Here is a 132,159-nt window from a genome sequence, read left to right as displayed (position 1 = left end):
GCAGAAACACTGGATAAACTCCAGTCATGAAGACGCCTTTATTCGATTTAACACTCCTAAACAAACTAGTCATTAGCTACAAGCAGTCATGTGTCAGTTAGAATGTCATTTTCTTGGCATTGGTAAACAGTTAAAAGTAGGAAAGGTATATCTTTAGTGAGAGTTTACATGAGATAAAGACTGGTCCTCCTGCAGAAACAGTCTATGTATTATTTACGTATTTTATTGATGTTCAATTCAGAGCAAACAGCAAGTTCAGTTTTGAAACGATAACTGTTAAGTGGTTTTAATTAAACTTTTATTCATATTGTTTTAAGATAATATTTGGAGAAGGCCTAGAATTTAAAGTACATTTAATTTAAAGTGAGGATTCAAGCACCAATACTATCTGTGTTTTAAGATATATTGTAGATAATAACTACAAAATAGGAATTTAGTTTATATTTTAATAAGAAATAAAACATTTAAATAACATATGCCCTGGTATTTGACTCTGGCTACTAGCTGTAAGGTTTCTGCAGAAGATTTAAAGCTATGGCTACCTCATGTTTTCATAAGCCCCCCATCTGATGCCCTGATATCATTATGTCTTAGTGTTAAACCCTTTATGTGCCTGTAAGACATTTGTAGAAGTGAGATTAGGCAAATTAACATACATATGTATCACTGGTTCAACCATGTTGACCTTAGAGGGACGTACAATGGTTTCCTCATCCCTAATTCGCCCAGGGCTGCCCCGCAAGCATGTGGATTATCACCTGACTTCAATGGCTTGAGATGGATCATTTTAGTATTTTTCTGACATGAATAATACATCAATATCATCTCTTTGAGGATATTTTCTCATATTTGTTTGCAGGAACCTGCTTTTTTTTGCTCACCTGGTTGTCATAGCATGTGTGTGCTGTGTGCAACGCTGGGAGATATACAGCCAGTGCTGGCTTCTCTGTGAGGAACCTCAAAGAGTCTTGATCACTGACTTCTCCATCTCATTTTAGGCAAATCAAAGTGTGAAAAGTCTCTCCTGAAGCAATATCTCCATCATCAGGCTGGGTCAAGAATGTTTATGACGGCTGTGTGCCATATTACCTGTAATCTCCAGAGTGTGAAGTGCTGTAGTTCTTACTTCTCTATGCTCCCAGGAGGGAAAAAAAATGCCAAAATTATCTTGCATTGCACCTTTTCCGCAACCGCTCAACGTGGCAAATCAAAGCCTCAAAACCGTACATGTCACTGTGCCCAAGGTCACCGAGAGAAATGAGAAATCTCTGTGTACTGTACAGTCCATCCCTATAAACATGCCACACAGCCTCTGAAGTCTGACTCTGCTCTTAAGAAGTCCAAGTTTGTTTAATAGTACATAATGCAATAAGTCGATGGACCCCTGCTGGAGTTCAGAGAGGGAACGCTTGAATTAGGTTGGGGGCAGGTGGGTGGAGGTGGGGGTGGGTGATAGGTTGGGGGGTAGTTGAGGTAATCGTGAGTTTTGCAGGTGAGACGAGTGAACTGCCCCTTCTACCAGATTGTCTGTCTGGCATTAACGCATCCTAGGACCTTGGCAACAATATCATAATCCTGCTGTTCTTTATCACGGTATTTTAAATGCATTTTAGGACACTTCTTATATCAGTAGAATATTTCTTAAACCTTTTACAAACTGATCATAGCTGATGAAATCATCCTCCTCGAGTGGAAACACGCCGGCTACTTTGCGAGTGTTGCAGATGATTTAACCCTATTGTTCTGTAGGGGATGTTGGAGGCCCCTGGCCCTTCATAACAGCTCAACAAGACAAACATAACATTGTTTTATCAGCTCAATTATCATATTTCTTCCTATTTTTATGAGAATTGCTTTTTGAGGTGACATGCTCCAGAAGTCCGCTTCAGAGAATTGCATGTTAGTTCTCTCTGGAGTCTCAGCTGTAAAACATGCTTAAGTAAAACCCTTTCACATGTTTGATATCTGTTCTTTTTGTGCAGCGCTCATCCCTTCCAAATCCAATATAAGTGTGTTCACAGGCACACTTGTCAGCAGTCTATTTGTATTTCTGTTATTGGAGTTGGATAACTGTATGAGGGAGTTAAACCTCTCTGGCATCTATAAGCTCCAATATAAGTAATGTCGTAGGATAACATACTGTACACTTCTTTGTCTGTTAATGACTTTTTGGCAAACAAAAGAAATCTGTATTTTCCTCATACATTAACATAACATATCAAACATGAAATATTGTATTGTTTTGTGTTATAACAAAGCTTACAAGGTAATTTTTTTACTTCAAATTTGAATAAGGTTAGAAGAAAAAAAAGAAAAAACAAATTGATTTTAACACAAAAAAGGTTCATAGCAATCTTTAACATTATTGTTGCACATGAGATTTGTGCAACCCCAAACAACAAGGACGTAAAGTCAATGTCACAACTCCAGAGTTAGAATTAGAAAATGGATATGGATCCTCCAAAAATCGGAGGAATAGAGATAGAGATTTAAACCATTATTTCTGGACAGTCTGCAGTCTTTCCTCACACATAGGAGGAAACAATTACGAGATGTGCTATAAAAACAAATAGGAGGTTGTATTTATCCCAGTCAGTTAAAACGGAAGGAAATTAGATAAGTGAGAAACAGACTCTAAAGCTCCCACTGCTGTCTAAAGGAACTCACTGCACTAATAACTTTATATTAATAATTAGTATTGTAAGAAGGAGCAATATTTTACAAGCCATGTTGAGGTATTACAAAGGCTGGTTTGTGAATATACTATTTAGGATGAGAATGATATATATATATACAAGCACATGTAAAAGAAGTACAGATGTTGTAGGTGACACAATTGAATTTTTGACACAATTAGACTTTTTCAAAAGATCTTATAGCTGCTAGGTAGCCACTGAAATCCCAAAGTTAATAACCCAAAACATGAGGCATGAGATTATTATATGAATCCATCAATAAATTAGAATAATGTCATTGAGCAGCCTTAAAAAATGTTCTTTAAACTGACATGACATTTTTTGTTCCATTTCCAAATGACTGCTGGCAGAGATTGCTGGCTCTCATATTAATTCTCAGGTTTTCAAAAAAAAAATATATATCTATCATAAGTAGAAATAATGAAGTTGAAGAGCTGATGCCCCGAGGAGCAGTCACAAAGAATTATATCTTTCTATAACACAGGACACAGGCGAAAGATAAGTACCTGTCAGTTGGCATACTTTCTGCTACATGTGCCTATCAATAAAAGAGATTATTTTCTCCAGTTATTACAACAAAGATCTGGGGGGCTCGAAGATCACACCTTTAATGAGAAGAATTTATTTCCTCCTGCACACTCACAACCACACTTGAAGTGAGTGAGCTGAAATGCCATCAATTTTCCCCTCTCTCTCAAATTCTTTCAAGAACTTATTAAAATGAAATATTGCCAACATTAATTCACAGGGATTATTTACCACATTTTAACAGGATTATGGTGTGCAAAGCTTGATTTGGGATTCACACCCTGTATTGTGATATCGTGGTTTAGCAGTCAAATTGTGCCGACTTCTTGTAATTAACGGTGGCAAAATAGATCATTGCCAAATGATATGTGGCTCCATAGCTAATCTTTGGGTAATGAAATGTTGGAATACTGACGACTGAGTCCAGTGGATGTAGACTTGCATTTTGCCTCCATCAGTAGAGGGTTGTTTGCCATTCTGTGTGCACTATACTTTCCTGCTGAAGAGACTCCAGCTCAAATCACAGGTGACTTCGTCGTAGCTGTGTTTGTTATTGGATTGTAAAATGTCAGGTGTAGTGATGTCTAATAGAGCTGACATTGATCTCGTGTCTGTCGCTGCTTTTCCTCACACACACAGCTTTGCAGCCACGGAGTGTAATGCACTGGAACAACCATATAGATGCCTCAGTAATGACAATATAAAGAATGCAAGCGTATGTACCTCAATGATAGCAGAGCAATAACTCGTACAGGCACCATATCATATTCAGCAGAAAATCCAACACTTGCAGAACACATCTATTTAATCTCAAAACATGGATGGTTCATGAAATGTGCCATTAGTTATACTGATGAAGCAGCATGACTTCATACCTTAATTGGGAAGTAATGCGAAGGTCCTCAGAACAAATCTATTATGAATGGTCCGACCAGACATCACATGCAGGGGTCCTTCAGCCATCCCATACTCTTTAGCCACATCATCACGCTGTGCCTGGTCAAATTATGTTGTGGAAATTTTCCATGTTCTTTGTTGCAACAGAAAGGGTTACTTTGAAGGTAATGGCTTTTAAACATTGTATTTATACTTGCTTTGTTTGCTCGTGTGTGGGAAGAAAATGGATCTATAAAAGGATGTGAAACAGGGAAAGCAATCAAAATCTGGCCTTCGCTCTCACTGTGCTGCTGAGAAAAACGTTACAAGGCTAGGAGCTGCTGAAGCTGCATCTCTATCTCTCTCTTTCTCGCCACCACGAGGTCTACCTCTCGATATGTTTTTCTTTATTATTCCACATATAAGATACGCGGTTTTATTCAGCCTCTCCTGCTGCAAAGTAAATAGTTGTCCAAGTTACCAACAACGATTAAAAATATGGTATAAGTTTTAAGAGCAGGAGCACATAACATTGAGATGTTGCTCCAGATCCATGGAAAAGTCTGGAACCTTCAGCATTTTAATTCAAGCACGCTGAAGTTGTTTGTATGAAAAATAAAAATGGGTCAAGTGGAACAGTGCCCCTTGACAGTCCTTTTCAAAATGGAAAAGAGATGGCTTACATACAAACTCTTACAGGAGACACAAATGAACACGCATATCTAAAAGCAGACCTCTACACTTTGATATTAGTGCAGACAGGTGTAAAAATATACATAGCTAACACAGAGCAATAATAAGAGATTTATGTATGTAGGGCGCAAAGGAAATGCCGAACTGTTGCCTGGTGCTGTCAGGTTCATTTTCCTGTTGCGTCATTCACCATGCCAGCGCGCAGTAAAGCCAAATATGGCAGAATCCTCTATTTCTTCTACCACGTGCATCATGATCTCTTGTCAGGCAAACAGATGTCTGAGCACCATGGATTGTTGGATGTTTGTACAAAAAAAAATGAGTAAACAAGTTGAAATATTCCCCCCTTAATTTGATGCACAATGCGTCCTGACAGCTAATTCAATTCATGCAGATTTAAGATCCAGTGGCACATGTCGGGCCCTTTCTGCTCAGATAAATAAGTTAGTTTAGTGGCTGGCGGCTAATAACTCCATATCACCACTCAACATGGCGAATCAGGTGTTTCTATTTGTCCTGTAATATTATCACCTCATTCTGACCCTATCTAACCTGTTACCTGTACAGTCAATACACTCTGAGGTGATAAAAGACCACGAGTGAATGGAGTGTGTGTAATGTTGCAGCCAGCAGCGATTACAGAGGTAACATGAACACTTGGAAGCGACACTGAGACAGGGCTTTTTGTGCCTCCTAAATTGCTGGACAGCTCCGGGGCTGACATTTAAAACATAACATCACCAAACAAAAACACATTAAAAGAGAAAAGCTGAGCAGGGGGCTTTAAGCAAAACCTGAAATTCAAGTTTTGGCGAAGGCAGCTGACCCAAATTTCCTGCCCCTTCTTCTCCTTAACATGCTTCTGCAAGCCTGGGCCCTGGGGTGACGTATCCCTTACACAGGGATTGCCAGTGCATTTACATAGCATGGTTAATGAGAGATCAACACCAGGAAAGCGCCTTGAATATAAAGCTTTCTTGTAAAAATAATGAGCGAGCGATTGATCCATACTCAAACAAGTCGGTTTGCTGAGTTAATACCAAAGGCAGATTATAGCCAGTGCCAAAAGTGCCCTGGCGTGCGACGCCTTTTGCTTAGAGGGTCCCCAAACTTGTCATCACATTAGCACATGGTCAAGGAGTACATCCTACCACTCTCATAATCTGCTTTCCTGCACAATTAGCCTTCTATAATAAGGCAGCTGCCTGACAGCCTGCAGGGAGAAAAGAAGAAAATCACTGAGTTTCACATGGGATGGATAGATCGTTTACCGTCACTGAAATATAGCCTCTGAGGAGATTCTCTCTCCAGCTCCCACTGGTCACATTAGGTCTGAACGTTACGACAACATGGAGGCTTGCTCTTCTTTATTGTACCAAGCATCTATTGCACTTTGATGAAGCCAGACAAAGGAGGGTAAGGGGGGTGGAGAAGAGAGAGAGAGAGAGAGAGAGAGAGAGAGAGAGAGAGAGAGAGAGAGAGAGAGAGAGAGAGAGAGCACCCCTGGCCAGGCTAGATGTGCTTTTTAGCTCAGGAAATTTGAGAAAATCAGATGTTGGTGATGGTAGAATGGCAGGGGATGGCAAGTTTTCTGAATAAAATAATAGATAATTTCATTCCGACAAAGGCGAGGAAACTATGAGCAAGAGAACAAAATAGCAGGAAGGGATGGAGAAGGGAAGGCGTATGAAAAGAATAAGAAGAATTCAGTGCTGCTTCTTGCAGGGAGAAGAAAAAAAAAAAACATTGATGACACCCGGTTCCATTCTTCCGCTCTCCCCTTTCTCTGCTCCTCGCCTCGCAGCACGGCGGGCTAAGCTGGGAGCTGTAATGTCATTAAATTGCAAATGCTTTTTTTTCATTTCCGACACACACTGTTTACTTATCTGGCAAAAACATATGTTGGAAGGAATCCGTTAAATTCTGCCCATTGCCTTGGGTGAAAGTGCAATAGAAACGGGCCCACTGAGCTCCTTCTGTCGTCTCCTTTTAGCACTTTGCCTTATCTACAAGGCTGCTTAGCAGCAAACTGGCGAGTTCAATGAAAAATGAAGATACAGTGCAAGATTAGGGAAGAACAGTGAGGGGAGAAATGCTTGGAGAGAGGGTCATCCCATTGCAAATGATTTCACTCCTCTCCATCTGCATAAATGACTATTTTTAAGGCATCTCCAGCGTCTGTATATTTTTCTCACTCTGCCACACATTTAATTTCACGCCCCGTGTTCTGAATATGCTTAAATGCATATCTCTGATGCACCTTTAAGCCAGAGGAAAGAGGATGGGGGGGGGAGTGGGGAGGGTACGAAAGCAAAATTAAAGATAAAATGGTGTGATTTGCACTACAAGTCTATTACTTTATGGCATTTACATATAGTTTACCTCTGCAATTCCAAGATTTTTTTTTCTACCACCTTCCTATCAGTATTTGGGCTTGTATAAATATGTATAAATCTTTGTTGAGGAAAAATAGAATTCCTAGCACTGCACTGGAAAGTTTGAAGGGTGCACTTTCTTGCTTCAACTTCTTCTCTTGCTCCCATGAGATTGTCAGCATATCTGCTGGGGGTGTTCTCTCCTTGCTTGCCCCAACAAAGACACAGGCTTCAAGCACTTTGTGCCCCATGATCCCCAGATACTCCTCCCCTCAGTGGAACGGGTGGGGAGAGGGATCCCGGGTCAAGACTTGGCCATGGCTTTAGAAGAAGGGCCTGGCGAAGCCTGATGCTAGCAAGGAGCAGCATCCTTGTCAAACAAGTGGGCGAACAGCTGTGTGAAAGCACAACCAGAACACGTCATGAAGATTGTCATAGACGGTATTTGCAGAGGACCCCCCGGACTCCCGCACAGGTCTTTGCAGTGACATGATGAATAGTGACTACGTGTGTGCTGCGACTGCAATCAGGTGGATGTGTTGTTCTTCAGAGGAAGTTTGAGCTGTGAGGGGAAAGCCCGCCCTTAACAGCAGAGAAGAGGAAGGCTGTGAATTGGCCTGGGAATGAAAAGGAGAGAGAGAGAGAGAGAGAGAGAGAGAGAGAGAGAGAGAGAGAGAGAGAGAGAGAGAGAGAGAGAGGCTATTCAGAGCACGATTCCTTTCCTTCATTGTCTGCCCGCTTAGATTTGAATACGCTCACTCAAAGCAGACGAGAAAAATGCTTCAGACCCTCGCATTGTTGGCTTTCTCTCTCTTCTTTTCTATTTGCAATTAAATGCATTTCAAATGGAACAACTGTACAGAAAGCATTTGTGATAAGAAGGAATTCCATTGCCTTTAACCTCCTTTGTGATGGCTTTGCAATTTTTGAACACTCTTATTATGAGAATTGCACAATCAAAACATATCTTTGAATAGAAAATGCCATACAACTTAAGTATTGCTTCATTGAAAATTAAATTGCATTTAAAATCATTTTTAGTTCCCTGTGTTCCTCATTTCTTAAGCCAATTTCTGTGTTTCTGTTTCTTTTTTTTTGTTGCTTTGTGTGCAACATTGTGCCTTGACAGGACCCTTGTGTCCTGAGCAGTATCATACACACTGGTCCTAAGCATGGGATGAGATCAGTCAATTAGAATTAATGTCATCTGGTCATTTACAGCTAAACACCCTCCATATGTATTGTGTTTGCTTTGTGTGCGAAGCATCAACTGCAAAACCAATCTCATCTTCCAGACATGAATTTTTGAAGGATTTGAACGCTGTAAATAACTCCAAACCCTCTCTTACGAGGTTTACCCCTGGAGCACTTTGTAACTTATCAGGGCTGCCTTGTGCCTCCTCTAATGCTTGCATTATGCTCAAATGTAAATCGGTAAGCTGCCAGAGAGGTGGGCGGGAATCACTGAAGAAAGAATCACTGAAGGGTCTAGCCAATATTCTGATTGGGGCATAGCAAAATAAACAGTATAGTTTTGTTTTTTTAGAAGCAAAATGTTTAGTTTTGTGTTGTTGTTTCTGAATAAAAATGTATCACACTACTATGTTTTATTCACAAACAATAGTTCTTTAGTGTGACACACTTCCAGAGATTTGAGCTTAAGTAATAATAGGTGAGACTCCCGCCTTCGAAATATTATAATATTTTAAAAAGTTTCTGAGGGTTGTGGGTTTTCATTTTCAAAATGCCAACACTAATATTAAAGGAAACTCTAATATACTCAGAGTGACTGATGCCCAGGGGTCTGTTTTGTATTTCTAATATCCATCTCTAATGGTACAAGAGTCTGATTAGTAATTGGGAAAGACTCATTTAAATGCATGTAATGAGCATAGGTTTCCCATATACTGTGCACTTCATACTGATGAAAATGGATAGCATCTTCATCAATTTGAACGCATGTTGACCTTTATGGGCAATTAATCTACAACGCTGTTCTTCATGCTGTTCGTCCTTGAATTGGCTTTACAGCGTAATGAGTATATCTTTGGAATCTCCCAAATAATTGACCTCAAGCATGTTTCGCAGCATAACTATTAATCTTATTTTCCAGTGAATAATTTTATCAGTTTGCAAGAGAAGTGGGTTATACAAGTACAAACTAGTGCAGAGGAATATGTGGCCCCTAGATATTAATTTGGCGACGGATAGGAGTCTTAAAGAGGATTAAAACTCTATGCAGGCTAGTCATTTCATTTGACTGCATACCACCCAGCCCACTGTATATACTGTCAGTCACTGCTTGGCATGCTTTATATTTGAAATGGTGACAGTTAAAGTACAAAGATGTCCAATACTAGACTATTTCATGGTATATTTCTTGGAGCATCCTGAAGGAAATGCAGTTAGGGCCAGTCATCCCAGTGAACCATGGGGCCACCAGAAACAGCAACACTGCCCCCCTGCTATTGTCTACAGTCACTGCATCTTCCTCTATGTCAGCACAGTATCACTCTGTCTCACCAGAATACATCGTCATAGTAAATATAACGGCAATACTGTACAACAGCTACTGTTAATATTTGCGTAGCACATTTTCTGAAGACATTTTTTGTTTCTTCATGCACAAAAAAAGACAAAAGCTACAACTAGAAATGTCCACATAATATCAGACAATAAACACCACAGAGAGGAGACGTTTGCAGGAGATTTACTCAATGTCGTTTTGGAATGTAAGCAGAGGAAATGTAAGAAAGGGATGAATCGTAAAAAGAGGTTTTAATGTTTTCTAATAGGAAAGAATAGTTGTCAGTAGAGAAGAGAAATATTCTTAAAAATAGGCAGGCCAGGATATGTTAAAGTTTTATCAGAAAGCTGGAATAATCACAACTATTGGTAAGTTAGAGGTTATTATGAAATCATAATGACCTATAGGCAGCTTTTATTTAAAAATGTACTATGTCCTTTCATCATTTCTGTTTGTTATTTAATTATTCAATTTTGTAAACGTGAGATTCTGTGCTATAAACGGCCGAACCACAACAGCATTTCCGTGACCCGCTGCCCATTCTCCTTTGTTTTTTTAAATAAACAAATTTAGTTTAAAAAAGGAATTTGATTAAATGGTCATTTACCAAAAACTCATATGAATATGGAAAAGAAACCTGAAAGCCCAGCAGGGGCTGCCGAGTGGCTCTTCAAACTACACATCATTCATGAAATAAGACCAAATAACACAAGCATAAACATGTGAATCTGTTGTTTACCGGTTTCTAGGACACTGAGCTCTGTTCTTCATAAATGTAACTAAGTGTAAGAGGTCTCAATTAAAAATTCAAAAGGCCTTCTCCTATTTACCGAGCACATATTCCTGTAAAACGTATGCAGAGTGGGGGTGTTAAGTGCAATATTCACAACGCTGTCAAGAAAATGGAGGCATTTCTTCATCCACTTGGTAACAAGTAGATAATTTCACAAATGAATAATCACGTCCCTCTGTGATTCTCTTTGAAAGACTATTAACAGATGGTTTGTCCTGCTTCAAAGATGCATTATGGACTATAATGCACGTCTGTGAAGAAGAACTCTGTATGAATAGATGCAAAGAGTTTTACAACTACTAAGTGATATGCAAATCAAAACCTGCTCTCGTCACTATTCTTTTGTTTGTTGTAATAAATATATTTCTCCATGTTCTCACCTCAAAATATCCGGAGATAAATATGCTGACAGTTATTAATTTGCTCTATCCTGAACTGATAGGCAGACGTTTCCAGATAAAAAATATTTCTTAAATTAAATTTCCCTTTATTAAAAATATTTGTCACTCACACAAGCATGCCATTATATGTGGACGCGTGTTTCTTCATGGCTCTCTGGCACCATCCTGTGTCTCAGTCGGAATAATGGATTCTGTTTATTTACACATTTTTGAAGAAGTCAGTTTTGGGGAGAAAACATCTCCAACAGTAAAATAATACAGAATCTGAAATAATGATTATTCTGTTCACATAACTTAACATAATATGGATATTTAAACAACTCTGTTCAGCAGGTCACACCACAGTTCCATTAAGGGTCGATCAGTGTTGTTGGACTTCTTACTCTTTTAAATAGACCTATAAACAAAACGTTGGTACATAATCTTACAATATTAGACAATTTAATGAAAAAGAAACAAAAAAATTATAATAATTTAAAAAAAAAACATTTGCAGATGCTCTATCTTTAAATGTTATTAATCCAGTGTTTATTGGTATGCTTATTACTTTAAGTAATATATGGTAATTTACAATTCTGTTTTTGTATCTTAAATTTTAAACATGGAAAAGAATGATAAGGAATATTTAATTACAAATACATAATCCTTGTTAAGTGTGAGAATGCTCAAACATAAGGAATCCATCTTAAATCAAATGACTTTTGGCCTCAGAAACTCAAACTGTAGCACATGATTGTGATGTGTTTACATACAACAGTGTGCGTTTGTATTAAAGGTGCTCACTCATGTCTGTGCACATTTACTTGTATTTCTTTTTCATTATCCTAAATTAGTTTGCTAAACCTTTAAGCGTGTATGTTTTCCTTTCATTTTACAGCATTTGATTTGATCTTGTCTTTAATTTGATTTATGGATTATGCTTTATGCATGCAAAACATCACATTTTCCAAAACATGACAAGCCATGACTGTGATGAATAACAATCAAGTCATTGGTAAATTCGTTACAATCGCATACACCTTAAGTCTGATCACTCTTTTTTTCTTTCACTTACATACTCGCAGACTTTTTTTTTAGGGACATAAATGTGAAATCATTTCTGTAGAGGCATTCCATCGGACTTCTTCAGGAATTCTGCTCACTAATCCTGTTGAGTGCAGTGAACCCCAGACGGCCTGTTGTGCAAAAGACTCAGTGGTCACACATGAGTTTTCTCAGGAGGCCGTGTTTATGTCTGTCTATGAGCAGACTGTCATTCTTATCTGAGACTTTAAAGCCATTTTAGACTTGGACACTGATTTCAAATCTGACACTTTTTCAGTAAGATATTGACCCAAAAAGACGATTGATTGTGATTTTCTATTAAAGTTCGGATGCACACAGATTCAGATTTTGTTTTGTACCATGAAAAAGATCAATTGTTATTTCCATGCATTTACAGTGAAATAATATGCTGATACATACGATGTAAGCATGCAAACTGACTATCTGGAAATGTTTGGCACATATGATGGAAGTATTAAGAACAGCTTCATCGGTTTTAAAAATACTCCAGACAAAATATGTTAACGGGAGAGGGATCAGAATGGGACACATTTCCAAATGTTTATGCATCACCTAATTTGGCCTCAGTTATGATGCATATAACTTATCAATTTATAGCTTTCATGACAATATTCATTGGAAAGCACTTCGTAACTTTCTCTTTAGTATGTGGAATACAGACTCCCCTTAACTGCACTTAAACTATGAGCAGTCACATGCCAGGCCATGCATCAGGGGTATGAAGTCAAAGCATCATGAGTTTCTCCCAAGCTTCTTTGATGGTTGTGGGGCACCTACTTCTGAACAAAGAAGGTCTAAAGAAAACTCTAGATGAATCCTATTCATTTGTTAGTGATAAACAAATCATGCTCCACAATCTACCACCATGACGTCTGAGGAAAACACATGACCAAGTGATTATGTTAGTCACATCTTTAGCCACAAGTACAACCTCATGGGTGCTTGAGTATGAATGTGTGTGAAAGTGATGGATTTGACCTTTATGGCATTATTGTTAAAAACAAACAAAATAGTAAAGATAAGTAAATAAGAGTTTATACATGTTCACTGATTTCCCTTCCAAAAAAAAGGAAATTAATTGAATTCATAAAACAAAAATCATGCACAAAGAAAATACAAAAGATATAAAAGAGAAAATAATAACAAACAGTGACAATCTATAAAAACTGCATCCACTTCGCAGTTTCAGTTTTAAACTTTTTGTATGCAGTCTATGGTTTCAAACCTGTATTGATGCTGTGAATGAGAAACTTGGTCACATGAAATCCAATCATGTATCCTCAGTATCATCCACTCAATTCTTTGAAAGAACTCTATGACGTAGTTTTCCAATCATTAACAGAGGAGGACTATTCTGCCTTTAGGGCGTTTTTAGCGGCTCAGACTCTTTCTAAGGAACTAAACTTTGAGCTCTTTGTTCTTAAAGGACCACACCAGCGTTTTGGTCTGTTTTATTCCATTTACTACAAATGGACAAATCTTTCCATTACTTCTAACTATCTTTATAGGCACCACGTCTGCTTAAGCTGTTGTTTAACTTTCATTATGCACGCACTGTAATTCAGATGTCATTGCTGGTTGATATTTTTTCAAACTCTGCACTGCAGTACTTTGAAACAAAACACTATTAATTGCCGGAATAAGCAACACATTTCCAATATTTAGTTTAGTTATTTATTGTTTAATTATGTGAATTACACAGACAGTATCAAACATTCACAAGATTGATGTATTCCCTCAGACAAAGTCAGACACCCAGTGGGGGAAGGAGTGTTTAAGAATATAAAGCAATTTACAAATACTCCATTGCAAGTAACAAACCTGCATTCAAATCCTACTTATGTACAGATGTATTACGAGCCAAATATGTTTAAAGTATCAAAAGTAAAATAACTGGTTCAGCAGTAAAATGTTCTCTATGACTGACACATCATCACATGTGACATTATGAGATTGTTCATATCGATGCATCAGTGCGTAGCAGCATTTATAGTCCAGTGGTTTCCAACATAGGGGTCGAGCCTTCTCCAGAAGGTCGCAAGAACAACCTGGGGAGAGGAGAGACAATGGGGTATTGTATTATCTTTTTAAATTTTGGGATACTTTTAACTCTTTGGTCCTGAAACTGTTTTCAATGCCTGTTTTATAAACGTATATGCTTTTAATGTAATATCTCAATCTGAAAAGTAACTAGCTCTCAGAAAAATGTGGTGCAGTAAAAAGCACAATATTTCACTCTGAAATGTCTTGAAGCAGAAGTACATGTGGCATCAAATGGAAATACTTCAGTAAAGTTCAAGTGCTTCAGAACTGCTCTTTCCTCACCTCAAATGCACAGCAGACGGTGTCGGCGGAGAACTGGGGTGAAAAGTTTGATAAATGGAACAAAAAGATGAGAATAGACCCACTAAAATAACAAGCTCCAAAAAAATCTAAAAACTGTAACTTCTGGCTGGATTAAAGCGATTAATCCTCCAACGAAATATATATGACAGATTTACAGCCGGGGCTCCGGCTCACAATAGCTGAGAATGACTCAACAAATCAGTTAATTTGTTTTGAGACAAAGCTTCTATTTCCAATGTGATACCAGAAGTATCCCTAAATTGTGTTTGTTCACACATCACAACACAGTTTGTTTTGTATTTGACTGCACACGTGGCTGAACAGTGTGATCTGTTTAAGGCAACTTATTTGCCTGTTTCTTATTAAAAGTAATAAATCAGACACAATATAGTCTTGTGGTACAAAGTGTCCCTACAACGTAGCGTAGTCCCTTCAGGCAGTTCCTTGGTATTCATCCAGATCTTAGTGCAGCTCACAGCTCTGCTGTCAGGTGATGATCACAAGACCAAAGGCTTAATCCTCCTCAGCTCTACAAAAGCAGGAACATAAATTAGAGGCTTTCTTAATGTGCATGTAACTTACTGGAACACAACATGATTTGGCTTTAAGTGTTGTTTCCACAGATGTTAGAACTATCACTGAATCTAATTTGAAGATACACAACTGAAGACCGTAGCAGACTGAGATTCCACACTCTTCTGGGGGAACTAATCGACCGTATTCTTGCTGAAAGTTGATGTACGGACTGATTTGTCACCACTAACTGGAGGAAACAAACAGGTGAAATATGATGAATGCTCTGGGTTTTGGTCTTCTTTTTTTGCTCCTCTGGCCTGAGCCTGCAGAGGCTCAGTTCCCTCGAGTGTGCTGCACAGTCCAGGGGATCGTGTCCAAGCAGTGCTGCCCCGCTCTGGGCTCAGATCCTGCCAATGTGTGCGGCTCTCTGACGGGGAGAGGAAACTGCTCGGCTGTTAGAGTCGACAGCAAACCCTGGGGAGGACCGTACCGACTGAGAAATGTTGATGACAGAGAGAGGTGGCCGACCAAATTCTTCAATCAGACTTGCAGATGTGCTGGTGAGTCATGTGCACTTTTATTAAACATTCAACTGTTTCATGCTAAACCTGGAAAAGCATTAACAATAGCAACATGATTTGATACATTACGTTTGGTCTCTGTGTTTCAGGTAACTTTGCAGGTTATGACTGTGGTCAGTGCAAATTTGGCTGGACCGGACCAAACTGTGACCAGAGGAAAGCCCCTGTGCAGCGGAAAAACATCCACTCCCTGACCCCCGAAGAGCTCCAGGAGTTCCTCAATGTCCTGGAACTGTCTAAGACCACCACCCACCCAGACTACGTCATTGCCACCCAGCATTGGCTGGGACTACTGGGACCAAATGGAACTGAGCCCCAGTTTGCCAACATCTCCATCTACGACTTCTTTGTCTGGCAACATTACTATTCTGTCCGAGACACTCTTCTGGGTAATGTAGCATGGTCACCTTTCTTGACTGAAAACTATTGCAACTGGGTCGTTCATGTGGTTGACTTGAGTTTCTCTACATTATCAAAGCAAAACAAAATCAGAAAACATTAACAACGTGGACTGTTACAGATTTACAAAAAAAAAAAGAGTAATTTAAGAAGGGCAGTTCATTGTGTTTTTATTTTTTAGTGGTTTTAACGATCAAAAGTAATTTGTTTACTCATACACAGATTTAATAGTATTCATATTAATTTATATTAATTTTCAATGTGCACATTATTGCCTCGTGATCACATGGAGCTCACTAAACACTGTCTTCTTCCCTGTAGGCCCCGGCCGTCCGTTCAAAGCTATTGATTTCTCACACAAAGGACCAGCATTCATCACCTGGCACAGGTATCACCTCCTCAGTTTGGAAAGAGAGTTACAGGTATGTGTAATAATCTTCTGGAAACATGTTCTTAAACAAATTGATTTTTTTGCATGACCAGATGGGATCAGAAATACTACAAGGGTTTATAGTTTTTGATTTCACCAAGCAGCTGTGAATATACAGGACGGTTGTCAATGTGAAAATGTATTTTCAGCTTTTCATTGTGTTGTATAATATTTGTTTATTATAAACTGCAATTGTTGGTACATAAGTATACCTTGGAGGTTATTTCCAGACCACAACTATACATAAAAACTTGTTATTTTTTGATAAGATCTTGGTGAATACATTCTGGTTCTTGAATCAAATGGTTGAAGGTAATCACTCTGCCCGAAGGAGCAGGTAACCCTCCTAAAACAAATGTTAATTGTATCAAGAGTTTTTTTTAATGTCACATACTGTCCTTCCATGAAGATTTATTGTTGAATGAATGTGGACGATTTTTAAGACGCAGATAATTGGTCCAAAATTTTTAAAAAATGTCAGCGAGAGACAGGAAAGCTCTGGAAAGAGAAGTAGAGGATATATAGATCTACAACCTGATCCAAACTGAGGAAGTCACAGTTCCAGTGGCTCATATATTGGCTGTCTATATTCCATGTTGATGACCAAAATCAACATTTACCAATAAAATGTATGTATTCCTGCAGAGATTGACCGGCAATGAGAACTTTGGGATCCCCTACTGGAACTTTGCCACGGGGCAACGTGAGTGTGATGTTTGTACCGACTCTATGCTGGGGGGCCGAAACCCAGACAACCCGTCCCTCATCAGCAACCAGTCCAGATTCTCTAGCTGGGGGGTGGTATGTAACAGGTCAGCACAAAACACTGATGGGAGGGTAAACAGACAAAATAATGATTGGTTGGATTATGATGAAACAGAGACTGTTGGACAAATGAATGCACCTTTGTATTGGTGGAAATCACAATATTTCTGTTATTTCATTAATTTCCAGTTTGGATGAGTACAATCGCCTGGTGACTCTTTGTAATGGCACCAGTGAGGGTTCCATTCAGAGAGGGATAATGGGGGGAGGTAACATGTCTCTGCCCACCATGACCGACGTCAGAAGCTGCCTTGGAATCAGAGACTTCGATAGCCCTCCTTACTTCACCAACTCCTCTTTCAGTTTTAGGTACAAACTCCACTGCAATAGTATGACATGTATACCTGCTGTTTCTTTGCAAAACTACTGTTTAACAGACTTTGTGACCAACAGAAATGCTCTTGAGGGGTACGACAGACCAAATGGAGAACTGGACGAATCAGTCAGTAACCTTCACAACCTCGTCCACGCCATGCTCAATGGAACCAGCGCTTTGTCTCACTCTGCAGCCAACGACCCCATCTTTCTGGTCAGAGTCTGATTTTATGTTTTACTCTCAGTTAACACGGTAGAGTTGCTGTTGGTAAAATCACGGTGTTTTTTTTTTAAACGTTTTTTTTTATCCCACAGGTGCTCCACACTTTCACTGATGCCATTTTTGACGAGTGGATGAAACGGTTCGCTCCATCCAACGTTACCTACCCAGATGAGATGGCCCCCATTGGTCACAACAGGGACTACAACATGGTTCCCTTCTTCCCTCCGATCACCAACGAGGAGATATATGTTACATCTGAGGAGCTGGGATACTCTTATGCCATTTCCCTGGATGGTGAGCAAGTGCTAAAATAATTAGATACAAGTCATAGATTGACATTTTGGGAAATACGCTTCACTTTCTTAGAGCTAGATGAGGAGATCGACTCCACTCTAGTAGAGCAGAAACACATCATGGTAATACTGTAATCATCCTGCTTTTACATTATTATTGTTTTAGCTTGAGAATACATGCTTGCTAATGGCATGACCTCTATCGTTGGGTAGTTCAGCGTTTTTTAAATTGCTATTGGAGGGCAGTTTTTGTGGCAAACCACAGTGATGGCTATTAAATTACATTTGAATCAGAAGTTTCAGATAATCGCTGAGCAACGTTTAGTCGTTCATGGCTATTTACAGCCTCATCAAACCTATCAAATCCCCATTCGAAACATCTTATTTTAACAAAAATGACAGATATTTTTATTGTGTTTATATTTTTTGCTAGAAATAAGGTATCTATGACTATGTCCACCTGTGCTTGATCTTTACAGGCGCAGATGGAGGGCCGGCTGTGTTTGTGCTGGGCTCCACTCTGGGGGGAGTCTTCATTGGTCTCCTGGTGCTTCTCCTTATCTTTGTGCTCTACCTGCGTCAACGGAGGAACCGAGGCTTTGAACCCCTGATAAAAGCAGACTTCACAAATAGAAAGTACACAGAGGAAGCCTAGATGTCCTTTGTTGTTCTGGAAAGCGCTTCAATACTTATACATACCCGAGAGAGATGGAGCAGCCAATCACCAAAGTACTGTAGGCCCTACTGTGATGCAAGAGGAAAATATGAATGCTGTACAGGGACGTTTTAGATATTAAATCTTATTTCATATAAAACAAATATCCATTGAAAAATATGAATAGAAATGTCCCAAGACCAACCAAAATGAATGTATACTTTAAGTAGCCTTCATTTTAGTTAGCTTAAAAAAGCATGATCCCATTTACATTTGTATGCACATTTTGCTACACAAATATACAATACAGATCTATTGGAATGTTTTAATAAATATTTATTCTCAATAACAGTAACAAAACACAAATGCAATCATCTCAATTGCACTGGAAAACCATAAGGCATATTTGCTCAACTAGTTCTTCGCCTCTCTTAGTTTGAAATTAGATTCGAACACCAAACAAACGTCCCCTCATTAGGATTTGACTTAGCACAGAAATGCATTGATTGCGAAAAGAAATGTTGATATATAACCTCAGATAATTTGTCTCACCAGACATCCATTTTCAATATTTTATTGCAAAAATATTACCAATAAAAGTTCAATGATACAAAACATAAAAAGGGCATCCTGCAAGATCAATATTCATAATAAAGAATCCTTTCAAATGACACCTTTGACATATTTTTTGTTCGTGCAATGTGGATGTAAACGCTGACTTAAATGCAATAAAGAGACGCTCAACAAATATTCACTGATATACTGCATTAACACTAGTTAATTCCTTGGACATGTAAGCTTAGCTGGCCTGTTGTTATGGAGCTGGCGGGCTCTCAGAGAACAGTGGACGTACATACAGGCTGGTTTTGTCCGCCCCCCTCAGCAGTGCCAGGCCTCTCACATTCTCTGTAAGTACGCTCTACTGAGGAGCTTCACTGAAGCATTCAGGCCTGTCCGTTCTCCACAGATTCTCATTTCACAGGTGACTGTGGTCGGCTTCCAGTCTGTCTGTGCTGCAGACACAACCATTCAAGCTTTACAGATAAATCTAGGGGCCCTTTCTTTGCATTTCCTGTAACCACTGTGAGCTGTGTGCAACTTCCTCTCTTAATAATTCCCCCACACTTTAAATACTTGTGGTAATACATTTGCAGAAATAGCAACACTTAACTTTTTATTCCTGCCTGACAGTATTTCAGTTTCATAGTTTTTTAAACACTACAATGACTTTTAACAGCTATATCATCCAAACTTTGATAGCAGTTACAGGATAAGCTCTGCATAGTCAATCACGCATGCAAAAGTGGCACCTTTCTTTGTTCCTGTATGCAAATCAAGAATTCCTGGAACTTCTAAAATGTGTAATACTTGTGGAAATACTTGGAGACTATTCTGAGGATGTAGAAGAAAAAAAGGTTAGGCTCCAATTACTGGAAATGAATATATCTGTGATGGTGATTCTGTATTGAAAGGGTGCTTTTCATGCTGCAATGTCCATTGACACATTTATAGACCAGATCAGGTCATGATTTTAAATTACTGTGCCTTTGTAAAGCTTTCAATGTCCACAGAGTATGTTTTACATATCTTTTATAAAAGGTAGATTTGATTAACTCTTTATTGAGGGGTTTTGCTTGCAGATCAGCAGTGCTGGTAAGTGGTTGTATAGAACTTAAGACACTGGGTGACTACTCACTTAAAAGAGACATGAACCCCTACTGATAAGAAAATAAAATAAATATATTATTGATTAATGAAAACATATATATTAATGGGGATTATATTTAGTTTAGCCGTCTTGGACATTAATTAATGAATTCACACCAGGACATGCACTCCACAACACCACAGAACCATTGATATTGGTGACATCTTCTCTGTTTGGCAATAATTTCTCCAAATTAATTCTGTCGAGGCCGTCTACTCCTGAAGCCAAGCTTGAGAAACCAGCATGATATGAGAATATTGTGCAGATAATACATTTGTTGCAAGGCAAACGAGTATATAAAAAGTAAATCTTATCCCTTTTAACAAAATGTGAGTTTTAGCACAAGGCAGCTGTTGAACACAGCAGACCCATGAGCAACCGATGATATGCTTAACCTAGAATCCTGTCAAAGGTCATGGTTGAAATTACTGAGAAATATAATATGAAGCAACATGATTCAGTGGCTGAATCTGATCCAAAAACAAACATGGATTTGATCAAAAAATCAATAATTGGCACATGATTTAATGGCAATGGAACAAGGATTCAATCAAAATAGGTGGAAACCACATGTTCCAGAATTGTACGTCATTAACCGTTGTATTCGTTTCAAAATGTAATGTCAACCAAATATTAAACTCCTTCGGCCTCTTTTAGGTACATCAAATAACCACATTCTCAACATTTTTCAACACACAAACAATTTTTGCATAAAAAAAAAAAAAGAAAATCTAAACAATCAAAGTGCGTGTTATATTTTTCCACATGGAGACCTACATTAATACCTGCCATATGTGCAAGAAGTCTCTGAAGCAGAGTTTGTTGGGTTGGCATCAGTGTTAGGTGGTGAAATGATGCCATAAAATGTCAAGTCTAAGGATGGCACTGCACGATCTTTGGGAAAGTGGAAAATCATGATGCATGACTGCTCTTTATCAGAGCAGACTCCTCTAGCCTCCAGACTGGCAGCCTAAATACTGTCTGCTTGACTGTAGCTCCAATCGGCCTCAATACAAAAACTGCAAAAAAAAAACAGAAAGAAAAAAAAAAAGCCTTCAGCATGTCCATGTTTAGCCGGTTCCTCCAACATTATCTCCATTGTCGGTGGAGTGCCAGGGCTGAGAGGGCCAGAATGGTTGGCAGGGCTAGAGGTGCACAGAGCGGGGCAGAGTCATCCACAGGCCCGCTCCGGTCGGCTTCCACCACCGGGGCTTCGGAGGCAGCGCCGTCCATGTCTGTGGGGCAGACCTCTGTGCAGCCGCTGCCACTGCCTGAGCTGCTACTTTCATCGCCTGCAACACCAAACACAAGCCAAACTGAGCACGTCGCTGAAAATGTAACATTTTGTCCTTTACTGTTCTTTAAAGCTACAGTATGCAACTTTTTCTTCAATTTCAAGTTAAGCTAAACACACAAGTATAGCTAAAATATCAGTTAATGGAGGTACAACAAGAAAAAAATGTACAAAATGGCAATTTGTATCTGTTTGTAACTCGGTGCTCTCTATAAATCCCAATTTGACTGTTGAAACAAATCCTTTTTCTGTGATGGATGGGCTTTTTTGGAGAGTATTTAAATGAAGGACAATACTGCACACCCAATACGCTGCCTCCAGGTTTTCACATACCTTGAAGAAGACGACTTGGTGGCATTTAGTTTTTTTACATACTGCCTGTGTTAGTTATTTGCTCCCTCAGTGGCTCCTGTGGCTTTACTAATGTGGATTACCTCTGCTTCAAGGTTAGGTACTATTTCAAAGTAGACAGCATATCAAGACGAGTGACATCTTGGAGAATGAACTTGACCAAACAGAGAGATCAAGACGAAAAATACATTTCCCTCCTTAAGACAAAAAGTAGCATGTGTCACGTGTGTGTGCACGGGAAATGGCAAATTGCTTACTTGAGTCTTGAAAGTAGATATCATTGCCGTTGTAGGCGTTTTTCAACTTGTTGGTCATCACCCTCAGAGCCATGATCTGCTGGCGGATGATTGTGTCTGGGCGGGTGATGTCCACGCCCACCTCAGGGTTATTCACCTGGTGGGTCAGTCCATCCTTTTGAACTTCAGGGAAGTACCTTCAGGTTAAAAATACAACAAATGACATAAACGTAATGTCTTGTTTTTGACGAGAAGCTTGTTAATAGGCCATGGAATCTGAAGAGGGCTCATTAGTCAATGAGAAAGAATATTTGTAACACAAATATTTGTGTTGTTTTTAGCTATGAGTCTAATTCTACGCACTTGAGAAAAGTTCTCTGAGGTTATAACGGTGTTGGCAACATTTTGCCCAAACACGTATGACCTAATCATTAAAAGTAATATTTCCCCAGGGAAAACACGTCAGCTGCCTGCATTCCTGTCTGATAAATAAGCAGCAGGCTATCATGTGAGGCCATTCCATAGATCGTCTAACACAACAGCATTTGTTTCCCCTAAGCCCAGTTCACTCTACATCTCTGAAATCTCAGCGAGCTAGTTAATATTTTATGGGTTTTCTTTGGTCACAGAAAATGGTATTAGCTTTCATGCAATACCAATATACAGGGTTAAATGATCAGCTTCAATGGTTATTCAAAGCATTTAAAACATGAATGCTGATCATACATCATACATGGTATGAATAAAAGTAGCAGAAATCAATTAACTGTGACCTCGGCCATGGCTGCGGGCATTCGGAGCAAATATTTTCCTTGGAATTTAAATCAGATTATCAGGGACGCACCATGCTGTCTGCCTGCACATGTTCAAGAAGAATGAAAACACTATTCCATAACATAACACAGACACAATGTAAAAAGCATTAAAAAAAAAGGCAAATTTTAATATATAGTATAATATATACTAATCAAAATGATAAACTCTTGTATTTAAGAGACCACTTCCTTTTGTTAAGTTGACAAATAAAAGTCAAAGTATGCCGAGCTTTTGCACGGTAGACTTTTAATCAGGGAAAGTAAGTAAACGGGTCCTTAATTGTAGGATTAGACTGATTAAGATTAGTCGAGTTGAACAGACTTTGGACTTCTAAGTAACCTTTTGTATTAGTCTGGGTTCGCCCCGGGCACTGGTGCACTCACCTGCCCTTGGTGTGTCCATTCCAGCACTCCTCATCACTGGCGTTTCCAGCGGTCACTCGGTCCACCACACAAATGGCCTCAGTCAGGTTGGACCAAAATTTCTTTGACAGCTTCAGTTTCTCTTTTATGTCAATCACCTAAGCAAAGACAGGGCTTGTTACATGGGAGTAAGAAAAAAAAACCTGTATAAACAAATCAAGTCTGTGTTCCAATATAGCAGTTGTAGCCTTAGGAGTCAAAGCTGAAAATGATACACACACATATAAGAGGAAATATAAGAAAAAGACACCATTTGTTTAATTAAGCAGTTATCAAGAGCAAGAAAAAAAGTAAAAAGACAGAGTGTGACCAAGGCCTTTTCTTTTCAAAGTTAATGACAAACCCACATTCCCTTATTTATGCTGAAGCCCTCAAAGTATTGCAACAATCCTAATGTCATATATATATATAATGGTAACTGAGCTTAAGTCTTTTTAAGCTCTCCGTTACTCATGATACATCTCATTTGTAAACTCATTATAAAACTGCCCCATCGTCACTTATTACCACATCTTATCAAAGGGATTATAAATCTTGGGATTTAACCCTGAGACATCTTAACTCCCCAAAAATTATTTGGGTTTAATTTTCCTTCCAGGTTCGACTATCGAATGTTTGCATCATGAAAAGTAAGACCATGCAGGCTCGCAGCAATAATTTCAGCTTGAATGTCAAGACTTAAATGCTCCTTTGCATCCCGGCCATGTGACACAGTCAGATATCGTTTCCTGACTTGAGCCTGTTGAACTCCAATCTTTCATCAAACACAGAATTTGACATATTTCACTGAAGCTGAGGGAAAGCCTGATAGCAGCAGGTTGGCCCCATTATCTTTTTCCGTCTGACTTGCTGCTGGCTTACGTGAAATTGTAGTGAACCTGAGCAGAACATGAAAGGTGCTGAACTGACTGTGTGACGCTGCTGTAGGCCCCGACTCTGCTTTTGATGTGTTAATCCTGTCACACTGATGCCAAAGCACTTCAGCGGCTCTGATGCTGCCCAGAGGGTCAAGGCTGCACTCAATGCAAGAGATTGACTGGCAATGTTTGACTAAACCTCACACATTAAGTTTAGTTTAACAAGTGAGAGATTCACCGTTTTTCTCAGGATCTGGTGGCAAAACCTGGCCAAGTGTGAATCAAACTGGGAATGAAAAACTCACCTTTAGGTAATATAAATATTTAACCAGCACCTCCACTAAACACGGTGCAGCCATATGACTGAAAGTAGAAGAGTTTACATATTTGATGGGCTGATTATTACACTTCATAATGTGCAAGGTTGACACACAAAGCTGTACTCAACCATTTATCCGTTGTACAGAGTGACCAAGCAACCAACCACAACAAACACATCTCTCAAACACATCTCTCTATTGAGACGGATAATTGAAAAAATACATCAAATGTATGACGTTTAACAGAGAACATTTGAAAGGAAGAGGAAAGGTGTAGCTTTTTCACACAACAATAAATATGCCTCTGGGAAAAGCCTGCCTGTCACATCATTGCGCATTGCCCATGAATAGATAATAAGACCGCAACAAGCAGCCCTGGCATGCAACCGGCTGCAATGCACACTAGATGGCACTATGTCTTTGGAAAATGGGGAGACAGATGAAAGCAACCAGAGAGGCAATACAGAGAGGAAATGAAATGGGGTAAAACACATTTCAAACTAAAACCAATTATATTTACTAATGATGTTTCTTTCATATCAAACTTCAAGTTCACACAAGTATCCATGTGGTCTAACATAGAGAATGTAATTGCCATGGAAACTGATGAAATTAGGAGGACCAATAAAAAAGAATTGTGTACACAATCTACAGTACTAACGGGAAAATCCTGCCCCCCCGTTATCATCCCAGTGTGCTGGTGGTATGTGACGAAGGAGATAGGAAGTGTGTGTGGAACGTGACAAAAGATGTTCTCATTAAAGATCACACTGAAGATCATAACAAACACCTTCCTCTCTCCTCACGGTATTTCAGTGCATTGGTTTCCAGTGACAGCCTAACAGATGCCTATTACCCTAAAGTGTGATAGTTATTTCAATCCATGAAGACATTCAAGGTGTTATTAGTGTGTGATACCTGTGGTTTGGTGGGCCAACAAGGCAGTTGATGGAAACATTTACTCACTCGACGTGCAAGCCACGATCATTGATATATTGTTTTACTTCAAAGGAACTCATAAACTTAAGTAAAGTACTAAAGCATTGTCAACATATGCATCGTAAGGTGTCACAAGTGCTGGGAAATGACTTCTATGAACATTAACTCTGAAGCTGTTTTTCACTTAATGCACTCTACCACTGAGACAGAATATTGTTTTTAATACGACAGACGAATGAAGGATTTTGTTTTCTTTTATAACCCCACACAAACATATTGCCACACACACTTCAATGTGCTTATCGTAGTCATATAAAAAAACATGAATCTCCAAATTTGGTGATTTTTTTCAGATAAACTGGAGGATTTTGTTTCCCTTTACGGTTTGAAATTCTCAAATTGAACCTTTAAAAGCCCTTTAGACGACATGAACAATGTAGCACACTCTACTTTAAGTCCCCATATTTAGCATGAATGTGCGGTAAACATTTAAAGAATGGTATAACACAGTATGATGCAGTTGTTTCACATATTTTCCACTTTGCCGAGGTCTTTCAGATGAAGGCTTGTCCTATAGGGCTTTACATGCATGGCCTTGCTCTCTTATATGTTCTCTGCATCATAATGAAATAGAAAATCCAGTTGCCTTGACTTATACTTATACTGAAGATGTAAATCTGTAAAAACGGTTTAGACATCTGTACTTTCATTGTTAAATAAAAGGCTCAGTAATATTTGTAAACAGCTGGGCACTGTAGCTTTAAGCACAATGTTACTCATACAGGAGTGCATTGTGCTTTTGTTGGGGACTGTTTTCAGTAGCGAATCAATACACATTTGGTGTCCTTGAGTATGCAGCAGGACGGTGTTTAAGTAAGTACACCAGCCGTGTTTATTGAAGGAACGTGTTACCCGGTGTGGCTAATTGATGGGCTTTTAATAACTTTTGGAAAACAATGCAGCTCTATGGCACAGAGGAATACTGTGAGATAGATCAGGTCTTTGCTAGAGAGATAAAGGATTAAGTCGTCGGTTTATGTCTTTTCTGATAGCAAAGCCAAAAAACACAGAATCTCACCCTATCCGTTAACGGGACTTATGTTGAGCTAAATCAAGAGATTTGTGATTAAGCATCAAATGAAACCTGTAGGATGAAAAGCTTCAATGAGGTGTGGCTTTGCCAACTCTTCCTTTACTGAGACATCTTTTTTTCTCCTTTGCTCTTCGCCTCCCTGTCATGAAGCAAACATGATTTCACGCTGTTTCTTTCTTATTCTCAGCCCCCTTGCTACTCTGGTCTCTTCTCTCTTTGGTCTTTCTCTCTGGTACCAATGTCCTAAGTGAAAGTGATGGTTTCATGGCTAGCTGGCCCGTGATCTTAGAATATAGTCCTCTTCGAAAAAGCTTTTTGGAAAAAAAAAGCCCCGGGTCTTTCTTTCAACTGTAACATAACAGCGTGTGCTCAGTCATCTCTGGATTGTAGCATCTGTGCCCTTCCATCTATTCTCCTCGAGAACCAACATGGAAATGAGCTGTAGAGCACGACCATAATTGCTCTTCATTTGTCTGCGAATCATTTTTACATTATTCATCTTGTAATAAATATCAATTCAATCACCAATGTAATCAAATCCATCATCTATCATTTTCTTCACTCTATTTCTGTTCCGTCTGTCTCCTTGGGAACAGGAAAACAGGAAGTCTACCCAGCAGCTAAACCTTGATAAAGCAGATTAATTCAGCAATAAACAGCACTGAGACGTAGCCCATAATGTATGACAGCTCAGACAGCTTAGCGTGCCGTGATACAAACATAGCCTCACCCTTGCTTTTCTCTTAACCATGAATAAAATCCACCCAAACATACTGAATATACAGTACAATGTTTACCAGCTGTATACAAGTAATTGGCTAGCTTGAATGGACAAACACGAGGAACTGTTGACAGAGGATTATTATTTCCCAAAACAACAGCATGAGTCAATGAGATAATGGCGTTAGCAGGCTTATAGTCTGTGTTTACAAATACTCCAAGCATTTCTTGCAATATTTATCACCAGCCTTGTTCTGAGCACACACAGTAGGGCTAGACAATATATCGATATCATAATGATATTCTGATATGAGACTACATGTTATTAATATCATCCTAGGTCACACGTGTTGTATGTTGTCCTGGTTTTTCTGTGAACAGGTGGCAGCTGTGTGCCACCTTCCAGCTCAGCACGGACATGTGCGAGAACTGGATTTTGACCAGTGGTTTTCAGATGCCCTCGCCTATTCTCAGATCAAAAGCTGACGTGTCACTGGCTTTGAAGCTGCAGTCACACTCCTGGCAACGGCACAATGTCAGCAACCTAAACTCTTATCATGGCCGTGGGATGATTCCCGGCCTTTCAAAAGAGAAAAAATAAAATAAAAAATAAATATGTGGTCAGACTATCGCTCAAATTCTTAGTCTCAAAACACATCACACTCACAGTGTTGCCAAAGCTGACCTAGAGTGTTCAGCTGACTGTTCTGTCAGCTGGTAAATCTCCCTTCCTCTCACATTCTGACTCCCCCTAACACCTCTATCCTGTTAAATAAACAATAAGTCCTTTTTTTCAAGCAATTATCTGGGGATATTGTCACCGCTTGACAAAGAGTCCTATCCCTCTGCTGCAAGTCAGAGCTAAATTAGTGCATGTTCAATCTAATCATAGACTTGGCAGCAGGTCTCACCACGAAACCACAAGGGGCAGGCAACTCCTCGATCAACTTATTTTCCCTGGCAACTGCGCCTCCTGTCTGCGTTAAAATAGTTTTTCATTTGATACGAATGCAGTATTCTTCCTGCGTCTCAATTACAGAGGTCAGGGAGTTGGTTCAACTCATACCAAGACCTTGGCCATGCCATGAGTCTCTCCCTGACCAGTGACCACTTCGAGGAAAAGGCCGAGTAGTTTCTCACAAGGAGGAAAGTCCACAGCAAGAATATCTTTGCCTCTTCATCACATTCTTGGTCAAGTTATATTGTCGACCGAGGCAATCCTAAAGATTTGTGCACCCTCCTCGCTAAGTCTCGGTGCACTATGTGGTCATGTAGCCACCAGCTCAACTGCCACAGTGTAGAGTGTCAGGGCGCTGACGCCTTGTAGGGTGCATGTGCCTGTACACGGCTATTTAATGTAGTGTCATAAAGTCCTCTCTTATTGGTTCAGGTCTACCCATAAACAACAGATTATCTCAACCAAGACCTGCCATCTGGACTCCAAAGCACTTTTAGCACATAAAAAAAAATCGGTAAAGTTGAAATAACATCGGCTAGCCCAAAGCATACCAACTAAATGACCTCTGTGATAATGTTGTGAGCAGCAGTTGCCCCCCCCCCCCCCCTCTCCTTTTGTCAGGTCTTGTTTTTTTGTCCTTGTCTGGAAACATTCACCTGAAAGGTGACTGGCAGTGTTGCTTCGAGCAAGTAACTACCAGAGTGCATATAGATGTGGGCTGTTATCATCCAATCAATATCCATCAACAGAGGGCAAAAGCAAATATGTTTCCCCTCAGTGACTTCACCATATGAGACTAGAAAGACATCGCCCAGCTGTTTATCTTGCACTACTCACACAGATGGGAATAGTTCACCAAAGCAAATCATGGTTGGAAAACAGCACAACCGCTTGCAAACTAAATTGCGGTTGGATATGACAGTGCAGCGGTGGTTTCTGTCCTCCGCTGCCGGGCCACACTCCATGTGTGCATGATAAATCCATTTTTAGCATCATTCTGTGGGCCATTGCCCTTTTTTCAAGTCTCAGCTGGAGCCGCCCTCCTTGTTTCCCTTGATTACAACGGATCACTTCCCAGCATGAATTTGACACAGCAGAATACCGCCACCTGATTTAACGCGGACGTCTCGACAAAGCGTCAGCCTCGGCAGTACGTTCATCTTTCTTATATCTCCGGGTGACAGCAATGTGATGTTGTTATAATGCTGCTTCCTGGCAGTGGACACTTGACAAAAAATCAAATTCTATTGTTTGAAAACAAGCCATTATTTTGCATTTCTTTTGATATCGCAGCCTGGAGTTTTGAACAGAATCGGAAATGCTGTGAGATCCATTATAATCGTATACAGAAAATGAGGACAGGACACCGATACCATAGAGGCAAATAACAAAACTATATTTATCACTTTTCTGTCATACATATATCTTAAAAAACTGCTCTGCCATAAACAGTACTTTACAGCGTTTTGATGTAATTGCGTGAGTACAATATATTGGATTTGTTTCCATACTATCTCACCATCTTGTCAAATTCAGTTTTGATTCCATACTTTAGTATGATCGCTCAGTTCTGTGACACCCTGGAGGCATAACTTTATTTTCAACTTTCAACAGACTTCACAACTATTGTAGGAGAAATAATTCATCATGCCTTTAATTTAATGTGACGGCTAATCTCTGTGTACCTTGAAAAAAAAAATGAAAAAAAGAAAAGAGAAAAGGATAATGCTGAATCCAAAAATAGCAGAAGCTGTTTTGTTACAAGAGACGCATGATTACAAGCCAACGGCTTTGGTCTCTTTAGGCTAATTTGATCACTCCACTGAGAAACAATCCCCAAAAATACATCACATTGCAAAAAAAAGCATCCAAAAAATAAATTACATCTTAAATTTAAGAGATTATGCAGCTGTCCTTTGTGATTGTAGGGACATGTGGTCACTCCGTTAAAATGATTGAATAAACAGGTCTTTTATGAGCCCAACCTCAACCGGCCATAACTGAATTTTTGTATATTTACATACTGCCAGTGTACAATGGGAATTACTCTGTGGCCCCGTTTTACATAATATTGCCTCAAACCATTTGCTCAGTCCCATGGTATCTACACAGTTAGGCAATATGGTACATCATGGTGAACACAATTTATCACACAACGATCCCACAGTGAGGAAAAAAAAATGACAGAATATTGATGAAACAGTGGTGAGTTTGCACTTGTGATTCGCCCAGGGCCACGACAGGAGAAGTTTGAGAAAGGGAGATGATTAAAGGGAAGCTAAGCTCTGTGGAGAACAGAGCAATCATCGGCAGGCCTGCTCTCTCCCTGCTGCCCTTGTTCCCCAGAGAGGCAGGGAGCCTAGAGTGTAATGAGGCCAATGTGCCTCATTATTGTATTGACAGATATGAAAAGTAGCAGAACCTTATGAACCTTATGCACCAGCATGAGAAAGAGGGGAAGATGCATCGAATGATTTTATTAATAACATTTCTGACCTTCTTTTGTAAAAGAGTATAGTCCTGCTGTTATAACTGTTGATTTGGCCTTTGATTTTACCTTAAGAAGGGATGCACTGTACAATTCACAAATTGTACTCATTGTTGTCATGATGATGGCATATGAAGAAGGTAAAAACTGAGCTAAAAATAAATAATGTCCAGAGCTGTGCAAACCAACTTCAGCATTCAGTTTCAAGTCCAGAAACAGTAAACACCATTTAGAGTCGTCATTTCAAGTGTCTTACATCCCCGTGGATAGAATCCAGATGCAAATTAATACACTTTTGTCTGTCAAGACAAATGTAGGCGACTTCATAACTCCGATCATAAACAGGATTGCGTCTGCCTTTGGTTTTTCCTGGTTAGATACGTTTACAATCTAGAGGGTGGGTCATCTGTGGCTTTTTGCCCATGTACGTTTGTACCCCAGCAGCTTAAATATTACAAAGATTTAACAGTCTTGACTTCATTTAAAACTGGCTTGATGACTAAAGCACTTTTTAACATCAGACACTGTTGAACTTATTCAATCCGCTCAGGGTCTATATGCTTTGCTTTAAATGTAATGCCATTCACATTTCTTCAAACTTTTAAATCCCAAACTCTGGATGTTAAGACATTTTTATTTGAACAAAAAGAGAGATTTTCAAAGCTTTAATAGAAAGCCTTGAATAATGCAATGCTGACACCTACACATTTTTCAGCAAAAACATCAGTCGGGGTGTTAAATTAATTCAACATGTAACTTCAGTGGGGATTGAAACCAGGTGGCAAATGTACTTCTTCTATCAGCGGCAGACTCCAATTTGGTTGACTTTTAGTTACATTTTCGCCAACTTCTGATAAGTTTATCCCTATTTTTATGTTTGGTGGCTGCTTGTGAATATCACATGGTAAGTGCTTCTCAAATGCTCACAAAAAAATGTCATAGAGCAATTTGCGTAATAACATACTACTAAGAGAACGTAAGGATTATTTGAAAGAAAGAACAGTAGTGCAGACAATTGTTACATGCCTGTGTTTGATTGGACATTCCTCTCTGGGCATATGTGATCAATCACGTAATTGCTTGCGAGTTATTCTTGACATTTTCTGCTACACTTTGCTGTAACGAGGACTGAGTTGTTTGACTATGGTGTCTTATTTTTCACTCTCGGTGCTCCTGAGCTGTCTCCAAAAAGCTTTCTTGAATGTAATTCAGAGAACTTTGATGAATATGGACCCATGACTCACTTTGTGATACAGACCCCACTTCTTCCTGGTGAAGTTTATTTCCAACCACCTTGGACTAGGCTTTGGAAATGGTGAGCGGTCTAACAACGTGCGGGCATCAGAAATGGTTTTAGAAGCATTATTGTTAGTTCCACACTGCAGACACATGTGCATGCATGATATACGTCTGAATCTGTCTCAGAGAATAAACCAATAAGATGACATTAGATATGTTTTCTTTGCTTGTTTGTCAGACTCATTATCTAATTATGCCATTCCAACTGACACAGTCACGGCCGTGTCATGAGGGAGGGCTCTCCTTTCTATCCATCTCCATGCACAGCTCCTTTCTCCCTCTCAGAAGATGAGACTTTTCGTATGATGATGTGTAATACTTCAATGAACAGAGCCACAAAGAGTTTATCCTGAAATTCATCTGCTATGGTGGACGTGGTCACCTTGACCGTACAAACATACGCCCTTTAAGTGTGCATTAAGTGAGACTCATCTGCATGGTTACAAATCCGTACAAACGGGCCTTTTTCAGAACCTTTACTTAGATTCAATAAGGTTGAAAGCTCTTTTCAATAAATGTCCTGCTCCACACTTACACAATTACAAACATTGACAACTGGAAGCTGTCCAGGACAAGGACAATGTTTTTGAGAGAAACATTAGTAAAGTAAAAGTAGCAATACGACAATGTATAAATACTCTATTGTAAATAGTTTATATGGTAGTGGAATGTAGTAGAACAGCACTTTGAGTAGAGTCTGAAAAAACATACTGATAACTGATTTTCTACTGAAAATGAAAATGCGGTAAAGGCAAAAAATCCAGGGTTTTCGCAGATATTTCCCCCAAGAAAGGAGAGCAGATTTTAGCAAGAAATGCCTGGAAATCACACAATCTCAATTCTTGGCATTCAACTCATCCCACATCAGCTACACCAAGCACTCCTGCTTCCATAACTGACGGGCAGAAAACCTAACACCAACTCTTAACTGTCGCTTTAAACCATATGAGTGATGGACACTGGGCCTGTAGATATATGTAGATAATGCTTCGGCGTGTCGGCTGTTCTGACACTAATGTGAACGCTTGAAAAGGAGAAACATACGGTACTATCACTGCTGTGTGGGAACAACGCAGATGCACCAGTGCCTTGAAGAGTGTCTGCATGTGGTGCAATGCCACAGCTTTACACCACAAGCAGGACAATTTGACCAGAGTATCATCCTTAGAAAAAGACGTTATTGACCGGTCACTATTGCCATTGTTTTTTTTTTTTTCACATTTCTCTAGTAATAATTAATTAAGCAGTCACACCAAACCTGTTTCTGCTTCAGCGGTGATTTACATTTAAAGGTATATTATGTGGTATATGTGGAGTTTGTTACGCTTGAGTGAGTTACAGTCAAACAATGCCTGACTGAACTATCATGCCACATATGCACTTCGAGACTATTTGTTTTTGTGTGGTCTTAGAAAAAGTACCAGTTATGTTAGAATCTGTGGAATCCACATAATTGCATGGCTTGGGCAAGAGTACAACAGCTCAGAGAAAGGAGCTGTGGACAGGCCCACTTTGCTTCCATTAAGCTGTATCCAAAACAAGAATGTTTCAGTGGCTTGACTTGTTCTTGGATTGCAAAAATATAATATCAGGGTCAGGATTTTGGGAAAGGAGTGGTCGGGCTTCACAAACCACACACGGATGTTTTACTCAGTGTTTCCCATCGGACATGGCAAAGAATGAGAGAGAAAAGAGATTGTGTGCATGAGTATTCAGTTTTACTAAATGTTATACTATTACAAGCTACCCGTGTAATAAGTGTATGTATTAATAATGTATCCTTATAATAAAGGGAACAGAGAAAGAGAGTGATATCACGGTTTCTACCACATGCGCAGTTATTATATTATGAGATGCTACACAGCTTGATAGGCTGTTCTGATCCAGTCACATTACTCACTGCTGAAAAACGACCTTTTTTTTGCTCCTGTTATTCTAGACTCTTCCCACACTAACCATCCAGTCATGGACGCCTGGAGCCAAAGCAAGGGAAAGCCCTGGGCAGATCCACTGGTCTCTCACAATACTCACAAACAGACAGACAATGACACAGTCACACCTAACAGCAGTTTATTGACCCGCATGGTGTGGTTGTAGGAAAATGGAGTGCCCCAAGAGAGAAAAAAAGGAACAACAAAAATGTTTTTTTTCAATTCTAAGCATTGATCCACCACGCTGCCACTTAGAGGGCTAGCCAAGACCACAGGAGGGATTGTCTTTTTTGGACTTGAAACAACTACTGAAGTGCACATTGGAACGATTAGGCATATAGCAGACCTGAGAAGAAAATAAACACTTGTGACCTTTCTTATTTATTTTGTGACCCTCTGTTGGTAACCACTGTGAGTTTCTAGCAGTTTCCATGAAGACTATTTCCTAGAAGATTATGTGAAGTGTTTTTCTGTTTCAAGCAGCAGTCGGGAATTGCTGTAGCAAGTTTAGAGAATCCTTGGGGAGCATGCCTGAATGCATGCTGGATACACAGCGTCAATTGTTGACTTTGGTTTCTAAAACACAGTTATTTATGCCAACAGTACAAAGAAGGTTTGACAAGGTGAGACAGGCAAGGAGAGGAACGGCAGGAGCAAATCATATCTGCACTGATAAAAGGGGAGCTTCAATGTGTTAACATGTTAATTATAGCTTACTAGTCACAATCATCAAGCCTAAAAAAAAGAAAAGTATAATATTTGAATATTGAGGAGAATTTTATTTCTTTTTATATTACCAAAACTAGCTTTAACAATATGCAAACATGTTGATGAATATCCGATTTGGAAACATTTGTAATACAAAAATGGATAATATAGTACTTAATAAATAGTTAAAAACTCAAATGTATTTTTTCACATTTTGTCTTATTTTCTGGAAAGTACTAGTTGCAAGGGGGCATGTTTAACTTAAACTGAGAACAGTTTTCTTCTTGAACCACTAAGAAAAAAAATATTTTTCAATTAAAGTCTGTAAAAACTCGTTAATAAAGGGAGTTTTTTTTTATCCATGTTGGAGCTGGTAAATGATGACCTGGGTTTCATTTATTAATAATCAGGGAAGAGCGTGTACATGAATAACCTTGTAGTCGCTGTTGATGTCTTAATCAAAAGTTACATCTGATTGACTTTCAAGACTCTGAAAGCTATGTAAAAAGAGAGTCCAAAGCTATTAAGGAACATAAAGTTATGGCAAAAATTGTTCCCCACAGGCTCTTTCTACAGTCTAGTCTTGCTCTTATTGTTTATAGTGTCATACTGATAAAATGCGAACCATGTATAACACAAGGGAGACAAAAAGGACCAATAAAACTACACTAAATTGAACAGCACCAAACTTGTTACAAATGTCAAATTAAAAGCTCCACCTCTTATCTATAATCCGCCTCTGAGCCTGACAGTCTATTGTGCCTTTATCCCCTCTTTGGACTTTCAAATCTCCATTTCTCTCAGAGCTTTGAGGGCGTGTGCTCTGACAGAATGTCAGGCAATTAAACAGTCATGGCTCATTGAGCTGGAGGTGGGCCCGCTCCTGCAGGCTTCTCTACAGGCAAACCGAAGAAATGAATGCAGGCTCTTCCTGCCATCCCTTGCACATTCTTTGACTCAAAAAACGTAACGGTAAAAATCGGGACAAGAAGTTCTTATCAAAGGACACCTTAAACAACTGTCAAGTTTCACAAGGCTGAGCAGTGTCACTGTCGCAGGTAATTTATCTCGTGCCAGAATGTAAACGAGGACAGTGTGTGGGACAACAAAGATGTGCTCTCACAGCGAATTCAGTCATGTCCCTGCTGCAAGATAAACACATAAATGCTGTTTATGATGGCACGAGGCAGCAGCTACATGAGACTCACACTTTCCCACCTATTCAGAACATACACCACAGAGGTGTGAAACAATGACATGCAGCTGTTTCAATTAAGACACTGCACGTACTGACAGAAAGTTTCAGGTAAAAACTAGTTTCTCTTCTTTATTGTATTTTTTTCATTTTTTTTTCACACCAAGACTCCAAGAGCCAACCCTGTGTTTGAACTTCTGTATTTTGTTCACGCTGGAAATGGAAAGAGAATCGAGAACCGTGGCAAAACTTTCCCACCACCGCAGTTACAGACTGACACAATGGTCAATATCTGAACCTTTGAAAAATATTACTAACAACCTATTGCTGACTGCAGCGGACATGTCGAAGGGAGGAAGCAAGAGCCGAGTTCATATATAACGATGGCTAATAAATTGCTTTTCATAGAAGGCCCCTGACCACATGTATCACCTTAACTTTAACTTAAACAACCAGAGAGATACAATGTGAATGTGAAATGATGTCTACTGCCACTACTCAGTTGTTGGTATGGTCTATAGAGTATGGTCTATACCTGCTCTATATGTAAAGTCTCACAAGATAACTCCTATTGTGATCCGGCCCAATATAAGTGAAATTGACTTGGCTTTATATTCTAAACAAATAATAGCATCCTTCCTAGTAAGCAAGCTAAACCAAATCAATGGGGAATATTTTCAGCCACCAGGTCAACCATCCTTCCTGTCACTGCCACGCTAAGAGAAGAAATACATGTTAAATTATAAATATAACGAATGACCACTGAGGATTCCACATCTTTCTTAATGAAGATCACATCCAGCTGCAGGCTTCATTTTTTGGCACAGCCGCACTTATTCAAGGACAAGTGATGATGCAGACCATGTCGTGGTCAATAAACTGATTCTATTCAGTTAGATGTTGCCTGACCCATTTCTATAACAAATCCCAAAAAACTTATTTTTCTCTTAAATAATGCCTGCACTTTTATTCATAAATGATCACTGCAAAGGAATACTTCCATTAGTATGGTACGGTAGTATGTATGTATCGTGGAAGTTTACTTTAATGAGATTACCTCATGTGAGCAAGCTTCCTCAGCAGTCAGTATTGATGCATTTATATGTGGCAAGACAGAGAGAAGCACATTTCTTCCTTCCAGTATGGTGGCTGTTAGAGGCAGTGGTGTCAGCTGCAGGACCTCAATAGAAATACATTTACACAACTTTTCACAAGTTAGAAATGTATACTTGTAATACCATATCTAATACATTTTGAGAATATCTTTCTGTGTGTTGTTGCCATGCCTTTGCTTGCTTGGTATATGCTTATAAATGTTATACTGTTAGATGTTTGAATTTAATGTCAGCTGAGCAAATCTCAGCCGCCGATAAAGTAATTCAATTTGACCACAACACGACTCATCACAATGGTGAAGGTTATGTTTCACTGTCTGAACAGAACTTTTACCATCTTGAGCTCTAAAGAGCACTCGAGCACTAACTGTTATATAATAACCACTGTGGCTTTTTCATTTACTGTAATCAAAAACTATTTCACATATGCACTTAGCAGTTTTAATTTATGATATTAAACAGTTAAATGTTACTGTTGTAGTATACTTATAACACACTCAACAGTTTTTTTAACGGCACAGCGTAACTGTCTAAATTAAACCTTTAAGTTGAATTAAACATGCAGGAGAATTTCAGCAGGTGTTAAACCGTATATATTGTAGGTGTGGTTTTATTAAGAGGAAACAGGTTTATGTCATACAGTAGCTTGGCCTGTAAAGGCCCTCTTACTTGATTTTATGTGTTGAACACTTGTTTTCGCAGCTCATAATCAGAAAACCTAATCAGGAATGACTATTAACTTGACTAAAACAGTTACTGGCTGTTTTTATGTTTCTTTTAACAACACTGAAGTTATCATATATAAATAGTTGCTGACATTGTATTTCTAAAAACCTAGTCTTAGTCTTAGAATTCTTTGAGCTAACATCTAGTTGCAGTTAGAAGAGCGATGCCTTCAGGGACAGTATTTCCACACTGTCCGCTGTGTTGACATGCTTTACACGGTAGCTGATAAGTTACCAGTCAAATATGAGTGGATGTAAAGTGTCCTTTATCATGTCTTGCGTAACTTGGAGGCCATTTTTCAAATTTAGATGACTTGCAGTGACAATATATAATCAATATTCTTTTGTATTAACAATGGATCACATTACTACCTGTATGTGAAAGGGGTGGTTTGTAGTGAAAAACCCACCGAGAATTATCACCTCCTTCTGCATTTTCCTCAGCTCTACTGAGCTTTAAAGCATGTTTTAGCTTATTGTCGTGGTTTGAAGTACGGCAACCTTCGGTTCTCTCGTACTGCTCTCATCAGCAAAGAGTTTTGCGGACCCAGCAGGCAGCTGTTTCAGTGAAAAAAGCTCCAATAAACCCAATGTACACTATCTGCTGAGCACCAAACAGCAGGCGGACAAAGTTAACAGCTAGCTGGTGAACGTTGTGGAGCATTTAGCAGCTAAAGAGCCAGATATGTTCTCAGGAATTATCGGAGGCCAAAAGCATAGTGAATATCCATCAATTTGTCTGAACCATGACTCCAAATGAATGCTAATGTTGCTCCGTTGTGATTTTCAGCAGACACCTGACAGCGGTTGAAATAATGGATGTGAACCGCACAAAGCAAAAAGACAAACCAAGCATTCTCTTTTTCTTTTCATGAACCAAACAACCCCCATTACATTATGGAAATGTCATGATTTGCCGTTTCCTGTGGCCACTATGATCAGCATGGATTCCTCATGCACATTCCTCATGATGTTTATAATGGAATTTGCTGCCCAGGTACACTGGTCTAGTTATCGCATGTTCAAAATAAGCCCCTGTCACTGTGCCCCGTCTAATCTTAGCAGGCTAATTGCCCAGTTATTCATCAGCAATCTAGAGCCCCTATCGTCACTGTACCATTGCACCAACACTTTACAGCTCTCACCTCTTCCAGTTCTGACGGAACAGGTGACCTGCTGATTGGTTGGCTTCCTGAAGGAGTTGGCTCTATTAGCTATGGCAATGAGCGTGTTCATCTGGGGTGTGTCAAGAAAAGATGTGGTGGTCGACGAAACTTGGATCTCTAGAGAGGAATCCTCACAAGCTGAGGACATTGTTGCATGTGGTCTACAATCCCTGTGGTGTTAGCAACTCATCTGAAAAATGCCATGTTTAACAGCCAATACTTTGATGCTATAACACACAACATAGTGGCCGACATCGGTGACGCCAACTCCACATGTGAGATGGAAGTGAGACACTCGGCACACCGAGTGCCAGATACTACTGGGATTTACAGGTCACGATGCTTGTTTGCTGTAAATATCTATAATGCTTAGAACACAATAACCACACAACATTAAAACATCATGTTTGCTCTGTTATAATGCAAAAAAAACAGTTGCAGACAATAGTCCCAACAAAAAACATCTGAAATGGGTATAAAATGTTGAACCTTACACTGTGTTGCATCGAAATCCAAACAATCCTCTGGTTTGCAGCATAAAGGCAGGGAAAGAGAAAGTCTTAATTAATTCAGTGTAGGTGGAAGAAATCATTGACGGACAGACAAAGCTAAAAAGGCAACTGCTATACATGAGACATCAAAACTGCGTGGAGAAGGAATTGGTTTGTGCAAAAACATAATTAGCATTGAATAAAACAAATAACTACATTATTGTTGTGGGATTCGTAGAGCCAGATGGCAAAAAAAAACTGCTGCTTTTCAAATGATGTATTCATGAGCTACATGACCTGTTATTAACCTGCCACAAAGCTCTGAGACATTTGATTGTTCGTGGGCGAGACTGCCTATCCGCTAAATAGAATTCATACATTCGGTACTTCTCAAAGGTCAATAATGCAAACAATATTTGTGGGTTTCCGGTGTCTTCAACACAACTAACATACAATTTGAAAACATTTACTCTGAAAAGGGTTAGAGGGGAGAAAGGAAGGGCACTGTGGCTGCAAAGGTAATCCATGATGAGAACTGTCTCTCAGCTGAATTGGTCTGTCAGCTCCGTGTTAACCTTTACCCTGATGCAGCATTTTAGGTTTCAAGGTTGTTTGAGATGGAAATCCATGTATCAAGATCCAGCCCGACAAACATACAGGTAATCTGATAGAAAATAAAGGTGTGCTTTACAGCAAACAATTGATATGGTCAGCCTCAAAAAATCTATCCATCTCCTCTTTCATCCCTTTCTTTTCTGTTTGCCAAGTACACAGAGATGAGAAGGACACTGAAGGCAGCACAACACACACCTTCCTCCTGCCCTCTTGGGGTAAAGCTGTTGATTCGTTAACAAACACAAATCGATAGAGGGGCCTGAATGGAGGACAAGTACAAAGAATTAATTTCCGGCTCCAGGGGCTTACGATGGCAAATCACCAGCTTTAATCAACAGTGTCAAGTCAGAAAGACAAATGATGTTTACACTGAAGCAGTGTCTCGTCTGAAAACAGCAGCATTGGCTCGGTCTCCTTACCAGTCTGTCTAGGCTTGTGCCAGCTGCAGTGGTAGGCCGTTCCTCTGGGCTGTACGGTCTGAAGCGAGCGTTGAACACATCCGGAACACCACGGGCAGACCTAGTCATTCCTGCGGGTTTTGGCTGGCCACAGCCTTGAAAAACCTGCAATTACAAAAACATGGGCACCCAACTGTCAGGGATTTAAATTACTTGGGAAGCGGAAAGTAGGAAAACATGCTGTTTTGTTAAGGTCTTGTGAAGCATTCACCCCACATTACCAGCGTGACAGTGCTCTTCGTCAAGTTGAGCTGACCACGTTGATAGGTGATTCAACTTGGGGCTGTGACCGATGCTATTTAAGATGATAGATTTAAGTTTTTACAGACTTTGGGGAAACTACCACATATACTTAAACCATAAACAAAACTGCATCTGTTGCATGTGAAAGCCAACAGAGCATTTGTCTTTGAATGAGAACAGGCATTCAAAACTGCGTAGGCAGAAAGAAATCTTCAGCCTACATTTTTTTTTTTTTTTTTTTCGACTACAATTCTGTGGGCAAACGAAAAATGCAGTAAAACACAGGAAACACATTAACTACTGTTAGTTGAACTAAGATTATCTGACCAAATCGAAACATGTAATTCAAATACAAGACCTAAACTTGGACATAATTAGAACGTGTTAGCCCAGCATGACTAAAAGAAAGTCATTGCTCCCCTAGTTTCCCTTCAAGTTGGACTTCAACAACCTGTCTGAGGTGTTACTTTTGTTCTCTGGGGAAGAAACATAATTGACGTACCCTGTAGGAGACCTGGGCACTGTTATCTTGCATATTCATGATGGCCTCTGAAATCTTGACATCAATAGGCTCCATGACAGATTCAATGTTGAAAGGTCCCTCCAGCCTCTGTGCCACCAGCAGCATGGCATCTGTCATACAAAAGGTTGAAAAAAAGGTTAAAAAAAAAGGTGGGGTGTGGCCGGGAGGTCCAATATTAGTAACGCACTTGAGAGGACCCAGTGCACTGTAACTTAAGAAAACACAAGCAAATAGAGGAAACATATTCACAAGTTTGATTAAGCATTTAGAAGTTCACTGTAAATGTGGGAAACACAATCATAAAACACAAGCAGGAAGGATCCTACTCACATCCCTGGATGCATTTTACTGTGTTGCAGCTCAATTAAGTTGTGTGCTTTACAGGGTTCCTGTAATTGTGTGTATCTCCTATTTTCTCTTGCATTTTCTTGTGGGTTTTTTGTATTAGCTTCTGTTTTACGTATTTGAAGTGCTTTAAAAAAAAATGCATACGTTTTCAAAACTACTTTGAATGTTTTCTTCTTTTTCTCACATTGCTCATGTTTTTTATGTTGCAGTGTGTCAGGCTCTGTCAGCTTGCACAGAAAATAAAAAAACACAGAAAACCAATGAAATAGCTTTTAATTTCCACTTTAACTTATTTGAATTTAGTTAAATGCTATACCAGCCTAAACAATAATAAAACAAGAATCTGTTTAAAAATATATTTATTTCCGATAATATTTTTGATAATTGGTAATTTCTCATTCTGAAATGTGAGCATTTGCTTGTTTTCTCTCTCTTATATCACTGTGAACTGAATACTTTTGTGTTTTTGACTATAAATTGAATATAACTAACAACTTGAATACATCACTTAGGGCTCTGGGGAATTGTGTTGGACTTCTATTTTCTGACATTTAAAAGATTACACTTTTAACACACTGAAAAAAACCAAAGGTTATAACCTCAACAGCAAATGATTATGTCTTGCCTTCTGATTACTACATGAACACAGTATTGGCAATTACTTCCACCTTCTCATTAAATACATTTACTGTATGTAGCAGCGTGAATGCGTCTTGGGGCAAATTCAATTTTCATTTAGATCAACTTAATCAAATCAAGAAAATGTTGTTAGGCTACATGCAACAAATAGCACTGATGAGTCATTGATTTAATAAAACTTTTGAAAGCCAAGTGTTTATCTACATCCGCTGTGGGGCAATGAATTCTATAAGGTCAATGGCTCATTAATATCCTCATGTGGGGACAAGCCAGAGGGGCCTTACACTTACTATTATCATCTCCACAAAGCCAATTTGTTTTCATTACTTTCAATTAACACTGATCATGTAAAAATAAGATGTGTTCAACATATTTAACATCTCAGCTGTGATGGTGCCGATTTCACAGTAGCTAAGACAACAGCTGTTATTCGTTAGAGGTTAAGAGTGTTAATAGATGTTGCAATGAAACAGAAACACTGCTAAAGTGCTCTCGAGTCCACAGGGTCTACACACTAATGTGCCGCAGTCTCTGTAATGGCAGTTCTGCGTTTGTATGGCGTCCCCCAGGGAGTTGGACATCACCAACTAACTCATAACTGAGCGAGTCCCAGATCTGGAGACAGCACATAAATAGTCTGTCAGGAGAGGTTTTCTGCATCCATAGACCTCCCAGGACAAGACCTCACCAGCAGGCTGTCGTGTTGACTCTACAAATATGTCCTTACTAAATAAGGTCATCCTGTCATTTGGAGGCAAAAGAAACAACGGCCTCTTACATGCTCATGACAGCCTTATCAGTCACCCCACCCATCATAAGATATAAGTACAATGTATACACGAGCTGTGAAGGCACAAATACTATTTCAGGGAACAGACCAAAAAACGGAATACAAAATGATGGAAACTGTAAAAACATATGAAAACAATGGATGTTAAATGAAAAAAATATAAAATATTACTCTTCTTTGATAGCAGTCATTGTCCGACTTATCATTCTTGGACCTGAGATCATGAATGGCAGAGGAAGCGCAGCTCTGGCTCGATTCCCTTTCAAATTATGTGGAAGTCTGAGCCTTTGACGAACACTTCTGTTTGTTAACAAAGAACAATCTAATAGCCTGTGAGGCTTGCTGGGATTTTAATATACAGACTATGTCGGAGCCAAATGGTTTTCTGTAGTAGCACTTCAATCGCACCACTGTGCAACCATATGGTCTCCGAGTAGACGACACTCGTACCAGCAGAAATATCAAACAAAAAAATTTGATTTTCTACTATTTCTTCATTTGCATTGATGCTGATCAGCTGCTATAATGTGTTTCTTGGTGCTAAACTGCAATTTAGGCAAAACAATTTTGAACTTGGCGTTGCAATATAGCTTGCTGTTCAGTCTGATTATAATGTAAATTAATTCAACTGCCTCAGGTATGTCTGCTTACTTGATAACAAACACATTAAAATAAAATCTCAATTCAAGCGTGAGCTTAAAAACTCTCAAGTGCAAACACTGAAAATGTAGGTCAAGGGAGCCAACTGGGAACAACTCATATTTCATAATAGGAGAAAAGAAGAGTGCCTCAAGCATCACAAATGATGGAAACCATGGTGACTTGTCTGCAACTTATCAGATGGGCTCGTCAAACACAGAAAGCCGAGAAATTTGTCTTCATACATAACTGAGGGAGAGCAGACAGGGAGCGACAGGGAAAGAGTAAGAGAGAACTAAGAGGGCATAGCAGAATGAGAAGTGGTGCTGATTGGGTTGAACGTGGCCGGGGTACCACTTTGTCCCAGAGGAAGGGCTCCTGCACAGCACGTGGAAAAACTCTACCTACATGGAGAATTAATGACCATCATTTATGAGGAGTGCATGAAGTCCAGTCCTCTGTGGCACGGCTGCCACTCTGAGCCAAATTTTCCCTGGATCACTTTTGCAGCACTGAGATAGGCCACCGGCCAGCCGGAGGAAATCTTTTTATCATCACGACACAGCCATACAAATAGACGCATATTGTCCTATTCTAAGCTGCGGGTGTTAAAAACAACAGCTGAGACTGTGACAAGATATAGACACGTAAAAGCGAAAAGACACCATGCAGTGAGATCCAAATATTTTTGTTTCATATCAGAGGTTTATGTTTCAGTTTGTGGTGTGAGACATGCTTATTTGCGTTGTCTTGCTAAACAGCTAAAAAAAATATGAGGAGGTAATATTACTCTGTGCTTTGCCTCTTTATCGAGATTGATGTCCACTTAAATTCAGGCGATGTCAGCCAGAGGCAACCTCCAGCAGACAAGGACAAATAAGGAAAGTGAACAGGCCTATCTATGGCTCTTTGCCTGTGAAGAGTGCCACGGAATGAAAAATGGCTCTAGTGTAATTTGGATTCTGTAAGGCACAGCTCATCTGTGGTTCAGTCAACCAACTAATGGTGCTATATGAAACTGTATAGAAATGGATAAGAAAAAAAATGCATGTTGTTCATTTGACAGACTTTGTCCTGACCAAAAAGTCCTTGAACATAGCCTACACATTTGTGTATACACACACAAGCACACAAACAGAATTTCCACATAATGAAATCAGCTTTCACTTTTAAAATATTAATAGCAATAAGACACATTATTTTTTCTTACCAAACCGTAAAAGCTTTTCAAGATGATAACTTCTTATTTTACATTTCAAAAACATCATATACTATGGAAGCTGCATTATTAATAAATAATAATACATTATAAATTATTATTATAATAAATTATTATACTCCATGGCTACCACAGACCAGTTGATGGTGATGTTTGTCTTCCTTGTTAACATCCAGTGACTTGTTAAGAGCGGTCACAGAAAGTACAACATACTGTAAATCCAAATATCCTCATCTGATACAAGAATTACAAAGGGCATGTCATGAATTTATATACAGTACACAACAAAAGCTTTTCTGTAAGCTTAGATGGAGCCCACAGAATGGAGCTTAACTCTGAAAATACAATCTATTCAAGGTGCAATACACAGGGTTCAGAGCATCAATATAGAGGCTAGTGGTGTAACGGACCACTGTCGATACGTGATCCGTACGGATCCCCCTTCACGGTGCGGCACGCAAATCAAGTTTTACCGAAGATTGTTATCCGCCAATATTCAGTAAAATATGAATGAAGGTTCTGTTCAGTTATCTTATGATGCGTTCAGGCTCTGTTAAGTGAAAATTAGTATTGGGTGAAGGTAAATTAAAACATTATGTGTTCAAATGTAATCTTCTAAAATGTAGTGTTGGTGAGAAATCTTTGTTTTGAAACAGTTGTTTGAAGGAGATTTTTTTACAACAACATAAATAGATATTAGAGATGAATTCTGACCTGTTTAACTTCCTAACACCAGCTCTAAGCTTATCGTTTGAATTGTGTATTTTTATGAAGAAAAGAAAATTACTATAACAAGGTAAAAGGATAACATTTTGAATTTTTGATGGTTTACAGACCACAGAGTGGTTTTATGATCCGTTGCAATACTAATAGCATCAAAACGACTTGCTATATGTAGCTATAGTGGAGTGACGTCTACCTGAGCAGAGACTAAAGTCGGTCTCCCTCTGTGTAATCCAAGCTTCTCTGACCTTGCTTTGTTGACAAAGCCGGGCCGACTGTGCATGCTTTTAGTGCATGTTAGTGCATGTGAGCGTGCCCCACTGGCTAGGTCATGGCTTCTGCTCTGCAGCACTCTCATATGGGGATTACAGCTGATAACGCTAACCTGACTGACAGCATGGTCATAGAAGCGTAGCACCAACCCTCTGGTTCCCCCTCAAGTAAACATTTAGCTCTGTCAGCACGTCTGCCGTTCTTTTAGCACCGCTAGCACTGCTAGCACCGTTAGCTATGACCTGCCGGCTCAGGCATCACTATATTGAGAGGCAATCGCAATGCTCCCGATGTTGTATAAAGCATCATTAAGGTGAAGACATTTCTAGTTGAGAACAACCGGCACGTGGCTCAGAGCTATGGAGCAGATCCTCCACTTGCTCCCTGGTTCGATTCCCGGTCTGCATGCTAAAGACTAAAGTGTGTTTGCGCTGTGTCATCGGTGTGGGAATGTGTAATTAGATTAGATGCTGATGGGCAGGTGGGTGGCAGCCTCTGCCATCAGTGTGTGTATGGGTGAATGTCGACATGTAGTGTAAGTGCTTTGAGTGGCCGGAAAACTAGACAGGCGCGATACAAATGCAAGTCCATTTATCATATCAACACTTCCTGGATAGATTGCCACGAGATTAGGGACACATGTTCACATGAGGATTTGTAATTATTTTTGGTGATGTGACTTTTCTTCTAGAGCCATCATCTGGTTTTATCTCTGTCTATGGCCAAATAGCTGCACATTATATTCCCATCAGCCTCAGCTGTACTTTGTGTTTACTGCTAATGAGCAAACGTTAGCATGCTAAACTATTACGGTGAACATTGAAAACATAACCCGCTAAACATCAGCAAATTAGCATTGAGCTCAAAGCACAGATGTGCCCAAGTACAGCCTATGAGAACTGCTCGCATGACTCTTAGTCGTGTTTAAAATAAAGCACGACACACTCAACGTTATTCTTTTTCCATTATAGTAGAGGGCGGCTGTAGAGTACAGATTTTACATGTAGTGATAACAGCACACTAAATAGTATGCAAGGCTGCTAAGATTACTGATAGTGTACTGCACTGCTAATGAACCTAAGCAGCATCATTCAATAATGAGCCATCCTCAAGTAGATCGTGTTACTAATGGCTTTGAAGACGTCATGTAATTCCAGTCTATGGATGCTGACAGGAGAGTTTCAACTATTTTGCTCACATATATGTTGAAGAAGTCCTTCCCCTCCAGTCAGTTTCCTTGTTTTCACTTTGTAAAATCCCCGTTACGGGGCGCATCGCCACCACAACACACATGTGAAAAGGCTCAGCAGCAACGATAGTGGAGCAGCTTTGAGCAAAGACAATGTTAGGTCTCGGTGCTCATAAATACACCAGAGAGAATAATTTATCCCCCTTCACACAATTTCTCTCTTTCTGCAGATTTCTAATTGCACAGGTGGGATATGAGTCTGTAATTAGATCCACTCAACATCTTCAGGTAACTGTCAGTGAATAAGCAAGCAAAGAACTTTAAAACAAAATGGAAATCAACGTTGGCACTACAGATGCCTCTGCACATAAAACAGAACAAGAGGTCAATGTTCAGCACAATATGTTCAACAATATTTGCTTGATGTGAAGTCTGAACTCTACCACAAAGAACTACTGAGGAAGATATACAATGTCATGTTATTTCCTCAGTCCTTCATTTTTAAGTTTACAGTGTCAAAGTAAATAAGTATATTTTATAGAAATTCCTCTATTTTCAATGAAAGCTAAACATCTGAAATAAGGTTTGCATGGATTTCACACTAATATCTATAAAGAAAACTAGATGGTTTTGTTTTTATAAGTACCAAACCAAAGCAAGCAGAACAAAAGCAATGCAACACTGCAGAAACTAAAAAACAAAGTAAGCAGGATAATCTTTAAATTAAGAAATCTAATTGGACTTAAAACATGTAGTGATTTCTTCAAGTAATCTTCATTATTCAGCAGTCTTAGATAAACACATTTAAGTAAATCACCAGCTTTACAATTTAAAAGTCCATTTTTGTGTTTCTCACGGTGTTTCTGGGTAGCTGGGGTGCGGAGAGAAGAGCTGGTTGTCTACTGATCACAGTGTTAGCATTTCGGTCCCCACCTCCTCTTGTCCACGTGCCGAAGTGTCCTTGGACAAGACACTGAATCTCTAATTTTTTCGCATTGGTCAGGCCAGCACACAGCGAGGTAACTCCCTGCCATTGATGTGTGAATGCGTGCTTAAATAAGCAGCAAAAACCTTATAAATTGCTATGTATAAAAGCACTATATATATGTAGCCATTTACCATTTAGTTGAAAATGCCAATATGAAGATCCACACTTGATCTGCCTAACTCTGCTGAAGCTTCATCATAGCTTCTGAAGTTAAAGGAATAATTCAACATTTTGGGAAATACGCTTATTCGATTTCTGGTGGAGAGTTAAATGAGAAGATCCGCCATCTTTAGCTGAAGCCTAAGGACTTTTTCACTGCATAAATAACCATAGCGGATAGGAGATGTTTCCTTACAGTTCTTCTCTACTATTACTTGGTTTAAGTTGCCGCATCCCCCAACAGAACATCAAAGTAGAATTTCAGCCTGGATGCGCATTGTTGAAACAGAGCAGCTAATATTCGTAGGGAGTGTTTGAATGTCGTCTCTCTGCGCTCACACACGCACACACCGTGTGCAAAGTTCCGTTCTCGGTAAAGAGATGGAAAAAATCGGAACCAATTGTTTAAGGCAAACTTTTTTTTTTTGGCCACTTGAGGACAATGTAAATAAGTCTTATAAGTTGGCTAACTAAGAGAGTGAGAGTGTAAGTTAGAGTAAGAAAGAGAGCGAAAGACAGAGACAGTGAAAGAGGGGCTGAGTGAATTCATGAATTTAAGAACTAACCGGTGGTGGCTGGTGACTCAAAAAAGCTTAAAAGCAATCACTGCAGGTTTTGACCCTGTGTCTGCGCAACTTGTTACTAGAAGCCTGTCAGTCCAATGAAGGGTGAGCAGTGCAGCAGTCCATCAGGTTGCCTTTTTTCTAAAATGATTGGCGAAGCCAGATATTCGTACCCTCTTTCCTTTTGTCTACACCTAACCAATCCCACCAAGGAAGGCGACAAGTGCTAGACAATCAGCAGGATTCATGATTTAGCAGCCTGAGCAGGTACAAGCAGCGAGGCGAGCAGAGCTCTCCATCCGCGCTACAAACTAAACAATCACAAAGAAACAGAATGAATGTTATATTCTACATACAAGCTGTTACCGAAAAACAATATATTCTGATGTACCCCTTTGCAATCACCAACATTCTGATTAGTAACTGTAATTTAATGACATTATTGCTGAGTATCTGCAAAGGAATACAATTTAATTTACTTTAGGGAGATTTTTTTGCAGCGCAGCTTTGTATTTTGTTAACCTTTTGCCCATGGGTGGTAAAAAGAAAGATTAGACTATTATAAATCCATTTAACTCCAAAGGTGTGGGTGAAATGGCTTTTATGCCCCACTGTTCTAATTCACTGCTGTTCCCAAAGCATCTCCATCCTCTGGATGGAAATGTAGACTTCACACAGTTAGGAAAACACGAATAGAGCCGAGGATGAAGCTAGTTTGCAGGTATGCAGTACTTGACACTCATTTTCTTTCACATAGACCCCAAACAGGGTGAAAACAACGATGGCAAAATAATATGAGAAGTCCACATATTCAATTCAACTTCATTGCTTTAGCGGTGGGTGTTACAAGTTTGAGGAGCGGAAATGGCAAGTAAATATAAATCCCTGTGGATGAATTTCTGCAGCTTGTGAGAGTTCAAGCTCTCCGAATTCAAATCCACTACATATCTGATTGCACAATCAGAAGTGTTATCAGGCACACATCAGATGCAAGGAAGCCCTTTTTCTTGGAGGCCATGTTATAAATCCTTGATGATACAGAATGAGAGTGAGCAAAGCAGAGAGGCTGACATCTGTAGACAATCAGTGACTGCTTGCTAGACAATAGCTATTTCACAATAAAGACAGAAATAATTGAAAATGTTTTCAACACAGTACGACTCATTAATCCCAATGGAGGAATGCAATAAGTAAGGTATTTGTGCTTTACTGAAGTGTTATCTTTTCATGCAACTTTATACTTCTACCTTACTTTCAGGGAGAGAAATAATGAATTTCTCCTCTACAATCGTTTTACACATGGTTGAAGTAACCTCAAAGAAATAAGATTTTTGCATACAAAACATATTAAATACTTATAAAATATGATGCTTTGTTGTGCATTGAACTACCCAACAGAATATACCAGTATTAAGCTGAAACAATTAATCAATTGACAAAAAATAAAATAGGAATTTGTCCTTTAAGATTTCATGGTTCCAGCTTCTTGAAAGTGAGGATTTACTGTTTTATCTTTTAATTATTTTACTCATCTATTTTTAATTATTTTGAAGTTTGCACTATTGGCTGAACAGAAGTAGTATTTTTTGCTTAACTAAAGGACGTTAACACTTCCTCCACCAAGGATTATTCAGTAGGAGACGACAAAAATAGAGATAAGTTTTAGCTCTTTTCATGCACTTTGCCTGTTATTTTCCCACTCATGTGCCCTCTCTCTCAATGTCAGATCAGTTGGAGTTAAAACTATTTTTAACATTAATAACACTGAATTAAATACCTTTGCTTCACTAAAGCTGAGTGTTGTCTGAGCCATACCCATCCGTCGGGAGGAGGGTCATAAGCCAGGTTGGGTGATGTGCGTTAAACTATTCAGCTTGACTGCTGCAAACCGTGTTACTGTGTAGGCGTGAACTGAGTACCAGCTTGCCTTAATTATGGTAAAGTGTAAATGTGTGAGGTGTATTTAGTCTTTGAATTCCTGCCGGTTTTAGCACAACTTTACTTTTAAATAGTGTATCTCCTTTTAAATTGTACATATTTTATCTTTGCCGTATGTTTATTACCTTGTAATGCACACTGAATTGCTTTGGTGTAGGAAACGTGCTATATAAATTGAGTTGTCTTGCCTTGCCTTCAGCATGCTTGTGAGCAAGAAAACATTTTGGTCTATTTGTGTGAGGGAAGGTTCTTCCACTCAATATTTTATTCATGAGGAATTTTTCACAAATATGTTGCTGGCTTGAATTTTCATAAACAGGGAAGTTGTGGCTGGCTCCAGTTACCAAGCGAAACCAATCGCCTAATTAAAAAAAAAAAAAGGAGCAGAAAGAATCGATGCAGATCACTTCCAATGTGGTGACATGTCTCTCCAGGGAGAATGGTTACAGCCAGTACACACCAATGCAACAAGATTGCAAATAAAGCTCTGGCAGAGTCAACTAGTTTACTTAAGAATTACTTTAAACCAATCACGTGACAGGGCAGGAGGAAAAGTTCCATCACAGGTGTCAACTACCTGTCAACACACACACAAAAAAGATAACGACACAAAGGGTGTAAACTGCAGTGGACAATATTCATCACCACAGCATGTGATTGGTATTCAAACAACCTGAGAGGTTGAAGACATTCGTGGAGACAGCCGGATAAATAACATCAAAATGTTTAAAAACAGCCCGCCTCTGAACATTGTTTAACCAAAAGAAAACCCGACCGGAGGAGTTTTTCAACAACAGAAAGACGACTAAACACTGTCAAAGTGATGATCTTAAAACAGATACCCAGTGATTTATGCGGAGAGCGTGATGCTCTATATATCCGAGAGGCATGAGAGTCCCGATATGTTCAGTGTAGAGTTCCCAGGTGCGGTGAACAGACTGACAGCTGTTAATCAGACACTCCATGCTTCAGTTAATTTATGTAATTAAAATGTAATCCCACTCTTAATCTCATCAAATTGCACATGTACCGCTTTTTTTTTTAAATGCATGTTTATAATGATAAGAAAACAAGTATTTATTACAAATTCATTTCTAAATCAAATTCAATAAATTGCAATTCAGCATACACACGATATACTGCTTAAAGCATTATGTAATTAGCTAGTTCCATAATTAAAGCCAGGAGCAAGTCTTAGGAGCAGATTGGGTAGAGGTCAGTAAGGATTTGTCCAGCGGAAACTAATGGATTATAGACTCGCTACTCAGCAGAGCCCATTTAATCTACTGTGTGATTTATTCAGATTTGATTCATTCAGTGTTACGTTAAGGAAGAAAGACACATTATAGACTGATGTTCTAGCTTTGTTTATCTTGTGATTCCTAAAACTATAGGTATCAGGTGCTGCATGAACAAATAGGCAATTCAGTAACACTGCAGAGCAAACGTGTTTCATATCAATATTAATGAGATGACCCTCTGAAACTAAAGCTTTATTAGTTCCAGGAACAGCCTTTTTCAAAATTAATCTAAAATGACAATGTAAGACAAGTTTATTTAAAATTGACATTGGCCTTTTGGAGCCTACAGTCAGCTTTTGTTGGTCATATCCTATTTGCTTGTCTATTTCATTTCTTGCTCACGAGCAGTGGCGTCGCCTGACCTCGGCATTGGAAGGATGTTTTCTTTTGCCCCATATAATTCTCCACTTTGAGCGGTTAATTGTCACTACGAAGACGGCGGTTGTGTAATGTTGTGAACGGAAGATACAAATTACCAAGCCGGTATGCTGCAACACATCGAGACGAGCTTTTTTAAAACAGAGAAAAGAAAAACTCAAAGTATTGCATTGGAAGAATTTACAAGAGGGGACAAATGATTAAGAATTTGTCGTAATTCAGTAATTTATTTAGGGAAGTCTGGTACTTTCTCACCGGGTCAGAAAGGAGTGTATTGCGGTTACTTTATTCTTTAGATTGTTTTTCACAATAAATGTATTTCAAGTTCTGTCACAAGTTGGAATTCATTCAATCGGAGGGTTTTATGTGAGTGAAAAGGTGTTGTAGAGAAAAATCGTGACCACAGCCTCTAGGTTGAAAGGATTTCTCACTCTTTGGCTGGATTATTTTCAACTCCCCAATATCTTGTCTTCCCTGGTCAGTGGAGCAGGTATATGATGTTAGTCTGGATGGAAGGCACAGGAATCAAGATGAATATCTTGGCTTCACATCTGTGCCGGCTCTGTGTCACGAATCTCAGGTGTTTTCTGGCAATTTCTCTCTTCTTTTTTTCCAGTGAGCTGATTTTAGTTGATAGCACTGTGTAAATAGCGGCAAGATGACATGTCATGTCGGAGTAACAATTAAAACAACAACATACTTGTACTACGAATCATATTAGCATCATTTGTGTGTTACATTATGTCGCTGTCGGTCCTGAATATGACAAAGCCCTCCTGAGAATTTTACACCGAGAGCCAAGTCAATATCTTTTTTGTGGTTAGACCTTAAGCTAATTAAACATCTTTTATCCTATTATGGGCATCACATGTCAGAGCCAAAAGACAGAACTGGCATTTAATCTACACAGAAGAACAATAATCCAACTGACAAGAGTCCTGGTGAAGACAGATTGAACGCATACAGAGGGGCAAGAAGACAAGTGTTTCTTAAATAGATGGATGGAGATTTAACATTACATTACATACAGACCGACAGGTAAGGTGAATATGCTGTTTGGCCTGTTGAAAATGTCATTAATGGATGATAATGCAGCTTCCGATGGTGCCCCGATTACCCCGTTTATTGATTGCCTGTTGAATGTAGGCTGTGACAGGTGATTCTTAGCCATCAATGTTCTACATTACTGGGTTTTAACAGCAACAAAAGCAAAATAAATAGCAAATCTGCAGCGGATTATTTTGGGACAGTTTTATAATACATGCTTATTCAGCATTGGGTCTTTTTTATTAAGAATCAATTAAGAATTATTTTCATTATCAATTCATCTTTGCATTATTTTCTTGATTAGTCGCTGAACTGTCTGGCCAATAAAATGTCGGAAAATAGTGAAAACAGCACCCAAACATATGTTTACCAGATTCAAAACAGAGAAAAGCAGCAAAAAACTCACTTTGAAGAAGCTCAACCCACAGAATTGATGACTTTGAGGCCGTAAGGCAGCGGGCCAACACATGCATTTAGCCACTCTTGTATGCAGTTTCATTAACTTCTGCCTGAATTCTTTTAAACTGACATCAAATGTTTAATGATGTAGGTCAACTCAGCACACAACACAAATGTCCAACATGCCCCCCTGTGTCAGGAAAGATTAAACATGGCACCCCGTGGTTCTTTTGATGACTTGAATAACAGAGAAAACTGCCTTGCAATCTTTAATTAAACATGTTTCAATGTTATTAACAGCCATAACTAAGAATCCCATGAAAAATAATAAATGGATTGACTGAATTAGTCATGTCATGTCTATGAGCACAATGTCTCTATGCAGTGCTTCCACAAGCCAAATTAAAACTAATAAATTCAGTCATGCTTGAACATATGTCAAGGAGTTAATTAAAACTGTGTACTGTATGCGTTTTCAAAACATAGGGAGGATGTTCAATCAATGTGTTGATGGAGTGAGAACATGTCATTTTCATAATGCTCACTTGGATACGCAGTAAAATACATCAGTAGTACAAAAGCTGATGAGCTTTTGAAGCTTGATTGTTCTAATAACTCTAAATATTTGCTGAATAAACCCTCAATATATATCAAAATGATCATTGTATCAAGCATTGTCCGCTTAAAAGCTGAACTTCGATTAAGCTGTTCCACCTATGTCAGTATTTGCCGACTTGGTTTAAACTGCAAGAACAAAATAATAATAATACATTGCATTTTATTTGTATAGCGCTTTAAAAAAGGTACTCGAAGGCACTTTACATGGTAAAAACAGAGACAATAAAAGCAATATAAACAAGGCAGAGAGATGACATAACAGTAAGAAACAAAACAAAAACATTCATAATTAGCATCATAGGTTAAAATTAGAATGAAATAGATGAGTCTTGAGTGCAGTTTTGAAAGTGGCGAGTAATGGAGAATGTCTGAGGTGTTGAGGGAGACAGTTCCAAAGGGAGGGGGCAGCAATGGAGAAGGCCCTGTCCCCCCCAGGTCCGATGTTCGGACAGAGTAGGGGGCGTCGGCGGATCTGAGGTCGTGGGTGGTAGTGCGTCGGTGCAGGAGGTCCGAAAGGTATGAAGGGGCGAGGTTGAGAAGGGCTTTTGTATGTGATGAGAAGAATCTTGAGCTGGATTCTTTGCTGTATGGGGAGCCAGTGGAGGTCTTGAAGGACTGGGGTGATGTGGTCTCTGGTGAGGGAGTGCAGGCAGCTGAGTTCTGGATGTATTGTAGTTTGTTGGGAGTCGTCAGCGTTAGCAGTGGAGACCATGGTGGCGTATGATGTCACCTAGGTGGAGCATGTAGAGGATGAAGAGGAGGAGACCGAGTACCGAACCTTGGGGGACACCTTGAGAGACTGGGGCTGTGTCAGAGTTGGATTTATTGATACTAATGAACTGTTAGCGGTCGGAGAGGATTCGAACCAGGAGAGGGTTGTGCCAGTGATATGGAGGGAGGACGACTCGAGACAGGAGACGAGGATGGAGTGGTTGATGCTTTTCAAAGGCTGCACTGAGGTCGATTAGTATCAGGATGTTGAGGGAGTGGTCATCAGAGGAGAGCAGTTTCCGTACATACAGTTGGATGGAGTCCAGGTGAGTTTTGAGTTGGTGGGTAACAGTGCGTTCCAGTATTTTAGAACATAAAAAAAGAGATTGGTGGTGGGTATGTAGTTGTTGGGGATGTCAGGGTCAAGGCCAGGCTTTTTGAGGATGGTTGAGACAGAGGCGAGTTTGAACATCTATCTTTAGAAAACGTTGGCAGCACAATAAAAGCCTCTTTGTGGTTTTTTATTCAACAAACTATCACTGCATGTTTCAAATAGTATACGACGTCCATCCGCATTAGCGACCACCTCACTACCCTAGAGCTTGCAAAAGAAAACTCTGAGGTCTGCATGTTGTCTTGAACTGAGGGCACCGAAATCTGCACATTTGTCATTTCAGGTTTTGAGTGGTTGGTAAACCTAATTAATGTGTGTTTACTCTCCACTACCCCCCCCCCCCCGCTTTAAGAAGAAAGTTCCCTAACAACTCGCCCTTTTGTCCGACCACACTGCAGCTGCTCATCCCTGTGCTTGCTGAACACATAGAGACATTCAGGCCACCATAGATCATTCAAACAGATCTGCTTCCACATCGATATTAGTGACTGCATGCGTCTAGCAAACACCCACATATGCTGCTTTCTCTTCTGTCGGTCATGAAGTGTATGGTCGCTGAATTAAACGGTCAGACAACATGGATAGAGGTATAGAGGATATAATATTATATCATCGCAATAATTTGTTAAACTGCTTGTTTTCAAGCGCTTTGCAAAACAAGCAAAGCTATTCCTGACATTACTATTTTTGCGCATTAAGTCCAAACCATTGTGTTGTTTTGAGCTGCACTTTTGTTGGATCCCTTGTTTCTATTTATTCCCGTTGCTCACTTCAAAAGTGCAACAATGGATGAAGGAACAGCTGATTGGTGCAGTTGAAATGAGGAGTTATCTGTAGAATACCACCTCATTTCACAACAAAAACCTAATTAAGGAGGCAGCTGGCTGGAGGGAGATCACCTGGGAGCTGAAAGTTTCCTACTTGCTGTTGGCTACATTATATGTAATTTACAGTAAATATCACAATATAAAACAGGTTTCCAGTTTAAAAAGTACAAATGTCGGAAGATGGCAAGTATTTCTCTTCCATCATTTAAGTGACTACGTCTGCACGCTGATCTCATAGGTACGTACTTGGTTTGTTTACATGACGTAACGTAACGCCTTCAGTTTGGACACGGTGTCTCTGAGGCAGGCTTTTCTGCCATCATTACAGTTGTTGTTGAATTATTATCATTCAGCTTGACATGACCTTACATTTAATTTTAAATAGATAAAAGGGATGTTGTGGGACTCCCGTCATACCGTACAATCAGTAGTTTTTGTTTCCCCACAATCGAATATTAATTTTCATATTAAAATATCAGTTTGTTTTTTTACTGTGTGTAGCCATACTAATGCCTAACTGCATTCTGAAAAGATCCTCCCTCCCCCTTCTCTGTCTCTGATTGGCTCTGACCTTGATATACTCTTTACGCTGAATGAGGGTGGGGTAAAAAAAAAAATAAGGCATGCGTGAAACATACCTTACCATACCTGGGCTTCCCCACCGAGCAACATGACAACCTTAAAACATACCAGTAATTCAAAATGAAGAGAACTATTGATTGTTTTTTTTGTCAAGACAAAATGCTGAGGTGGCCGTTACACCTGTGCCCAGCCAGAGCCTATAAAAAATGGCCAAAATACACGCCTTTCGCAAAGAATGGCTCATCTAATTTCCATTTATTGCAAAGAGCGCAACCAAAGCATGGCTGGGAACAGTGCCTTTGCTGTCAGAGCATCGACCTTACGGATTGAAACGTTAAACAAACACTATACAGTATATACTAAAATATGAGGACTCTGTGGCTGCTAGTGATAAGTGATAGCCTTAAGTCCCAATCTTCTATCTGAGTATGTGGGCAGGTTGAGTTTCCACTTGAGAGGGATTTGATCAAAGTGTTCATGGATTTGATTGCTCAAAAGTGAGCATGACTTGCATGCATTAGTTTTTGAAGAATCCTAAACCAGTGATGTTAGATCGTGAGATGGAGGATGAGAGGATATTAATAAATTAGATCTTGGAATCTGGAAACAAACTGCCAACTGACATGTAAACACACACCTCTGAGCCACGCTGACGCTCTGCTAGCTATTACAACCAACAACTTCCACACTTGGTTTTATATGAAAAATATTTTAAAGTTTTATTTGCCTCAGGCTGGCAAGGAACAGCCGGAGCTCCTTCTCCTGTTTCTCACAGCAGCCTATAGTCACGTTTTCACTGTCACCACTTTAGTTCAATCCTACAGGAAGACTCTATCTAAATGACAGCAGGAGTCATCTATGTTAGGCATTCTATGAAATATGAAATAAATATATAAACATTACATTCATGTTTGTACTTGTCTCTGAGCTGAACAAGTTCCCATTGAATTTCTCCTCACAAAACTTGACATTCCCTGCTGTGCACTTCTGCCCTATTACAAGTCCCCATTTAGCCCAGCAGGAGAGAAGATTCCCATGAATAAAATCTTTTCATGCAAGAGAACGTTGATAGAAGAATGACAAATAAAGCAGCCTCTTATCTGAGGGCCCAATGTGTGTCGGTGGAACTGATGCTTTCAAAACAAGAACACAGCACCAGCTGTAACCTCTCTTTAAATAGACTAAACCACGTAACACACCTATTTTTGTAATCCTGCAGACTTACAAGCTAAACATTTTTAACATGAGTAATATTTTTGACTTCATCATATCAGGTCATTTTGAACAAAACGATAGTAAAAGGTTATACTAGAGTCACATACGTTCAGCCCGCTCTCTGCCAAAAATAACAACCAACATGATGGAAGTAGAAAAAGAGAGAAAAACTCAAACATCATACATTCAGATAGACGTTAAATAAAGTAAATATCTCACAGCATCCGCCTCAAAGTGCCAAACGGTGTAAAACGGTGTAAAACCAAATAAAGCAATATTTGTGATATCAAATTGAATCCAGTTATTTCCTCTTGTGTGAAAGTGTTGCTTGCAGCTTTCAGCTCATGCTTCAAACTGCTCTCGGCTCATTGTCATACAATCATTTGTTGGTCCAAACGATGCAGCTTAAAAGATTGCTGAACTCATAGCCTCTGCATGGTTTAAACTGTTTTAAAGTAATATATGTCATTTGCTGGCTTCAGCCTGCTATTAACATGCAACACCGTGTAATGCAAACCTAGTCGCAGCTGTTACACAACAGTGAATGTGAAAATTGAATCTACAAATGTCTCATTATTGTGAGTGCTAATGTGTTTTTTCCCCGATATCCACCACATCCATTAGACCCATTTAACCATATTGCAGAGCCATACACCCAGGCATAATTACATTAATAATTACAGAAAAGCGGCACCAGGTGGGAAAAAAAGCTGGAGTGATACTTGAAACGACTTACCAATATACAGGTTCCACTCTGGATCCAGATCAGCTTGATTGGCCAGGCAGCCCTTCACAACATTCAGGCAGTAGTTCTTACAGGATTTAACTGCCGGCATGCCTTGACAAAAGGGGCAGTACAGCATCTTGGTCAGCGCCCGAATACATGCTGGAGTGCTGCTTACCTGCAAGAACACAAGAGTGTGACGTTCAGATATTAGCACCTGCACAGCTCCTTCAACAAACGTACTAATTTGAACCACGCTCATTTAATAATCACATTCATTCCAGGAGGGTGTTTGTATTTGTCATTTTCTTTTTACTTAATATTCTAACATTTCCACAGTTAACAAATCATGGCAATTTCAAAGAGCCATCCAGAAAGAAAAATACATTTGTCTAATACCAATTATCAGGATACAATTGCATCCTGAAAAGAAAGGTGGAAGATGAAGTCAAAGATTCATTTTAGTATGCATATTTAGAAATGCCACAAGAGAGAGAAGAGAGATGTTTTTCTGACCAAAGACTTTGGAACATTTGTGAGCACTGTCAATAGCAGCGTGTGTGATCATTAACAGACGATTTAGCCTGCATTTGATTGTCAAATATGAAATAAAGACAACTCTTTATTTGCCCAGCCATCAGTTGAGTTAGCTGTCACGCATTTCATATCTCAGTTATTCATCCTTCCCGTCTTCACGTACACAACTGAGATGATGTGTGACAGGTGGAGTTTGAAGAAGACGGTATGGAGCCATCACACACACAGCAGGCATCACAAAGCCCCCGAAAATAATACATGCTCGAGAAAAGATAAGCATAATTATCACTGACAAAATATTTCTTGTGTGTTTTCACAGATTATCACTCCACAGTGATGGCATTTGATAATTCATTATTATTATTAGATCATTTTTAGTGGGTGGAATTTTAAATGATTTAAACTAATTAGCCACAATTGAATAAAAAACAAATTTGGAGAGAGTGGAAAACAGCGACATAATGAGTCAGCTTAACAATCAGCTGTGGCACTAATTGAGTGTTTGAATTTGTTTAGTAGAATGTTGATGTCCAAAGGAATGTTCCCCCTCACCCGCTGATGCTTTTCAAATGTTTTCCAAGACAGATCATCGTTCCAGACAGATTGATAACCATGACAAATGTGTGCAGATCTAATTACTCCTTTATCTTTTTAAGGAGAAGACAGATAAGATGAATTTGCAGGCTAATGGGGCACTGCGGCTCATATAGGCTGAAAAAGCTTCTTCAACTCAAAGCTCCTTTAAGTGTCTGAGGATAGAGTGTTGTATGTTATGTACAAATTGTAACGCCCTCTTGGTCTAGAATCACAAATGTGTCTATTATCGGGCATACAATTGGTGTGACTTTGGTGAACAGCTTGGGTTTGACAAAGTATAAAGAAATGCATTCAACTGTCTCGTTGAGAAGGCATTGTGATAGTGAGGGAATATGCTCAGAATAAAACACTACAGGAAACCATGGGCTGAAACAGCCGTCCCTCTGCTGTATTACATTCAGGTCACATGTAGACTCTGTGTTCAACATCTTATCAGTGACTGTGTCTGTTTTGCCACGTGTGAGCTACTATTTCATACAGCAAACACAAACTTGACTGCTTGACCGAGTAAAGACGTTATTTGATGATTTCTGAAGAGTGAGCTGCACACAACATTCTTATCCTCAACACTCAAATGCTTGAATGCTTGAAATGAAAGCTCCTGGGTCTCGGCTAATGGACTTTTTCTTGTGTTCCATGAAGCACCAAGAAGCATCTTATTAAGCATCTTTCAGGCTGAAAACCCACTTTTTCAGGCAACACCTGGACATGCCTTTGCAAGCACTTACTAATGTCTCATTTTCTTGAAAATGCTAGAAATACTTAGCCTTGCTAAACGCTTCTGCTAAATGAATTTAATGTAAAGACCCTGAAGAGGACACAGAACATTTTGTTTCTTTACTTGATGACCTTCGGCCACACAAAGCACAATGAAAGGGTTTAGTATAAAAACTGAATGTATCTGCATTCTTGCAGCAGTGTGAGGAATGTAATTCTTCTGTCTCGGTGGAAACCCATGAACCCGATCAAACAATGGTGCAAGGCTTTCATTCCTGTTGATACGTTTAAAGCAGACAACCTATCCTCTCAGAGCATAGAACAAAAGTAGCCACATAACACATAATTAAATAGGCTGTGGTTCTCGTACAGGACTTTGTAGTTGTGGCATTTGGCTACGCTGTTGCAATTCTTGTCCTCTAAGCTACTGAGATAAGCTTTGTATGATTTAGGTTCAGCTAAACATACGGTTGCTGTGGCTAAAGAAAACATGACACAAAATAAGTAGCTGGTTAGAGTTGACATGTGTAGGAACCTGCTCTTCATACGATTTTTATCTGAACTGCTTTATTTCAAATTATCTAAGTAAATAGTAATATTCATGTAAAGTAAGTTTATAAAGCCGAAACTATGGAAGGTTAAAGGAAATTGCAAAGTAAAGTGAATAGAAAATGTACACTTTGCTGAAAGTTTCCCTTCGAGTGGTATCTGAGTGTAACAACGTTTTCTATAAAGCACTTCTCAATACAAGCTTACAATTAATTTGCAGTAAAACAGGGATAGCACAGCAACATATGGTTAAAACGATAATAAAATGAGAATGGTACATAAAAGAAAAGAAAAACAAATTATCATTTAAAAAGACAGAGGTATGGTCAATTGGCTAGGAATGTGAAAAAAGTCTGAAAGAAACACTTTGTCTTCGCTGTGGATATTTCACCAAGTAAGACCAGAATAAAGTGAGTTACAGCAGTCAGGTCTGTATAGATAGAGATAAAAACATGGATGACCTTATCCAGTTCTGACCTGAACGTGGTGATATTTGTTCATGTTTGATGTGGCAGCCCAACGCTAAGTTTCGTAAAGAGAGGACTGGAGTTATTTTTGTAGCTCCGATCCCCCAAGGAAGGCGACAACACATTCGCACCCGACTAAAAGATAATCCTCACACATCACCTCACAGACAACCGGTGTGACTTGTCGCACACTAACTTGACACTGAATATTCTAACTATGCTCCTGCCACCTATCATACCTGACACAGGTGTAAGGCAGTCCAACAAAATGGACGGGAATCTGTTCTCAGCTGATTTAGAAGTCACGAGGAAAAATAATAATTTGTATTATTATTAGAAGTAGTTATAGTATTATCATTATTATTATTATAAAAATGAGTAGTAGTAGTATTATTGGTAGTAGCATATTCTAATTATTAGAAGTAGTAGTATTAGTAGCATAGTAGAAACAGTTCCTCACTCAAACTTTTATAATTTCAAATTTCGTAACTTGCATAAAAAGAAAAAATATCCTTCATTATGAATCATCACACAAGTGATATAGTGATATTTTGAAATAAGTACGGCTGTCCAAAATTATTAGTCGACCAACACTGAGTTTCCCCACAACGAATCACACAAAAGCACTTTAAATGCCGTGTCTATCAGAGATGCACTTAAACATTTCTTGGAAATAAGTAATTCAGCATGAGAAAAAGCATAAAAACGACTAATCGACCGGAGAAATCTCAGTCGACTAAGACCATATAAAATAATATAAAATGTCTGTGTCACCTTCCCTCACATATTCAGTTTTACATTTTTCAAATTAATAAAAACCAACACTAGTAACAATAGAAGTGGATTTACAAATCAAAAGATTATTGAAAACAGAAATGCAATTAAGTGACTGATAGACTTCAGGATTCCTCCTGTGAAAAGGCACATACTGTGAAATATGATAAGATTTTCATTTTACAAAGTCGATGCAGCATGAATGTGACTTTTTAAGACGGCACAACGTGTTTACTCATTTGTTTCTGTCATCTTAATACAGTGAGTGCATTCGCGTTACAAAGTTGTTATTTAAAATATTCTGATTCTCAATAACCAGGCGGAGGGCGATACGATTTTAATCACTGCAAATAAACACAAGCAGATGTACTGTTTGGGTAATGATCTGGGATAAGTATGAGCTTTGTTTGTGAGATGCAAACTCCAAACACGAGTTTCTATTTTCTCAAAGCTCCGCCGCAGTTTGTCTCTTAAGCTGTGAAAAGCAATAAAGTACTACATCGTCTACTTTAATTCAATATATATATACCAGCAGCAATAAGCATGGATGTCACATCTTAGAGACGCTATGCAACAGACGCCTCTAGCAGGGTGTCCTATTCCATTATGCTCACACCCAATCCCTCATGATAAGTTTATACCCTGGGGATCAAAGGACTGCAGTCCCAGACACATGACCTGGATCTCAGGTCTCACTGAAATGTCAAGAGGTGAAGCTGGGACATGCTGGCTTGTGAGAAACGCAGAGTGTAACTCAGTAAACGCATACTAACACATCCTCTGTGGCTGCTTCTAAATGAGCCCCGACACTACTACTGGTGAGGAGGGAACTAATAAACACACTGAAGAGAACATGTATAAAGTTCAATGAGTGCACCAGAGTGTGGCTACATGAAAACACATTTTGGATCTCTTGGATAACAGTAGCGTCTTCTCCGTCTCTGATGATTGACACTGTTTTCATTGTCTTCTGTTTATATACTGTACAGCAAGTCTATAAATATGTAATATAGAGGGTGGTTTTAGGATTTGCAGCACAGTGCTTATCAGGGCTTCTCTCACCCCATGAGAAGGCATGTAGAACCAGCATCAGTGTGACTAAATCCAAGCCTTAGCCTCTTGCTTTTCCTTTAATCTTACTTTGTACATGATCAAAACTACACAAGCTCCCAGAGCAGTGTGATATACTGTGGATGCAGCATTAAGATTGCATCGCATCAAACAGAATACTAAGGCTAGATCGTGATTAATGGCTTCTTTAAACTGGGTGAACAAATATTAGGAAAAGAGCAATAAACAGTGATAGCACAACATTTCTTTTCTCTCGTTTTTCATTGTGCGGGCATTTCCACTGAGCGGTCCACATACCCTTCAACAGTGTTTTCTAGACAGCGACTGAAAACAAGCCGCCTCGAGCCTCAAGCTTCCTGATGACATGCACGAAGAGAGCACATATTAGTCAGAAAAGTATCTGGAAGGAACTTGTGTGCGGGTGGAAAACCAGTGGGGGAATGTGTCCTTGCTGCAGAAACGCCAATCAAGACCGTGTGAAAATCTGTACACAGCAAGTCTTAATTTCAGCCGAGGTGAAAATGCAGAATATTTTCCAACGGAATCAGCGAGTGCAATCAAATGAAATATGGTTTGGTTGAAGGTTTTGAAAATGACAAAAGCAAGCAGCTGATTAGGTGTTTTATAGTCTTGTTGAATTTGTGGTGAGCACTGTTACCTTAGACACTCTCTGGGCCACCTCCCGGCCAACAGAGAGCCCTTGGACAAATGTGCGTGCAGCGATGAATGCCCGGGTAACTTGAGCCTTGAGCTTCCTGGGCACGTCTCCAAAGGGCTTAAGCTGGTCAGTGTACTTACTGATACACTCCAGATAGTCCTCAGTGATGACGTACTGGGAGTTGAGCAGCGTGAACATACGCTCCAGTAGCCGCGACCAAAAGTCATTAAGCATTTCCTCCAGGTTAACATTTCCGCCTGTGTAATAGCGCTTCAGCTCTGCAAACAGGTTCTCAAAGACCTCTGAGTTCTGCATGTAAGGCTTGCCATAGGTCCTCACAAACATCTCATTCAGGGACCTCTCGGTGTTCTCCAGTAGCTCCAGGAAGAATTCTGGGTAGAGAAGAAAAGAAAAAGTGTTACTCACTGTCTAATTTTCTTTCATGTGTGACTGTGTTGCTCCAGATTATGCTGAACATGGCATACATTGATAAGATACACCGGGAACTGAATTTGTGGTTAAAATAGGAACGCAGCAACATGGCAATAACTGTCTGATTGCAAGATAGAACAAAGCCCAAAAAGGAAGTCTACTTGACTGCGATGCCGACAACAAATACGCCGACAACCAGAAAATACCAAAACAGCAAATCAATTAAGGCTCCCGATGTTGATTTCATTTTGAAGAGACGTCACAGCTTTGTTGATTTTTATCTCCAGCAAACTACATTTAACTTCAATCGGAGCCTTCCTCATATATATTTCTGGAAAGCAATAAGTTTTGTGTTTGCAGTGCGAGAGGTCTGTATTGTCCCAACATCACCTGTAAACCCAAAATACATTTATGTACCTTGATAGAAAGGATGTTTATTGCAGAAGGATTTCCTGTACAGTGTTTTTGCAATGTTGCTCCATATGGTGGAAGCATAAGGCGGTCGGATTAAACGCAATAAATGATCCTTATTATGGATACGATTACGATTCCACAATACAGTTTATCTGTAAGGTTTGCAGTCGTAGGTAGCACTTGTTTGCCTCATGACCTCAATGACTCACTGCAAATTGGGAAGAGATGATAATATTCCTGACCATCTGGTATCCATAATGATCGTCCTCCCTTTCAAGGACCTGGATTAAAATTTAAACAGGCTTCAAACCTCCGCACATTTAACTGCAAAGTGAAATAGTTCATGACGAGACGGAGACAGAGACTGCACTCCCATAAAGGGTGGTGGAGGTTACAGAATTATACTCCTCAGTTATCGTCTATTAGAGGGCAATATGTCCCATTTCATGAATTTAATTGTTTATTTTTGGTCACTTGGAGACAGCGGAAAGTTGTAAATGCAATATTGACAAATTATCGTCTCATAAAGTTGATATGGCAAACTTGTTGGCAAACAGTCGGCTCTTTACTTGTCATCTACCAGACAGATTAGCATTTCTTTTGAGCCGTGTTTCTGGACAAAAATGTAATTGCGATATTTAGTCTCATTTCCGTTCTGTTTTGCTTTCTGACAAATCCTGACAGAAACATAGCGCCTTCTGCTGATTGGTGCTGGGAAGGTGGTGCACAGTGGGTTTATGAGAGATGTTGTCACTTAAAACAGCTACCTGCTGCATGTGGAACAGAGTTGATAAGAGAAGAAAGACTAAATTAAAAACAGGAAAGCTGTAAAGCTGTGCGAGCTGCAAAACCAAAACAATGAGCCGACAAACTCTACAAGACTTTTCGAAAAATGTAGTCTTAAAAAGGAAATCAATTAGTTACTAAAGCAAAAGTATTTTTTTATCCGATTACTAAATTAATTGATAGAATAATTTGTAGAATACTTGATTTCTAAAATAATTGATAGCTGCAGACATAGCAGTATTATTGTTACACAGAATATGTAGCATAACATTGTTCTTCATCATGTCATCAACTGTATATCTTTTCTTTAACTTTTGTACTTACCTTTAAACTTTTACTGGTGTTGGTTTTACTGTGCTGTATCACCAAATCATACAGCTGTCATATCACCAGTGTACAATGTACATTTTGGCGAATAAAGAAATTCTCATTCCAAAAGCAATTCACAGTAGCTAGGTCACATGACCACATATCCACTCAAATATTTCTTAGCAATGCAGGTGAAGTGACAAATTACAGCAACAGAGAAACAACATGGCGGCATGACTCTCCATGATACCACTTCAAATCACATCTGGTTAGCGATATCAAAAGATGCCGTTGCACACCAACAGAAAGTAAAATGTGAAAAATATGCCTAATAGTTGCAAGGCAGTACAACACGCACAAAGTTATTTCATAATGTATACCGGATTGAGACAAATGTATTTTTAGCTGCAACCAGCAGCTATAGCGTACTTGATGTTAGATATGAGGGTAAAGGTCACATTTGCCACAGGAGAAATGCTAGATTCCAATCCTTTATTCATTCTAAAACCAATTTATCACATGCAACATGCTGACTTGATTTCTCTATTCTTATTACAATTAAGTATTTTCCATAAGCATGTCTTATCAGCAGGTAGCAGTGAGTGTTAATTGTAAGATGTCCTCCGGGGATCCGATTAAATTAGCTTCCCCCTCACACAGATTTCGCTGCTATCTTAAGAGGGTATCATATGACTTTTTCTTTCAGCCGCACACACAGTATGAAGGACTTGTGATGTTGGATAGGTAATTCTAAATATTATAGTAAATGAAAGACTACAGTGAGCAGTTCTTTAAATAGAAAAGGCTTGAAGCATGATTTGTGCTTGTTGTAGGTAATGAATATAGTCAGTGGTGCTGAGCGATGTGTATGCTGATTAATGACAGCTTCAAAACTCATATCTAAGTGCACTTAAGAAAAAAATAAAATGAACAAAAAATATCTTAATGCAGGTTATTTGCCCCAATGTGTCTGCTGGAATATAAATTTGAAATAACTAATGTAATTATGGCAGAATTTATTGTGAAATTAGGCTGTTGGGAAGTATATTTTATATAATTCTAAGCTCTGTTTTGGAGTGATTACAATGTATAATTACATTATAGATGAGTTCAGTATAATTGAGTGACTAATATATTTCGTAAAAAAAAAAAAAAGACAACTTAATCTAATTGGAAAAAAGCATCGTATTTTACAGTAAGAAATTTGATGAAATGTCAAATACTAAAATGATCAGGAAAGCACACTTACATCGTTTACACGTCTTAGTAATTAAGAATTATGTCCAAATGAATGGCTGCAATAGCTGCAAACAGAGGATAATGATGCTGAATTGCTGGACAGGATTGATTCTAACACTCCCAGCATGCAGAGAGTTCATTACTTTTTGCTGATAAAGCTCAGTTTGGCTCACTGAGCCCACAGCGCTGTGCAGAGGTTACACATTCTTTCTGTGATAAAGAAAAGTCTGTTTCAGTGCATCCACTGCTGCGTGCTCACACAGAAAACTGATGGATGCACCCCTAGATGTCAGTTGTAGTCTCAATTTTAGCAATCTTGAAACAGAGTGCTACTATTTCATATCTTTGAGCTGGATGATGGCATAAAGGCATGCATTTACAAGCAAAACACAGTTTTTGGAGACAATTGAGACTATGGAACATATAACTAACAGAGGCGGCTGTGGGCGGGATGACATCTACTGTGAGGACCCTTGTGGGAAGTGGCCTGCAGAATGAATTACTACAAAGTCTCCTAAACTGTGACCAGCCATAACTTAGGAGGATAAAGAGGTTGTGTTTTCCACCACAACTCACTTTCCTTCAGATGGATAATTACAATCTATGATAAAAAATAATTACAAATTACCGCCTTAGAGTTGCCTCCATCAACCAGTCAAGTTGCAGTTTACATCCAAAAAGTCATCACTTCATCATTTTATCATGTTAAATAACTCTATTTGTGTGAAATTGTCATAATTCACATATGAATTGCTTAGTTAAGGCCCAAAACGTTTGAGTCGAAGTAGATTTTTTTGTGCCAGATTTAATGAAATTTCTTCCAAGCGTTGCTGAGATATCAAGTTCACGAGAATGGGACGCACAGACGGATGGATGGACGAAAAACCCCAAAACAAAAGGCCTCCGGCCAAGGCTGTCGCCGACGCGGAGGCCTTCAAATATTGAAAGGAAAAACACCACCTGGACCACATTTGACATCTGTGCAAAGTATCAACCCAGAGTAACCCAAAGTAATCAAACACATATAGGCTGCAATCAACACCTACAATGTGTATCATTATCATCGTCTGTGAGTAGCAATGTTTACATTTACAGGAAATGCTGTTGTAAGCGCTGTCTTTTTAATAGCTTCTGTGCAAAGAGTGTGGTGACAGTTTTAAAATACATTATTTTGAGCGCAGCATTGTATTTCATGGCCATACACCAATTAAAGTTATGACTTCAGTACAACAAGAGTCTAGAAGAAATTCAAGAAGACATTTCAAATCATTCGTTAGACGTCTTCTATGTAAAACACATTCCTGCGAGTAGACCATTCTCAAAACTATCTGTAATTTGTCAGTGAAGCTACCCTGAGTAAACTTGCAAAACTGACTGTAATCGTCAGCAGAGCCACTCAGTGTCTTCTCCAACAGGACTACAGACGATCAAAGAGGGAGACCATCTCTCACTGTGTGATTATTTAAACTGAATATCGCACACTGCTTGGTCATCAAACTACTGAAGCTATCATGCTTTACATGAAACTGGCAATTTTGCTGCCAAAAGAAGCACTTCTAATTCTACATGTCAATCAGTTGTGGACCATTGATTTGGTCTGACAGGAGACACCGATCTACAGAGGGCCGCTCTAAGCGCTATGCTTCTGTACGTAACATAACAGGCTTTTTATTTCACCATTTGCATGTGTTAACCCTTGTAGCCTGCCTATTGTGAGTCACACAGTGGCAGTTAAAAGGAGAGGCTTTTAAAGTAAAATCACTCACTGCTTAGATAGTTATATATAAGATAAATGGAATGATTTATATGTCCGAATATTTTAATATATCCAATGCTATAAATTGAGGAAGGAATCTGGAATACATTTGATGAAGCGCAATTTCATAAATGTAAATTGAGATTTGGCATACTGTCCTTAAATTGAAGTGAAATTGTATGTATTTCCATAAAACGTAGCAGCTTGTCGATGAGAAATCCTACAGAGAATGATTACTAAAACTCCTTTAGTGTACAGAGATACCGTGGCATTTCTACTTGAATCCTACCTACTCTTCCAGTCTCCAACTGGATAGTCCAATAGGACCTCTTAACTAAAAGGAGGGTTTTGCTGAGCCAGCATGCCCTTTTCAGCACCGCCCAGCTCCACATTCATCTAGTCAAACACATCCACACCTGGTAGCTGGCCAGCACAGTGCGGCCTTCTATGGTTGGCAGGAGTATGCCATGAGGAGTAATTTAGGTTAAGTGCTTTGCTCAAGAGCACATCGACAATGGCTGCTGAGGGAGAAAAGAGAGGATACAAATATTTGCCAACTTCCACACACTGACTCATCCGTATAGCATCACTGGGTTAACTTTTGACCTGGTTAAAAAAAAATGGCCACGAATCTACTATCACTTGTACAAAACAATGTGCATATGGCATTCGAAACGGCAAAGGTTACACATGTTAGTAACAACCACCAACAGCTATTGACATGCAACTTTTAAACAGTTAAGAGTAGATTATAAAGGCTCACAACCATACCATGTTTAGTTTGGGTAAATAACCCAATAGTAACTTAAAAATAACAGCAACATCGGGTCAAAACACTACATTATCTTCTGTGGTTTTCTACGAGAGGGTAAAGTTAAGTATTTCACCGGTGATTTTTTTTTTTTATGTGCAACAATACAACTGTCGCCATTTTGGGCCAGTTGCTTAATATTGTCCTACTGCAAGGACGTTTTTGACGAGCGACAACAGTGTGAGTCGGTAACTCCAAAGAAGATCAATTGTGGAGGGTGGACCACATTAATATTCTGTTTGGCTAACCAGCACCATGGTGTTCATTGTCAGAGGAGGGCCAACAATTGATTAGCAATTAAGACCCCTGAATAAGTGTTTAACAAGCAAGTGGAAAAGGATACTCTGTGACAGCCATTTATCTAATTTGTCTGAGCAGTTGTTTCCTGGGGTCTTGGTTATACGAGTAGGATATGCATTAATTAGCAAAGAGGCGAAACGTATAAATACATTGCAGTAACTGTGGCTGCATGTTTGGCACTGATTTTTTTCAGATGGCGGCGTTTCTTTCTTAGATTCACCGAGTGCAACATGGGTTGCTATTGGATATTTCTGTATTTGTGCTGGGATGGTCTTGGCATCGTCGAGACTGTGCCCTCTTGCTGTGACACATAGCCTGTGGTGTCAGGTATGCGTGGGCTGGCCAGCTACTGTCAGCTACAGTAACACTCATCACAAACTCTGCATTAAAGAGAAGAGAATACATACACTGACTCTGTGTAGGTGGGACTCCATCGCCGGGTGCTAAGTAGATGGTAAATAACTTCACGATCACGAAATGATCTAACAGCTCCGTGTTGTTTGGATCTTTAACTTTGCGTTTAGACCCAGAATCAAGGCCAACGCAATTGTTTGGGAAACACTGCTTTATGAAGAGAAGATATTGTTTAAGGAACATGAAGTCAGGGAAATGCAGAGTCTCATAATAGACAAATTGTGCTTGAAAAAAAATGAAATATGTATTGGCTGGTTAAATCTCAACTGATTTCTACTGATCGAAACCACACAACTTCTAACACTCAGATTCAATTAATGATTGGTGGAATTCAAATCCAGCAAACAATATCTCAGATTTCTCAAGCGGGTGGTTAGTGGAGAACCTGAGTAGACCGCTAGCAGAGGGCTACATAGCTGAACTCTGCATATGGCATCTGCTTTGAATCTGATGACGTTATGGAGAATGGCAGCAAACCCCAAGAGGAACGGGGTTGCCTGGAGTCATGCATCTAAGTGCAGCTGGACAAACCCCACTTCCTCCCTTATTGGAGTCATCCTTGTGACATTCACTATCCTGACAGTGGCTGTTCAAAATAACACTTGTTTATTTATGCACACTTCCAGGAATCAAACAGGAGCCACAGAAGTGTATATTCCTGGAAAAACTAAACAGACAGATATCACCCAGGCATTGTGACATTGAGTTTCTGGGCAATGTGCAGTCATCCGAGAGTTGCATGCTGTAACCGAATAGTATTTGTTTCACATAATATGTTAGATAGTTGGATAGAATGAGCATAGAAACACAAGACATTGACTGGTGAGTATTGAATTGCGCAATTAATCACTCAAGCATTACTCCGTTGTTGACATTGGATATATTTAGATAGCCTGACATGAAAACCTATATACAGCATTATGCTTTGACTTCTTACTTCTGGACAAATAGTAGAATGACTTTGGATTAACTGAATCTTTGGTAGTGTTGCTCTTCAATCCAGAGATCTAAGAAGAGGTTATATTCATGTTGACATAATGTATCTTAGGTCATTTATGTATATCAACTGTATATTAACCGATCATCGAACAGGATATGAATAGTGAAAAGGTGTAAGATAACACATAGAGGTGCTGACGTATAGTGTGTATTATGTATAACAGTGGTATATCGTGGACCCACAAAAACATTAAGTCTTTAAAAGAAATCACAGGAGATATACTGCATTGGAAGACAACCCTTTAGACAAAAAGGTCAAGTACTTGAGGTTTGCCAATACTGCTGGACCACAACCATTAAAAAAGTAAAAATGAATAAAAGCTAGTGTGACTTTCTACTGTAGTTAAATATCTGATAAAACGCTTGTTGTGTTGTAATGTGTCAAAATGAATCTATTGTATTAGTTTGTTACTAGTCTTCTTCATTTTCACAGCGACTTGCTGTCGTTTTGCAATTGAAATTTCACTGATGACAAGCAAGCAAATCGATTTAAAATACAGAGCAGAATAATAACAGCAGAAGTACAGTAATAAGATGATGGATTTGCTAATAACACTCAAATCAGCGAGGTTATGTATTAATCACACCAAATGTGAAGCATATAGAATTAATAAGCTTGATTTCATGATCTATTGTGAACTTCTTTCAACAATAATGTAACATAGCTTGTAGATGGGAACATATTGGGAATACAATATGCTTTTATTCCAATGACTCTGCTTTTTCTCTTCCTTGACTGAAGAATAGCCTCCCGCTAACGTCTCTGCACAGATCAAAAACCTCTTTAAACTCGACTGTTTTCTTTGGCTTTTCTAGATTTTATATTTTGTGGTTTCTACATTTCTCTTTTCTTTCGCCTGTAAAGCACTTTGTATCCACTACTTTGGAGAGTTCTATAATAAATAAAGTGTGTTTATACTGGCACTGATGAATTACCCATTCTTTTAGTCAAAGTTTGATGGTTACATGGTTACAGCTTTGCTATTCCTTCATGAGTAACACTGGAAATGCTTTAACCAAACATTAATCAGCTACATAAAGAAATTTCATTTTTTTTCATTATTCTATTTAACCCGTTGAGATATAAAAGGTCTCTCTGAGGGAGTCCTGGCCAAGACTTTTATGAACAAAATTAGAAGCAGATTGCAGTTTCTCAAGTGCACTCGAACATGTTGACGCAGAATTATACAAAGTCTGATCTGAGGTTTAAAATATAAGGGTTTATTACATTATACACTATATGCCAAGGATTTAGCACGAATGATAAATATTGGATAGTGTGTCTCATCACTCTTAAAATACATTTAAAAAAGCATTAAAAAATCCACTGGGGCATTTTCCAATCGCAGTTTGCCCTGCCAATCACTTGGAGAAAAAAAGAAAATTCTGACACAGTCATCTATAAAACGTTTCTGAGTAATAACTCATTAAAAGGTTTTATGCTGCATTCGTTGCCAACAATGCTGACAGGTGGCTTTGCTTGACAATTTTCATCTCCACCACCCTTCATCATTGTCCACAGTGATAAGCTACTGCTTCCCACACAGTATAATGTTGTGTAGCTGGAGGGATTATTGTTTCTCATTAAACTGAGTTGTCAACTGCATAGAGGGATACCAACAGCGAGAGGTGGAGAGGTAAAGTGAGTCTTGGTTCAGTAATGAGGACATCCCCTCCCACGTGTGATGGTCAAGACAGTAACCATAGGGCCACGACAAGATTACACCAAAAAGCTGTAATAATGCAGAGTTTGGCTCTGTGCTGCTGTACGAGCTGTCAGTCTGCTGTGCAAGAAGCAATGTTGTTGAATCAAACAAGAGGGTACTCCACTCCAAGGCATATAACAAGATTGTCACAGCTCGTCTGCAATTGAGGGAGAGCAGCTATACAACTACAAACTGAACCTTTTCAAATTAACACATCCAGTCTCAATCTTATAATTTTCCTTTTTGCAGCATTTTGTTCTACTGTCTACGGTTCTACGGAACATTATAATTGTTTCAAAAACAGAGACAAAACAGGAAAATGAATCTGTATTATGTATGAAGCAAAAATAGACTTACCATCAAATCTTTTATGTCGGGAAACAAAGGTGCTTCTCAATTCATAACTCATTTCATCAACTAGATTCTCAAAGTCCTGCTTGCTTTGTTGGCCAAATTTGTCCTCCATTTCCTGGGTGCAACATGTGCTTCCCTGAGAACATACCCGAAGATGTTCACCTGCAAAATAGACAAAAAAAAACAGTGTTTTTGTATCCATACTATTAGTGAGACTGACTATACACAGTCTTCTATATTCTAGGTTACATTTGCATTTTGGCATCAATATGAAATTTGCAATTTCTATCTAAAAAGTAGTTACTTACAAATACATAGACAATTCAGCTACACTAAAATCCTGAGCCTCACTTCAGCAATTTGGGTGCTTAAAATTACTCAATGATTCAATAAAACTTTTACACCAAAAGCTGTCATTTTGGACACAGTCATTTGAGCTGAAAACAGTATTTCACTTTTATGTTCTCACATACAGCCTTCTATGTTAAGGGAAAAGTGTGCAGGAGTGTGGTTTCCAAAATCCCACCATCACGTCTTAATTAGCAGCATGTGCATGTAAATTGACAGTTTGCAATGTCTCATCCCCACCTAGTTACTCAGTCAGTCTAGTGTCTGGATCTTCTTCACACTTCAGTTCCACAGTCTATACGAAAGCATATGTTTTGAAATTAAGAGGTAAGCTAGATTTAGATGCGTATTGATGAGATGGCAACATGTAAAAACGTTATATCTAATGATAAAGCTAGTTTGAGTCAGTTAATTAGGACTTATTCTTTTTTTAATAATAGTTATGCAATGCCATCACAAATATACAAATTAGTGTGATGTAATCCAGAAACTGTTTGCTGCTTTAGCTACTTTCCATGGAAGAGACACTGGTTACTTTAAACCATTCATACGCTGTGTTTTTGGTTTTGGTTTTGTTACCATAGAGAACCAGACTTCTCAAATGCAAAATCATACATGGAGTCCGCAAAGTGTTGTGGCTCTTGAGACTGTGATTTGACGGCAACCATTTTGCGATGTCAAAGGTTACTCTGCAGATGATTTGGAACTTCAGTTTGTTAGATAACTAGACAAAACAAATAAAGGGGGGAGAGTAGATGTGCATAAAACACATGCCAATGAATTATATTCACTCCGAACCCACTGAACCCTTGGTTTACTTTCTCAGAACTCTAGCTCACAAACCGACTGACATTTAAAGTGTCACCAACATGATACCGTTGTCAGGGATCATTTACCGCCACATGAAATGTGCATTTTCACTGTAATTTTGTGCAATTATCTTGAACAAAAAGTGAGATACTCATTTCAGATATGGACAGGGTAAAATAATGGCTTGTGACTTTTAGGATTTAATACGATTCTGTGTCGATGAAGAACATAGTGTTTCTCATTTGGTTTGACAATAAGAGCCATCATTGCCAAGGGCTTATCAAAGTTAAATTCAGTGGGGAGAAGAGATAATACATTCCTTTAAAATATTCTCCAGCATTACATAATTGATGACACTGCGAAAATACTCAAGTGAATCCAAACTTAATGATCTACATCATCTCATTTTCCCAACCAGCCATTTAAAAAAAGCCTCAGTTTGAAACAGCATTTATTTTCACAGTCTAAAACCTGTCGAAGTATATTGACAACAAAAGATTTTGAGAGTGCACAAAACAAGCGCTAATCAATCTGCAAGTCAACCTTTGGGAATTGTGTAACTACAGCGGTGTTCCAAATGGCATACTTTTTCTTTTAACTTTTAGTACATACTGCAGCAGCCCTTACATACTGTTCCATGCAGTATGCACAAAGGATTGTGGGTCGGATTAGGCAGGAAAGCATGTTGGTTTGAGTTCAGCAAAAATGCCACCGGATGCAGCAGAATATCCTGGAATTTTTGGGAACATTGTTCTGGTTTACTTAATAGTAATGGTAGTTTGGATATTCGAACACACTTTACATATGACAGAGCTCATTATTTTGTACTTTCAAAATAAAAGCTGGGATACTGGCATTGTGTAACCACCAGGTGAAGACAAAGAGCACTATTTAGTGTCCGTCAAATCTTAAAAATCAAAATGCGTTGACACTAAATGCCGAAAATCACATTTTTTGAACAACACTGTTTGTCATTTCTGAGCGGAAGGCTGCCCTAAGAGTTCTAATGAGCTTGTGATGATGATGAGGTGGTTGTGTTTACTGTGATCCCACTTCACGTGAGAATAAAAAAAACTAATGGTTCAAACAAAAAAAGTATAATAAAATGATTATGGGCTGTGGCTATATTCAGAATGACCATATTTTCAGAACAGGCGTGACACAAATCCGACATACCGGTATGAATAAACTAGGCGACGGTAAGGGGATCAGTTAGATCGTCAGAATGTGGATCAACTGCAATCTACAGTGCAGATGCACACGCCCACAATGATTTAAATTGGAAGCTAAACTATTATGTCGCCAGCACACACATAATAAATCACATTTCTCTTCCCCAAACAAAGTACAATAAAATCTGATTTCCCCTCAAAAAATGCAAATGTGATGTACATCGTCTACAATCAGCATGAGCTACCAATCAGGGAAGCAGCTATAAGCAGATGGCAGCTGTACAATTCTCCCTGAATGCAGCGATAGATTGCACAGCAGCAGAACAAGAAATGGATTTCACTTAGTGAGCACCATACTGAGTGAGCAACAGTATGATATGAGCACAAGATCGTTTTGCACATTGGCGTCTTCAAATGGTGACATGAGGTGGCATCTTAAAGATTTGAACTGCAACATTCAGAATTTGTACAATAAATATCATAAGCATGTCACTGCACCCAGCACTGCCATGTTCACACCAACCAGCAAACTTTCTGCATTAAAATACCAAAGAGGAAGAGAGAGAGAGAGCTGCCGGGGTCCTGCAGATCAAGAAACACACGGTCAAGCTCAAGATAACATACATAATGTGTGGTTAAAAGTGTCTCATCATTTTCATGTGAGTTTGTTTATAGAAATATTTCATCAATGTGCTATTTCATGTCACAGTAGGCAGTGGGTGTTGTCCAGCATGTTAATAGGGAATGTTACATATTTCAATTCCCCATGAACGGTTCTGATAAACATGATGTGTGGAAGTGTCTGAAAATGAGATACTGTAAAAATAAGGAGACATTTATGCACAGTTTAATCTTGGGTATGCATCTCCACAAAAAGGCTTTGATCTTTGATAAAAAGGGAAACTCCAGAGCAAAAATGACACTGGAGCATTCAGGTGGACCTCCCATTGCAGATGTTTAGTCAAATAAGGCCCATACCTCAACGAAACTCACAATTTCAGCATCATAGCCCCGGTTCAGTTTAGTAAAGTAGTAAAGTTATGGATGGATTGAGGAACTTTGCTAATATCACAGTCTACTGTCCCTCGGGCTACACATTTAGAGTGCAGCCTTTTCATGAGATATGTCAAGAGGAGTGAAAAAAAATCCATCTGGACAACAAACCCAGTGTGTGCTCCAGCGGTCTCAACAGAGCAAGGACATCACTTCAAAATAAGACTGTTGTACATCAAAATATGGGAAGCCGGAGCTTTCAAGGGACTTTCACCACTCTGCAAAGTGCCACAACCTTTCTTGCCAAGGTTAAAACAGCACTGTGGCTTCCCAGATAATCTATCTAGTGGAGCAGACTACACATTAGCGACTGACAGGACGGGGTGTGGGCCAGACAGTTCAGAGAAAGAAACACAGCGTCTTAAAGTGTGTTGCCGTGTCCTATAAAGATTTTACAGCAAATAAATGTATTTTATTGTTCTCTACAGTGTCAACATGAAAAGATGAAACTGCTTTCACTGAAACAGAAATCCTGAATCAACCAGGTCTTAAATCTTAAAGATTGCCAGGTTCAGGCTCGGTTGCACCAACAAGGATTAACTTTTAAACCCGTTTAAATCAAGTTCCCAACAAAAAGTTAAGGGACAGACTCAATCAGTTGAGTTCCATGATGCTGCTGCTGAATTTCTTCCAAGAAACCAGTTCAGAAAGGAAACTGTTCTTGAGCTGAACAGGAAGTCTCTTTTTACTTTACTGTGAAAAAAGTTTTTCTTACGCTGCTGTTCAGCCACAAGTTTTTTCTTAAAGACAGAGCAATTGGAGGATTATAAATTATTTTAATTTGGGTAAACAGTCATCTCCATATTAATAAAACTCTATTTCATTTTGGTCTAAACTTGGATTTACTGAACAGAGGTTAGTTTGTATTTGTGCGACAGAGCTTGCTTTCTCATTTTTTGCTCATTTCTTGAATCCTTCCATTCATTATCTCTCAAAGTCCACATGATCATGTTCTTCCTACAGTTAATGGTCTTACAGCTGCTTCTTCACTTGCAGCTTTTACAGCCATCTCGCAGCTTCTCCAGCCAAGGCAGAACCTTTCTTCTTTCTTCAGAAAAGGCACTCTCTAGTTTGAAAAAGTGTCTAGGTGCAGCATTTATGGTGGACTGGATTAGGGATATAATTTGCTGCTCACTACTTTCATATCAGTATCACCCCCGAAGAATCGATTGTATATAATGGAACAGAAAGAAGCCAGTCCTGTGGCATGATCCACTTCTCTGTCATTGCTTTGTGTGACCAGTATATGTCTCAGTACTGTAGTAATTTCACACTTGTGAACACTAGCTCTGGTCTGCTGTTGGAGACAATGTACACATGTTGCTGGTTCAAGGCTTTGGGAAAATAGATTTTAAAAAGTGCAGCTGTAGCTTGAGTAGTTGGAGAGTTTGCAATGCCCTCACGTCAGTAGCAAGACAGTATTGGCTGAATACAGTTCCTATTGTTAGCATTTCTATGGAACTCAGCAAGTCTGTCTAAATAAACTGTAAATTGGCACTGATACAGTTCATTTAAGTAGCCTGTACAACTATAGCACAAAAGCGCATACGATACTGTTATAGCTGCAGCTTTAGGCAGAGGTGAATCATTAAACAGCCTTTTGGCGTTATATAAACTGTCAAAATAATGCGTCTCTCTTTCTGTCTCTCACTCACGCCGACATGTAAAGACCCACCGTGACAGGCAGGGCCAGTATTTTGTTTTGTAACGTCACAGAACTTTGGATACCTGAACACATTTAAAAAAATGTTTTTCTAAGACGAAGTTTACCATAGCTGTAAGATTGTATCAGCTTTTCTATCAGCCCAGGTCCCATTTTTCAAACCGAAAACTAGAACGATCTCAGGGTGACCCATGAGAGTTGCAAAGGGTTTGTGGAAACAGTTGTAAAAACAAAAGTGTTCTTCAAGTAAATGTCTGAGCACAGCTTTGGGACAGCTTGATTTTTCACTCACTGGATCTGCACTAAGCAAAGTCTTATGCAGATGGAGTTTGTTTTTTGCCGGTATGGTACAAAGTCTGACTTCCACCTGAAGCTGTCTGTGATCTGGAGCGAGCCATACGTTAGTAGCTCAGAGGGAATTGTATCAAAGCTGGCCTTTGACAAGTCATTCAGGATCAAGTGGGCTGTATTGGGTGGAAAAAAAAGAGACTTGTCCCAGTCTAACCTCACTGTACTAACCCATTCCCTGTCCTTTATTTGTCCGGGGCCAACAGCAGGATGCATAACTTCACTTTGCCTCGAGCCATGGCACCAGATGTTGCATATAGAGCAGCGGATCCTGCTCACATTAAAAATATTAACAAAACAAGAGGTGGCTTTAATACATACTAATGTTATGTCACTAATGTTAACCATACACCAAAACTGTAAAACAAATGTAAAGCTGAGTTTTAATGAGTGGTTTATGCATGCACTCAGCATACTTAACACCTATACAAGCTGTCATCATAATTCGCAATTACTTAATGCCACTCTCATGTCTGTATTAAAATGAAGTGTTCGTCAAATGAGTTAAAATTTGTTTGCCTATTATCACTGCTGATGAAGCTCCAAACAAATATTTAAACTCCTGCTGATATGTGCTCACATTTCACGATGCATACCTGATAATAGTGGGATTTTAGCATTGATTTTTTTATGGACTGCAAATACAATATGAACAGGATTTCCTTTGTTGTAAGCATTGTTGACCTTTTCCCCATCCTTCACTAGGGTTAAGAAGTTTGTGAAGCGTCTCAATGTGAATTTGTTTGATCAATTATACAGTTGAAATATGTAAATGTATTGTCACTGCAAGACTCAGTGTTAATAACTAAATGCATATGTTTTCCTTCCTTCCCCATCCACAATAATATGTTCCACTTTTTTGACACATCAATGCTATTTGATCGCAATTGTTCTTGCAGATGCAAACAGGTTCAACTTAAATGTGACACATAGGAAGCAGGACCACTATAAATAACACTTTCATGTCCCTTAATAAAGCTAAATGATAACACATCTTATGCCCAGCTCGTTCAGGAATATAACAAAGAAGAAAGGTCCACATAGCAATAGTTAAAGTTAACAAACTAGTAAACTTAAAGCAAACTAGTGTGTAAAGTGTGTGGGTGTTGTTAAACTGTAGTGCTAACCTACATTACCTGTAACATAAAAGGACAATTAAACACAATCTGCCTGAAAGTCACCAGCCCTCCAGGAGAGAGAGAGATCGCCATTTTGTGAACAACCAGCTGATAAAGGCTCCTAGCGGTTGAAGCCAGTCTCTCATGAGGAGGGAGAGGCCAGGCAATCAGTAGGACTGAAAGAGGGAAAACGGAGGCAGGCCACAACAGGTAATCATATACAGCTAACAGCCACTACACCCCCCATAAACATGAAGACCCCCACCTACAGGGACCTCATGACATCAAAATGGTGCACCTGAAAGAGCGTCTGCCATTCTCCCAACCTTTATAACGACGCACGTCAAGTGTAGGTCTGAAGAAACAGCAACCAGCCAAACCAGCTGGGTCTGCCTTGTTCATAAGACACTGAACTATTGCAGGAGCATTTCTCAGCCCAAACGACATGACAGAATAGGAAAACAGCCCCCATGGTGTGATGAACGATGAAATCTCTCCAGCCCTGGACGTTAGTGGCACCTGCCAATAACCTTTGAAAAGGTCAGGTTTGGTAACAAAATGTTGCACTGGTCAACGTTTGGTTTCAGCATTAACCTCTCTGAAGTCTGAGAAAAAGCAATCTGCCAACAGACATGGAGAGAACCAGCTAAAGCATCCTGGTTCTGCAATCCCACTTTCAATATTTACTCTAACTCTTTCCTTGTGTCTTGTAGAATCTCCAGAGGTAATTTCTACTTTCCATCCAAAGACGAAAGTTGTATGCATTTCATCAATACATTTGGATGGCTCAGACTTTTGGACAGCGTTACCGATTGAACATTCCTCCTTGCAATGTCCCTTGTTTTTACATATCTTGGCAGGATCACACCTTCAAATTGTCACTGGAACATTTTTACAGCCACATAAGTGGCCCCCATGGCCCCCATGGCCGGCACTTAACGACTAGGCCTAAACCTGAAACTCTCCCTCTGTTTTCCCTCTCTGTGGACTTGACAAAGTCCTACGCCACTAGCTTGTGTTAAAACATATTCATCGGCCATAACTGCAGCCACAGATGCTGTCTTCTCCTTTTTTTCCATTAATATAAGTAGCAAGGCGGGCCGGCAATGAAGTCTTGAACTATTCTAACATTAAAATCACACAAATCCTCATAACCGTCTGCATTGAAAGCCGAGCACCAACTTGTGATATATCTTGTGCAAATTCAACAAACTTCCAGTTCCTAAAGCTCTGCCTGTGTGGTTCAGGGACAAGTGCATATGATTTTAGAACTGCAGCTTTAACTTTAAGCATAATCACCCCTTTCAGCAGAATTTGTGGCAGGAAATGCTGTGTGGGCCTTGCCTGTGAAAACATACTGTAACATTGGAGTTTTTACATTAGAATCAGGCCATCTCCTTACCTCCTTAAGAAGTTTCCACAGACTAAAGTATTACTAAGCACATGGCTTTGGAAATACTTACGTTGTCTGGGATATGCTCTTTTTTTCAGTCTATATAAACCAGTAGTACATCTTTTACAAACGTATGAGTCAGCCTGGAGAATCAAGTGTCCAAGTTCCTGCACATACCAGCAAAGGTAGGCCAACTCTCAGAAGTATTCATCTGTGTACCTGGCCAAAGAGACCCACAGCAGATGTGCTCCGCCATCTGCTGTGTCCCATAGTTCCCCCCAATAAACTTTTTATGGGTTCACACTTGAAGCCACACAAATAGCAACCCGGCATGAAAACAAGAGGAATAAAGTCATTTTATTTTATTGAATTTTGCTTTGCTCACTGTGGTTTGAAATGGTTTGCTTAGGTAAGTCTAACCAAGAAAAGGCTGTCCAATTCAATTCCCCGCTTTGCCAAATGGGCAACAGAATCGTCCTTCAACCAGCCAGAGCTGCACTCATTTCAACTCCAGAAATACAGGGCTGCACGTTTCTGTTGTCAAATAGACAGCTAATATACAACTCCTTTAGAGTTTCTAGCTGATGGGCTCTGGCGATGAACTTCCTAATAAATATCTTGTTGCAAAGTCTGACCTCCAGAGATTTAGGCAGGCCTCTGTGAGACTAGGACGTTTTTTAGCCACTTGATTGAATCCATATCACTGACACAAACACTAAGCAGCACTTTCAAACACTATTTCAGAGAGAATGCTGGCTAAATGTAACTGTCAACACTTATGCATGGGCAGACTAACTATGAGTGAATTAACAAATGCATGACCAAAGAAATTAACTAATCAGTCTAACTGAAAGAAAAGAAGTGGGTGGATAAAGCTGTATGAATAAATTAGTAAGAAAGTTATTTCACGGCTTCATGAGCATCACATCTAGAAATAATACTTGGACCATGTAAGCATCTCTTTATATCGGACCGAACGCAGACTGAGATCGCTCAATCGCTTCACCTCCGTGTTAAAAATAAATCAAGATGTTAGCTAGAGGTTGCTGTAAATCACTGTTCTATATGACATTCATCATATTAACTCAATGTCATGTGCTTTCAGACATCCAAGGCACATGATGTAGATAGTTTCACCCCTCACTCTGTAGCAAACTGAAACTTATCCTCTTACTGGTGGATAATCAGACTTTGGTACATGAGGAGGGAATTCAATGCATATGAACATCAGCATGGATCTATAACTCTGAGTATTCCACACAGACGTTCCTTTACTCTGTTAATAATGTCTCTAGAGGGTTTTGTGTACAGAATAGCCAAGTAACTCACTCAAGTTAGAACTTGCATCAATCAAAATGGAATGGCATTATTCCTATCACATTTTGGGTCATGTCAGAAGTCATAATGAAAGGCATGCTCGTGTTTTAAATAACTGGGGGATGCCGATACAAAGGAGTATATGTCCTTGGGTGAATGAGGACAGGTTCAAGAGGGAATGAATTCTCACTGTTATAAAACAGTCTACAATAAAAGCAGCACAGTACAATGGCATGATGGTATTCTTCATCCTCAGGAGAGTCAGCGTGAAGGGAAAAAGGACAGGAATAAAGCTGGAACAGTTTCATACTCCGAGCAAATGTGTCAGTATCTTCTTTTTCGAATATGTCAAGAAACTCCACTGCAACATGCCATGTGCAAGGCTGTGTGCATGATAAAACAGTGTTGACTCAACGGTCGGGTGTTCGTATTGAAATATTTTTAAATGCACGATAAAGAAATCTCTTTGAGGAGAGAAATATAAATGCATAGCTGGCCTCTGTCACTGCAGAATAAACATTTGAAGAGGATTTGAAGAAGTTGTGGTGGAGAAATGGATTTTCTCTAAAACATATTTATTTATATAAGTTAATCGTTTCTAAAAAAACTGGGCTTCACTGTGACATTTGAACATTGAAGCTGCAATTAATACCTACCCCTTTGGGATCAAAGATGAGAAGTCTGGGTATTCTAGCACAGGGAAGATGATCATACAAGTCAAAGGTAATTGAACACATTTTTTGATAACATTAATTGATGTCATATGTGATTGTAAACTGATTAATTTCAGTTCTGGACTGCTGGACAAATGAAACAACCATCTGAATATGTCACCTTGGGTTCTGGGAAATCATGATAATCTTCTGACAATTTACAGACCAGTTGATTCATTATGAAATCAGTAGATTAATGGATGATGAAAAATATTAGCTTCAGCACCGCCTTACAGTGAGGCAATCCCCGAAATGTAAAACAATACACAAAGACTAGATTTCTCCTCTAATTTATCTTTGCCAAGAAGATAAATACACAACCAAAAAGCACAATTTGTTTGACCCCGAGCGTAATAGCTATGGAATATTCATGTGCACCAATATCATTACAGCGAAGATTAATGTCTGGATTTCCCTAACACCATGTGCAGCACATTTAGGAATGGCAAGCACCACATAATCAGCATATGTAGCACTATGTCTGGCTTTGATATTTATTGAGGACTATGTAATAAAAAGCCTAGTGGAGGCATGAGAAGGCTGGTGTGGATATTCGATCCACATGGGCAGCATGCCTGGAACCCCCTGAGAATGAGACGTGAGCGGGCAAGCCACTCTCTTCTGCGTCAACTTGCTAAGTGGAGCATGGCAGAGGACTGCACTACAGGTAGCAGCTGGTGGCTGTTTGAAGACCTGGAGGGCCTTGAGACCTGCACTGATCATTACCTTTCACTCAGCATTTACAGCTTAGTTTACAGACTCCCGCGATTATCAGCCCTGCCACCTCGTTACAGTGCAAGTGTCCTCTAGTCAGCAGACTGCTTAAGTGAGAGGGAGAGGACACAACTGCACAACACCACAGCTCCCCACGGCGGCTCGCTGAAAATCGCCACACCGAAGCGTCCTCATGAGCGGTGTAAAGATAAGTACCCTCTCCAGTTGCACATCATGTCTAGCCAAACGTTGTCAACAAGACAGGAGTGGCAGACGTTGGTCTAAAGATAGATCCAACCGCAGCGACGAGGCATTCGAGGGAGCTTTTGTTTCATGACGGCTACGTTTTGACAGGCAGATGAGGTGTCGGGGAAAAGTACCAACTCACAGCCAAAAGCCGAAATTTGATACTCGTGTCAATGAAGAGATGCACATTGATCCTGCGGATTGTTTTCTAAAAGTCAGTGATGGCTTGCATAGAGACAGTGGAATTGTGTCAACTACTGAAATCCTGAAAAAAATCAACAGAATCAGACAAGGTAGTCAGATATCAAGTAAGAGATATGTGCCAAATATGTCTCAATGATAACGTCAGCCAGTTGATAATCTCACACATACAGAACCTAACTCTGGTGGCATTTTATGATTTGCAGACGAGAACAAATATGACAGTCAATCTCACAATTCATCCAAGGTAAAACCTCTCACCTTTCAGAAATGAATAAGTCTATTTTGAGCTTCAACAGAATAATATAAAATATATTCAACTGAATGGCTGCAAGAGATGGTAATAAGATGTGACCCACCAAAAGGAGTTGAATGCTTCTATTTTGTATCAGATTAGGCATGTAGTATGCAGAGACGGTCTGGTCAAAAGTTTCATAAAAGTAAAACAGAAAAAGAAACCAGTAGGATCAGTGACTAAAGGAAATGTGTTTATGCCAGCTCGTTAAATGAGGAATGAAAAAGATCTCTTTTCAGCGGCTCCAGGTTAGAATTTAATTGGACAGTTGTTGACAGAAACTAATAGATCAAAATAACGTCTATTCAATCTCTGGTCGACAACAGGAGAACTCATTCTTTCACATTTCAAATTATTGTTAATCCATGAAAAACAGCTATTGCCATGCTGTCTCAGGAGAATCCCTTTCCTTGTTTTTCACAGTAGATTTATCTCAATTGAGTTTGACAAACTCTTCATGGCTGCGTTTGATCCTTCCTTCAGTAACCTATATGATAACAGCTGCTTATCAACAGTATAAACAAGGCACATCAGGCTTACAGTACTTGGTCACGATTCCATAACCCTGTGTCTCTTTCATGTGCTTTTGTTCCCATTCTTAATGTATTTACAAATTACAGCGAAGCAAGCCTCGTCGCCAAACCGAAACAAATAAAAGTCAACTTAAAAAAAGCAAAATGATGATGTCCTTTCTCACGTAACATGCACAGCAAATTAGCGGAAGAAAGGCACTGTTAATAATTAGCATCTGAAATCCCTTTTGGTTTTAAGATGTGTCGGCTGTATTGACGTTTCAGCAACCAGGGTTATGAGCAACAGAAAGTTGGACATAAACCCTGCTGAAGGCCACATACAGAATAAACAGAAAAAAAGCTTGGGTCACAGACAGGATTAGGGCTTATAAATATCATCCAGAAACTACTTTTAGTGTTTAAAAAATAGCAATCCTGAAGGCATGAGTTTCTCTCCTTCTCTAAAGAAACCCAGACACACCAACATTCACAGACGTCTTCCTTTTGGGAGCTGGAACAGAGCATTGGTGCATAGAATGGAATAACTTGGGGTTTTGTACCATTGGTCACACAGAAGAGGCTAATTGCATGGCTTTATAAAGGCGATCATGCAAGTAATCCATTTCTATATTGCATTTGAAGAAATCAAATGGGCCATATACAACTGACAGTGACACTGTGAATATCTGATGATGATGAATGATGAAGCCAACATATAACAAAAGGAACAGATATTGGACATACAAAGAACGGAAGCCTAAACCAAGATCAAGATCACACATATAATATACACATTAGCTTCACAATGGTTTGAGCCCCTTACATTTCTCAATAAAAAAGTATTACAAAAGCAACATTACAAAGAAAATGCCTTGTTAGTTTTTAATTATACATCTAACACTCTAAACTCCTACTTGATCATCTGCTTCATCGGGACTGTTTAGGTGTGGTTGGGTCAGATTTGATTGACAGTGCTGGCAACATAAGCAAACCACAGGAATAGTGAGAAAAATACAGAAATCTCATGTGAAGTTGAGAAAACTGGTCAAATTTGGCAGAAAGTTTTGCGTTCATGTTGGACCCCACGGCTCATAGTAAGACACTGACTGAGAAAATGAGGTTTCAGGGCCTTTAACGCAAAACTATTGGATAGCATTAAACAAAAAAAAGTGTACAGGTGTACCTAATACACCTCTGCACTCCATACAATATCGTACAAAACGTTATTTAATGGTGAGGCAAATTGTAACACATTGATTTAAAGTGAACCACAAAAGTTAAATTGATATGCTTTGAGTGTGGTGGTGTTCTGCTTTCAACGCTGCAACCCTAAAACATTTGCGGGACACAATGTTTCCTACAGCTCTCCGAGGGAACACCTGCCGAGAAATCCCATCATGAGGCCATTTTGGCATTCATGAGCATGATTGATGACACAGAGATGGAAGCAGCGTTAGAGAAATCCCCTCATCCACGGGAAAAATGATGATTGTTTGGGTTCCTCCTCCCTGTTGTGCCCCCCTCTGCTTCTCAGTGGGAGACATTCACATGACATTGTCTAGCAGAGTGCAGCCCTCAAGTACTGGTGCTACCATATCTAAACTCAAACAGTAACTGCCGATCCCCAAAAAATCCAAATATCTGCAATTTTATCCCAAATATTTTGATATCTGGTGAATGAAATGTCAACACACCACAAACCCATCAAAAGTTCTGACTCCTCTCTGGACTTCACTCCCAGATCAATCTCCACATGTGTGAGTGACATAGAAGGTCACAGTAATCTGACGGTACATCACAGCAACACTGGCGTATGCTGCCGGGGCTAACAGAGTCACCTGGCTATTCTCTTTGAAAGCGCTCCCATTTAGCCCTTTTTATTCCTCTCCGTCTCATTACGTGACGATAGAGAACCTGTGCACATTACACGCTTCAGCAGCGATCATTTGCCTTGTTGTGCCGACAGTCAAGTATCACTCAAAATATCAGCGCCGTTATTTCTGACCTATTTCCATCTCCAGTAAACAGAGCTGGCCGTCAAATGATAGCATAGAATATGACATGCTAAGAAGTTCTATTGAATCCAGCAGTCTACTGTGTGACTCACTTTCCATATCTCTTCCCATCTTGTCTCAGACGTTGGGTAACCCACTGAGGGAGACTGAGACAGTAGGGGAAGGCTCGGTGCAGGTCTGGTCTTAAACCAGAGCAATGACCAAGTGGATTTAAGAGGTTGATATTTAACGAATTGGTAAACAGTTGAATTCAAGCTAGGATTGGTAATCTTGAGAAACTAGCAAGAGTAAATTAGATTTAAATATCCTCCAACCAAAAAAACAGCCCAGTGTCTGTTAAAGTGAAAGTAGCCAGCAGCACTAGCTCCAACAGTCGCCAACGGTAATCGAGAAAGTCACCAAGTTGGCAACACTGACAGCTTGTTCCTCCAAAGCCACTACCCCAAAATTATCATCATGAACATAAACATATCACAATGAATGTAAACAACAAACATAGCTATTGTTAGTACTCAGAGCTGTCAAGCTTGTGGAAGGCTTCTATGACGCACGATTAGTGCATCAGGCTAGATTAAATGATTGGATGGGCGTATTACAGTACTATTTTGTCAGTGTATTTATTTTATTGATTGCTGTCAGGATGTAATGAGAATGTCTACAAATACAAAAGCAACAAAAATGTAGTTGAAGAAGATTCCCAATCCTAGATTGAAATAGATTGAAATTAAATCTGCTCTGGAGAGGGAGATGCTCCGGGAAGTTTTAGAACACTTAAAAGACTATTAGAGCAATCCACAAGTTCATGCTCCCGAGGTTTAAAATACCTTCACCATGTAGCTGTTGACAGCCTCCAGTCTGGCCTAGTCAGCTGGCAGAAGTATCGCCTTAGTCCTGTGGAATTACTGTACCGACTGAGCCTTTCGGCTTTGGATCAAAACAACATTTCTGTCAATAACACCAACTCCACTGCTGTCCTTCCACCTGACCTGGTTGCTTCTGTTTGACCAAACACGACAGCAAAATGATGAGATTGTAAGAATTTCATTTTGAGCAGTCTAAGTGATGCTGAGCGCAATATTCCTGCAATAATACCCTGCTATCATTTATATTTATATCATATTTATTTATTTTTTCTTATTTGCAATGGCTGTAATGAGTGCTTTAGAATTGGCCAAAAATCTTGCCGTATGATCATAAAGAGAAGGGCAACAACTCATTTGAATGAAAAAGCAGTAGAAGCCAATAACATAATGTCATTAAAAATGTAAAAGTAATCCAATAGGGTTAACTTTTAACAGGTAACTTTTAACAGGTTAAAAGTGGTTCAAAAATGAAATTTCTTTCACCGACTATTCGTAGAGGTTGATTAAACGATCACGTTTTGACCATATTTCCCTGGGATTTGCAAAATTGGCTTTCAACTGAGAAATATGGATGTGGTTTCTTAGTTTACCTCTAAAATGACGATATGCTATTATTAGCACAGGATGAAAAAATGCAAAGTGCAAATCCCAGTGAAATATAGTCTAAATGTAAATGTTCAATCAACATCTTCAAATAGTCTGTGAAAAAACGATCACTTTAGAACCAATTTTGAACGTCTTTTCAACGGAAAAATGCTCACTGGGCAAATTGCTCCCGAAGGCTGCCTGCCTACCTTTGCCTGCGGTGGGTAAATGGGTGTTAATAGGTGAATGACATGTGGTGTTAAAGCACTTTGAGTGGTCGGAAGACTAGAAAGGTGCTATACAAGTACAAGTCCATTTCCAGATTTGTTTTGCCTAATTATCAGTGAATTAATAGAGTTTAACGGCAGCTGTAAGGCTGACAGAAAAAATAAGCTATATGGGAAGATTTAAGAGCCGCTCTACACCGAATCCCACAAGGACCAACTAATCTACAAGTACTGAAATATTACCTCCCAAGTACCACCTGCCACATGGATGCTCTTAACCCCTTCAGTGCCACCTAAAGAGCTAACATTACAAACATGAAAAAAAACAAGTATACTTCATAAAATGTCTAACTATACAGTAGTACTACTTCAATTGTGTAAGTCTTTAAATAAGTACTGTATACTAAAGTACATACTTAAATGACAATTCATAGCAGCTGATTTATCCCGGAGCAATTATTATATTCTCACTACTCAATAGAAATATAAATTACATTTAAAATCATCTCAATATATTATTATATTACATATTAATCTCCAAAGTTTAAACAGCAAAGATATATTCCTGCTTCTGATACTTTTTCATCACAAGATGTTATGCTTTAAAATTAACTTTCAAATAGGAGGTATTTACACTTCTACTCTGGCTTAGCTTGATTATTGTTTGCATGAGTGAGAGGAAATAAGTCGCAAGCCTGAAGGGCATGCCAATCACTGTGAGAATTTGCTGAGGAGTTGATAATGCGTTGTCTCTCCGGCAGACACGGAAGGTTATGACTCATTCAAAGACCACATCAAAAGACATTTACTCAGGGTGGCAACGCTCAGAGATGAGAGAGATTGCATTTTTCACTCATTTGGCAGATTAGTTGTGATGTCAGAGACATGGATCCAATGGATTTAATCAGTTAGGTATTCAACCCATCTCTGAACAGGTGTGCCTCTTATCAAATATGCAGCCTTTTACTTGTGCCAGATTCCCTGCTTTATAGAGAGAATGATTGGCCCTGAAGCACAACAATGACGACCTGGAGAGACAACTCAGATGGGATAATGGGGAAAAAAGACCTTTCATTCCTAATTACTTTTCTACAGATGTAGACATAACAACATGCTGAATATACTGCTTTCACTGAATCACTGAATATAAGAATGTATTTACTGATGTAGAAATTACTACCGCAGTAAAACACCGTTTTCGAGTAATTTATAAAAATTATGAACTGATAAAACAGAGTGTATTTCACCTACACACAAACCTGAACCTGCATATTTTACATGTAGGCCTACTATCTCTGTCCACTTAATGAATGACATTCATTATGTAAGGTACTCAAATGTCCACTCCAAAGTAGTGGCTGACATTATGCCCAGTTGACTCATCTTTATGGACTGCTACTGAAGCACTGCAAGAGCCAGCAGGTCCACCTCACCTCATCACTTCATTTTCGCAGGACAGGAGCAATGGTCGGCACAGTTGGTCATTCATTATCTCTGCTTGGTTAGCGCAGTCACATACCTCTACTGGACACAGATCTAACCCACCACAGCTGCCTGGGGGGACTCTTTACACATTGAGTATTGATGCTGGCTGATATCGCAGCATGAATACATAATCAGTGAACCAGCTCACATTAACAGAATGCTGGGTCCTGGCGTTTCTTAAAGAGGGGTGTCACTTCAATGATGCAAGCTGGGCTGCAGGGGAGTGCAGGAGGCTGCGTCAGCTGTTTACCATCCAGTCAGGTCAATTAGGACTATTTTTGGTAATTGAGAAGCCTATATTACGTTTAGGACTCAAACTTTGGTCAGTTAAGACTCGCAGCAACTTGGCGAGTGACAGGTGGTTGAGACAGGCTACCCCTGTAGCCCTCAACCAAAGACCTGATACTGAATGACTTTGACTCATAAATGAGTTGCTATGGGACATTAGGGGAATTTGAACTTCCCCATCAAGAGCTTAATATTAAATACAGACGCGTGTATTACACAAAAGCCCGTGTTTATCCCATAGGCATTTTGTAAAGCTCTATTTGGCTTTAATCGACGGGTCGCACTCAGTCCAGCCTTACCTGGGATCTCCTGGATGGGAACATGTGTGAAGCTGAAGCCTTTCCCGACACAAGCCTCCCTCACCTCGCTGCAGTTCCGTGCCTTGAAATCTGCTCGTGCTGCAACAGACAGCACAGAAAAAGTGCAAATGATGGTCTCTAGTCTGAGCATCTTTCACTTCTGTGAAGATCCGTATTGTTTATGGTGCTCTGCAGTATCCTTGCTGGTAAAAAAAAAAAAAAAAAAAAAAAAACTCCCCTGCAGTAGATCTGCAGGTACTTAATGATTGGGCGTTTAATGGTTGCAACTCAACTATTAGTGTCTACCAACACATTTCCCAAAGTAAAACGTGTTTCTTTCGCAAACCGATAAAGAAAAAAAGTCCCCCGCCGCCGCAAGAAAGGAGAATTGCGAGCGTGGAGGTGCCACATGAATCCAGTATCCAAGCAATGCGTTTCCAGGCGTGTTGTCTCAACTTCGCTGAGCAGACGAAGCCCCTGGTTGTTGCGTTGAAGTGGGAAATGCTGTGTGCTGGGGAGCGCTCTGTGTTCACATCAGATTCAATGGAGAGGCAAAGCGCGACACAAAATATGGAGTGGACTCCAGCCTCATTCATTTTGGCTGGGACTGCATGTCGGCAACTACATGCAGAGATGTAGTATAAATAAATAAATAAGAAAAGCATGGATGCAGGATGATAATAATCAGTTCGGTCCGGTTTTGAGAGACGGGGTAGAGACGGGAAGTATACTGCGTACAGCCTTACATGGATTTAAGAATAGAATAGGAAATCTGTATAACTGTTGGCTTTTTTGGGGGAATGTTAGTGAATACTCATATAACTACTCGCCACTTTTGTAAATTTTTATTGATTTTTTTTTAACATATTACATTTTTTTGTGCAGTGAAAAATGTGGTTTCCTAATCTTTTTCATTTTCAGTTTCTAAATAAAATGTGAAACACTTGAACATAATTTATTTGGCCTATCTGATGGGGATTACACAGACCTGTAAATGCTGACAGTTTCTCTTTTTTCACATTCATCTGAAACACCATGTGACACGGTATCAAGCTGTATCAACCAGAGGATGTAAAAGATGTGATGAAGACCAGAAGGCAAGCCTTCATTGATTCATTGATTTTGGAAAAGCTTGATCCCAGGGTAGATCAACAGTGGATTAGCATGCATGGCGGCCATTGCTGTGCACAGCAGTGTTCCTATTGGTAAGCCACATTTTGAAAGGTGCTTTAAAGTGACTGTCTCAAGTACACCAAAGATATCCATATCCACTGCTTTTATGAGGTTGTTTCTTTTCATTGTTATTGAAAAATGTTTTAATATGTATGTCCATGTTGATTCAATATATGAAATGACCACAGGAGCCGTTTTCTATCTTCTCCTGAGCTAAAAACAACACTGTTGACATTGTAAACTTTGGTAGAAGATCACATTCAGACACCTTGTTTCGACGGTCATACAGAAAACCAGAGTTTGAGTCAGAAAACACATAATTCTTCTCTCTAGATGATAGGAGTGTGTGTGGTCGTGTGCATGGTATCATTGCAAATACAACAAAATAGAGTCGTTGAATACTATTATTGACATAATCTCAGATACAAATATAGTCTAATATGCTGACAGTGGTTAGTCTAACGGGACAGTTTCATCCAAATGAACATTTTTAATACCATGAAAATTGTATTTCATGGGAAAGTCTCAGTTAAGATACAGTAGTTGTCGAGTTGCCTTACTAGACTTAAAAGTGCCGCAGGAAGGGTTTCTCTCTGTATGTATGTGTGTGTGATGCACATGGTCTGCCTTCAATGCTGCCTGAGCTCACCATTTGTAATACAATGTATGCATATTCTATTTTCACATCAATTGCGTTGCCAAAAGATGTTTTTACTCTAGCTCTTTTGGGATTCCCACCCACACCCAGACCAGCCCGAGAGATGTAGTCCCTCCTGTTTGTTCTGAGTTTATCTTGGGGTCTCATTCCAGCTGGTCATACCCAGCACTCCTCCAAAGCCTGGTGTAAAAAAAAAAAAAACACAGACTCAGTTGAAAGGCAGAATACTCAGGATGCAATAGAAAGGGAGTGTTGTTATCTCGACAAAACCACAAACAGTTCTTGGCCAGCAGTAAATACTGCAGCCATCGAGGTGACTGAACTCTATCGTTGACAATCACGTGTCAGTGCAGGAAGCATCGAACAGATTAGAATTCTACTCAAACTATCACATTTTATTAGTTAACATATTATCAGGCAAAGGCACACTCAAGACCAAGTAAAAAAAACTCTCATGATCCAATAGTTAAACAGGTTCATTTCACTGACTTCACTTCTTTACCATCTACCTGAAACACCTCATTATAGCTATGCGACTAAAAGGTAACAGTTGTTTTTTTTGACATATTTTATGAATTTCATTGTGTTTTGTAGTCAAAGCCTCTGAATTTATGGTGTTTCACTGCTGCATGACCGATGCAGAAGTATAAGTTGCCCTTTCTGAAACAAGTAAATGCCAAAATTGGTCCCCATATCATGTGCCATGGAAATGGCACATGATAAGCTAACTTTTAACAAGCAAACTGTATGCTAACAGGTTTCCTTTGTAAACAAGCCTCACGTGCACAGCGCTTGGTAATGTTAATGTTTGTCCCTTGGAGTTATACAAAGATGAAGTCACCCTATTCTATTTTTGACGTTAACTTATATAACCCTACCGTCAGCAGTTTGTCACCAATTATAAAGTGACACACACTTTATCATTAGCTGTTCTATTTGCATCGTGGAGTGATTGTATGACAGTTGAGTTATGAGAGAGAATGAGCCAAGTAAAATCACTCTGTGATCGGACAGCTACGTTAATCTTTGCTCTTTGGGTTACCTTTTTTTTAGATCTAGCCTGGGTGCCTTCATCTTTATTTTCCAGTGTAACATGATTTCAATTTGAAAATGTATCAGCGGTCAGGTAATAGTTATTTGAAAATCTGCAGGGAGGTCTAGTTATGCGGTTGCAGTCGTGCAAGTATAGTAAAAGGAACAAAAAAGTGTATCTTCGTAAATCGATGATTACAAAAGCAAATTAAAAAACATCTCTGTTTGAAGTTATAATTTGACATGAAGTCTGGTGGGAAGAAAGTGGACTCAGCCCCGGAGACGGCTGGCTGGCTTGTAACATAGGTAGCTGTCCCAGACCCAGCGCTGCTGCAGGCCACCGGCCCGCTGTTCGACCCATTTTCGGTAACAATAAAGCATGGTGGAATTAGCAAACTAGCTGGTTAGCTTCCTAATTCAAGCATGCTTAAATGCTACAATTGTTTCAGAAAATGAGCCGAACAAAGTTGCTACTCGTCTAGTTAGAGCAATGTGTCTTGCTGTGAGAAGAGTGCGTGGACGAAGCACTACATTTTTTTATTTAACTAATTCACTCTGGCTCTTTATTTTGTTGTAACGTTACTACTCCACTACTTGTTTAAGTTAAGTTGTTAGGCCTACTGCATCAACCTCACATCAGTGAGTGTGCGACTTGCCGTAGATCGGTTTAGTTTATGTGGAAATCAGCCACAATGTCAATGGTAGGCTACATATAAAGATGTCCGTCACTCTGGCCATCCTGCTACGCTGATTTGAATGGGAACATCCGTTCTACTCCTATTCTATGCCCGCAACACTATTCCAGTCAATCAACAAAAGGGGGCGTTCATGCTTGTCCATAGCACAGGTGAAAGCTCTGTAAAGAGAAAGGCTGTGGGAGTGAGAGGAGGCAGTAAATCTGTTTGCACGAGTGCCTGAAACTATGCTTGTGTGACGTGTTTAATTATTTAATGGTTCTCAGTCTGTAGCCAAGAGAGCACCACATTTAGTATATATTTGTGTTTGGTCAGTAAGCCTTGGACCACTGTAATGTTAACTAAAATGTGGGGATATTTTGATACATATAGTTGAGACTTGTGGTATCATAGATGACGTGGCTTTGTTCCCTCGTTATCCTTGTCATATATTGTTGAAATAAAAGACATACTTGTCATGATAAATAAAATAAATACGTGTCATGATAAATAAAAGACATATTTGCCATGATACGCTCAATTACAAGTATTGTATTGTTGATCCCAGCACTACTAGAGAGGATCCATATGTGATAAAAAAGAGACTGAGGCAAGAAAGAGCTGATCAATAAACAACTGTAGTCATAAACTATTTTATGTATTGATAATCTGCAACCTAAAGTTTATGTACATTGCTATGAACCTCACAAACCTCCGAAAAACACCCCTTCTGAAATACAATAACAAAGGACATTTTAAACAAAAATACTTCTTAGAAATCTTTTATTCTCACTCTGAAGCACTTCAAGTGAAAGAAACTCATCACAAACCAACTCACATCAAGAGCAGTCACTTTTCAAATCACTTTCAACAATTTTATTCAATGAACTTCTCAACCTGCCGAACCAACCCAGCACTCACTGGGGGACTCTGAACATTTATAAACTGGGAAATAAGGGCAAGTTTTAGTGTTGTTTTTCTCTATCAGCCTCTTACAATTTCTCATTTGACTCAGTTGTATTTTGTGCTATTTTTTATAATGTTAATGCTTCCTGGGGGAAATAACCTGTATCAGGCTACACCTTCTGTAACTGCGTCCCCATTCTAATATCTCTGAGATGTGAAAAGAGGCATTTGCATGAGTTGTCTGAAGCTGTGGGGAGACATAACAACTCCTGCAGCACTGAACAGATGCTCAGAGGACAGGAACTCTTAATCCACTCCCAGTGAAACGAGATGCTGTGTTTCAGCAGAGGACCCACTGAGAGGGGAATTTACAAAAACTGACTTCAACGAAGCTAAATTAGTAATCAAAGTAATTAGACAGTTCTTGGGTGCAAGGGGTTACATCAAACCTTTGACTGTTTGCAAAAACTCTAAGCCTGCACTGGGAGCCTGCACTCTTTTTAAACTCCAGGTGACTTTCTATCAAATGGCTTTTAGAGCTCCTCTTAAACTTCTATTGCCTAGACTGCCACCTGAGACTACTTGACCCTGGGTGTCCTCACAAGCAGCACGACGCTCAAAGCAATGTGACGGCTACCAAGGCTCACACCCTCCATAATAAATCTGCAATTTCAGGTGTAATATGGCACACAAATTAAATATGTTTTAACACACAAATATATTCTTATTCCAGCCCGCCAATGTGCCTAAAATTCAATGCAATTAAACAGGTAATCAGTGAATTATTTAACATTGTTATTATTCACAGCAACTGATGGCAAATGATGTCGTTTTTTTTCGGTCGTTATTTCAGAGCTCGAACTGAATGAAGTTGAAGCTGAAAGTGATTTGAGTGTTACAATTTCATTTAAAGACATTAATGAGACAGTTGAATCAACTTCCTGTTGATAGTGTAGGTTGTATTATATTATATTATATTATATTATGTTGTATTATATTATATTATATTACATTATATTACATTATATTATATTATAAACTGAAAACACCTCCCTTGTACACACCTCTTTTATTGCAGATCATAATCATATTTAAATATAGCTAATCAGGTTCACCAACAGACGCAGAGCTAATTGCTGTCACCTGAAATCAAGTCAAGTGATTCTAATTAAATCAGTTTCAACTATACTTTCACTGAGGGTTGGCTTATTGTATATTTTACCGTGCAGACTCAAACGACAGTAATAATCTGCTATTATCATGCATTCATGTTTTTCATTATTTGTTTATTATCTTATTCCAAAAAGGTTCAGATTAGGACAAAGACATTTAAATAGTTTAAAGACCTCAATCATTATACTCTGGAAAAATATATATATAGCGTTTGTTATATAAATGCATGCACAAATAGAAGAATGCTACTTGTTCACTGTAAGGTGTTGATTAATTCCAATAGAGTCAATTATTCTGACTTCTTACGATTTTAATTAAATGTCACGTTCTTAACCACACCATACCAGGGTGCAAAAGTGAAGGCATGTGTGATAAAACTGTGCGTCTATGCATCAGCACTCCTCTTCAGCTTCTGTAAAGTGTGGCCAGAGAGGACCCAACCATTCTCCACAAGCCCGAGACGGGAAAACTCTAAAGATGTTTCCGTTACTCATTCTTCCTCACCTCAAGAGTCGTTCATTGCGTTAGAAACAAACGTGTCTTTGGGGCATGTCTTGGGCCGAGTATGAGAAATGAATCCATTAATATATTAAAGAACAATCAACAGTTACAGTATGCAAAGACAGCAAAGAACACATGATACATCTTGTGAGTCTGCTACAATCGACTGTTGCATTGCCTTATTCAGGTAATACCATCCAAACCAAAATGTACAGTGGTTTGTGAATCTCAAAAGCAAAAATGAAATTAGCTCGCTTACAAAATTCACAGCTTTAAATCAGTATCCTTTCCAATCTTGTAGAAAGTAAAGCCCAAAGTCCTTCCCCCGGGACCCGCTGACTTGAAAATGAATTAGCTTTCTCCTGACATTGGATTGCAGTCTAATCTAAACGTGGACCACTGTGAGGAGAGGAATTCCACCTGACAGACCCTGCAAACACTAGCAAACAGCCAAGGTAAAGCAATAAAGCTGGGTAGATTAGCACATAAAGATAAGTGTGCTGTCATTAGACCTGACCATTTCAGTGATTTATCTGCAGTCTGATGGCCCTGGCTGCACCAGTCTAGTCGTGGCTCATTTATGCTATTGGTGTTCAAAGACCATGGTTTGTTTCATGTACAAACACTCAGCAGGCCATAATTAAGAACTTTTCATTAAATTGCTGTAGATCTTGCAAATGTATCAAGATTGATTACTTAAACATGTGTTCATAATTTAATTTAATGTTGAGTAAATTAGTTTACTCCCTGCAATTGCTCCCTAATTAATTTTACATGCAAGATAATGACTGCAGAGGAACAGTTTTAAAACATTCCAGGTCAAAAAGTTACACAAATCCATCAATACAATCATCCACCTATGTAGTAAGTCACATTACATTAACCTGCCTTAAGAATATATATTTTGTATCGTATCACTGTCCGCAATTATACTCTCCATTTCCTGGGATTACATGCATTTTAAAAGTATTTTTTTTTCAACCAGCGACTTGTTATTCTATATCTGTATTTGGATCTTCATGGGATTTCTTCATTCTACTGATGTTCAGCAAGACAAATTTAATATGCTGTGCAATCATTCAAGCTCTGCCCCTTCCCTCCTCCCAGGGCATCTAATGCTGCATAATGAATCAGTGGCAGATGCTCTTAGATGAAACCTATGTCAACGTCAATGGTGTGGATCTCTAAAAAAATCAGAAATGATGCAACACATGTTGTGCATTTATTTACTTCGGCAGTGCTTGTTACGGATGTCATGAATTTACAAATACGTGCACTGAGCTGACTAATTGCGTAATGTCAATTGCTCAGAGCAACTAAAATAAATGCCACACATGTCTAACATGCTGCTTGTGTAACTTTATAGTCAAAGACTAATGTCAATAGTAAATGCAACATAAAATCAATAGGCTTCAGGGCGAGATTAAGTTTATTATTTCCCTCCCATTCACGCGCATTCATCTGCTCACAATTGCCTTTTATTGTACTATATGTGCCCTGTGTTTTCTGATGTCAGATGATTGTATCGTTCATGTAAAGTGGCAGATCAATAAAACACATGTGAGTATTTGATAAGGGATGATATTTGGTCTCTTTTGGGGGTAAACGTTTGTGAACAGTCCAAAATGATGTCATCAAAGTGACAATCAATATTATTATTAGAATAGCAGTGGGAATGTGTTGCATTAAGTAACAATGTGCTCAAATGAGTTGATATAATTTATTTTATTGAGTGAATCCAACTCAATTTTACCCAGATAATTAATAAATATGAATCAATTTCACCAAAATATTCAGTAAATGTAAATTGATTTCACCCAGGTATTCATTTTTGTAGCAAAATAGTTTTTTGAAGCAAATGCATCCGTCAAGGACTTCTTTAATTAAATTAAATTAAATACATTTTTTTATGGTTTTTAATGATTGAAAAAGTACATTGCAAGGATTTGTTTCTGATTAGGGTAAAACAAACTGATACCGGACTCTGAACTGGTTTATAATCTTCCAACAACAGTGAACCAAAACTTTTAAGCAGACTGGTAATTATATCTTTTCTGCTACTTAAGTTTCATTCTTGTCTAAATGCCGTAAACCCGGCGCCGCACATCCCCCGACAACCCAGCTCAACTTGAGGCAACGATTGGCTGGTAACTTCAGTTTTACATTCAGCATGGCAGACTGACATTCATCACGGCTGTGCCGTCATGATCAGGAGCAGGATGGATCAATACAAACCAATTAGAAACACTGTATCTCTTGGATCAAAGGCCTACTCCGACCTTAAGAATCTGACTACTAGACAATACGTTCATATAGAACCCAGTTGTTCTTGTGACAGCGGCTTCCCATCCTGTGACACTCTTGCTGCCACTGCCAGAATACCAACAGTCTTTCATTGTTATGGCCCTTATGCAATCAATTTCAATCTAAGGCTAGTGGTCAATCACTCTCCAATGGCAGACACACAGAGCCTGCGAAAAAAGAGCAGAGATAGGCTTGACAAAGCTGCTGGAGTCCGATGCCTCATGATGTCTTAGGTCTGTTGTGCTGGGCTGTGCAGGCTATAGCAGAGGGGGTTGTAAACAACACAGCTGGGACAAACAAACCAAATCCTGACACTCCTGCGCTCCTCTCTGGTTTAATTCTTCGCTAGCACTGTGCTGTATTTGCCAGAAACCATAATGATTTGGACTATTCTGTGTGCCTGGAAGATGTTCTGAAAATACATTGCTAGTCAAATTACCTGTGGGAATTGATAAGACACAACACACCTGATGGCTTATAAACACAGATAAAACAAGATTGATGGGAACAGAGAAGGAGCACCGAGATCCAAACTGAGCTTTTTAAAGAAATCCCCAACAAAACGCATCAATAGCATAATGCGTTTAATTTGCTTTGTCGTGTGCGCAGGCATGTTTATTAAAAAAGCAGAGTGAGGAAAAAAGATGGAAACAGTATGTATGCATGTTAATGTATGAGGGTGTGTGTTAGTGTCTGTTTAGGTGGTTGGGTTTCATTTTAGCCACCAAGATCCCCAGGTGGAGATTAAAAAACCAAAATCGCCTCAGATTCAGATGCTTCAGATTCATGCTCTCACATAAAAGCAGCCCAACAATCAAAGTCAACCTATTGCAGGCTTTTGCTCACTTCTGTTATTGCCATTATTATTGATGACCTGTAAACTAACTTAAGCCGGGCACTTGAATCTGTTGCTTCTTTCTGAAAAATCAATAAAAAAGAAAAAATTGCACCAGAGTGATGTAAAAAAAACGCTTTCTACAGCCCCTTCTATTAATAAAATCACGGCATGCGCTTCAGAATTGAAATTCAGCTCCTACGCTATATTTACATTTTCAAAGCTGTCTCACCAGGGATATCCTCAGTGTATTGTCTCAGATGACAGCATCTCTCTTTCCTTTGCAAGAAACGTAAAAAAAAAAAAATCATTGTCTGCTTTTCTGTGCCCCAACAAAGGCCACCACAGAAAAGTTGATTGCGTATTTCACAGGTGCACCAGCAACAGAATGTTGTATATGTTGCTCTACCCGAGGCACTGCACCCAACTATTTTGGCATACTTCTCGAAATAAACATAAAACAAATCAGTTTCAATGCTGAGTGACTAGCCAACTACACATTTTGGATTTAATTAACGTGTGAAGTGTTTCCAATTTATGTACTAAGAAAGGTTTCCTGTATGAATTGCACCCATTTGTTTTCATGAGAGATGGCACAGATTCATTAACCTCTATTTTGTCTTACTTTCACTGTTCTTTCATAATCTTGATACATGTTGCAACATCAAAGTATGTCTACTTTACTCCTGGATCAGTCAGGTGTTTGGGTGTCATGTGTATCTCATTGAGTGTGATGGCTAAATGATAACCGGTTTTTTTTACTAGTCAAAAAATGTCATACGGTAGTTAATTGATACACTTGAGCATTTCTTAGTTTCAGGTGAACACGTTCTATCTGACACGCCCTGCAAACAAGTCAAAAAGCTGTGAACAAGTCCAGAGTGGCTGTGAATCTTCTTCTGATTAAAGTGAATTTCCATCAAGGATGTGACATGCTCTGAGAATTCAACACTGCCAGTGTGGAAGGGTCCAGGCACCTTGGGGACCCCAAGTCTAATTTGCTTCAAACCTAAAAGGCAGATAATAGTGCTGATCTGACAGCGAGCCAATTCCCAGCTTCCCTCATCAAGAATACATTCAATTTCAAACATCAAACTGCTTGCAACAAAAATGAATAACCCTTTGAATGAATGAGAGATGGATGTGGGGGGAAAACCTCAAGGAATCCTTGATATTCTTGACAGGTTTGAGACACTATTAGCCTCTGAGCTTATCTATGGTCCAACATTTTAATTTGATGATGTTTTATTTGAAAGTCACAAACTTTTTCGAGCTCGAAGAAAAAGTAAAAGGTTAGGAACCAAATTTCGTTGTCTACATATTGAATAGCAGACCACCTCAAGGTGTCACTCAGAGAGAACCAAATGATGTAGCATTTCGCATGCAGGAGCTCACTTCAAATCACATTCATGAGACAATTTGTCTAATTTCAGATTAGATTCTAGAGGAAATGGTGCATTGTTACAAAATAATTTCATGACAGTTTAATAGCAGACCACCTCAAGGTTTCACTCAGACAGAACCAGGAAATTCTGATGTAGCATTTAAAAATTAAAGCCCTTCAAAATCACATTCATGAGCTAACTTCAAATCACATTCATGAGACAATTTGTCTAATTTCAGATTAGATTTTAGAGGAAATGGTGCATAGTTACAAAATCATTTCACAACAGGTTAAGAAAGGGAAAGATTAAGATCAAAGGTTTTACTGCCATCCTGTACTGTGCTTTGGTACTTTTTCAACTAGCATGTACCTTTGGCTAAACCCTCTTACGTCTAAGGGCAAGTTGCAGATGTTATACATAACATTTACTTTAAGAACAAATAATGTGCCTCATGTTCATCAACAATGTATGATGAACAATGTATGTGTTTGCTATTGTATACAACTGTTTTGTGTTAAATGCATATAGTTTGGTGCTTTTAATAACTCTAGGTTTATACATTCTAATTCAAAATATACTGCAATACTGTGAATGCAGAGATAATTATTGGTAAATCAACCCTGACATCGTCACTCACCGCAATACTATACAAAGACACCAAGTAATTGAAAGTTTGCAAACATATATCCCTTGCAAGCCTTAGCTACAGTGCCATGGTGTTCAAACTAAACACTATTCATTTTAAAGGCCACTCTATGTTGCATTCAAAGTCAATTACCGTAGCTCACAAGGTCTGCTCCATAGAGCTCGCTATGGCGTGGTGTTACCTTTATGCAACTAAACCACTTGGTTAAGATACTGTAGGCTTAAAAATGTAATTCATGTGAAACTATGATACACACTGCTATTGCTAATTAGTTTTAAATGAATATAGCTGGCAGGAGAAAAGGGTTTGGATCATACTGCAGGTGAAATCAATGCTGGTGCAGTCAAAGACAAAAATGATTGTAATTCAAGGGCAAGAAGATAATGGAATTAAACTGTAAATGGTACATTAATCGACTTCCATCTGTAGCCAAGTAATTGCGTCAGCAATCGACAGATTTCTGGCAGTTTACAGTGGCCTGTAATTGAAATAAATAAGCCGGCAAGTAAACCAGCTAATTAAAGAGGAGAATCTATGGGTCAGAGCAGAGATCTATTGAGGAAGCCTTGTACACTGGGAATTTCTACCAACATCATGCTTGGCCATTTTGGAAAGTGAGGTTTGAAGCAACAGCAAGTATCATCACCTATAGGTCATGTTGCGCCAAGCAGGACTAACTTAACATATCACATCCTTAACTTGTGGCTGTGCTGAAAGTTTGGTCGAGTGATTGTTATGAAATATAGTCATCTCTAAACTATGCCACGGAGATGAGGAGGATCTCTCTGTGGCCTTGGTACCTCACCTACAAACATTTATGAGAATAAGAGAACAAAGAGCCACATTCTCAGGACGTTGTTGGTTTTTGGTAGGCAGACATTGGCCACTGATAGTTTATTTTAAGTCTTGTAAATCACTTGGTTATATATTTGTGATCTATTTTAACAAGTAATAAGCAGTTTTAATCATTTGGACATGACACTCGACTTAAACGAGAGATCTAGCTTTTTAAAATTGTTACGGATTTTGCATTTTTTTTTTTTTTCCTAATTGCCTTTTAGAAGTCTGTTTGAGAGCAGCGAAGTCAGTCCTGCATCAGAATTACAATCATTATTTAGTATATAAAAGGAATCAATAGAATACTTAATTTGTACCTATATCAAGAAAAACATGTAAGTACTATAATTATAGGGTAATCACCCTGAAGAAAATGTGTTCACCCGTTACTTATAACTTTCTAATTGTAATTAAGGATCTTGCTATATGGCCTGGTGTACCGATACATTTGCCCATCGAAAAACTCCAATCCCCATCCGTCTTCATTTACAAACATACCCGGTTTCTCTGGGCTCTTTTGCTCACACTGAGATGATGTGAACTTGCTCAGTTCACGCTCCATTACCGAGATGGTGCTACCACAGAGGTTACAGCTCATTAATTCAAAGCCTGTATGACTTGTACTGGGATGATGGAGGTTAAGACAGAGGCTCCTCCTTTGCAGGTGAATAGATAGGCCTCATAAGAGATGCTATATAGCGTACAGTAGATTCCATTAATGCTAACAATTCTTTGAGCTGGATGTTAACTAAAATGATGCTCACCTCTTTGATGAGCAGCGACATGCTTGTGGTGAAAAACTCCTTTAATGGGATCCAATGTTTTGTTTTCTAAAGGAAACGCAGTCAACCTGAAAAAAAAGAAACATTAGAGATGCACTTATGCAGCTTTAGATATGCCTGGAATACAATCCACCCACTAATTCATCAATAAGCTCCTCAAGCCTCCTGTCCTCACATACTCCCACTCATTTCTATAGTTCTCCTTTTTTCCTCTATTCTGTTACAATGAATTGCATGCATAAAGCACTTCAATTCTCTACATTGTCATGCAATATGAAGGGGGGGTCAACTGTGTAAAGAGAGCGGTACATTTTCTGGTATGTTGTGAAAAGAGTACAGGATTGTGCCAGTGAGACTGGCCATGAAGACCTTTACAGTAGTCCTGACAAAAGTTTGGCCCACCGCACTGTGATGGCTGTCTCTCTGGAGGGCAAGTCACTTCAGTCCTTTCACAATTGAGTCTGGCAGCATCGCCAAGTTTCTTGTCAAAACTGCAAACAGACAGTTAATCTCGACCAGACTCCACGAGCACTCTTTGGATCGCATTAGCAGAAAGACTGATTCTTATATCTAGGACAAAGGGCGTGCCAGTGTGATCGTACCACGGGAGATCTTTCCCATCTACTTTCAGAACTGCCTTGCAGCAATTATGAGCAGTATGTAGCGGTACAGAGAGCTGCTTGCTGGAAGGAAATATTAGTTTATTTCTGACAAATGGTACATCTTTAGCAGCAGTCAGTGACGTGTGTGTCGTCCAGAGTTAGCCCCAGCTGTCTCATTTGACATTGCCTGCAGGAGCACGAGTGTCAAGTGTGATGTTCAGACAAGTGGGGTCAACCCATCAATTCTCCAGACTGAAGATGGCGACAGATAGTTGCTCGCAGCTTTATTTTGTAAACTTTCAGAGGATAGAGCTGAAATATTATGCTAATTCAGACAGCGTGATTAGGAGACACAGTAATCTATAGTAGCTCAGAGGAGATTCACTCCGTAATGACGAATTATATGATTCATCATTGGCCACAGTGGAACTGTAAACGTATCTTTTCACTGCGAGTGAGGTAAGAGGAGTATACTGCAAATGTTAATATCTGTCTTCAGCAATAAGAATTTGCATGTAGAATTACATCAGTGACAATTTATGGTTATTTTAAATACAGGCCAGCAGGAGACCACATAATGCATCATGATGAGTTATATAATTGGACTTATTCAGATCACTATATCGAAGACTAAACATTTCCTGAGCAGTGTCCCTGCCTAGCAGGTAAATGGAGAGTGGTTTTGTAAATGACTGAGATCTTCTGCTTCTCACCCACAGTGCCCGCCACAGTGCATAAGATGCAGTGGTACAAGACCACTTCTTTTCCCCTTTAAGACAATGTATTAATTAATGAGACACTGCTAAGAGGCTTGTGTCTTTCTCCTCTCAGTTGGTTTCTCTCAGAGAAAATCAATGTGTCATTTGATCTGTCTGTGAATCTCTCCTGCCACATGGATTTATTTCCCTGAGACCTTTGTATCAAACATTTCATATACAGTAGTGTGCAGGAAGACAAGGGGAAGATGTCAGACGATGAGATTGCATCCCAACACAGATGGTCCGAGATCATGGCACGTGTGTCAAAGAACTCTCAACCACCTCTTATGTTGGTTTAAGGAATAATACACTGTTTTACCAGTGAATGGTACACAGTGCAAAATCTGTCAACGCTCATCCAGGCAGCATATCGGGATCACCACAGATTGACAATGCAATGACTAAACTTTGTGTCACAACAATACAGTCAGAGACAGTATAGACTTGAATGGGTCATGTTGCCTTAGGTGATCTGGCTTCACAACTCTCCTCCACAACCTTGCCCAGCATTGATGAGCAAGAGAGGCAAAGACGGAGGCTAGAATAAAGCAGCTATAACCACCATGAGCAACGGAATGTCTCCCAATCTGTTTATCGCTGCAGAAAACAATTAAATCAGTGAGGCATTCCATCTGTGTCAACGTGAAATTCTCATAGATTATTGGCCATGAATGCGGAATTTACAAGATATTAAAAACAAATTTGGTGTTTTTCTTCAGTATGTGTTCTTTGAGAGAAAATGACTTATGTTAAGAACTCAAATAAAAGCTTTGCCTCTCTTTGATTGAACATAACTCTTGCAGTGAAATGCCTTAAGTGAGATAAGGCTAAGCCAATGTTTCATGTTGCCATTATAAAACATAAAAGAATGGACTGAAAAGTCTCAGCTGCAGTCTTCTCTCTTCATTGTCTGTATGAAAATAAACACATCTTTCTGTAAAAATGTATTTTTGTTGTCTTGCAGACGCACAATGCAACACAGTGTTCTCTCATTTAACTAACATTTCAGTGAGAGAAAACAGAAACAGTGAGGCGTGGACGGGTGCGTCAGCCGGTGCGCTATTCAAAAGTGTGAATATGCTTTCAGCTAACTCAGTAAACAGAAAATACAGAAAATGTGATATACTGTGGTAATCATGTGTTGGTTGTTAATAAAGCTGATGTTTCAACAGTACACAAATATGAATGAGTGGTTGATGTATGGTGGTAGCTTCCATATCACCATAGCAATAGTCTATCACATGTAGGACTAATTTAGTTTTAATGAGGATCTTCACTTCAAAGTACTCTTTTTTTAGGGAAATACATTAAAAGGATTTCTGTATTGGCTTTCACTTGATCCACCATCTGCCATTCAGAAACCCTCTGAAAACATTTGGCTTCTTTGTTCTGGAAACAGCCTGCGTCCTGTTTTGTGTTATACAATAATCCACCAGATTTCCCCCACAAAACCCACTCTGGAGGCAGAATTCTGTGTGTGAAAGGCTAGAATGCTGTGCCGTACAAGCTGACCATTACTAAAGAGATGTTTTACTATATAATGTTTCTGAATTTCACAGTAATGGTTGAACCACCAGCTGTGCTGCCCTTTGTTGCAAAGGGAAACATCTACTAATAGAAGTAGGTAACTTCAAACAACATAATGGAGATACATCCAAGACGCCTTCCACATTTAATGACATCAAATGTCATCAAATGTGTTATTGCCTTCCAAAACAACATATATGACGATGATGATGCTTTCTGGCCTGGCAGAACAGATCGTTTGTCAACTACAAATGACTGAGACAAAAAACGACTCATAGGATACTTTTCTGATCTGTCATCATAGGATTGACTCTGGTTAGCCACTTTCCCACTCAAAAAAGGGGAAAAAAAGACAAAACTTGGTTTGCGCACAGATTTATCACCATTGTACTTCACAGTTCACTACATATACGCCTATATATTAGCTAAATAGTAATGCATACTTGGTTTTAACACACATGAAATGAGCACAAGATAGTGTTGAAGTGCCACTGGGTCCAAAAGCCCAGATGGTACATTTTGGATAGTTCACACCATATAATACTGATGGAATGCACACAGATGTTTCAACACTGTTTGCCATGTGTGGCCTTTTGACAACCCAAACCCAAGAGATAGCAAGCGATTTCATTGCCACTCCAGCGTCTCTAAATCCATAAAAATCCATAAAAATCCATTGCGCCCGAATTCCAAACTGCAATTTGAACAGAAATCAGAAAAAGACAGCTGCCAAACTACAGGTATCATGTACAGCATCATTTGATGTGGTTGAGATAAGACTGCTTAGGAAGTACACCATCACAAATACAGCAAAACACTGTAGTTGTACACACTGTCCCCTGAAGTTGTCTCTGTAGAGCAGTTGCTTCAACATCTGCAGTGCTGAGATCTCTGCCAGTTCTATCTGAGCAGATGAGAAAAAGATTGGGGAGATTTTCAAGCCAAAGGGAACTTTGACTCCCCAAGGATAGCAAGTGAGAAACAGGTGACAGAAGGGGTGAGTGAAAAATAGGAAACAGATTGGTAGCTGTTAGATGGTGTGGTTTAAGACATTCCATGTGATTTACCAGCCCAGCATATAACCACAGCAGTGCTCTTTCTTGCACTATTTGAGACTGCAGCTTCTCCCAGCCATACCCAGAGTGAGATATATTTTTACAAGGACATTGTTTGTACATCAACATCATCAACATAACTTGCAACCATTGTTCATTTCCTAAATCATACATTCATGCTTTATTATATCACATTGTAATCGTATTTCTTGTACATTTTATAGCACAACCCAACACAAATGTGTGTGTAAAACATGATATTGGTGGAATCATGTGTCTAGTTTTGAGGTTTTACTATAATATGACGCCATAAATGTTACAAAAGCTAATTGTAGGTCTAACATCAGTACCGCTTTAATTGTTCCCACACTTGTGTATTTTAACTTTATTGTAGAAAATGTGTGAGTCTGTGTTTCTAGCAAGAATTGTCTACTTAGAATTACTGGTATAATTATTAGACTACTAAGTCTAACAAATCACAAGGGTCCATCTTTACATCGCCACAGATCAGGTGTGTGTACAGTATATTAAGCAGGCAAGAGGTTGTTTCCTAATGTCGATTGGACATTCTTTGAATTCCGTCCGTGTCTCGCTTCACCAGCCACATAGTCAGCAAGTGTTCTGGCACAAAAGATTGTGATTAAGCTCCTTGTGAAAACTCCTCATCAACCTGCACAGAAAATTAATTGTTTTTCATGGCTAATTCAAAAGAACATTAGCATAAATTGACAGCTGCGGTGTGCCATATGCATATGTAAAATTGGAGTTCATTCCAGGGTCGGGCACGATCCTGGAGATAGAGCCACGGTTAACTCACAGAGGTCAAATGAAGGAACAGACCCCCTTTAGAGTGAATGCCAGCAGTGGATTGCAGCCTCAGCAGCCTGGCTGACACAGGGCTTTTTGTGTCTGTTAGCAGAATTAAACAATCCCCTGAGACATAACATCAACACACACAAGGTCCCTTCTGAATATTCAATTAGCCCTACAAGTACTAAGAGAAGCTGACCAGGTTTCTGTAAAATCAGTCACACCCTGATAACCATGAAGGTAGGCATGTATGGAGCTCGCTAGGTTAAACACTCTTCAACAAAAAAAAAAAAAATGCGCTACTAAATTGTGACCATCATGAGTGTCACTTGTTACTTGGTAGTTTTAAGTGGACATAGTCGGGGCTGGGTAATTACTATCAGGACAAGAGTCTGTGTTCAGGACTTACATTGATTAAGTGTTTGAGGCCATCTGCAGACACTTGGGGGTTATTACATTTTGATGAAACCAACAACAGCAAAACCTCCATGAAGAATGAGTAACGCTACAAGTCACACATCCTCTTTTTCTGAAATCCTTGACAGACACTCAACAATAATTGCACCAGGGAACCCAACCAATTTTAAGCGTGCACAAATAGCCTCCCATCGCTCCGATCCTCAAGGAATCACGACATATAGATTATCATGTACGATTCCGATTGTTATTCAGAGGAAAGGCGAGCACATCGGATCCAGATAATGAGTGAATAGTCTTGTTAATTTGGCTGTTGTGTCCTATATCATCTCTTCTAATCGAGGGACAGCAAGAGCGATAACTGTTCACAATAAAAGCTCAGTTTTGCATAAGCCTGAGCTGAAAAATACCAGTTATGGGGCTAGTAAAAGGAATCATTTCTAGCCATGGATGAAGAGACATCAACAGAGAGAGAGAGAGAGGGAGAGAGGGAGAGAGAGAGAGAGAGTGAGAGCAAGGCCGAACTCTGAATACAGATTAGGGAGGAATAGGTCCACGAGATGTGAACAACACAATCAGGCTGAAAGGCAGAAAGCCCAACACTTGAAGCAAGGCACATTTACTGTGTCTTAATTAGAGTCTGCCTTTGAATGACTTGAGACAACTGGCATCTGCAAAGAGACAGGCGTTCATTTCCCATGGCTGCACCACATAGCTCATGAGCAAATAATCTCTCATCCCCACCTCATAGCAAATGTAATACATGTCTCAAACAACAACATAACCTTTTGAATTATTTAATAACCTGAGAGTGCCATCAGATATTGTTATTTGGCCTATGTTATCGTGAGACTATTGTTGACAAAAAATGAGACAATATCACCATTTACTGATTACTTATTGAAAATAATGAAGTGACTTCTTTTCATCTTCCTTTTGGGTGAACAGTATTGATATACCGCGGTGAAGTTAGTTTTAAATCGGACATTCGACTGAGATTCAATCTGGACCAAGCGGTGTCTTCTTATTCACGTTTACTCGATGCTGGAAGGAGAAGAACGGTTAGCTCATCTCCCATCAGCGTATTAAAACCAATGTTTTTGCAATACCTTCATGCTGACTTGCCAACATTGGTGAAAACATAAATCATTTATGTTTATGTATTGGTCTCATGTAGCACATGTTATTTTTATTACTTAGGCTATGTGTAAATAATTTATTTAACATACATATTTTAATGGCAAATAAGGCCGGTTGTTTCAATAGTTTCCATGAAATTTGACCCAGCAATTCAAATTTAAAATCAAGATGTATCCCTACACTGGTCACAGATGACACATATGGGATTTTTGTGCTGTTTATTTTTCATTCAATAATCCTATATGAAGAGGCGCGCCCTGTGTAATGATTAATGATCATTTTGAGTCGTTGGGTCACTTCACATCATGGAAAAAACTGCCAATCTTTCAAATTAAAATATGTATGTAAAATAAATGAGTCACACAAAACTAAGTGTGCTACATGAGGCAAATTTAATATACTTTTAAAATAATATTTTTCACTAATATTGGCAAGTCGGCATGAAGGTATTGATAAAAACATTGGTTTTATGTTATTTAATACATTGATAATAACTGTCAACCCCCAGCTGTTTAACTCAAGCTCAATGTGTTGAGCATTCACATCCTACTTCCAACATTGGGTGAATAGGAAGATCCTGCTGTGTCCGGATTTGTCGAATATCCAAATTAAGCTGCAAGTCTACAGCCATAGCAGCTGGGGCTGCACTTGTATGCATAACAGTGCTTTGAGCTAAATGCAAAAGGCCACGTGCTAACATGCTAAAACGCACTCCATCCAATAGTTTCTGAGTTATGAAATTCCAATCAAAGTCATAAATATCAACTTCGCATTGTCAGAAGATCAACAAAGTCATGAATATTCATCACCTGCGCACCTTTAATGTCTGGTCAAAATAGAGTGGGGCACGCTCTCATGCACTAACATGCAAGGCACGCATGGCAGATTATAACACACACACATAGAGAGAGTGACACGGTAGACAACAGTCCACAACATCTTTACATAGCAAACGGTTGTTTGCTGCGCTTTGAATGCTCTGAATGCCATATTAACCTCTAAATATTCTTTATTTGAAAGACAGAAGAAGGCCATAGTGGTTGATCTCCGGCACAGTTTCGCCACAGTAATACAACTTGACAAAACCAAGTGCCACCGACCTGACAACCCACAATCAAGCAGCAAGTTGTGTCTAATAAAGGCATAAGATTTTCTAGACAACAAAATAAATAGAGGTTGCGAGAGCAACCAGCATGGTCTGACAAGCAGGAATACATTCTTTGAGTTCATGTCCTTTCTGGATGGTTCCCATTTATATTGACTGTCAAGTAAAGAGGACACGATAATGAAAGGTGAACACTCCAGTGAATGGCTCTCTCTGCCAGCCTACCATGCAATGCAAATATTGAAAACTCTGCTCAGTGGCCTGAGGTTGGTTGGATGTGTGCGTGTGTGTGTGTGTAGGACAGGTGGAGCATTCATCTTGTTATATATAACACATTCCTGCTTGTGACAATGGAATTTAGGGTAAAAAGCAACAGAAAACATTGTTCCAATATATTTTTGCGAGTATTTCTGACTCATCAAAATACAAAACTCAAGCTGCCATCATCTTTAACACACTTCAAAAGTGGTCTCAATTTGAAATATTTGTGTTAAATTTGCATACTGCTTCATTGAGTGTGTAGGAACGTTTCATACAGATCATTTGCCACTTACCCCGACATAAGCGCTTTATTAAGTATACAGATACCTCCCTCTGCTGGAGAAATGAGAAACTGCAAATTTAGAGGAACACTCAAAATGAAAAGAACTATCCCTCATATCTAAATGTAATACAGGGCTGAAGCTTGACTGGCCTTGTAGTTCAACAAGTAACACCTGCTATCAGCTACAGCATGTGTGTTTTTTATACATGTAAAACCCCCAAATGTCCATGAAGATGAACTCATTACCAGCCGCCACTGCATGTGTTGTGTTTTTAACTGTTTTTATGCATCGCAGATCTGGAATAAACTTCCAGAATACCTGAGGTGTGCTCCAAACCTGTTCTTTAACATCAAGGATTAAAACTTCTGTTTGCCGCTGCTTTTCCTTAAGTCATTTAAAGATGTGAATATCTTCCTGTTCATTGAAATAAAAGCAATGCGTTTGAATTTGCATACACATTTTGTGTTGATATGAACAAAAATGCTGTTGGAAGTATTTACATATAATATTTGCATGCAAGAAAAGTGATTGCCTATGAATCAATATTGTTTGAAGATATTTAACTATATACAAATTACATGTATATGCATTATTAACACAGTCATAATAGATTATAATGTATACATATATATCCTTTATAAAACTCAATACATGTATATAATCATGCATGGAAACATACAGGACTGTCTCAGAAAATTAGAATATTGTGATAAAGTTCTTTATTTTGTGTAATGCAATTAAAAAAACAAAAATGTCATGCATTCTGGATTCATTACAAATCAACTGAAATATTGCAAGCCTTTTATTCTTTTAATATTGCTGATTATGGCTTACAGCTTAAGAAAACTCGAATATCCTATCTCTAAATATTAGAATATCATGAAAAAGTATACTAGTAGGGTATTCAACTAATCACTTGAATCGTCCAATTAACTCGAAACACCTGCAAGGGTTTCCTGAGCCTTGAAAAACACTCAGCTTGGTTCAGTAAACTAAATCACACGTATGGGGATTATCACAATATTCTAATTTTCTGAGACGGTCCTGTAAGGTACATACAAGATTGTAAGTGGTGGACACAATGTATTATAAGCTCAGCATTCATGCTTCATACGTCCATGCCAAAGTGACAACTGCATTTGAAAGAAGTCCTGGATTATTTAACACATTAAATACCATCATTTTAGCCAGTTATAAAGATAGAGAACTGTTCTGTGGCATAACTTCTTATACATTCTTAATTTCATTTTTTTTTCTCCAGTATTAGTTAAATTGTTCCTCCAGATACTGAGAGAAGTACAGATACAGCATTCAAGTATATACACCTCAACCCAAATCATTTTGGGTGGCATGAAACAATACAATGTGCTCAGCATTAACCTAATCAAGCCATCAAATGGTCAAACACAAACGTCTCACTTTAAAGTGATATAGCTTGGCTCTACACAAATTGAATGAGGTATTGAAAAATTTGAAAATACAACTATTTAGAACTACCAAGATAGCTAGATTATTCCTGTGTATTATACAAGTTACCTCAAACGCTACTTGGGTGCCGATTACAAGTGGACAGACACAACCCAGGGAGAGGACGTGATGCAAGAACGTCTTCCACCCTATGTGTTGTTTCATAGGCCTGCCAACCACGCACCACACTAACAAGGCAATTAAGTCAAAACTCAAGTTTCATATGACAAATATAACAAAATAATAATGCAACGGTATTATGAAGACAATAAGAATACCACAGAGAGACAAAGAATTTTTTTTTAAATGTTCAACTATAAGAAACACTTAAGAACTTTAAGATGGCTGGAAAATGAAAGAAATACACATGTTTTACAATCAACCTTCAGAATACTCAACTGTGATTTACCATGACACAAAAGCATTGTTTTCATATTCAGAAAGATATAAGGACATACATATGAAAAGACGATGGAATGATTGTTTTAAACAATTAGGGACTTTCTTTAAATCTGATCAAGCACTCAACCAGGTTATCAATGGGCTATATATCTGGTAAAAAGCAACAAGTATCTCAGTGAGCCAATAGAAATGTATATATTTTTTTTTTAATTGAGTGATTTTCAGTTTCATTGCAGAGTGACTACAGTTTGACATTAAAATATTTATTTTTCCCCATAGAAACCGTATTAATCAGTTGTCGGAGAAAGAGGTGGCTTCACTCTGAAGAAAATTAACTAATTTACATTTCCAGGTTCGATTGTTCCAGATAGTAGAACATCAGAGAAGATGGGAGATTGTGACATATGGCTAATTCAAAACAAAGGTATCCCAGATTCATGCGGGCCATATCCCAGGAGAATAATTCCCAAAGTCCTCAACAGGCCGGGACAAGTGCAATACCACACACGTACAGAGCATTGCTACCTCTCCCAACCTGCTCAGAAAGGGATCACTTCTGATAGATTCATTTCAGTTCTATGATCAGTTTTGCATGGATTTGCACAGCAGTACAATGAAAAGCTGACAGCAAACCAGCAAAACTAACCAGAGACCCATGTGCGTAAGCTACATCTGCAGTTTTCCCCAAGAAGAAACACGCATCTAGAAGTATTTTAAGTGCTCACACTGCAGTAGAACTTCAAAAAACTACCTGCACTATAAGCACTTTAATACTACTGAAACATGTCTTTAACAGAGCTGTAGTGGAAACCTGATTGACCAACACGGAGGAAGAACAACAACAATAAACAAAAAGAGGATTCAGATGGAAACACAGGCCACCATTAGTTTTGCATAGATTTGCACAACTTATTTCTTCTTGGAGCGCAACTATGCAAAACTAACAGAGAACCGCCTCAATTAACGAGTGTTACTTTCACACAAATAGATAGAGGGGAGATGAGCGACCCAGCTCCTTATGCCAGAAGGGGCACTTAGGGCAGTAGGTGCTAGTCTACTTCACTATCTGCACTAGATGCACCTTAGCATAAGCACTAGTGGAAGGCATGAACGTGAAACCAAATACCCATTTAACAATGATTTGTCACAACATTCCATTTCCATAAAACTTACATTTGGTCTGTATCTCCCAGTAATTACTTACTTAATATAAAGAAAATGAATCAAACTCAGCAGTCCATGCACTGCTGAATAGACAGAACAGTGTCAGGATGCATGGTGCCTCACAAACATCAAGCGTGTTTGATAAGAGGGGCCTCGCTCCAGAAAGTTGCCTCACTCAGGAACAGCAGGTCCACACATCACAGCAGGATGGTGATGAGGTCCTGCCAGATGTGTATTCAAGTGTGTGTTTGGAATCAGTCTATTCTGAACCAGCATAAACCGGCCATGTCCAGGAATAAGCCTGCTCCTTTAGTTGCCATTATCAGAGTAGTGCTGAAAGTGCCTTCACTGCAGTAGATTTTATAAAACTACCTGCACTGTAAGCACTTTGACACTACAATGACTTTCACGGGGAGCTTTCAAATGACATGACGAATTAGGACGCCTTACGATCCACAACGAGGGGCTTTCCAGAGGAGATACAGATGTGCACAGGGGTCTGCAAGAATAAATGAGACAATATCAAGAGCATGTTAGCAACTTCAATTCAGGGCTGAAATCAATGACGTCATTATCACCCTAAATTCATGGTTTGATTGAGGTGCTTGTTATATCGGTTTAACAACCAAAAACTCATATAATAAATTTACGATTAAGCAAAACAAGGGACAGGCATCACATGCTCACATTTGCAAAACCGGCACCATATAATGTTAGCCATGTTTGTGTGATAAAGGCTTGACCATTTATTTCAGAGTTTAATCACTTCTTACTCAAACTGTTCAGCCACATCAAATTGCCCGTAACTTCGCAAGGATTGCATTGTATAAGTTATCGGTTCAGCCAACTAAGACCGTTATCACCCAGCAGAATGGACTTGTTTTGTAACCTCCGCCAAGTAGGTCCCGTTTACAGTTGTGTTCGCCTGTTAGCTTGTAAAATCTCTCATAAATTGGATGTGATAAGAAAGTAAGACCATATGAAAACTGATCAGGGTTTGATGCACATCGTGCCTGTGGTCATGCGTGATTCATTTCCAGTTTTGCACGTTCCTTCTTGCACAAGGCCCCGATATCCCTAGGACGGAAGTATCCTCCAACCCGCCTAATTGCTTGTTACTGTGCAATTTGATGCGCACGAGTTCAGAACACAATGGGGAAACTTTGTGATGTCAAACTTAAGTGTATTCGTGGGGGAGGAAACAACGAAGAGAAACCACCACGTGCAGAAATGTATTCAATAACACATTTTAAAAAGGGAAACGTGAGTGTAAACCAAGATAGACACACTTTACGCTCCGTCACATTGCTGTACCCCTCCCCCACGCGCTAACATGGCGCCCACGAGTCCGCATTTTGTAAACTACTTCCACCGACTGGATAGCACGATATAAGTATACATATTGGTGACTTTAACATGCCTGTGCACGTAACACTGAAAAAAAGCAGGTGCATGTCAACCCTGCGCTCATTGTGACCGTGCGCACCACGCGCGTGATAAGAGCTACTGCAAACTTACGCCAGAATCCAGCCCACAACAAGCTAGTAGTACCCGAAGGGCTCCATCAAAACAGTTCAACGCAAGCATGTGCTAGCCAAACATGCTAGCGCGTGAAACATGCGAACCCGGCCAGCCTTCATAAAGATTGTTATCCGATGAATATTTATAATGCCACAGATCAGCCGTATTTAAATACGACAGGTTGGCAAATAGCTTAAAAGACGCACCTAAGTGAGCAGACTGTGGTTGCCTAACACACTCCATCCACTTCACAGCATTCTCTTATCTTAGCCAACTTAGCTGCTCAGAATAGCGTGCCCGTGCATGCTAACAAAAAAATAAATGTCAGTGCATGTCCCCGAGTGCGTGTAGACACTGGCGCTTCCACTTAAGCACGTATAATGTAGTTGATAAAGCCGATGTCAATAATGCAACTTCCACGATATCGTCCGTTTGTTAACGTTAGCAGCTAGCTAACTCAGCAGCTCGCGGGATAGCACAGGCGCGCGCGGCCTGCTGCAACCCCATGTGCTGCTGCTGCCGCTTTGTTCTGGAGGCACTTTTAAGTGCACGCCACAGCGCACAAATGGACCGAGAACTTCATATTCTGCCGACATGTGGTCGACAACCGGAGCACACGAGTCTATAACTTGCAGCTACTACCGACGTGTGTAACGCATCATTTTTCACGAGTGAGTCTCACTTCCCCGAGGCACCGACTTCAGAGGTGCAGCAGCAACACATGCTTTTCAAATCTCCCTCATTCTCCAACCATGGAGGAGAGGTTGCCATGCGATGCGCCCCTTACAACATTGTTTTCAAATGCGGTAATTGACGATTAAAACGTTTTTTCCCGTGTGTATACGCAAAAGTGTGGCTCCGGTGTCGCATACAGCGCCGCGCAGTTCACTTTCTGACATTTACCGTATCTCCAGGAAAGGCCAACAACAGGTTTCTTGCCAACAACATGCGCGCAACAAGACACTAACGTTAGCTTCTAAAAAAAAAATCCACCATCTTCACTCACTTGTACAGACTTACCGTTTACTCACACTGTTTTCAGGGATATCTGCAAAACTGAGAAAAGAAAAAGACTTCGCAAATTGAGTAAGAGCTACGACGGATAATCCAAAAAGCACGACCATGTGCTACTATTGTGGTTCGCGAGGAGTTTGTGAATCGTAGTAAGATTGCGAAAGTGGCGCGAGTAGAGTCTAGGTTTAACCATGTGGTGAATGAAGGGCGGCTCCCAGCCAGAACAGCTAAACCCCGACTCCTTCATTAGCATAAATCAACTACTTCCTCTCCAAGTGCGGCTCTCAAGTTTCCCCACTGGATTTACACTGTTTATAAACACGGGGGTCGATATTAGCAAAAACTTTTCTTCATGAGGAAAATAAACAAGGGAACAAAAAGGCATTTAGGCGACATCAAAATAAGATTTGCTTAACCGATTGGTTATTTTTGTTGATGTTTTCCTGCGGAATGTTAACAAAAAAGGTCTTATGAGTGCGAATAAACACAAGAAATAACAAAATAAATCATCAACTATTTGTCAACAATTTAGCACATGCTTTTAACCATTTCAAACCGATCTTTCTTTAATGGCAATTATCGAGTGTATTACCGGCAAAATATTCAAGTTGTTTTCGTATTTTGGGGTGCTTTCTAATAGCAAACGAAATTAAATTCTTCAATTACATTTTTGAAACTGCATCATTTACACATAATCCTCACACATGGAACATAATTGTTGGCTTGATGTCCTTGAATTAAAACGATTAACGTATAATCATAGTATTTTAAGGAAATCTGAATATATAAAATAAATTGGTGACTTGGTGTTTAATTTGCACTACAACCTGGTGTTTTTTATTTAATTTTTGTTGACAATATGAAGTTATAACTAATGTATACATGACACAAACATATGGTCATTAACAATATGCCTTGAATTCAGAACTAATTCAAAACCTACTTTTTCTTTGAAATATATATATTTTTAACATTAGGCTAACTTTCCTACAAACAAATCAAAACAAACAAACAAACATGTGTCTTGCTATCGGTTTGTGGGTGCAGTACGGATACATGAAGCCAGTTTAAATTTAGAAAGTAAGTTGTTATAAAACCATTGCGTTACAAAGTTGTTTGATTACTGAGTAAGGGCTAGACATTTTTCATTACAGCCTATGTCTGAGCTGAATGTCAAGCATATTTGTATAAAACGTTAATAATCCACACACACACAAAAGGCCACATACATACATTTCTTCATTAGAATAGCATAATGTGAATTTGGATCAGCATTGTTGTAAATTGTATAAACATTTCACAACAATACTTACAGTATTTATGAAATACAATTAATAGCCAATGCAGGTTTATTTGGCTTGCTTTTGTGTTGCACTGAAAATACAAATTGATCTCTAACTTAAGGCCACATATTTTGTATTTTACAATATGCAGCCATGCAAATTTAACTTCAGTCAAAGATACACATGTTGAATACTCACTGATGTCAGCAAAGACTTCATACACATGAACTGCCATCAACATGGTCTAAGTCTGTTGCCAAAGCTCTCCTCTGTAAGGGCTTGTTTATGACCAAGGGTCAGTCTCACCTTTCAACTATTCAGTCATGTGAAGTCACCAAATGAAGGCTCTGAATTTGAAGTTGCCCTCCTGCTCAAAAATACAAGAATATTAAAACGTATTGCAATTTAAATGTATTAACTATTAGTTTTTATTTTTGTTTAAATGTGTCAATAGAAAGGGACTGTACAATTGAAATGAACAGTAAATAAATATGGCTATAATCTATAACACATTACTCCAAAAAAGATGAGATTCCTATACCAACTGTGAAGCCTTTCTGTGTCATGTAGTTACACTTTAGTCTGCTATAGTTTGAGGTTATGTTAAACAGTGATATGAGGTGGTGAAGATGACTTAACAGTTCATGTTTTCTGATGCTATTAAAGTTTTGTTTACCTCTGCATTTTTATAGGGAACTGCAGTTAAAATGCATATATTGTGAATCAGTTAAACAAAACAGACACAATTTTGTTCATCTATAATTTAAATTAATCAATTATGAAGAGTATACCTCAATCTTAAATGGTCAAAAATGACTTCTAACTTAAACACTAAAGGGCTGGAGGACATGATTTGTTCCAACTAGTTTCTGTTTGCGTAGTTTTCTTATTACTTTGAGTTAAAAAAAAAAAGGATAGATTGTTCTCAGAATTAACTTAAGTTGAATAATCTACATATTTTTTAGACTTGGTTTAGAGGTAAATACATGTTATGCTGAAACTGAACTCACACCATGGACCAAAACAGAACTATTCATGGCCTGTATTCAACATATATTCAACTTACTAAAACATATTTGAATAGGTACTTTGCTTTAAGAAGAAATGATTTATAAAGAATAAAATAGTTTTTTAAACATCTAAAAGCTTTGTTGAAATTGATTAATTAATTGATTAATGTGTTTGCAAGGAAACATAACTCCAATAGTTGTGCAGTTAATATGCTTTATGTTTGGTAAATTGAAAGGGATTTCTTCAAATGAAATATTCCAATATTATGTTTCAATATTATTGAGCTTCAGAAAATACACAAAGAAACATAGAACAATAAGGAAACATTGAATAACAAAACAAAAGTTCTGGCTGTGACTCTCACTCTCTTGTGCTTAAAGGGATTACATTTTTTTACAAACAGATCCCTACCGAATATGTGTAACAATTATTATATAATTATGCAGGTAACTAAACTGAATGCAAAATTACTGGTTTGCTATTATAATGGTAAGCTATGCTAAACAATTTAGATTATACATTTTATGGTATACTTAAGTTCTTTCAGATATCTTTTTCAAAGTTTTGGTTCTACCAAAATATAAAAAATAAAGATAGATATTAAACAAAGGTTTGTCGTATTAAAACCTATTGTAATAACTCTTAATTTAGGCGCATGCTGACTTTTTTTTTTCCATTTTGAGTTTTGTCGCCCTGATGTTTGAATCTACCCGGTTGCCGTAGGTCACGCTCTGTTCAGTCCGCTCAGTCATGGCTGCTCTTCACGGAAGCCACATCAACCTGCCACAATAATGTAACACCACAAGTCTGACACGATTCTTTCCAGTCATTTATTATGAAATCTAATAGAGACACTGAATATTCCCACACTACATTATAATCTGTACACATCAGCATGATATATTATCTGATTTTAGCACTTCGATGCTTACATCGTCTAGCTATTATGTCGGGTTTGTTTTGTTTTGAAGGTTGTATTACTTGAGTTCCGGTCGTAATCATAGCACGTTTGTTTCCTCTCCTCTTAACTTCATGAGGTCTTTCACGTTCAGGCTGTTAATAACAGTTTCCTCTTGATGCTGGAGAGTTAAAGGTGAGTTTAACGTTCTGTTATATGATATGCATTTATGTGGGCGATGTGATTGTAATAATGTATTACGCTTACTGACACCACATTCCCATTCTACAATGTGGCTGCTCTGCTTTGACTACAACATGCATGTCAGAGCTCAATTCTGAGTTATACAAAATGAGGTATCTTCTGGTTATAAAGATGTCGACTGTAGCGACACGGTTTCGATCAAATCTGACAGTTAACGGCGACATGTTCCCTGTGTAACCTAGATGTGTGTATTCAAACTTTTGAAATGTACTTAGGAGTAAATCTTGTGTGTGAGTGTGTCTAACAGTTGTTTATAAGCAGTGTTGTGCATATAAATGCACAGCAGCATTAGTGTCTTTTAATCATGGTTCTCATCAAGGGGAAGTATTCACTCACCTATACTGTACTGGACTTTTTATTATTCAAAGATATTTGTGACAGTTATCATGTTTGTTTTAGGTATATAACAATATTTTACCTTAAGTTTGCAACATGTACAAACAGGTTTTTACACTTAATCTTTTAACATATTTTATTTTATTGTTTAAATCAAAATTGACACCAAATTTCTAGTGAAGTAGATGCATATATAATGATATATTTGTTTATATTGCAATTACTTTTATTGTTTCTGTTTTTACCATGTAAAGTCCCTTTTGAGTACCTTTTTTAAGCACTATACAAATATAATGTATTATTAAATTATATAATAATAATAATATGCAGTGTTTGGCCGACTTGGCACCTTTGTTTTGCCGTTTGCTGGCTTTCTTTTGAAATCATGCCTTTGTCATTTTAGTCTGGCAGATCGATGGCTGCCTGTGTGCTGTGTCGTCGGGTGTCCAGGCTACGCTACCTCCCAGGCTTGAGAAAGGACTTTACCCAGGCTCAGCTCGTGCCTGTCAAACAAGAGGATGAGATGGATGATCACGAGGGGAAGAAAGAAGCATTGCAACACCAGGAAGCCTCTCCCCAAGGAGGATACAGGCTGTATTACAACCCCTCCTCATATCATCCCTCTGTGTGGAACTCTGCAACCTCCCGGAGCCAAACAGATAATGATGAGGATGAACAGTGTCTCTACACTCTCGCACCTTCCTTCTGGCAACAGAGCAATCACTACAGTGTGAGTTGTTCGCGGCATCTCTCCAGCTCAAAAAACACACTTCTTGACTTAGCTTTCAACAAAGACCCTGAACCTGAGAGGCCATCGGTTTCACCATACTACAGAAAACTCACACCGCCAGATGTTAAAGTAGATCCACGTGCCTTCCTCAAATGTCGGCCAGGGTATGCCTCCACGACCCTTGACCTCACGCAGCGGCCTCACCCGATCGAATGGGAAGAGGCCGTGCCACTGCTCCAAGAAGTGGCTGTTTTAAAAGGCAGCATGAAACCATCTGACGTGTCTCGGTTTCTTGCGGAGCTCAGCCGCTTGCACCCGGACAAGATGCCGATAGTGAGGAGTGACCAGCGCTTTATCATGCTCCTCCGATATTCTGTGGAACACCTCCGCCTCTTCACTCAACTTCAGCTGCTGGAGGTGCTGCGGTCCTTTGCGTGGCTGGACATGCCCTCTGCCCACACCGTCCTCGGGCTGTACGAGGCCGAGCTGAGCCGCCGGGCCAACCAGATGAGTTTACACCAGTTGCTGTTAGCCGCTGACTTGTGGCGTTGTATCGGGCGGCAGGTCCCCCAGTTCTTACGGCACCTCTATGATTCCGTCCGCCTGAATCTGGGACAGATGGGGGTCCCTGAGGTGGTGCAGCTGTTGTATATAACGGGAGAGAGTAGGCAGTGCTCAAAAGACTTGATCCATCCTGTGGAGCAGCTTCTCATGCGTCACGTACAGCAACTTTACCCTGAGGAAGTTGGCGTCGTATGCTTGGGGCTATTCAAATCCCAGACTTCCATATCTGAGGGGGCAGTGAATCGTATTCTCGATAAGGCACACTCTTTTGTGGAGGAGATGAGCGACTTTGCCATGGTGAATGTGCTGAAATTCCTGCGTTTCAGCTACCTGTATCACAGGGCGTGGCTGCAGGCCATGGCACAGGAAGTTCCTCAACGGGCCCACAGGATGGGTGTCAAGGGGTTAATGCATGTGGCACTGGCCTGTTCAGCGCTGCATTACCGCGATGATAACATCCTATTGGCAATTGCTGAGAGAGTTCCCTCCCTGGTGCCACACTGCAGAAGCAAAGACTCATGCAAACTACTGTGGGCCTTTGGCACACTCGGGTTTCTCCCAGCCCAGAGCCCAAGCTTCTATCCGAGCCTTACAGAGGCCCTGAGAAGGAGGAAAGTTGAATTCCAGCGATACCCAGAGCATCTGCTTACTGGTCTTCTAGGCCTGGCCTTTGTCTCGCAGTTTCCAGAGGACCTAATAGCATTAGCTTTGAGTCCTGACTTTGTCAACTTAGCACTGAAATCCTCACAGTTGGAGCTGAAAAAAGACTTGTTCACTTTAGATGAAGCCGTGGCTCTGGAGTTGCCTCAGTGGAGGGGCCCGCGGCTACGCTGTGAACTGAGAGAGGAGGTGGCAGACATGCTGTGGAAGTTTGCTCAATCAGACGTGTGCCAGAAACCAGAGGTTCGGGAGGCAGAGTCTGCTCTGCAGGATCTGCTGGGAGGAGAGAAGTTTGTATCTAAGAGAATGATTCTCCCCCACACTCGCTCCATCGACCTGGAAGTACACCTCGACTCCGCTGGACAGCCAATACCTGTGAACCCAGCATCCCACACAGCCACACTATCTCAAGAGCACAGTTCACCCGAACATCCTTCTCATCAGGGTTGGGAAAGAGTGAATGTAGGAGTAACTATAACTGATGTTCTTTTAGCACAGCTAACCAATACAAAAAAAGACACAGAACCTTTAACCCCTACTCCTACGGTTAAGCCTGCATCTCTCCACAGAGTAGAGCCGGATGAAGGTGGGAGACTGTATGACACAGGGCTAGACCTGACCAGTGACTTAATAGAAACTCTTACCAAACCCCGGAGCCAAGGCTCAGCCCCTCGGGACTCCAAAGGCACAGTCAAACTCGCAGTCCAAGTTTCCAGCAGGAACCACTATTGCTACCATTCACAGCACTTGTTGGGCCTTCATGCCATGAAGAGGAGGCAGCTGAAGTTGGTAGGCTACCGGGTTGTAGAGCTTACCCATCAGGAGTGGTTCCCCTTGCTGAGGAAAAGCAGGGCTGAGAAGCTGGCACATCTGCACTGCAAACTCTACAACAGTCTGTAATGATTCTCTAACCCCCCCCTTCTGGACTATCTTTAGTTTGTTAGTGCAAAGCAGAGAAAACTGTATTAAGGAGAGGAACAGCTTGTCTATCCCACCGTTTTTCATTGTATATGTTGAGTTTAAGAAACATTTCTTCAGGATTTTTTTGTACAAATAATGCAAATTAAAAAAAAAATCTTATTCAACTCCTCACTGTCCTGGGCAAGATTTTGGAATCATATCATTTCATACAATCCTGCAAGGTTTTGCTAATGCCTTCCAGGATCTGTGGAAGAGTAAAGACAAAACAATGTTTGGCATCACTTAAATCAAACTCCCCATCATCATGACGGTAATCTCAGAGGTCAGGGCATCTGTTTTAAAGTGTTTTTAAATTGCCGCCCGCTTTGCACGTCAAAGACCCAGCTTGATCTTTTCAACTGATGTGAACTTAACAGACTTCTATGTTGTTTTTTTTTGTATTGTGACTGCTCATGACCCATGGAATTTGTTATGCAATTTGATAAAGACCGGATTAAAATCCATTGCAATTTAATACCAAAGGGGAGCCAAAATAATTCCCAGCAGAGTGATTTGCACCGAATGCCTTGTTCATCAGACAGACTCCTGTCGGTTGGAAATGGTTGGAGCTACATTCCCGCTGAGGAGAATAAGGTTTCTTCCACAAAGCAATTTTTTGTGTTAATTTATTTGTCTTCCAACAATGTTTCTGAAACAAGGTACTGGGGTGTTTTCATGTTGGCTCCTATACTACTGAATATTGTCGTACATTTTGAACAGCTTTTTTATTTACGACTGATATGGAAATAACTTGAATATGAGTTTTTTATTTTTATTGTTCATGGCGGGCCTGTTTCAAAGACTTTTGTGAGCAGTAATTGATGACTTTGTCTGGCCTGCATTTTTCCGGCGAACACCTTTTTCTTTTAATAGGAAAATACGTCAGTGTTTTTGAAGAAGGGTTCTTGTTGCAGGATACAGCCTCTCGATCAGGTTTACTGAACATTTTCACACAAGGGACAATCAAGGCGGCAGCCTTCTTAAATGTAGATGGACCGACGATGTTTAACAAGAAGACATGTTGAACAAAGTGTCTGGAACCCCCCCCCCCCCCCCCCCCCCCAAAATAAATAAACTGAAAAATAAAACCTTTGAAAGTACGTAGCTATCAGCTGCTTTTAGCTTCCTAACCTATGAAATAACCAATACTTTACTGCTGTGTGGCATTCTATTTAAGTGTGTTTGTTTATTCACAAGGTGGACAAGATAACTCTCTTTCATATTCGTATAATGCAATACTACGAGTGTCGTCTTGTGCAAACACCTCACTGAAATGTTAGAAGCTTCCCACAAACAGAATGTATAACAGCATTAAGTACATTCCACATTCCACTTTTTTTTGCAACAACCTTCGACGCAAACATGATTTATATGGCAGATCATGCAAAACTTGAAACGCCACCATTGAAACTGTCTGAGCATGTAAGTGACAGTCTGGTTGCAGCCACTGACTCTGGGAAATGAGTTCTTTCACACTGGGATGAAATTGATGTTCCCGCGTTTGACTCCTCCAAGCCGTTATTCAATGATCTTACTCTGGATGTGATCTGTCCATCTCGTATTCCTCCACTGCAGCGGCATTAGGGAGTGTTCACAGATGTTCCGTTTGTATTTTTTATCTGTAGAGGAAAATGTCCTTTTTCTTTGACACGTTAGGATATTGTTCTATCACCTTGTATGAACATGAGGCGGTGTAAGAACATTAGAACAACAAAAGAGGGTTGCTGAACAGATCCATTAATATCCATTTTAAGAGCTGGTAGATCAAAACTCATAAATCAGAGGTAGAAACAAATCTACATCTTTGCTTTACAACATACTTTCATGGGCGACTGGCTCGGTCGTCCTTCAAATCAGAGGATCGGCGGTTTGATCCCCGGCTCCTCTAGTCCATGTCCATGTGTCCTTGGGCAATACACTTAACCTTAAATTTCTCCCGTAGGCTGGCCTGCGGTATATGAATGGCTATGAATGTTAGTCAGTTAGCTGACGGGCAGGTGGCACCATGCATGGGAGCCCCTGTGAGCCGTCATTGTATGAATGTGAATGGGTGAATAATGACATAGTGTTAAAGCGCTTTGAGTGGCCGGAAGACTAGAAAAGCGCTATACAATTACAAGTCCATTTGCCCTCCATTTAAAAAGCATACTACTTAGCAATGTAAATACGTTTAAACAAGACATGCACAATTACCACTTTGATCTTTGTCAGAAAAGCAAGACAAAAGCAAAAGCAAGATATATGTTTTTAGTCAATGGACTGTTTTATTACAAATTTATAACAATGAACACAATTTGAAAAAACATGAGAAAGCATTGTTTATGTCTTGCTGACTGTCATATCCTGGGTTGGGAACCTCCCGGAGCAGGATATCCTTGTTACTCCCTGAAGGAAAAGGCTGGGATGAGACCTTGGTGTAGTGATACACTGGAGAGACTACAGGTGTGTTGTGTTCCCCTTAAGATGTTTCTCCTTTCCATCCCCTCCCCCCTTTTCCTTTGTGACCTAGAAACCGATGTTAGTGCTTCAGTCTTGCCAGCTGTCCCAGTGTAGAAGATAAAAACAGCTTCAAGGTCTCTGACTAGGAGACATTGTCTGGAGAAAAAAAAGACAAGAACATCCTGTAAGGAGATTTATTTTTTAATGGCATGCCTAATGCCCAGACATAACTAGCATTCCTAAAACCTGGATATGCAAATAAATAAATAACCTAAATGTTCTTTCTCAGCGTAAAGGCTATTGTGTGGCCCATATCAGCCTCTTGCACTTCATATCTCCTTGTTGATCCAGTACAATGGAAAGTAGAAACCCAGGATTTGGAGCACTTGGTTTTATAATTGCCAATTGGACTGAAGATTTAAGTTACCACTTCAGTAATGGACACAAACTTCTGATAATATCAGCAAATCCTAATTCTCCCCTGTATCCTTCCCACTCTCACTTGAGTCTTTACTTGCCGATGGGAGACAAGTGGTATAAAGGGAGGAAAGGAAGTGAGCAGTGGGAAAGACAAATTCAATCAACACTACATCTGCCAGCATGCGTGGGAGCACTTGATGACCCCCTCAGGAGGAGCTGGAGGAGGCTGCTGGGTAAAGGGACTTAGTGGTTGCTCTGGTGCTCCCTGATCAGGACGAGTGAGAGGAGAATTAATGGATCGAGAGATGTTACAATCCTCCAGCAGAGGGCTCTCTCAACTAAGAAAACAGCACATTATGTCTGACTGATCATGATGAAATAGTCCCATGACTTCTTTATACTTATATATATTTTCATGCAACTCACATCAATATAAATGCAAGATGTGCATATCTGTGTTCAGATAACCGTCTTAACACGCTTAGAATAACCTATTAAAGGTTAATATTTTGTCAATATTAAATGATGTTTTTAACAGTGCAATTGATTTGCAGACCTACAGCATATGAGACAGAAACACGTTCAAGCACATGTAAGTACACTTTAACAAGTTAGAGAAAAGCCAATAAATACCTTTCCTATTCTTTGCAGATCTGAAAAACAGTACAAGAGATTAATCATTTGATGCCTTTCAAGTCAGTGCCATTCCGGCAGCTACAAATTTCACACCTCTGAGTGTTCAGGGAGCGTGCTTTTGAAGTTGAGATGATTCAGTTTCTCATTTAACACCATTCTCTTTGGATTAAAATGCACCTCATTGGACAGTCAAATAAATCCCTTACCTATGGGAGAAAACGTTAGCGCTCTCACTGATGTTGTGTCAGCTCTATTATGTTTTCAGGTTGACGCTAACAAGGGCAAACATGTTTAGGGAATAGGGACTGCACTAGTTGTAGCTGTGTGTGTGTGTGGAGTAATGGGAATGATAATCGGCTTGGATCGGATCATTATTCTGATGTTATATTGTATTCTGAGGAAATCTACCAAGCAAGGTGCTAAACGTTCTCTTATTTGTTCATGACCGACTGATGACAAGAAATTGAATGAGTTATTAACTTGCTATAAACAAAAGTAACCGGAGAATAATCATCAGGCTTAGGCACTATTTTCAAACGCGACCAGTATTCCCCCCATTAATGGAGGAAGCTTTGGTAGAGTGAATGCTCTCTCAGTAATCCTCGTCTTATTTGCATTTCAATTCTTTTCCTTTTCTCAGCCTAGAAACTAATCCGGCACAGTCTGCATAGCCTGAATTTACATCAACAGTTCTTAAGGTATCCCAACATAGAGATACTACTGTCTGTCTACCATAAATCCTTGACGTAGCTTATTGTATGAGACAGACAAATCCTAATGTCACATATTTTCTAAGCACTTCTGCAACACCCCTACTACTCCTTGTCACAAAAAAACCCCACTTCACAGACTTAGTCGAGTTCCAGAGCCAATGATTTTCCCTGGAGAGTGACAACAAATTAACCCCATCACAATTCTGCACGATGATGGCGCTAACTACTCCTGAATGTCTCTGTATCACCTTCCTTTCTGACCCCTTCTGTGGCATTCAATAATGTGTCTGGATCCTTGCCTTTAAGATTCCAAACACACACACTCTGCTGAACCAACCGCTGCAGCGACGCGACTGATAGGGAGTGTTTGCATTCAGCACTTGTCTCCGCTGCTATTGATAGACCTTTATTAACTTAATCAAGTTCAAGATGTGGTGCTTGGTTCCTCGTCTATTAAGGGATACAACTTTTCACCTCAAGAACTTTGGCTGGATTTTAATTATTATTGTTGTATTTTTGGCATCTTAAAAAAAATGAAAGTTCAAAGCCATGCACAATTACTCAAGCGGTTAGTCGGCCGTAGGAATGTGAGAGATGACCATCTAACCAGGGATGCTGACATTTTTTGAAAGAATTTGACTTGAGCAGCGGGATGCTAAAGATTTCCATGTGCAAATGCGTCTCTCATGATGGATTTAGCTCACTCATGCCGTCCATTTGGCCCATGGAAGGTTGCACACCTGCCTGCTGCTGTAAACGAGGTTGAAGAGAGCAGTAACAGTTGCAGACTAAAACCAAAACAATCAGCTGACACTGAAACACTCCATGTAGCTGAGGGGGACTGTGGAGGGAGGTTTGCCACAAAGTCTCATTACATGTGAAAGATGTTTTATATTTTTCCTCCAAAACTGGAAGCATTTATTAATATAATATACAGATTAGTGCAGCTTTAAAGCATAATCTGTCAGAATCAAACAATTAAGTCACATAAATGGGGACAAATGTCTGTGTTTAACACTTAAATTCGTGCTAATTACAAGATAAAATGCAACAAAAAAAATAAAAAAGGACATAGAGGCTATAAGCAAAACACTCCATTAAGGTTGGGCTTCAAACACTTACCTGTAAAACAAAAGCCACTCCCAAAGGATACACAGGCGAGAGCTTCAGATGAATAGATGGAGGAATTTAATCTTTACATGGGTTCACATATTCTCTTTCATTTATATGCACTTAAAACTGCTGAGTCACTGCATTACAACTTCAGTCTGACATATTAGGATTCGGGATGCTTACTCTGCAGGATGGGTGACGATGAGAAGAAGCTGCAACGGACAGACGAGATGTAATTTCTTGGCAAGGATCAATGACATGTGGACCTACTTAAAGAGTATACAATGTAATAATACTGTTATATGCCCTGACAAGGACCTGTTGGAGAGCTTGATAAAATAATGTGACAGTTAAATTAAATTATCAACGATGTCTGAACATAGATAAATATCAACAAGTTTCAATTTACAATTGCAGTGAATTTTGTACACTTTGCTGCCAGTTAGATGCCATGTGAACCATCATACTGTGTGTTGCAACTCTTGAGTTTCGTTGATAATTGAAAGGTAATTTATTCATAAGATGATAGCAACACAATATCATTTTCAATTTATTAACTGAATCAGTTGTTTCAAAATGTTTCATGCAATTTTGACATGTCAAAGATTTATAAAATGTGCCAGCACTCCATTATTACTGACATTCAGATTGTTGAACAATCTTCAAAATTTCAAATGTCAAGTAAATTTGATTTATATCGCCTTATATCACACATGTTCCTCAAGGGAACACCCTCTGTCCTTGTCTGTGGCCATTTCTTGGTTTATTCCCAATAAATCTCCATTCAGGACCATGTCCTGTGCTGAAATACTGAAGGCACTTTGTCTCCAAACACCCACATGCAGAACATGGAACACTGAAAGACCCTTCTCATCATCTTCATGTTTATCCTCCCTTTGTCTTTGACACAAGAAGCTGGTTGATAACAATATGTTGCTATATTTGATGTTGGTAGTTGAACTGAGACTTCAGAACATGGGGTTCTTCTGTTGACAAATGTATCGTGTATTCATGGTATATTTGCAGTGCTATTATAAATAGAAGCAGAAATGCCACAAAGAGGTGATGCAGGAATTGCAACATCAGGAACTGGAACAAACATCCAAACATGACATCCTACATGCCTCTGATGTAAAACCAGTTTCTCTCTTCTCTGTAATCAGCTTCAGATTGTTGATCTCAAAGTTGTATTTACTGTTAGATAGAATAGCAAAAGAAACGCATTAGCATAATCAGAATGAGTGTCATGAAATGAAGAAGTGCATTATGCTTATAATGGTGTGCACAAAGTGATGCACGGCCTACCCCTGAGCCTGAATTAAATGTGTCCACATCCCTTGCTTTTATGCGCACGGAAACCATCTCCTGCTTAATGGGAGTACATATTTTAGTCTGTAATTAGACCCTAGTAACCCTGGCAGACTCATTTAAAGTGATGGGTTAACTATTGCGTGACGATTAATTACATTATCTCGAACACTCAGAGATCAGGTAAACACAGCGACAGAGATGGACGCACAGGCGGCACACTGACAAACACACACACACACACACGCACACACTCACACATTTGTAAATTAATTCTGTCCTTACTACATTATATTATCAAGAGGCATGCACAGGAAGTCAGTTGATGAAAGAGCTGGAGAAATTTAAAATCTTTCCAATGTTCCATTTGTAAATAATTGATGAATTTTACAGTACTTTCACATTGCCTTGACATTGCATCAACATTGTGCTCTGCTGCACACTATTGTACAACATTTCCCTTTTATGAGAAGATGGTTATTGTGAGGGAGCATTGTAATGGTATTCATTTACAGAGTACACTTAAATAAGAGTAGTGCCTTTCGGAGTCATTTCCACCGCATGACAAATAATGAATAATGGCTGTTTTGACAGAAGTGGTGTGCAATAATACATTTTTTCCTGCTACAGTAGGTGTCAAAGTGCTGCTATCGGACCGAGAGGAACATTTTTAAATGGGTGCTCAGCTACCAAAAAGCCAAAGCCGACGGTAAATAAGAGTGTCTACCAAAAGGGAAAGGATAGATGTTAGAGCACACAACAAAAACATAGTAAGGAAGCTTCGCATACAAAAGAGAGATTGAAAAATAGGAGCTATTTTAAATTACCCGGAAAATTCCAGGAAAGAAACTGCAGTTCCTAAGCGGTTTTGTATTACACACACATATTGTTTTACATTCCCAGAAATAACAAACTAAAATCAATGACATTCTTTACGAAGGCAGGACAGTTCTTGTGTCTTTCT

General features: G+C 39.3%; 3 protein-coding genes across 3 annotated transcripts; 2 read left to right on the top strand and 1 right to left on the bottom strand.

Moving 5' to 3' along the window:
- Nucleotides 1–15,087: 15,087 nt before the first annotated feature.
- dct (dopachrome tautomerase) lies at nt 15,088–19,200 on the top strand (the record flags this gene model as incomplete). The annotated part of the gene is made up of 8 exons (XM_079170702.1): nt 15,088–15,376; nt 15,487–15,786; nt 16,118–16,218; nt 16,872–17,038; nt 17,181–17,360; nt 17,445–17,580; nt 17,682–17,883; nt 18,362–19,200. 8 exons carry the CDS (start codon nt 15,088–15,090, stop codon nt 18,535–18,537), a joined length of 1,551 nt encoding a protein of 516 aa, XP_079026828.1. The 3' UTR covers nt 18,538–19,200.
- A 2,134-nt stretch (nt 19,201–21,334) lies between these two features.
- On the bottom strand, nt 21,335–91,578 carry LOC306704484 (glypican-6-like; the record flags this gene model as incomplete). The annotated part of the gene is made up of 9 exons (XM_079170852.1): nt 21,335–21,537; nt 22,148–22,323; nt 23,326–23,462; nt 40,404–40,547; nt 41,188–41,318; nt 58,885–59,050; nt 64,243–64,634; nt 73,766–73,924; nt 91,428–91,578. 9 exons carry the CDS (start codon nt 91,576–91,578, stop codon nt 21,335–21,337), a joined length of 1,659 nt encoding a protein of 552 aa, XP_079026978.1.
- A 29,573-nt stretch (nt 91,579–121,151) lies between these two features.
- On the top strand, nt 121,152–125,130 carry fastkd5 (FAST kinase domains 5). The gene is made up of 2 exons (XM_079170370.1): nt 121,152–121,247; nt 122,056–125,130. Exon 2 carries the CDS (start codon nt 122,068–122,070, stop codon nt 124,504–124,506), a length of 2,439 nt encoding a protein of 812 aa, XP_079026496.1. The 5' UTR covers nt 121,152–121,247; nt 122,056–122,067; the 3' UTR covers nt 124,507–125,130.
- The last annotated feature ends 7,029 nt before the right edge of the window (nt 125,131–132,159 follow it).

Source organism: Pholis gunnellus (genome assembly GCF_910591455.1).
Source record: "Pholis gunnellus genome assembly, chromosome: 12".
Taxonomy (NCBI): domain Eukaryota; kingdom Metazoa; phylum Chordata; class Actinopteri; order Perciformes; family Pholidae; genus Pholis; species Pholis gunnellus.
This window is presented reverse-complemented; position numbering and strand designations above follow the sequence as displayed.

Excerpts from the sequence above, each read along its gene's own strand:
- fastkd5 (XM_079170370.1), top strand. The coding sequence starts at position 122,068 with ATGGCTGCCTGTGTGCTGTGTCGTCGGGTGTCCAGGCTACGCTACCTC.